We start from the raw sequence: 114,522 nt of genomic DNA, 5'->3' as shown, positions 1-114,522 counted from the left end.
CTGTCTTGAACAACCAATAAATAAATAAAGCCTGATGTTGACTTTTTAAGCACAGCCATTAGTCCTAGCACTTAGGAGGCAGAGGCAGGTAGAGCTCTGTGAGTTCCAGGCCAGCCTAGGCTACATAATAACACGCTGTTTGTTTGTTTTAATTTAATTTTATTTACTTGTATGTTTTGCTTGCATGTATGTTCACCAAGTTTGGACCTGATGCCCTCAGATATCAGATGAAGAAGTCAAATTAACATCGCTGTTAACATCCAAAACGGAGTTATGGATGGCTGTGAGCCATCATGTAGGTGATGGAAATCGAACCCAGGTCCTCTGTAATAACAAGAAGTGTTCATGATTTGTTTGCTTGTTATGTGACAGGTCTCTCTACAGAGTCCTGGATGTATTGGAAGAACGGCAATATTCCTAACTGCTGAGCCATCTCTCCAAACCCCTCAAAATAAATCTTATAAAAAGGGAAATCATACAAGAGCTAGTTCCAGGACAGGCTCTAAAAAAGCTGCAGAGAAACCCTGTCTCGAAAAACCAAAAAAAAAAAAAAAAAAAAAAAAAAAAAAAAAAAAAAAGGGAAATCAGTCAGCAAAGAGATATATGGCATAATTCTAAGTATATGAAATATCTGAGAATGAAAATCAATAGAGACAGAATATATATTTGTGGTTGCTATGGGCCGATGGGAAGACACAGACTTGAGTAGTGATGGACTGATGGGTACAGAATTTCTTTGGAGGGGGGTGATGAAAATGTTCTAAGATCGATTGTCATGCATATAACCCAATTAAACTGAGCTGGCATGGTGGTGCACACCTGTAATCAAGAGGCTAAAGCAGGAAGATGGCAAATTCAAGGCCAGCCTGCATCTATTGTAAAACCTTGTCTCAGCTGGGCATAGGCGTGCATGTCTTTAATCCCAGCACTCCAGGGGCAGAGGCAGGTAATCTGTGGGAGTTCCAGGACAGGCAGAGCTGTATAATGGAGAGACCCTGTCTCAACAACAACAACCTTAATGAGCTGTGATTGGTGCATGAAGTACAGGATACTTTAATAAATCTGGGAAATGTGCTTTTAATGTTCCAGCTGGCTGCTACCTGGGGAGTGGGGCAGAGCTACCGAGCTCCTACAACTGTCTGCCCTCAGCTCTGCTCACTGCGCAAATGGCCTGGACCCTGGTCCTGCCTCTTCAGTCATCTCAGTCCCTCTCCTGCCTCACCCATTTAGACTCCAGTAAACTGTCTCTTGGGATTTGATTCAGACTGTGGACTCTAGTCTATCACCCTACCAGATAGACTTTGCATGCCTGTCACCTGTCACCACAAATGACGGATCAGTCCTCGACCCTAATTTAGGCTGGAGAGAGCTGAAGGTTTAGAAGAGGGAGTCTCAGTACCTGGAGTCCTGCTTCAGAATAACACAGTTTACCAAAAATGGGTCCCATTCATTGATCTCTGCCGTCAAGCACCTCCCAAAGGATGGCTACCATTTACCAAATGCTCACTGTGTGCCAAGAACTCTTTGGAGCACTTTGTGTTGAGTCACTGAGCCCTGAGGAATACCCATGAGGTATTAATTACCTCCACTGAACAGAAGATGTGGAGGGACAGAGACAGCCTCTCGCCTAAGCATGCAAAAACATTTAGGTGCACTTCCGGGAGGCAATCTGACTTGAGCCTACAGTCTTGCCTATTTTCTGAAATAGGTCCTATGTAGTCTAGACTGACCTGGAACTCTAAATCCTCCTGCCTCTGTCTCCAGAGTGCTGGTATTAGAGGCATGAGCATGAGGCCTGACTGAGCCGACAGTTTCAGGAGCTTTTGTGCCTCCAGACTCAGCCTTTAAAATGTTCCCAGGCCGGGTGGTGGTGGCGCACGCCTTTAATCCCAGCACTCGGGAGGCAGAGGCAGGCGGATCTCTGAGTTCGAGGCCAGCCTGGTCTACAAGAGCTAGTTCCAGGACAGGCTCTAGAAACTACAGGGAAACCCTGTCTCGAAAAACCAAAAAAAAAAAAAAATTAAAAAAAAAATAAAATAAAAAAAAATAAAATGTTCCCAGGAAACCTCATTTTTATCTCATGGATAAGGAAACTGAGACCTGGGGACTTAATTTACTCCCCTAAATATACACAGTGATCGGAAGACTTTTAAATTGGAAGAAACTAAGAATCTAAACTCTTAGGCCAGAGAGTTCACTCAACAGATAGGATCATATACCACTCTTGCGGTGGACCAGGTTCCCAGCACCTGCGTGGGATAGCTCACAGCAGCCTATAACTCCAGCTCCAGGGGATCTGTCACTTTGTCTGGGATTTGTGGGCACCAATTCGCATTCCCAAATATATATTTATGAAATTAACAATAGAAATAATAACCTAAACATCTATTTCTTGTGGAGGCCTAAAAAATGTGAGCCTGTTTCCACCTTGACCAAAGGTCGGAGAGTTGGAACTTACTTCTACCAGACAATAACTCCTTCAAGGTTATTGTCTGTTTCTACCTCAAAGGTCCCACCTACATTGAGATCAGAGAGCTGCTCTCTCAAGGTTATTGTCAACAGGTATGACTAATATCTAGACCTTGTATTTCAGAAATAAAAAAGTAGATCTCTTTCTACACCCCCCCCAAAATTCTAAGGATCCAACTAAGTTCTAGTTCCCTTAGGGAGATAACAGTGAATTCCACTCTGGGAGTGGTTTGCCTACAGAATGTTTTGGTCTAGGGTGTGAGCGTGACTTGTTTCGGTCTAGCAACAGAGTGTTTGACTATGAATGCAGCCCGCGACCTTCAACTGCTGTGTTCATTTCCTCACGCCGTGTTAATGCAGCTTTTTATCTTACTCATGTCTTTCGGGGTCAGAGGTATTTTTAGCAATTGGAATTAAACGCGGGCGATTTCAGTATTCACTGGAACTCCCTCCCAATACTAGCCTATGTTTTCTGTTTTATTATCCTTCATATTCTTTACTATTTTGTGATTCCCCAGGCACCTCTGCCCACACCTGTCACATTGCTGTCCTCTCAGCCCCCTTGGTGATGCCATAGTCACTGTCAATGAGGTTCCCATCTCTGCCTCAGTTCTTGCCCAGTTCTTTACTTGAAGCAGCCAACCAGTTAAAGGCATCTACTCAGTGGCTTTTTGTGGCTGTAGTTGCTTTAATATTTATTTATTTAGCTGGGCGGCGGTGGCGCACGCCTTTAATCCCAGCACTCGGGAGGCAGAGGCAGGCGGATCTCTGTGAGTTCGAGACCAGCTAGTTCTACAAGAGCTAGTTCCAGGACAGGCTCCAAAGCTACAGAGAAACCCTGTCTCGAAAAACCAAAATATATATATATATATATATATATATATATATATATATATATATATATATTATGTATACAATATTCTGTCTGTGTGTATGCCTGCTGGCCAGAGGAGGGCACCAGACCACCAGACCTCATTACAGATGGTTGTGAGCCACCATGTGGTTGCTGGGAATTGAACTCAGGACCTCTGGAAGAGCAGTCAGTGCTCTTAACCTCTGAGCCATCTCTCCAGGCCCCTCTTTTTTTGGTTTTTTGAGACAGGGTTTCACTGTAGTTTCTAGAGCCTGTCCTGGAACTAGCTCTTGTAGACCAGGCTGGCCTCAAACTCAGAGATCCGCCTGCCTCTGCCTCCCGAGTGCTGGGATTAAAGGCGTGCACCACCACTGCCCAGCTTCACTTCCTATTTCTTTGGCCAGGATCCCGTGCACTTGGGTAAGGCACCTGCAGCTCCCCTGGCAGACTTCTAGTCCCACCCCATTTAGAGCAGCCTCCACCCCAGGGCACCTGTACTCTGGATAGTGAACACATATCCGGTAAGTATGAACTTTGCTCCCCTCCAATAGCTGGTGCCATCATTTGCCCAATTCCCATGTTTGGGGCTAGAGATTGGTATTTTAAATGCAAGAATCAGCCTTGGGCAAAGCAACAAAGTAGGTCAAAGTTGGTCTGTGGAAAACTCAACCTCTTGGCTCCTTCCACTACTCCTGGACTCTCCTCATTTGCCCCTCCTTGTTTTCCAATAATCTTAAGGTCTTTTTTTTTCTAATCAAAATCTGCTCTTGCTGGGCAGTGGTAGCACACACCTTTAATCCTAGCACTTGGGAGTGTTTGGTCAAAAGTGAGACCCCAGCCCTCTAACACCCCTATATCCAAAGAGTCTGGGATATAATATTGAGTTGGAAGTGTCACTCCAGCCCCTGGTCAGGGAATTGCCCTGGTTTGGACTACAACTCCCAGCCTGCCAAGTGCTGACCCCGCCCCTGGGAGGGTCAGGACCACTCCCACAGGGTATTTAGGAACACTGTGGTCTCCAGGGATTTGCATGGGCTCCTCTTCTGGCCTTGCTGTGTCCCAGTCCACCCTGGAGTGTGGCATTTATTAAACGTGGGCATTTTTGATTCGGTCTAATCTGGTATGATTGGAGTTTTTTTTGTGTGTCAGATAGAGGTTCTTTTTCAGGATTATTTTTAACAGGGAGGAAGAAGCAGAGTGATCTTGATGAGTTTGAAGCCAGCCTGGTCTACATAGAGAGTTCCAGGACAATTAGGGCCACACAGACACCCTGCCTCAAAACCAAACAAAAACAGTCAACTTTCTCTTTGGAACAGATCTGAACTAACCCTAATATCTTTATGGCTGCTGGAAATTTTTTTTTTTTCAGGTTGTTTGAGTTTGGATAGGGAATAAAAGTTTTCATTTGTGGGCTGAAGATCTCTGGATAGGCGCTGAGGAAACTTCTGGGCTGAAAGGAATTGCTGTTGCCATCTGAGCAGGAATTTGTTGACCTTTCCTTGACACGCCTACTTCAAGATCCCCACCTTGTTATAAAACCATAAACTTCTATTTTTCTTTCTCTTCAAGAAACACTTCCTACAAGGTGTGGTTTGGCACATGCTGGTAATCCCAGCATTGAAGGGACAAAGGGAGGCAGGAGATTCATAAATTTGAAACCAACATGGTTTCAAGTTACAACGTTGCAGGAGCTACAGTTAAACAGTATCTCAGAGAACAAAGACAAGAAGGGGTGGCAGCATCTTTGAAGGAATCTCAAAGCTAAGAACACAAAGAAGCCGGATGGAATTGCTCAAACATGTCATTCCAGCACTCGGGAGGCAGAGGCAGGCTGATGGTGCATGAGTTCGAGGCTAGTCTGGGTTCCAAAATGAGTTCCAAGCCATCCTGGACTACCAAGTGAGACCTTTGTCTATAAAGCCAAACTGTGTAAAACAAAGAGTCTAAAGACACAACTTTAAAGATACAAAGTGGTTACAAAGGGGGCTGGAGAGATGGCTCAGAAGTTAAGAGCATTGCCTGCCCTTCCAAAGGTCTTGAGTTCAATTCCCAGCAACCACATGGTGGCTCACAACCATCTGTAATGGGGTGCCCTCTTCTGGCCTTCAGGCATACACACAGACACAATATTGTATACATAATAAATAAATAAATAAATAAATAAATATTTTTAAAAAACAAAAAAAAAAAAAACAAAGTGGTTACAAAGTCTCCTGAGTGGGTACTACCAATATTTTGGGTACAATCCAAGGTTTGTGTCACTTTGGTGAACTTAATAAAATAGAACTGTTTTGTTGTTACTGTGAGGTTGTTTTGTCTGTTTTTTCTTTGTTTGGTTTTTTTGCTTGTTTTTTTCAGCAGGCTTCAAATTCAGCACCAAGCTCAGGAGAGCCTTGAATTTGTCATTCTCCTCCACTTCCCACACGCTGGGATTATAGGTGTGATTTACCACCTCTGCATAATTTGTTCTAGGAATTGAGGCTTTTGCATGCTAAACAAGCACACCACCAACTGAGCTGCATCCCAGACTGTAAATTTTTGAAGCAGGGTCTTGCCTTGTAGTCTTGACTGGCCTGCTGCATAACCAGCCTGGGTTGGCCCTGAAATCAAGGCACACTTCCTGCCTCAACCTCCTGAGTTCTGGGATTACAGGTACCGCCCCACTTCCGCTCTTGCCTAGAATCTGTTAAAAATAGAACATTTATTCATTTTTTCAACAAGGATTAATTTATTGTCTGCCTGCATGAGTCCATGTCTCCACTTGCTGGAGGGAAGTGTATCAGGAAGGATGTTACTGGCCTAGTGTTGTGGAACAAGAATATAATCCCAGAACTGGAAAACTGAAGGCAGAAAGTTTAGGAGTTCTGGGCTAAATGATCCTGACAGTGCGTGAGTTTTTAAAAGATTGCCCCATCCAGTCGGGGTTGGGGAGGGGATGGCGCAAGCCTTTAATCCCAGCACTCGGGAGGCAGAGGCAGGCGGATCTCTGTGAGTTCGAGATCAGCCTAGTCTACAAAAGCTAGTTCCAGGAAAAGCTCCAAAGCTACAGAGAAACCCTGTCTCGTAAAACAAAACAAAAAAGATTGCCCACCCCAACCATCTCAAATCCCTTTAATATTAGTCACTATGCATGTTGGTTTGCAAACTATGGGACAGCCAGATAGGATAGTCATAATCCAGTCATTCTTAAACTATCCCAAGGATGCGGTGTGATGACACGTGGCAGCACTGGCCGAAGCAGGAGGGTCCGGGGTCTGAAGGCAGTCTGGGTTACATCCAAAGGCCCTGTCTCAAATAAATAATAAAAACATGATCCAGAAGTAAACTTCTGAACTGCAGCAAATGTCCCAGCAGGTTCTAGGCCGGATACAGGCGTTTTTTCCAGGCAGAAGCGATCTGCATCCTTAAAGTTCACCCTTTGCCACGAAATTCCTTTGGCAGCAAACCGGATGCTGAGAAGTTTCTTTTGGGGGGAGGGGAGACAGATTTTTTAAAACCTGCCATGTTTTCTTCTAAAGAAATGCTTCCAGCAGGGCGGTGGCAGCGAACGCCTTTAATTCCAGCACTCGGGAGGCAGAGGCAGGAGGATCTCTTTGAATTCGAGGCCCCCTGGTCTACAAGAGCTAGTTCCAGGGCTAGTTCCAGGGCTGGCTCCAAAGCAACACAGAGAAAACATGTCTCCAAAAATAAACAACAACAAAAAAAAAAGCAAAAAGAAACGCTCCCACACGCAGACTCACAAAAAGTCTTTCAACCGTACGTGGGCCTCCCCGTTGTCTCATCTGCCCGCAGCAGTCTCCGCCCACACTGCTACTGCGCCTGCGCGGTAGCACCAGCCTGCAGCGCAGGCGCGTAATGGGTGGGTCGGTGTACTCACGTGATTCTCCGACCAATGCCTAGTGTCTGGGAGTATGTGGCTGCGGTTGCTAGGTGACCGCGGCCAGGGCGGATGCTGAGGAGGTAACGGCCCAGCCTCAGCTCTGCGGGGCGCCGTTTTGCCAAGCTGCTGCACGTCTCAGGCGCGGATCCCACGCGTCCCGCCCTCCGCTGTCTGGAAAGCTCTGTATCTTGAGGGACGCAGCCGGGGTGTGGCTGGGCTGGTTCCACTTAGGGACTTTTCTCTCCTGCTTCCAGAGAAAGCGTCAGACCGCACTTGGTGCAGGGATGAGGTGGAGTCCTGGGTGTAGCTTCCTGAAGCTTCCTTGCGGCTTTGGTCAGGGCTGGTTGCTGAAGCCCAAAGGAAATGTGCAGTAGGAACTCTGTGAGGCCGCTTGTCCAACTCCGATTTTGTCATGAATGGTTGTTATGAAGGATAACTAATGCAAGAATGATATTTCGATTTAAAAAGACAGAGCCAAGGTGCAGAGGGGTGTAGCTCAATGATAGAACGCTTGTCTAGAGTTCTCTGTGCCCCTAGGTTGGATCTTCAGCAACAGCAAAAGACTTCCAGAAGGAAAAAAACCCCAATACTTAAATATTTTTTGCACCTTTTGGGGCAAGTGCTGGATTACATTGCTGACTGCTGCAAATGAATCCAGGGCTATACCTCTTGGACTCAAGTACTCTTCCTTGAAGGGTAAGGAGGTAGTTAGAGTGCTTACCTAGCATGCAGAAGGCCCCAGGTTCGATCCCTAGCACACCAAAAACTGGGCATTGTGGCATATGCCTGTAAGTTTACTATTCTGAGGGCAGCTGTAGACATTTAAGGTCACCCTCAGCTACATAGCCAGTTTGAGGCTGCACTGTGTTACATGAGGTCCTGTCTCATAAAACCAAGCAGCAGGTTGTGATGGCGCAAACCCTTAATCTGAGCACCTCAGAGACAGAGGCAGGCAGATCTCTTGTGAGTTTGAAGTCAGCTATAAGGAGTTCTAGGACAGCCAGAACTATATAGAGAGACCCTATTTCAAGAAATAAGCACGATAACAAATAAAGCCTCAAACTAATGGGGACTGGAGAGATGGCTTAGCGATTTCTTAATTGCTCAGAGGACCTAGGTTCAGTTCCCAGCACCTACATCAGGTGATCCTTCAAGGGCACCTTTGTGTATGTGGCACACATAAACTCACACAGGTACACACACACACACACACACACACACACACACAATACAAAATTTTAAAAAATCTGCCTCCCAAGTAACTGGAACTGCTGGTTTTCTCCCAGATAGGTGCTTAACACTAAAAGAGAATCCCTTATAGGTCTCTGGTGTCTTCTGTCTGTGTGTCTGGGTACAGCTCTCTGTTCCCTGCCATTTTGTCCTTTGAACTTGAGCTGCCTTTGTCTCTCAGGCTTCTCAGCTCTCTATTTATCTATGGCAGTGGTCCTCAACCTCCCTAGTGCTATGATCTTTAATATGGTTCCTCATGTTGTGGTGTCCTTGTTGCTACTTCATAACTGTAAATGTGCTACTGTTATGAATTGTTTTGTTGTTACTGTTATTTTTGTTTTATTTTCTTTTGCTTGGCTTTTGAGACAAGGTTTCTCTGTGTAACAACCCTGGCTGTCCTAGAATTAGCTCCATAGACCAGACTGGCCTCGAATTCACAGAGCTCTGCCTGTCTCTGCCTCTCCAAGTGCAGAGTACGCTAAGGGAGTATGCTACCACTACCCAGCTACTGTTATGAATTGTAATATAAATATCTGATATGCAGATGATCATAGGTGACTCTTGTGAAAATGTCGTTCAGCACCCCCAAAAGTTGAGAACCACTGATCCAAGAGATTCTATTGGGTGTCACCTCAGTTTTCCTTCTCTGTGGTCTAGCTTGGAAACAGTAAACTGGGGTAATAAGAAGGCTCCTCCTCTTTGCCCATTTCCCGAATGTTACTGTCCTTTGTGGCCTGATGGCCAGTGTCTTGACCATATTTGGTTGTTCTAAGCAAAAGGGAACCAAAAGCAAATCAACACACACTGTCTCTCCCCACAGGATCTCACAGGGACTAGAGTAAGACTCACCAATGTCTGCCTCCCCAGTGCTGAGATTAAAAGCATCCACCACTGTGCCCAATCCAAATCTCTCTCCCCATCTAGATTTCTGGAAGCAGAAGTCCAAATATTACACCAATTTAAGACAATTTTTACCACCCTGTATGACTATTAAAACTCTTCTGGGCTGGAGACACGGCTCAGGGGTCACGAGCACTGGCTGCTCTTACAGAAGACCCAAGTTCGGTTCCCAGCCCCTACATGGTAACTCACAACTATCTGTAACTCCAGTTCCGGGAGATCCAGTGCCCTCTTTTGACCTTCTCAAGTATCAGGCATAAAGGTGTTTATAGACAAACAGGCAAAATGTTCATACACATAAATAACTAAATAAATGTTAAAAACCACTCTCAAGTTAGACTACGTCTTGATGAGCCTACAGTCAGGCACTCTGTGGGAGACAGCTATTACCCTGCTTCCTGTCCCCAGCAGACTTAACCAGCACCTGGCCCTGGGCTGACATGCAGCCATGAAAGCTGGCCTCAATGGGTAGGCTATTTTGAGCAAACAGCTGCTGAGCAGCTTGTGGCGTTTTCCTCCAGCGTTTGTTGACAGGCCGCTTCTTGCAGCAAATGTAAGCCAAGCCTTGTAACTCATGCCTAAATTAGCTATGAAGATGCACCTTTACAGTTTAGAGCTAGAGAGCTTGCCCAACACAAACAAAAGCCCCAGGTTGATCCCCAGCATCACAAAACATACAGAACAACTTTATTTCAGCCAGAGGAGGGCCACCAGCTGCACAGGAGAATTGCTTGAGCCCAGGAATTCCAGATAAATGTGTTCCTTGTAGAGAGATTCCGTGTCAAAGATGGTGTAACGCCAGAAGTTCGGTATTTGGGTGACCGGATGAAATCGGGTGACTCAGCTCTTTTTGGGTGGTTTGGAAGGCTTCCAGCTCCCAACCGTAGGGGCTTTCCAGAAGTCGGCTCAGGAACAGGATCTGTTACCTCTGATAAGAAGTTTTTTGTTTTGTTTGTTTTTCACAATACCGGAGATAGAAGCGAGGGTGTGAGCGTGGTTGGCAAATGCTCTCCCACTGAGCTGCGTCTCTGGCTTTCTCCAGCATCTGATTGAAAGGTGCATACATAAACTGTCCTGTCAGTAACACGAACCATGTCATGTGATATAATGGTTGAAGGAGAGCTCTTCTCTCTCCACTGCCCTGAGTCCACCCTTCTCTTCTCTGTCAGATCACCAGGGCAGAAAAGTTTGTAGCCCCTCCTATTCTGAGTGCAACAATGTTTAACCGTGGTGAGCTTTCCCCATCACTGGTTGGGTCTTTCCTGTATGTAAATTCATGCTCCCCCATTCTCTCATGCCCTGGAAAGCTCATTTTAGATTAGACAGCGAAGGGGAAGCCCATACCTGGTGTCCGGATAAAGTGGCTGGTTGGATTGGTCAGGCGTGGTGGTGTACGCCTTTACTGCCAGCAGTTAGGAAATGGAGGCTGGTGGATCTCTGTTAGTTTGAGGTAATCCTGGTCCCTGGTCTGTATAGAAAATTCCAGGCCAGCTGGAACCATGTGTCAAAAAACAAACAAACAAAACTCCAACCAAACGAAACCACTACCACCTACAAAACCAAGTCAACCCCCCTTTCTTGTTTGTAGGAATTTCCTGAAAGTCCTGATCCTCCTGCAGTAGCCTGGGACTACAGATGTAAAGGTCAAGTTGTAGTAGGAACTTGCCACCTTGGGTGTTTGATCACCCTCAGTGCCTGCTTAGTTCCTCCTCCACCATCACCCACCCTTCAGCAAGAATATTGTTAGGTCAATTTTAGCCTTATGTCCTATTTAGCCTTTACTTCCAACTTGAGACAGCCTAGACTCACCTGAGAAAGGAGTCTCAGCTGGGAAATTCCTCAGGTTTTATTGGCCTGTGGGCAAGTCTGTGGGGATTTACCTTCATTGATAACTGATGTGGGAGGGCCCAGCCCACTTTGGGCGGCACCATCCCTAGGTAGATGTGCCTGTGCTCTACAGGAAAGCACGGGCCTGAGTGAGCCAGCTCCTTGGCTGTGAATGAGTTTGTCGATTGGAGGTGATAGGTGGAATAACAAGCAGGCTTGCTTTCAGCTTCCTGCTGGAAGTCCCTCCTTGGAAGGCTGGAGAGATGGCTCAGCGGTTAAGGGCGCCAACTTATCCTTCCAAAGGATCTGAGTTCAATTCCCAGCACAGTTTCCAACTGTCTGTAACTCTAGTGCCAGGGGATCTGACACCTTCACACAGACATTTATGTAGTCAAAACCCTAGTGTTACTAGTAAGCGGACATAAAACCTTTCTTCCCCTAAGTTGCTTTTGTTCAGAGTTCAGAGTGTTTCATCCACGCAACAGCATGAAACTAGAACAGCCTATGACAGTTCCCCCTGGTAATTCCCCAACTGCTAGCCACCCCTGTACTGATCTGAGCCAATCGCTCTCCCCTGCTGCTACACCAGCTGTCACCCAGCCCCATCACATTTGCCTTTCTTTTCATGCTTTCTCAAATACGATTGAATGTTTGTCTTTATCTGACAATAAAACATATGCATGATGCTTTGGTTGGATGTGCTTTGTCCCCGAAAGGCTCATGTGACTCTGTGGCTTTCTGAGAGGGATTTGATTAAGTCATTTTGGGGGTTATTATTCATGAAGAGATCAGACTCCTTCTCAGGGCATGCCAGTTTGCTTCCAGGAGAATAAGATGTTAGAAAAGGAGCCCGTCTGCCCTTCCTCACTCTCCCTTCTGGCTTCCCATTTGATCCCTCCCATATGCTGCCTGCCATTGGATGCTTCCATCATGAAGCCTTCTTCAAGAGACTGACCTAATAGTGTGTTCCAATTTTGGACCTTCAGACTCCAAAAATGTATCAAATAACTCCCTCCTGTTCTTCCTCTTTGTGTCTTCCTCCTTTTCCTCCCTCTTGAGGTCTCATGTATCCCAGGCTACCCCTAAACTCCATAGCCCAGGCTGACCTTGAACTTTGGATCTTCCCCTTGTTACCTCTCAAATGCTGCCGTTGTAGGAACAAGCCACCAGACCTGGATCTGTGCTGTGCTGCTTTGTTATAGCGGCAGAAAGAGGACTAACACGCTAAACATGGTTTTAAAAATGTTATTGAGAACTAGTTATGGTGGCATAGACCTTTAATCCCAGAACTTGGGAGGCAGAGGCAGGCAGATCTCTGAGTTCAAGTCCAGCCCGGTCTACAGAACTAGTTCATGAACAGCCAGGACGACACAGGGAAATCTTGTCTCAATCCTCCTTCCTCCCCCCCAAAAAGCATTAGCCTGGCATTGGAACACGGATGAAACTGATGCAGGAGGATTGGGAGTTGGAAACCAGCCTGGTCTAAGTAGAAAAAAAAAAACAAAACAGAATAGAAGGGTTGAAGTCCAGGAGGTTTTGGTGATAACAGCCCCGTGAAAAGAGCATCGTGTCCCGAGCTGCCCATCTTGCTGGCATCGCCACGCCATCGTGTTTTAAGCTTCCACGAGCAGAGACAAGTTGGAAGTGTTGACTCCTAGAGAACCCCCATCCCAGGACAGGTGAGGGTCTCCACAGACCCTCACAGTACGGCTGAACCATACTGCTGTTTGCTCACAGTCAGACTCTCCGGGATGTTTGTTTCCCTAAGGGAATCACCGCCCCGAGAGCTCCACATCTTTCCAATCATTCACTCACTCACAGAACATTTCTTACATGGTCCGGACAAGGTTCAAAGCAGTGCTTGGAGGCCGGCCGAGAACATGAAGCCTGTACTGGAGCCTGGCGTTTGCTGGGACAGTGCCTTTCCCACCTTTATATATCCTGGTCCATAAAGAAAACTATGCAAGGCTCCGTGTATGGGTCACTGGAAGAGTGTCACGTTCCGTCCCAGCAGAGGGAGGGTGGGGAGAGGTTCAGGTTCTTTGATTTAACAGTCCACCAAAGAAACTTGTGGACAATGGTGGGAGAAAGTCATAGATTCGAAGAAAATGTTATTTTCTTTATTTTGGAACTCTGATTTAAACACATTTTCCTTCCAGGCTGATGTCCACTTGGTATGTGCTGATGGCCACCCGCCCTGGCCAATGTCTGTACGTCTCAGACATTAACTTTACCCTGCCCTTGTGCTACTGAGGCATCCATCCACAATTAGCTTGAACTCTGCCCAAAATGGCTCTGCAGCTGGATATGGACAGACGGGGAACACAGACTAGGGTCTGCTGCCAGAACTGCTCTGACCAGAACCTCTGGCCAGTATGGGTGCCTGTTACCCCCACCAGCTGCTTTCTGGAAACATAGTCTCATTTTTTTTTTGTAAGTTATTTTTGTTTATTTTAAATGTTGACAAGGAGCACCTACACTTATTTTTTTTCAATTTTTTGGTTTATTTTCGATTCTCTGTGTAGCTTTGGAGGCCGTCCTGAAATTTGCACTGTAGATCAGGCTGACCTTGAATTCACAAAGATCCGCCTGCCTCTGCCTCCCGAGTGCTGGGATTAAAGGCACGTGCCACCACCGCCTGGTTTAAGTTTGTTTGTAATTTATTTTTATGCATATGAAGATTTTGCCTGCTAGCATGCGTGTGCACTTCGTACATTCTTAGTGCTGGTGGAGGCCCAAAGAGGGTGTCAGATGCCTGGAGATAAAGTTACAGATGGTTGTGCACCAACCACCGTGTGGGTGAGGACGGAGCCTGGGTGCTAGAAGAGCACCAAGTGCTTTTAACTGAGTCATCTCTAGCCCCTTTATTTTTATTATGTGTTTGGGGGGGGGGCGGTATCTGAAGAGGCAGAAGAGGCATCTGATTGCCTGGAGCTGGAGTCACAGCTGGGAGCCACTGACCTGGGGCTGGGAGCCAAACGCAGGTCCTCTACAAGAGCAGTAAGCACTCCTAACAGTTGTCCCAGGGTCCTAGCCGGGCCCAGGATTCTCATCCCACTTGGGCCTCAGTCCATTTTCCACTTTCACTTGGCCTCTGAGGTTTCACTTGGCCTGCTAAGCTGGTGCCTCCTTGTGGAGGTGACAGGGCAAGACATCAGACTGGAGCGACTTCCTCATGAGGAACTGTCGTCCATCTGCAGAAGAAAAGCATCACTCCTGAGAAGGGATCGTCTTGACGGAAGCAACGAGGCAGAGAAACTCAGAACATTCATTCGGAAGGCCACCCTTTCAAGCACAAGGAGGGAGTGTTCCCCAGGCATGCGCACCCAGTGCCTGATGCATAGTGGGCACCCACTAAACATTTACAAGCTGGTAAAGAAAACCAGCCGTGAGAACATGACGTGTTCAAGGACAAGCAGTGAGAGAAAGCATGTTAGAAATTGGGTGTTGAGAGGAACAGACTGTTGGATTTGTTCTGGAAAATAGCCAGACGGGCCTTGAAGGCTCTTCTAATATTGAACACTCATTACTGACCTCAGAGAACTTTGCCCTGTGCCCCGGGGTGCATCCTGGAGTGTTGTGTAGTGTCATGTGTGGCCTTTGCAGGGAAGCTGTGTGCCAACTCACACTTCTTTCTCATTCATTCTCAATCACAGGAGAAAGCACCAAAAACCACCACGTGGCTCACATGTCGCATCTCTGCTTGTGGCTTTTTGATTTTTAACATTTATTTTTGTATGTACATGCATGTGCGCCACAATGTTCCTGCGGAGGTCAGAGGACAGCTTTCAGGAGTCAGTTCTGTTCTGGGTGGCAGGGATCAAACTCAGTTTATTAGGCTTGTCAGCTGATGCCTTTACCAACTGGGTCATCTTGCTGGTCTTTCTTTCCTTAGAACTAAGGAGAGGACAGCACGTTAGCAGGATTGCTGGTGCTGTGCCTTTATAATTCAATACTAAATTCTTTGTAATACTTTTAAAAGTTGTGTGGGATTTTTTTGTTCGATTGCTTTAACAGGATGTCACTATGTGACTCTTGCTAGCCCAGTAGTCCCCATGTAAATCAGACTGACTCCAAACTCAGAGACCCTCCTGCCTCTGCCTCCTGAGTTCTTGGATTAAATACCAATATCATCATCCTAATATCATCATGTATACTGTAATGCATTTTTATTTTATATTATTTTCTTTACTCAGAGTGCAACTGAAAGTGTTTGCAGATATAATGCAAATGTTTTGCCCCAGCTATCCTTTTAAAAGTTATGGGGGCAGCGCAGATGGGGGGGGCGCACCGCCTCATCAGCAGCTGCCACCTCCTTCTTCAGCAGCTCCTGCTGCTGCCTGTGTGCTCCTTCAGTGTGGACCCAGTGCCTCTTTGGTGAAGCGGCAGCTGAGGAGACTCTGGCGCTTGCCATGGCCAACGGGAAACCCAAGGAAGGAGTCAAGACCGAGAACAACGATCATATTAATTTGAAGGTGGCGGGGCAGGGTGGCTCTGTGGTGCTGTTTAAGATGAAGAGGCATACACCACTTAGTACACTAATGAAAGCCTATTATGAATGACAGGGTTTGTCAGTGAGGCAGATCAGATTCCGGTTTGATGAGCAACCAATCTATGAAATAGACACACCTGCACAGTTGGAGATGGAGGATGGAGATACGATCGATGTGTTCCAGCAGCGGACAGGAGGTGTCTACTAAAAAGGGAACCTGCTACTTTACTCCAGACCAAGAATACATTTGCAATTAGAAAAGCTGCAATTTGGTTCCACCACATCCTGACTACTAAAGAATAGTTTTCTCTAGTCTTTCATTTCCCTGTCCCTATTTCTTTATTGTACATAAAGTAACTGGTGTATGTGCACAAGCATATTGCGCTTTTTTCTTTTTTAAATTAAATGACCAATGTTCTGTTTTGATTGACAGCAGATGGAGGTGGTCCAGGGGAAAGTATGGTTCTAGGAAAATATCCCCCTGCTCCATTAGAGGCATGCTCATTCAGCTCTTATCTTTATATTCCAGAAAGTTATTTTGCTCTCAGTGGTTTGTTTTTTTTTTTTTTTTGGTTTTTCGAGACAGGGTTTCTCTGCAGCTTTAGAGCCTGTCCTGGAGCTAGCTCTTGTAGACCAGGCTGGTCTCTAACTCACAGAGATCCGCCTGCCTCTGCCTCCCGAGTGCTGGGATTAAAGGCGTGCGCCACCACCGCCCGGCTTGCTCTCAGTGTTTTAACAAAAGAACAAAACCACAAAATCCTTGCATACCTTGTTCGACTGGAGAATTTTAATGTTTTTCATATATCATTCATTATAAAACCAAGGACAATTTTATAACTTTTTTGTACATAGCTGTTACATGCAGGGCAATCTGTCTTTAAGTAGGGATAAATTACTCTTGAACAAAATGATCCTAGGTAGTTTTCCCTTCAAGTCGAGCATCATGTTGTTTAAATAAGCTTTCTTGTTAAAAGAAAAAAGTTATGGGGCAGAGTGGTGGTGGTGCACGCCTTTATTCCTAGCACTCAGAAGGCAGAGGCAAGTGGATCTCTGTGAGTTCAAGGTGTAGATGAAGATTGCATGTTACTTTCCTGGCCACTCAGACCCACATAAACACACAGAAACTATATTGATTACAACGCTGTCTGGCCGATGGCTCAAGCACATTTCTAGCTAACTCTTATATCTTAAATTAACCCATTTCTATTAATCTATGTATAGACACCAGGCTGTGGCTTCCCAGGTAAAGTTCTGGGCATCTTTCTCTTTCAGCAGCTACATGGCATCCCTGTGACTCTGCCTACTCTCTCTGTCTCTGTTTGGTTTTCCCACCTGGCTTTACTCTGCTAAGTCATTGACCAAAACAGCTTTATTCATTAGCCAATAAAAGCAACACATGAACAGAAGGACATCCCACATCATCTTACCATAGAGAATGGGCTCCACAAAGTCAGTTCATGCACTGGAGTTAGATCCCAGTCCCACTGCCACACACTGCCCAAGCCCGGACAGTCACCTCCCTTCTCAGGGCCTAATTCAGTCCTATGCAGGTTCCCCGGTTGTCAGTTTGGAGTCAGTGAGCTCCTATTAGTCCCAGTGATTATTCGGGTCTGGTCAGCTGGGTACTGCCTGGCCCCTCATTGTTACACTGAATGAGCAGTCTCAGTCTACAGAGAGATACCTTGCAGCATAGGGGTGTGTGTGTGTGTGTGTGTGTGTGTGTGTGTGTGTGCTTGGTTCTGCCTCAGGGAGATGATAGGACCGACTTAGTTGACTTCCCCGGGAGGCCTTACCCTCTCTGAGGAGCGCATGGGGAGCTAGAGTGGGGGAAAGATAGGGGGTGTGGGAGGAGAGGAGGAAGGGGGTACTGGGCTTGGTTTGTAAAATAAATAAATAAATCATAATAAAAACCAACAAACAATAACAACACAACGTTACTTTGGTTAAGCATTTTATCTTAGCACTCTTTAGTGCTAAGATACAACCTAGATACACATGTTCCAGACTAGCCTGGGCTGCAGAGTGAGGCCATTTGTTAACAAACAACACAGTAACAACAAACAAAGCAAAACAAAATTACTCTGAATAAGAGAGACAGTCAAAGGCCAGGTGTGTGTGGGTGTTGGGGGGGGGGCTCCCTGCACGACAAACCTGGGGTGGGGCAGGTGGGCATGAATGGGGAGACCATTCATAGACCAATCTGTACAGGGGCTGAAGTCCGGAGTGGGGCAGGTGGAGAATCGCTTGGGCTCTGGGGCCCTCCCCGTCCCATTGATCCCAGAGCGTCCCTGACCTTTGAGCCCTGCAACTGCGGGCTGGCACGTTGGCCGGGTTGAGCTCCTAGATAGGCGGCATGCTGCGACTGCTCACCTCCAATTGTGCCCAGGTCCTGGGGTCTGGGGTGGTCACGTGGCGTCCCTCTGTGGGGCTCCACTTTCCTGGGCGTGCTAGGACCCGCCAGGCTTCAGATGTCTCAGGTGCTCCACATCACCAGTCCTCCAGCGAGTCACTGGTGCAGCTGGTGGGCATCTGCTCTATGATGCACCTGCCCTTGCAGTCGTCCCCCGAAGGGCTGGATGCCGCCTTCATCGGTGTGCCTCTGGACACGGGGACTTCCAACCGGCCCGGGGCAAGGTAAGGCAGGTGCGCACAGGGGCTGGGGACACGTGGTTGGGCCCAGTAGGCAGGAGTGTAGAAGGCACATGGGCTTGCATCTTTTCACCCAGGTCATTTTGGAGTCAGGGAGGGCAGCTCCCTTCTTCCGTAAGCAATGCCAAGTGCTTAACACAGTATTGAAAGACCAGTTCTGATATTGCAGGGTCATCAGTGGTCAAGAGAGGCTTCTGTATACTCCTGTAATCCCAAGAAGCAATGCAGCTCAGAAAGGCCAGTGGGGGCTGTTTAGCAAGCCAGGAGTTTCTAAAACCCCAGCCTTGCTGGGATGGTAGGTGTGCACACCCTAATTCCATCCCAGGGGCCACTGATTTGAGAATGGAATTGGTTGTCTCTTCCCCAAACTCCTAGCTATCAAAGTCAAAGAGACATAAAGACCGTTTTCTTAATTAGCAAGCATCAACAGTTTCTGCTCAGCTCAGTACATCTGACTGTATCCATCTGAATTTTAAAAGCTATCATTTATTAAATGTCAACGAACCCAGGATACTTTGCAAAGTTGACCGTGTCTAATTCTTACAACCACGCCGTGCAATAAATAACAGCATCATTATTTTAAAGATCAGGAAACAGAAACTCAGGTTAATGGTCTACTGCTGTATAATTAATTGGTGGTGGGTGGGCTCTTGAGTCTAGGGATGAGGGGGTGTGGCAGAGTAACAAAGCTCTCACTCAGCTTTTGAGGTCCCTGGATTGATCCCCAGCAATGAAAAGACAAAACAGGCAAAGAACAAGTGGGGCGTGCGTCACATGCTGGCCCTTAACTTTAATAAATACTTATTTTTATTTGATGTATACACATGTTCATGTCTGCAGGAATGTGTATATACCGCATCTCTGCCTGGTGCTAAATAGCCAGAAGGGGACAGTGTTGGGCCCCCTAAGAACTGGAGTTAAGGACAGTTGTGAGCTGCTATGTGGATGCCAGAAACCAAACCCAAGTCTTCTGCAAGAGCAGCCAGTGCTCCTGACTCATGAGCCATCTCTGCAGCTCTTTAAATAAAGTTCATGCATGTGCTCATGTGCATGCATGTGGGTAGGGACTGGAGGAAAACCCACTGAGTCATCTTTGGTGTCACGGTCCACCTTGTTCAAGACAGGGTCTCTCACTGACCCTGAGCTCACTGAGTGGGATTAAACTGGTGGCCAACCTAGACTGGTAGCCAGGGAGCTCCTTCTGACCCTCCTGTCCTGATCCCCAGTGCTGGGTTTTCAAGTGGGTGCCACCACACCTTGCAGGTATATATGGGTTCTGGGAATCAAACCTGGGTCCTGGGAACCAAACCTGGGTCCTTCCACTTATATGGCAGGTGCTTTCCTGACTGAGCCATCTTTGTACTAAAACCAACAAACAGCTAAATCAGCCTCAGATACTGTGTTACAGCAGGGCAAAAGTGATAAACTGAATATGATCAGAAATTCTGTTCATCTGCCATGGTAGACATACATACATACTGGTGATCCCAGCACTCAGGAGGCTGAGGCAGGAGGATTGAGAGTTTGAGGCAATCTTGGGCTACAGTGAGTTTTGTGCCAGCTTGGGTAACATAGCAAGACCCTGTCAAACAAACAATGGAGAAAAAAAAACATGCCAAAAACCCCCCTCCAAACATACATAGATTAATGGCTCTCAGTGGGGTCTGTTTTATAGCACTGATGTCTGCTAACATCCAGACATACTTTTACTTGGTGCAGGTTCAGGGAAGAGGTGCCCCTGGTTGCCAGTGGTGACAGACTCTATCCCACAGCACAGCGTCGCCTTTCCCAAAAGTCAGGAGACAGAGAAGCACCTTTTAGGCATAGTGAGCAGGGGTCAGAGCTCTGGGCAGCTGACGTGTCGATGATTCTTCTCTAGATTTGGACCCCGTCGCATCCGAGAGGAATCGGCGATGCTGGGGGCTGTCAACCCCAGCACGGGAGCCCTCCCTTTCCAGTCCCTCAGGGTTGCAGATCTAGGCAACGTGAATGTCAATCTTTACAACCTCCAGGACAGCTGCCGGCTAACTCGAGAGGTCTATCAGAACGTCGTAGCAGCTGGCTGCATTCCTCTGACCTTGGGTAATGGCTGCTAGCAAGGGACCTGTAGCTTTTCATGGTAGTCTGGGGAGGGAGGTTATTCAATATAGGCCCGCGAGCAGCTGTTCTTCAAGGGGAAGCTACTATGAAGACAGACGAAGAAGGAAAGTGAGCATTCAAATTCACTCATTTTAATCCTAGGGGAGAGGATATTTAATATTTTGGGAGAACTGGCATGAAAGCTAACAGAGTAAGACCTGTCTCTGGGGGAAAAAAAAAGACTGGTTAGCTAGGTAAAGCCAGTGGGGCATTTGCCCTGGGGAATTAGAAAAAAATACAACAGTCAGATCAATAAAGAAGGATAGGTGACCTATCCCCTGCTTTCGCTTCGAGCCCCAGTTTGACTAGGAGAATTGGTGATAGCGTTACAGTTTTTTTTTCCCTTACATTTATTTAGTGTGTGTCTGTGTACCTACATGGTCACAGCATGCACATACAGGTAAGAATCCAGCTTTGGGGAGTCTGTTGTCTCCTTTCACCGTGTGGGTCCTGGGGATCGAACACAGGTCATCAGGCTTGGCAGCAGGCACCTTTACCCACTGAGCCATCTTGCCTGCCCTCCAGAGGATATATCTGAGCTGGTCAGGGTTTGCTTCAATTGGGCAGTGGTCCACTGCTTGACTCTACTTCTTTGGTTCACGAATTGAAACAATGTTGAGTGTTTTTTTCATTTTTTCGGCCCCATTTATTTTTGCCTTCTCCTTTTGGTAGAGGGGAACCAGTTTCACAAGTTCTTGAGGAAGGCTGGCTTTTGTCTAACCCCATTTCCCCAGAATTTGGGGAAATGAAGTTTCCTTTGGACCTGACACTAAACATGGTGAGATTTAAAAAAAAAAAAAAAAAAAAAAGACACAAAGAGAGGAGAAGAATGTGCTGGAAAGGCAGGTTACAGGGAGAGTGGGAGATGAAGACGACCAGACAGTTTCTGTCTGAGTCTGCAGAGATGGCTTTGTGGTTAAAAGCTAATGCTCTTCCAGAGGACCTGAGTTCAGTTCCCGGCACCCATGTCAGCCAGCCCTCAAAATTATTTCTTAAAAAAAAGATGAGATTAGTGTGGCGGAGCACTTGCCTAGCACGTGTGGGGCCCTGAGTTCAAAAATTAATGAGTAATTTTTGAGAAAGGGCTCAAGAGCACTGACTGTTCTTGCGGAGGACTCGGATTCCAGTCCCAGCACCCACAAGGCAGCTCACAACTGTCTGTGACTCCTGTCCCAGAGGATCTGAGACCCTCTTCTGACTTCTGAGGGCACAAAGCATGAACACGATGCAGAGACATACATGTGCAAGCAAAACAGACACATAAAAATAAAAATGAATAAATCTTCATTAAAAATTAAAGTATTTCAGCCATAGAGATGGCTCAGGGGGTGAAAGTCCTTGCCATGTAAGCCTAGTGACCTCAGTTTGACCCCTGGACCATTACTGTAGGAGGGAACTGGCTCCTCCGAGTTGTTCTCTGATCTCCACACACAGGTCATCCATCATACATAGCACACACACACACACACACACACACACACACACTAAAGCCAATAGAAACAGGATTTTTTGACTCCTCCTTTACCATCTCAGACAGTACAGGTGTAGGCCATTCACACTGTCACAGGGAGGTCTGCTGAACAACTCATAAGCTTTGATTTATGCAATCAGTTATACCCTGGGGCTGCAGTTCTAGGTCTGTAAGCTGCCTGAGTGATGAGCGTCACGTGCTCTCAACCACGGAGTCATCCCTCCAGCTCCAGTTTCTGCCTTTAATGACACCCTTCTAATGACACCCATGGCCATTTAGCTGTGGATACAGTTCTACAGTGTACCTGAAAGTCTGGCAGTGACTTCGGGACTGTGGCATTTGTAGATGTGGGCTGTTTTCTCTCTGCAGGTGGAGACCACACAATCACCTATCCTATACTGCAAGCGGTGGCAAAAAAGTAAGTCCTGAGGTTTCAACATTCGGGAGCTAAGATTTAGCGGCTATTAGGTGGCACCATGTGATGCTCGGGGCTCAGATGCAGGGGTGACTGGAAATTCCCCACTGGGTTGTTTCTATGGACTAAGGCTAGACTCCAGGTGTGTCTGTCAATCTTATCAGTTTGGAGCCCTTTCTCTTGACCTAGATCTGCTGTGTACATACACTCTGCATCCTCAGTTGGTCCCTGATTTGGAAAATAAATCCCTAGTGAGATACACAACCCCAGCCACCTTCTGTTTGTTTTGCCTTGCTATTCAAATACAGATATTGACAGGGGGTCCTATTCCCCCCCATAGGCTCCCTCCTTGCTTGGACAACAAAATCTAGATTTTTCAGTAGATGCAAGTCTATGCATATCGGTTATCTTTGACTGATTCAGTTGGAAGAAGCGAGAAGGGTGGAAGTGGTGGGTGGGAGCTTCAGAATTTGTCTGGGGGAAGGCAAGTAGGTAGCATCCTGAATGGGGTGGGAAGGTGTAACTGTATCATCAGCTCCTGGAAATTTCTTATTAAGTATGAAATCTTGACCTTAGCTTAGGCTTGTATCAAACTAGCTCTTAAAACGTAAATTAACCTGTTTATATTCATCTCCATTCTTCCACGTGGCTCATTACCTCTCCTCAGTACCGTATGTACTTCCTCCAAATCTGACTGGTGAATCTCCAGCTTCAGATTCCTTACTAGAGTTCCTATCCCTTCCTGGAAGTCCCGCCTATCCTCTCCTGCCTAAATATTGGCCATTCAGCTCTTTATTAAACCAATCAGAAGGTACCTTAGGCAGGTAAGGAAGAACAGAAAGAGACACATCTTCACACAGTGTGCAAAAGATTTATCTCAACAGGAAGGCACGTGGGTAGCATCCTGACTGGGGTGGGAAGACACGTGGTAGCATCCTGAGTGGGGTGGGAAGACACGTGGTAGCATCCTGAGTGGGGTGGGAAGGCACGTGGTAGCATCCTGAGTGGGGTGGGAAGGCATGTGGTAGCATCCTGAGTGGGGTGGGAAGACACGTGGGTAGTAGCATCCTGACTGGAGTGGGAAGGCTTGTGGGTAGTAGCATCCTGACTGGGGTGGGAAGGCTTGTGGGTAGCATCCTGACTGGGGTGAGTGGGGTCTGTCTCATCTCAAGCTGCCCTAGCATCCCACTTGTGTGAACTGTGTTCATTTGGGGTGTCTGGCAGAGCTGATGAAGAGGAGCAGGGTCCCAATATCCTGTTGGGGCCTTAGCCAGAGAGAAGGTGGCTCTGGTTCAGCCTTTGCTGAGTTCCATCCTGTGCCATTGTCCTTCTCTCTGAAATTCTGGGTGGCAGGCCAGACATATCTGCTTCCACCTGGTTTCCTCAAGGTGCTAAGTGAGCTGAACCCAGAAAAGAGATGCAAGGCAGGTAACTGATGCCAGGGCCCTTGACCTCTGAGCTGCTGTTTTGCCATTAGGCATGGCCCAGTGGGTCTAGTGCACGTGGGTGCCCACACCAACACAGCTGACAAAACTCTGGGGGAGAAGGTCCATCATCGGACAGTTTTCCGCCGGAGCGTGGACGAGGGACTGCTGGACTGTAAGCGGGTGGTGCAGATCGGCATCCGGGGCTCTTCCTTGACTTTGGACCCCTATCGATACAGTCGGAGCCAGGTGATGGACTGGGTGTTCTTTCTTCCCCCAAAGTGTCTTCTCCATTGTCAAAGAGGGATTCTACAGCAGCTTGACTGGAGTTCAGGAAGTGGGGCTGGGGCTAGATGTGGCAGCACAGGCCCGTGATCCCAATCTTCAAGGATCAAGAATCCCAACATTGTCTGTAGTGAGGAGCTGCGGGCAGGTCTGCTTTTCATCCCGCCCGGTTCCCAGCTACCTGGCTCAGGCCATTCTGTAGTGATGGGAGCAGCAGGCTGCATCCCGCCACCCGGCTCCCGCACAGCTAGCTTTACACGCGAAATAACAACACACAAACTATATTTATTTAAACACTGCCTGGCCCATTAGTTCTAGCCTCTTATTAGCTAATTCTCACATCTCTTGCTTTAACCCATATCTAATAATCTATGTAACACCATGAGTGGTGTCTTACCCGGAAAGATTCAGCATGTCTGACCTGGTGGCTGGCTTCATGGTGACTGGCTCAGAGAGGAGAGGCAGGGCAATTGTCTGAGCCATCTACCTCACTTCCTTCTTCCAGTTCTGTCTACTCCACCCACTTAAGGGCTGGCCAAGGCAGTTTCTTTATTAACGAATGAGATCAACACAAACAGACGACTCTCTCACATCAATCGTCCTCAGCTTCCCATTGTGTTCCCGGCAAGCCCGGGCTACGTGAGACCTCCTCTGAGGACAGAAATAAATACGGGCTGGCATGACGGCTCATCAGGTAAAGGTGCTTGTGCCTAAATCTGATGGCCTGAGTTTGAATCCCTGGGACTCAGATGGTGGAAGGAGAGAAGCAACTCCAGAAGCGTGTGCTCTGTCCTCCAACCTCCACACACGCACCAGGACACGGGCAAGCTTGTGTTGTTCCCCCACCCCCAACAAAGATGAGAAAAAGCAAGGAAAGACAAAAGGCTGAGTTGGCATCAAGTCACGTGGCAAGAGTCGTGAGACTTGATTTCTGCTTTTGTTTTGATACAGGGTCTTATTCTGTAGCTTAGGCTGGCCTGCAACTCACGGTGATCCTCCTGCCTCAGCCTGCTGAGCTATTGGAATTACAGATGTGAACCACTGTGCCCGGCTCAGAGAGACATTGATGAGGCAGAAGTGGCCTACTGCTGCCCAGCAGAATGAAGTAGAAAGTTAAAACCTCTGGAGGCTGCTGGTTTAGAAGACATGGGGTTGTGAACCTGAGTCTAGGCAAGACACCCCTTCTTAGTGTTTATTGTAACACCCAGCAGATGGAAGGCTCTGGTCTGAACTCTGAACATAGTCAAGGCTCCCACACAAACACTCCAGTCCCTCCCCTTTTTTTTTGAGACAGGATCTCATGCTATAGCCCTGGTTGTCTTGAAACTCGCTCTGTAGACCAGGCTACCTTTGAATTTACAGAGATCCGCCTGCCCCTGACTTTGAGCACTAGGATTAAAGGTGTGTATTACCACATCTGGTCCTTCTTTTTTTTTTTTCAAGACAGGGTTTCCCTGTGTAGCCTTGGCTGTCCTGGAACTCACTTTGTAGACCAGGCTGGCCTTGAACACACAGAGATCTGCCTGCCTCTGCCTCCCAAGTACTGGAATTAAAAGTATATGTCATCATGCCCAGGCATTTTACATTACTCTTAATTACATTTATTTAATTGTATGTGTGCACGATTGCCACACCAGGAGTGCGGAGGTCAGAGGACAAATTGTGGAGTGGGTTCCCTTCTGCTGTGTGGGTCTTGGGGTTTGAGTTCAGGTCATTAGGCTTGGTAGCAAGGGCTTTTACCCGAGCTGAGCTGTTTCAGCTGTCTAAACCCTTGATTTTAGGGTGTGTCAAGACCAAGGTTCTGGATACAAGCATCTAGAACATTGATTCTCAATCTGTGGATCGTGACTCCTTTCAAACAACCTTTTCATAGGGGTCACATATCAGATATTTACATTACAGTTCATAACAGTAGCAAAATAACAGTTATGAAGTAGCAATGAAAAAAATGATGGTTGAGGGCCACCACCACATGAGGAACTGTATTAAATGGTCACAGGAAGGTTGAGAACCACTGCCCTAGAGTCTTTAGTGACCAAGTGTCTTAGGCTTGGTTTAGCTCTTTCTTGATCCTGACACTCCAGTCAGCTCTGACCTTGCTCCCTAACTTCATCAGTAGAGCGGGGACCGTGGAAATTAAGGTCAGATGTGATACATGCATGTGAGAAGCTGAGCGTGGGGTCAGCTGGGATATCCAGGTCTTTGGCTCCCCCCTCCTCAGGGCTTTCGTGTGGTCCTGGCTGAAGATTGCTGGATGAAGTCATTGGTTCCCCTGATGGCAGAGATCAGGCAACAGATGGCGGACAAGCCTCTTTATATCAGCTTTGGCATAGATGGCTTGGATCCTGCCTATGCCCCGGGAACAGGGACACCAGAAATTGCTGGGCTCACCCCTAGTCAGGTAAGTAAGTGGGTTTGTTCAGTGGACTCCCAGGGTGGGTATTCTTTTTATGTATATGCCTGCCCCCTTGTCCATGCCTGTGTGTGTGTGTGTGTGTGTGTGTGTGCAGGTTCCCAGAGGTCAGAAAGAACATTAGGTCCTCCTAGAGCTGGATTTCCAGGTAGTTGTAAGCCACCTAATGTTGGTGCTGGGTCCCAAACTTGGATTCTCCGCAAAGCAACAGCACTCTTAACGACTTGAGCCACCCTCCCAGCCCTAGAGGGTGTGTTTTTTTTTTTTTAACTTTTTAGTGATTCTTTGTCATTTTCACACCATGTACCCCAACTCCACTCCTCCCTGTCATCACATCTGCCCTCTGCCCTTACAACCCCTCCCTACCACCAAAAATCTCATGGAAGCTGCAATGTGTCCCAGTGAGTCACACAGTACATCCTTTAGCCCACGCATCTTAACTTGCAAATGTTCACCGCGATGAATCACCGGTCTGGGTCGAGCCCTCTGGTTCCTGCTACACTGTCAATACTGGACCCTCACTGGCACTCCTCTCGGATGATCCCATCGCTGCCCTTTATGGCAGAGGTCCTGCAGCTTCGGATCTGCAGGACCAGCCCCTTCACGTGCTCCTGCAGTTTATAGAAGGGGTGGATGTTGAGGTGGGCCAACTCATAGCCCTGGATTGGGACCTGGGTGGTAGCTGAGTTGGTCAGCCTGCCTGCTCTCCTGAATCCTCACCACAGGGGCCAGCTCTCCAGCACTGCCCCAGCTAGCTCACCCAATGCTGAGGGATTCAGTCTTGCCTTGAATTATATAGCCCAGGCAGGCTTCTAACTTGATTTCTGACTAAGGGCTCACACCATTAGGGCAGGATTTTAAAGACACAGCACTTGGATGCGTACAACCTATGTCCTAGGGGCTGCATGCCCAATTTGCCTGAGGATAGCTGTGGATAGTGCCCAACATAAAATTGTAAATTTACTTAAAACATTAAGAGATTAAAAAAACCAAACCAGACTGTGTGGTTCTTGAGCACGAAATCTGTAGACCACAACCTCATTTCACAGATCATGAGGTTGGCAGGCCCGAGCATGTCCTCAGGGCTGGCTGTAGTTTTGGGTACTCAGTGGACAGGCACTGCTTGTCTGTGACTTTCTAATTTCTTGTTTTGTAGCTAGGGACTAAACCCAGGCCTCACCTATGCTAAGCAAGTGCTCTACCCCTGAGCTACGGGACCACCCTGAGAACTCTGAGAAGCCTTTATTATTCTTTCTGCCTCTAGTTTGTCTATAGTCAATTCATGGGGATCCATTTTGTAGTGTCCCCTCTTAAGAACACTGAACTTTGGGGCTGGCAGCGTAGCTCGGTAGCGGCACACAGGCTTAGTGCGAACAAAGCTCTCTATATGCTATTCCAAGCGCCAAGACAAAACACAACGCGCCAAGCTGCTTATGGCCTAATTAATCAAGTATGCACGTGGAGACCGGCTCCGGGTGGCTGGGGAATGTTGGAGTCAAGCCTGATGAGCTATGTTGAGATGGACAAGGGAGGGAACAGGACCTTTCCACTGTCTGTTACCCTGTCCTTGGAGCCCAGGGTATGAGCGGCAGGTCGCACAAGGTGTGAGTTGCACGCATCTGCATCTTCTAAGGAAGGAGGATGCTTTCAACAGTGTCGCCCACAGCCATTCCCTGTCTGGTCAGAAGCATTTCTGGAGCTTCCTGCGCTCAGGATGGAAACTTTAGACAAGGCAACTGCCTTTGTACCTGTTCCCAATGCCACCTTGGGCCATATCCATCTACTTGTGCCTTTCTTGTGCCTGTGTCTTAGCCTGTGTCTCTGCCCAGAATGCTTAGTCATCTCTTCTGCCAGTCCCTTGAACCAGAATGCTTAATCATCTCTTCTGCCAGTCCCTTGAACAAGAATGCTTAATCATCTCTTCTGCCAGTCCCTTGAAGCGTCTGTACCATGGGAAGCCTTCCCCCACTCAGACTGTCTCCTGTAGGCTGCTTGTCTCAAGGGTTTGAAAACGTAACATTGCCTGGCTTGACTCCACCACCATCACACCAGGAGGCCCTTGAGAGAGACTGTGTGTTGTGAGCTGTGCCCCGGGAGGCCCACCAGCGTGGCTGTAGCGAGCATGTGTCTCGGGCAAGGGAGGGTTATCTATCTATGCCACCGTCGGTTGCTTTGCATTGGCAATGACTGTCACTTCCAATGTGGACAGGCCCTGGAGATCATCCGGGGCTGTCAAGGCCTGAACGTGGTGGGCTGCGATCTTGTGGAAGTCTCCCCACCGTATGACCTCTCAGGTGAGTGTGGAGACAAGCATGACCTACAGGCAGCTGTTGGTCTAAATCAGATTCATCTGGTGAGTTAGGTCTCCAGGTTTACCTCAGGGACCCTACTGAGAATCAGTGTCCAGAGGCAAGAGGGAAGCCGGTTACCACAAATGTGAGGAGCATGAGCTAATGAACCAAACAAAACCCCTGGGAGGTGCCAGGTGCTATTAGTGGAGAGGAAGCCAACAGCCTGCTATTTAGTGACAGGGTGGCTCAGTCACATCTCCCTTTGATATTTCCCTGAGAAGTGAATTTGCAAAGCATGCTTGACAGGAAGTAGAGTTGCTACACCTGACACCTGGGCAAAGCAGATGTCATCCCTCTAATTCTAACTGAAACAAAAAGAAACAAAGCAACCGTCCACTCAGACCTACTGGCCTGAGGGAGGGCTACGAGCAGCACCTGCACCAGTATAGACATCCCTCAGAATTCTCATACTGTCTCCCAATGATGCTTGGCAGGGGCGAAGGCCTGTTCACAGACACATAGCACCCAGCGCTCAGAAGCCATGGCTCAGAAGCAGGCTAGGGGCCGGGAGACTGGGCTTCAGGGCGGCAAGCAGTCTTCAGAGCATTTCTTTCTCCCTCCTAGGCAACACGGCCCTCCTAGCAGCTAATCTACTGTTTGAGATGCTGTGTGCTCTCCCCAAAGTGACTACTGTCTGAGTCTGTGTTCTTCAAGACAAAACAGACTGTGTCATGACAAAGCCTCAGGGACTTGCGAGCAAGCAGTGCACAGACTAAAGGACGTTTTCTGTGAAGTGTCACCACTGGTCACAAGGACAATTCAGAAGGTCAACCCAAGCAGCCTGTGTTTCTTTCCGTTTTAACATTAAAACATTTATTTAACTTTGAGTGTGCCTGAGTGTGTGTATGTGTACCACATGTGTGCAGGAGCCTGAGAAGTTCAGAAGAGGGTGTAGGATCCTTTGGAACTGGAGTTACAGGCAGCTGTGAGCCACTAGTGGGTGCTAGGAACTGAACCCAAGTCCTCTGTAATGTAAGCACGCTCAACTGATGAGCCTTCCACCCTTAATTTTTTTCCCAAGCCATCCCCCAAGCTGTGCCTGAAAGGCAGCAGCGTGTCCATGATGAAATCACCTTGCAATTCCAGAGGTGCCCCAGAGCCATCACACATCAAAATAGTTTATTTGTTTCCAATCTGTAATATTCTTAAAACAAAATATTAACTTTAGTGCCTGTTCACAATACAAAAACAAAAACCAAAAACAAACAAAACTTAAAAAAAAACGTAAACATAAAAAGACACAATTTGCCAAATAAGTTATTTGTTCTTAATAGTATCAAAAGTGCAAAACATTCCCCTTCCTCTCAGGCCGTCTCACAGGTGCAGCCATCTTTCCTAGCAGACACAAAAGCAGAGTCGGCACTGCCACGCTGCCTGTTTCCAAGCGTGATGCCAGACGCACGGACACAAACTGCATCTCATCTCCACCCTCTCCTTATTCCGCTATTTGCTCCTCTATTTACTTTGTGGTGCTCAGGGCCTCGGGTGCACTACAGAAGCATTCGAGCCTCTGTGTCACACCCCAACCTACCACCACTTGTTTGCTGGGACAAGGTCTCAGCTCAAGCTGGTTTTACCTGTTCATGCTAAGGATGACCCTGAGCTCCCGATCCTCCTGCCTCTGCTTCCTGAGTGCTGGGGTTATACGCGTGTGCCACCACACCTGGCTCCTTGCAACAATATTTAAGGGATTCTGCCTTACTTTCCTCATTCATCACTGGGAATCAGAACCAAGGGGCTCACATGCGCTAGGCAAACGCTTTCCCACTAAACTCCAGCCCCAATATGGAATTACACTTTGAAAACAAAACAGAGCTGAGTGCTTGCTTCCAATCCCTAGCCCAAGCGAAGCAAGTGGGTCAGACCCATTTTATTTTATTGCCAGGGAAACATGGTGGTGGCTGCAAATGACTTAGCACTATGTAAAAGGCTGTGAAGGAGGAGACTCACCCATCCGAAAACAAGCAAATTCTTTAGGGTGGGCAGGGAGAGCAGCAGGACAAATGGCAGCAGTCCCTGAGTGGCAGGAAGTCTTCCACAGAGCCTGACTGAGGAGGCCGCTACGCCCCATCTACTGAACATGATTGGCAGGCGGTCTCGGGCAGACGCCCACCTCCTCAGACAGCAATTTCTCAACTGAAATTGGGTCCTGTGATGTGACATTCATTAGGACAAGAAACCTTGGCATTCGGCTGAGCATAAAAGTAGCTCATATTTGACACAAAAATAAACAATTAATGGAAACAACATTCAGGAAGAAAGGCTTGGATCTGTCACAGGGAGACTTGTGGTGCATGGCTGGAACCCCAGGACTTGGGAGGCTGAGGCAGGAAGGCCTTGAGTTGGAGGCCAGCCTGGGCTACATAGTGAGACCCTGTCTCAAAACAAGCAAGCAATCAAACCGAAGCTCTGTGATACCCTTGGTAACACCACCCCCTATCAGATTTGTAGGCATTCTGGACTCAAATTTGCCAGGAACAGCATTGATTCCATTACCACTCCTCTCTGTCACCCCCAATGGCAGGGACCTTTATCTTCTTGGTACAGTTTTGAAAAAGAACAAATATCTGGGGAGTTTTTTGGCTTTCAGAAATTACACATCAAGGAATTTTATCAGTTCCAGAAATATAAAGACAAAAATCTATGAATGAGTTACAACATACTCACGAGAGGAGCCCCACCATAAAAATAAAGGAAAAACAAAACAAAACAAAGCAGAACAAAACCAAAAAACAAATCTAAACCAAACACGTTTGTGTATGTGATACTAGGGATGGAACTCAGGCCTTGCACATGCTAGGCACGTGTTCTACCCCAGCTCACCCCCAGTCTCCAGAAACACATTCTGAGAACTGGGCACTGAGGAGCCAAATGATTCCTTCACGCTTTCTAGCTGGGCCAGGTGCACGAGCAGCAGCATTGAGTCAGCGTGTACTTCTAGAGGGCCAGATGGAAGAATGAAGCCTGGCAGTGATTTCTTTATTTTTTAATAAAGCTAAAGATTCTTTGAAAACTACAGAGGGTCCTGGGCTCAGAGAGTTCATCACTTACCACTGGAGCTCAGTGTTTAAAGTAGTCAGGATCCGAGGTGCTTGGTTCAAAGCAAATATGATTAGAGAATACTAATACATAATGATGAGTGAATGTCCTGTCCCTGATCTGTGCCCTTCACTTTGCAAAAGGGCACTTGCTTGACAGTAGAACACACCACGTGCAGCCGTGGTCTGGCCCTAAAAACAAAGGGTATGTTGAATGGGTGAACATGATCCGGCCCTGAGCCTGAGGTGCGTGGAGCCAGGCAAGCTGGATTTGATGGGTCTCATCTGGCAGCAGGAAGCAGCAATAAGGGAAGGAGGAAACAATTAAGCCGAGATGCCAAAATGCAGGCCAGAAGTAGGAAGCTAGCTGCCTGCCAGACAGGAATCTGGAACAAGTCTCAGCTCACAGTCACAAGAGACAACTTGAAAATTCAGCACTTTGGGGACAACAATGTTCAAAATGCAATTGTCAGAGAGGTCAGGTTCCTTGGTATGAAGACACGCCCGGCATTTCATTCGAGAGCGAGTCAGGCAGGAAGGCTCCTGGCATCATCTTAAATCTATTGGCTCTATAGCAGCTTATCTACGCTCAGAGAGTAAGACCACAGGTTATGGCTCCTAGTATCCAAACTCTAAAATCCACAGAGGCAGAAAGGCATCTGGAGACAGGTCAGTGGCTCAGTCATTACAGTGCTTCTGGCTAGGCAGACTCTGTCCTGGCTATGATGGGGCTCATGGGAGTGTAGAGAGGGGACAGAGATGAGGAATAAGGGATGCTCACGAAGGACCACAGGGCTATGTGACTCCAGTCAGTGTTCAACCCCCATCCACTGCTCAGCCCTTTCCTTTCAAAGTTTGACTGGCCAACTGTTGTGGGGGATACCCCCAAAATATACTTCTCAATGCTTGCTCCCAGAAGACGGTCACATGTAAAATTGCTTAGAACTAGGCCTCTTTTGAAGATGCAGGACCTAGAAACTGTGGTGGCCTGTCGCCTTGGCAGAAGCACGGCAGGGGCCAGGTCAGGAGCCTACAGGGGAGGGGGTTGGGGGTATAGTGACCCACCCTGCATGACAGGTTCTTGAGGATCCTGAGGTTTGTTCAGGCACGACTCAAGGTCAAGCCCTGGGTTTCTCCAACCTAAAGACAGGGTGGTGTGAGCATGTTACAGGGACAGCAAAGAAGAGGGGATGAGCGGTCTATTAAATAGTGCGGCATTCATACAGGATGAGAAAACCCAAAGGAAAGAGTGTCATCTAGGGATCAAACCTGCGACGTGTTTTACTCCTAGGTGACAAAGGAAAGGTCTTCTAGCCATTGCTCAAGAAGAGAAATCTAAAACCTAGACTCCCCTGAAAATCCCTGTTCCTGGGGCACGTTAAAAACCTGAAGAGTCCATGTCTCAGTCTAGCTCAGGCCACGATGGGATGTAAAATCTTTGCAAGGAACCTTCCAGCAGGCGCTCCATCCACAAGGACAACTTGCTTAGCTTGCCCTTGAGGGGCTTGGGCCCAAGGCCACAGGGGGGTTTCCCTCTGAAGGAGTCAGGGTCGCAAGAGCCCACAGTCTCCTCGTCCACTGTCTTTAGGGGCTTGAAAAGGCAGAAATACTTCTTGTGGCCGTTCAGGGCCAGCACGTAGCCAGTGTAGTCCCGCTCCATGAAGTGCTTGTCATACTGGTTTGGGATCGGGGCTGCGTCCTGAGCAAACTCAAGCAAGTACTCCAGCCATTCGCGGTGTTTGTCCAGACTGAGGAAAGAGAAGTGGAGGCTGCTGCTCCTGTGGAGAGAGACCAGGGTTCAGGAAGGGAGCTTAGCTGCAGGCTACTGGGGGGAGCAGCAGCACTTTGGACAGGGTTCAACAGCCAGGAAAGGCTTGTGCTGGCATGTCTGTGGAGCTGGGGTGGTGGGGTAGGTGTGTGGGATGCTCATACTCCTCTGTTCAGAACCATGAAGACATGGAGAGAGGGAAGAGGGGAGAGGTGTGTGGAGTGGTGTGCCCGGAATCCTAGCACTTGGAAGGTAGAGGCAGAAGAATTGTTCTGCAAACTCAGAAACATCCAGGGCTATACAGAAAGTACCAGATCAAATCAGGTATGGTGGTGCTCACCTTTAATCCCAGCACTTGGGAGGCAGAGGCAGGCGGATCTCTGTGAGTTTGAGGCCAGCCTGGTCTACAGTTCCCAGACAGCCAAGGCTAGCAGAGAGACCCTGTCTCAAAAAACCAAAATAAATAAATTAAACCAAACAAACAAAAGTCAAGAGAAGGTCCCCAATGATGGCAGATGTCTGGCTTGGGAAGGACATAAAATCTTGCCCCTCAAGTGGGAAATGAGAGACTGTCTTCAAATGTCTTTTATCCCAAGTGGAATATCTTCTCTCTTTAGGCACACACACACATGCTAAAAGATGTACCCACACAACACACAATTGAGTGCACACACACACGCACCCTGCTTACCCGGTGAATGTGTAGACCTCTAAAGCAAATTTCTGCAGCAGGCTTGTCTTGGTGGAATTGGACAGGATGAGGACCACATTCATGTGGCCTGGTCTCAGGCGTACCAAGTTGCTGGTGTATGTCACATCTGTGAGTTCAGTTACTTCTACAAAGCCTTTTTTAGGAATCTTGCTGTGGAGAAATACAGAGGAGTTAGAGATTCTCAGGATGGGGGAGTGGAAACCAGTGGAAGCCAGGCATGGTAGCGCATGCTGCAATCCTAGCAGCTAGGCAGAAGAGGCAGGATGAGAGGCAAGCCTCAACTATGTGCTGAGTCCGAGGACAGCCTGGGCTGAGAACGAACATTCAAACTCCATAAGCCTGAACAAAACAAGACCAGTGGAGCACAAGCCTCCCGGCTAGTTGGCACTGACCACCCTGCTGGCTGCACAGGGTGGTCCTGCTCCATGGTGGCCTGGCTTGCAGCAGCCCTTTGCATGCAGCTTTTCCAATGGCGCAGAGGCAGCTGTGTCAGAGTGAAGGAGGCACAAAGCTCAGTCTGTTGTTAACTTAGACTGGCTCTTTCCTGGGGACATCAGCAGTTATGACTCATGGGGACAGGGTACCCCCAGCTTCTGGCTCATTTACCACCTCCTGTGGGCCAGATAGGTCTCCTATCTCTTCCTGTTTCCATTACGGACACTGGGATGGTGAGTCTGAAATCACACGGCACTCAGTCTGTCAATGCTGTATCTATGTGTGAACCATGGGCAGCAGTGACTTTTTCCCTTATTTGGGATGTCTGGGAAAGGGCCAAAGAAACTGCTCAGGGGTTATGAGTGTGCACTACTGTTCTTCCAGAGGCTTCGTAACAGTCTTGAACTCCAGCTCTAGGGGATCTGATATTTCTGGTCCCTAAGGGTACAAAACCTAAACACACCCTACACACACAGCCACGGAATGCCTGAGAATAAGAATGTTTTGGATTTTTAGAGTCCCCTTCCCATGCAATGAGGTACGAGAGATGGTCAAAGCATGACATCTACGTCTGTGCAGACACCTCAGCCTGAAGCTGGCCTGACTCCCTGACGAGGCACAGAACTGTTTTCTTCTTTTCTGAGAGGAGATCGCAATATGTAGTCCTACTGGCCTGGAACCCACTATATAAAACTCACAGTGATCTGCCTGCCTCTGCCTCCCAGGTGCTGGAATTAAAGGTGTGTGCCACCATGACTGGCTGCCACAGAACACTCTACGTGTGGCCTTATGCTGCTGGTCACTGAATTTCACACTTTGGGTTATTTCAGAGTTGGGGGCTAGGACGTTTGTTGCTCAATGAGCGCACTTGTCTAGCTCATGTTTGATCCCCAGCACTGTGACCCCTCTCCTGACCCTCTACACTACCCATCCTACACACTCTTTGAAACCAAAGGCAAGCGTGTGGTATATGGGAAGAACCTGCTGTTCTCTTTGGTGAAAGTTGGCTCAGTCTTCCCGGCCTTCTCAGGGACCTCTTCTTTATCTGGAGGCTGTGACTCTCGTTCTTCATTTGAGTCGCTAAAGAATGAAAACAGAAGTTAATTTTCTTTCTTTCTTTTTTTTTTTAGGGGTATAAATGACCATGGCAGATTGGGACTCCCACTGATAGTCCCTAGACTTACCTGAAAGCCTGGACAATGACAGTGCCAAAGAGTATGAAGAGGGCTGAGAAGATGAGGGACAGCAGCGGCATCATCTCTCGCCTGAAAGCAAAGGCACAGCTGCTGTCTCAGGAGGAAAGGCCCAGAAAAAGCCTTTCATCAGGAAACACAACCCCAGGACAGGCTGTTTCTGGGGTAGGGAAGGGGAGACTGCCTTCTGGAAGGTGGCTTTAGACTATGTCTAAAACATTCTACAGGAGATGAAGAACTTAAATTGACTTTCTGCCGAGGTATCTATTGGTGGCTACAGAGTCTGTTCAGTGATGTCGGTCTACCTGACTCTTCTGGGGCCAGAATGAGCAATGTGGCTCAGATAGAACAGAGGGTGTCGGGGGGAGATGGCTCAGAGGTTAAGAGCATTGACTGCTCTTCCAGAGGTTATGAGTTCAATTCCCAGCAACCACATGGTGGCTCACAACCATCTACAGAGAGATCCAATGCCCTCTTGTGGTGTGTAGGCAAACATACAGACAGAACACTGTATATATGATAAATCATAATAAATAAATGATAAATAAATTAAAAAAAAAGAACAGGGGGTGTCACAGTCAGCTTCAGTTGTCAACCTGACATAAACTAGAGTCACCTGGAAAGAGGGAACCTCAGCAGGAGAGCTGCCTCTATCAGACTGGACTGTGGGCATGTCTTGAATACTAATTGACAGGGGAGGGCCCAGTTCACAGTGGGTGGTGCCACCCACAGGCAAGCAGACCTGGGCAGTGTAAGAATAGCTGAGCAAGCCAGTAAGCAGTGTTCCTCTGTGGTCTCGGCTTTAGCTCCTGCCTTCGCTCGTAAGCCAAAATAAGTTGTTTTCTCCCCAAGTTTGTTTTGGTCATGGATCTGTGAACGTACACACTGGACTCTATGTGTCAGGCCCTGCGGTGAGTGGCAGACATGCCACGAAGAAAAGACCACTATCAGTTCTGCTGACAGGGAGGACAGGTGGGGTGGTCCTTCCTTCCCAGCAAGAGTACCAGTCAGTAAATACTAAAAAGTAAAGCAAGAAAAAGGAAACTGGGGCTGGAGAGATGGCTCAGTGGTTAAGAGCATTGGCTGCTCTTCCAGAGGTCCTGAGAGGCTGGCTCTGACAGCTGACAGCAGGCACAGACTGGCAACTCTGAAACCCCAGAGGTTCCTACCAGTTACTGTGGAGCAGGCTCTCCCACCAGTCCGAGAGTGCATCAGAAGCCGAGTAGAGCCAGCGGAGAAGAAACACCTGCCAGAGAGGAAACGGGCAATGGTTAAGACCGGGCCCAGAGGGAGGCCCCACACCTCCCTCTTCTTTGGATCCCTGCTCTGTTCACCCTGCCCCTCCTGATGGCCCGTCTTTCCCAACCGTGATGCTCACAGGAGCAAGTTCATCAGCCAGGTCAGGAAGGACAGCTTCAGAGGAGAGAAAGGCCGGATCTTTCCGAAGCTGGTCAAGATAACCCAAAAGGATGAACTTGTCGCTCTCACTGCCCGTCCAGGGGTCTTCCAGGGTTTTAAACATCACCCTTCCCGCTGTGTTTCGCCTCTCCAAGATGGACACCTGGGAGAAAAGAAGAACCCTTTGGAGTCTCAAGAGCATCAGGACAGAATGATACCAGGAATCCCAACCCCCGGGAGGCTGAGGCAGGAGGATCGAGAGTTTAGCCCAGTCTGGACTTAAATGTAAGCTGCACTTGCCAGTGTTTTTTTTTTTTTTTTTTTTTTTTTTCCCCAAGGCAGGGTTTCTCTGTGTAGCCCTGTCTGTTCTGGAACTCACTCTGTAGACCAGGCTGGCCTCGAACTCAGAGATCTGCCAGCCTCTGCCTCCTGAGTGCTGGGATTAAAGGCACGTGCCTGTACTTTTTTCCAGATACGGACAAAAGGGTCTCACAAGGTCAGCACTTAAGCAAAAATGCAAATACTGATGTTTATGGTATTTGTTTTTTTATAATTTATTTAAATTTATTTTATGTGCACTGTTATGAAGGTGTCAGATTCCCTGGAACTGGATTAATAGACAGTTGTGAGTTGCTATGTGGGTACTGGGAATTGAACCCGGGTCCTCTGGAAGAGCAGTCAGTGTTCTTAACTGCTGAGCCATCTGTCCAGCTCTGTGTTTACAGTAATTTGTAAGAGACCCTGCGCTCAGACAAGAGGCATTATTACTCTCTGAATTCGCTGTGCTCTAGTGAGGATGCCCCTTGACTTGCTTGCCTCTAATCTCACCAGCATTCCTGACTAAACTGCGGAAGGCAGGGAGCCCAGGGCCTTGTGCACGCCAGATGGCACTTTACCAACTGAACCACATCCTTAGTGCAGTAATTAATATTGTTTGAGATGAGGTCTCATTATGTTGCCCAGGTTGCCCTTAATTTCCTAGGCTCAAGATATCTCAAACTTTGGTCCTCTTACAATAGTTTAATTAATTTTTGCTTGTTTAGAAAATTTATTCATGGGACTGAAGAGATGGCTCAGCAGCTAAGAGCACTGGCTGTTCTTCCACAGTTCTTGAGTTCAATTCCCAGAAACCACACGTGGCTCAATACCATCTGTAATGAGATCTGGTGCCCTCTTCTGGCCTATAGCATACATGCAGAAAGAACACTGTATTCATAATAAATAATCTTTAAAAAAAAATCTATTCATAGAATGGGAGAGGTGGCCTTCCCCAGGGAAGAACACACCAATTGGTTGTGCAATGCCCAACAGTCAGCCCTGAAAACATATATAAAGGTATTATGCGAACTGGTCATATTTAGGCAATAGCAACCAATTTTTTAAAAGGCCATGGATTTGAAGCAGAATGGCAAGGGGTATATGAGGGGGTTTGGAGGGAGGAAACAGAAGGGAGAAATATAATTAAATAAGTTCAAAAATAGTATAACAATATATGCATTATTTTTATGTGTATGTGCCTGTATGAGTTTATGTGTACCATGTGCGTTCAGGAACCCTCAGAGGCCAGAAGAACACGCCAGATCCCCTGAACTGGAGTTACAGGTAATTGTGAGCCTTCATGTGGGTGCTGGAAATAGAACCCAGGTCTTCTCCAAGAACAGCCAGTATTTTTTTTTTTTTAAAAAAAGACCTATTTATTAATTATGTATGCCGAGTTCTTCCTGCATGCATGCCTTCAGGTCAGAAGAGGGCACCAGATCTCATTACTGATGGTTGTGAGCCACCATGTGGTTGCTGGGAATTGAACTCAGGATCTCTGGAAGAACAGTCAGAGCCATCTGACTTCTGAGCCATTTCTCCAGCCCCAGCCAGTATTCTTATCCATGGACCCACCTCCCAGTCTAATTTTTGCTTGTTTTATTTTTTTTATGTTTTTTATTTTAAAATTTTTTTTTTGAGACAGGATCTCCTGTAGCCCAGGCTGGCCTGTAATTTTGTTATCCTGCCTCTACCTCCTGAGTGCTAGGATTACAGGCATATCCCTCTGCACCTGGCAAAAATAACGGTTCTTAAGGTGACTTTCCAAAGCCTCTGTCAAAATTCTAAACCTTTTTTCTTTCAACAGATTTTGTAGGGTAGCATCTGACACAATGTTACAGTTAAGAAGCCTTGGCTTTGCAGAAAGCATTTCTATGACAACTGAATGACAACAGAGAAGGTGGTCATTACTTTCCTTTCCATGTGCTGGGATGAAACCCAGGCTCTCTCGTATTTCAGGCCAATACTCTATCACCAAACTCCAATCTTCACTCCAGAAAGAACCGTAGGCTTCTGGGGTGTGTGTGTGTGTGTGTGTGTGTGTGTGTGTGTGCCGGCTTCTGGTGTGTGTGTGTGTGATGACACCGGCAGAGCATGTGAGGATGGAGAGGTTTCCAAGCTAGCAGTGGCCTGAGAGTTGGAGAACGGGGCCTCTAGAGTTCTACACTTCCACACCTGACCCTAGGAAAAGTTGTTGGAAAAGGCTGACACACCTCAACCTTCCCTCATGGCAAGTGGCTGAGACAGCTCAGCTGGGATGGCGCCAGACCAGAGGAAGACCGCCTTCCAGGGAGGACTGGAGCCACATGGGGATGTGGCTAAATGAAAGATGAAGGTCTGATTAAGACCCCAGTCTGGTCTCAGAGGCTTCCAGATGTTTGCACTCTGTATTCAGCACTCCCAAGACAGGAGGGATATGGGTGAGGGTTGAGGGCCCTGGCTTACCCCTGACTGTCCCTGGAATGCCTCGCTGTCCGGTAGCAAAGTGCTGGCAAACTCCTGCTGCCGGTTGCTGTAGACATGCACGAACCGCACCGTGTCTTGAGTGTTTGCCAATGCGAATGACAGGAAGGCTTCAAAGGGTTTGCTTGGCTTGCTAGCCTCAGCGGTCAGTAAAACCACACAGTACCTGCACAGGAACAAGAGAGGAGGTCCTAGAACCAATCCCCGGGCAGGGTCAGGTCTGGCAAGGGCTGCTAAGGAAAAGAGGAGACCTGTCTATGTGAGGAAGTTTTCAGAAGCCATATGTCCTGTTCTCTTCTTCCATGGAGGGGTGGCTGAATCTATCTTAGGGCAGAGGTGACCAAACCTCCTTCTAAAGGGGCTGCCTCTGCAAGGTTCTGATGGGAGCCTAGCGCGTTCATTTATTTATTCTCCGAACATTTACTGAGCTTGCAGGCAATATCCCTACCTTGTTCTAGTGGGGAAAACAGACACCAGACACATGGACACATACACAATGGGCACTGATACATGCAGTGAGAACAAGAGGACAGAGAGGCTGGTACGGGGCGGAAGTCGCGCTCATGCAGACCAGGAATGCCACCTGATGTTTGAGCAGACTTGAATGAAGTGCTGTAGGAGAGGAAGAGAGGGTGGAGCAACCTGATGTGGCCTGGGTTTGGAGAGATTAATGGTAGATGTGTGGAGAACAGACAGAAGAATAAGGGAACGGATGGGAACAGAGACCCTATGGGACATGGTGGGGGCCTGCTCAAGAGTGGCCATGATAAAATAATGAGATGCCAGGCAGATGAAAATGTATGTGTCTGGGGGCGTGTGGATCAATTCTCTCCTTCTATCACATGGATCTCAGAGAGCAAACCCAGGGTCAGGCTTGACAGCAAGTGCCTGTACCTGCTGAGTCATCCTGCTGGTCCTCCAGATAATCTGCTAGATAGGATGGCCCATGCTGCTACTATTTCAGTATGGGTACCCTGGACTACGGCACCTCACCCATCATAGTTTAACTGCCCTGCAAGAAGATACCACTGCTCCCTCCCAGTGAGAGGAAGAGCCCCGAGTTCATACTTCCTCTGTCGGTGAGACCGCTTCACAGGGCAGAGTTCATGGAACAGCCTCTGACTGGTGAGCCGGGCGGCCAGCAGGTACTTGTTCTGGGCGATGAAGTCCTCAATGACCTGCTTCTTCAGCCCTCGAGCCTAGAGAAACACAACAAGCACTCAGTTTTCACACTGCCAATGGGCTTCACTCACAGGCTATGAAGACCCTGACTACGGCACCATCACCAGGCAAGAAAAGTGCGGAGATGTTGGATAACTCAGGTGGAGGGCACGCTCAGGGGGAAATCAAGAGGTTTCTACTACGTGCCTGCACACCATTTACACCAACAGCTCGGAGAAGGCAATCATCTGAATTTTACACTAGTGTGTTTCTATTCAGGATCTGTAGCAAACTCAACAATTCAAAATAAACCCCAGGACTAGGGAGGTGGCTCAGTGGTAGAATACTGGTCAAATATGCACAAGTATGTACCTCAAGACAGACAAAATGAAACTAATACACAAACAGTGGCAGCTCTTATTCTTTTTTGAGACAGGGTCTTACTATCCACTTTGGCTGGCCTGGAATTTGCTATGTAGACCAGAATGGCCTCCAAGTCACAAAGATCCATCTGTCTGCCTCTGGGCTAGGATTAGCTACTCTGCCCATCCCCCACTCCCCACTGAGACAGGGTCTCCAGTAGCCCAGGCTGGACCCCAGCTTGCTATATAGCTGAGGACAACCGTGGACTGCTGATCCTCCCATCTACCTTGCTAGTGCTGGGATTTCAGGCACACACTTTGTGTGGTGTCAGGATGGGTGACGTGGGGCTTCGTGTGCTCTAGGAAAGCGCTCCCACTCAGTGACATCCCAGCCCTCTGCACAATTACTAAGAATGAAGAGGCAGACCACAAAACTGCACACTGATCACTCTGTCGTGTGGTTTAGAAGACAGACATGACACAGGAGCAGCGAAACAGCCACCAGCCTCAGGTGACTACAGTGTTCCTAGCAAACACTAAAGACAGATGGATGACTGACTACCGACACATTTGCAAAGCTGCTGGATAATACAAAGTCAGTACTGAGAACCAACTGTGTTTCTTCTATCAGCAGAGAGAAAGTCTAACAGATGCTGTCTCACAAGGATGAAGAAGGGTGAACTGACAGGTAGATTCTGGGCCAATGAGAGGGCTCAGTGGATAAGGGGGCTTGTTGCCAAGCCTGACGAACTGAGTTTGATTTCGCAAACCCACAGGGTGGAAGGAAAGAACTGACTTCCACAAGCTGTCCTATTACCTCCACACATACATGAGTATGAACATAAACACAAAAATAAATGTAAATTTAAAAAAGATTTTAATCTTCAAAAACCAACCACTCACTCACACACTCACAACCTTCCATGCTGTATCTGCTGCCCTCCTACCACTTTAAAGAATTTTGAGATCAGGTGTTAAGTAACTCAGGCTGGCCTGGAATTCCCTAGGTGAGGATGTCCTTGAACTTCCTTCCTCTTGCTTCTATCTCCTGAGCACTGGGATCACAGGCCGGCACTACCCTGCCTGGCCTCTACAGTGCTGGGGTCCGACCTGGGGCTCTGTGTCTGTCAGGCAAGCACCTAACAAGCTACCTAAGCTACTGTGACAGAACCCTTCTACTGCTGCCTACGTTAGCTCTGAATTCTCATTTTCTCCGCCTCCAAACTGCTGAGATTTTACACACTGCCATCCAGCCCAGCTTTCTCCTGTCTTTCCTAAGCTGTCCCTGTCCACCTGTGCAAGGGTCAGCTCTGCCAGTCTTTGCTATAGGCAGCTCTAATTCAGCATACCTAAGATGAACTCGTTCTCTTCGGTCCCTATCAGCCATTTCCCATCTGGGTTTGCCCCACAGAGCGACCTTCCAGATTTCCAGTGCCGCACACTGCTAGTCTACAAGACTGGAGATCGCCTTTAGGTTTATCCATCCTGACTGAAGCACGTTAGGTACAGTCTAACAGCTCTGGATGCCCCAGCCAGCACCGCATTTACCACACAGCAGGCAGGCAAGACAATGCATGGTGAGCAAATAAAACATATTCTTTTAAGGTGGGCGGTGATGGCGCACGCCTTTAATCCCAGCACTTGGGAACAGAGGCAGGAGGATCTCTGTAAGTTCGAGGCCAACCTGGTCTACAAGAGCTAGTTCCAGGACAGGCTCCAAAACTACAGAGAAACCCTCTCTCGAAAAGCCAATAAATAAATAAATAAAAAATAAAAACCCCCCCCAAACCAACAAACACCTTTTCTCTCAAACCAGCAATTTAGTGCATCAGTACAATGAAATGGCAAACAAGTTCCTCCTTTTCTCTGCCATTTTGTTCAATTTTGTCTTTCTCTGATTTATTCCTGAGTGCAGTGCCTGGGTGTGCCTGAGCACATGCAGAGGTCAAAGGATGACCTCTAGGAGTTGGTTTTCCCCTTCCACCATACGGGACCCAGGGGAGAACTTAGGCTGCCAGGCTAGGCAGGGAACACTTCTACCCACCCCTCCCTTTCCCTCCTCTTTCTTTGAGACAAAGTCTCATTGTAGCTCAGGCTAGCCTCAGACTTACTATGTAGTTGAGAATGATCCTTCCCTGCTGTGACTATAAAGCTTGTTCACACTAGGCTGAGGTACAATGAGGGCGGTCTTGATAGGAGGGGGTTCTCACCTACCTGGATGACATCAGCAGGCTTGTTGATGTGCTCTTTAAAGATCAGCACGGCAGGGGCATAGACATTGATGTTGAACTGCCTGGTCATGTCTTCCACACCTCTCAAGCCCATGTACACGTAACCGAATGACACATAATCTTTGTACGCGAAAGCCGTTAACTGTGAGGGCACAGGAGAGGAAGGGAATGAGTGGACAGTGAGGCATCCAGCTTATAGAGCAAGTGTATGTCAATGGCAGGGATGAGCTGTCAGCACATGGATCCCCGCGAGGTCTTTCTCAGCCTCAAATAGTCACTTCAGGTATTTATTCTATGCACAAAAACCGAGTAAAGATAAACACAACTAATTTCCTCAAGAGATAAAACAAAATAATCATTACACTGAAATCTTGCCTGTGTGTGTGTCTATAAACTACCACAGGCTGAGCAGCCTTATCTGAAACACTTGTGACCAGAAATGGTCCAGATTTATTCAGTTTGAAATATTAGCATATCCACAATGAAGTATTCTTGGGGACAGCACCAAACTTAAACATAAAACAGTCTGTATGCTCCACACATATCTTATCCACCCAGCATGAAGGTAATTGTGGGCTTTTGTTTTGACTATGACCTGCCACATGAGGTCAGGGGTGGAATTTCCTGCGTGTGGGTGGCATCGAGTTGATGTTCAAGAGTTTCTGATTTGGGATTCTTAAATTAGAGATGCTCCATATGTAATTATACAAAAGACAAGCAGGCAACGGGCTACGATTCCCAGACAGGAACACGAGGTAGGGGAGTACCTTGTACATTAGTGGCACCGCCGGCATCGGGCCGAACAGGAGGGCATGAGGCTTATTCTCCTGCTGCCAGCCAGAGAGGAATCGCACGTAATTTTTATTTGTAACCTTAAATTGGAAATAGAAGGTTAGTTGCAATATTTAATTTTTAAAAAAAGATTTATTTTTCTTTTGCACATAAATGTTTTGGCTATGTGTATATATGTGTACCACACACAGATCTGGTGCTCACAAAGGTCAGAAGTGGAAATCAAATCCCCTGGAACCAGAGTTCCAACGGGTGTTAGCTGCCATGTGGGTGCTAGGAACCAAATCCAGGTCCTCTGGAAGAGTAGCTAGTGCTCTTAACTGCTGAGGCAATTATATGGCCCCAATACTTAATTCTTAACAACTGTATTATAATGCTGTCAGGAGACCAATTAAATATGTATAAAGAGGTTGTTTATTTTAAAAATGCAGATAACTAATCATCTTATCTTTTTGAGACAGGGTCTATGTAGCCCCAGCTGTCCTAGAACTTGCTATGTAGACCACACTGGCCTCGAACTTACAGACATCTGCCTGTCTTTGTCACTACTGTTTTGTCTTAATTAGACAAAACCACTGGAAGAATGGAGATATAGCTACCGTTTGTTTATAAACTCTTACAGATTACAATAACCATACTGAGTGACAGAATACTGACCATATCATAATCACTTCTGGAGTTGGTTCCTTTTCTGTTTGTTTTGGGAGGAGTACTGAGGACTGAACCTACAGCCTCAGCAGGCTAGGTGAGTGCTCTACCATTCAGCTATACCCGGGTCTTGTCTTTGTTTCATTACAGGGTGACTTGGCTCTTCTACCATTGGGGATTGAACCCAGGGCATTACCATCAGAGTTGTACTCCTACAGAAAGCATGCAGCATGGGCACTGTAAAAATGGCTAGAGAGAGATGCCTGCAGCTCTAGAAGAGGACCCAAGTCTCAAACAACAACAACAAAATTACACTTAATTACCTTGTGTACATGTAGGTACATGAGCTATGCATGCATGTGTTGGTCAGAGGACAACCTGCAGGAGCGGGTTCTCTCCTTCACCATGTGGGTCCTCAGGCATCAACTCAGGTTGTCAGACTTGCAGCGAGCACCTTTGCCTTCTGAGCTGGCTCTGAGATTTTACTTTTTGTTTTATTTTTAAGACAAGTTTTCTCTATGCAGAAAACTTGTCCTGGAACTCGCTATGTAGACCAAGCTAGTCTCAAACTCAGAGTTGCTATATAGACCAGGATGGCTTCATACTCAGAGTCACCTGCCTCTGCCTCCCAAGTGCTGGGATTAAAGGTGCAAGACATCACCACTGGTTCCTCACCAGCTTCTAAAGTTCCAGAAGTAATATTTGGTTTCATGAGTCTGGTAGTTTTGGAAGCTGTGATCCTTAAATATATAAAAACCAAATGTAATTCATCTTTTCTCAATGAAATCTGATTTGAGTATTTTTACAGAACAAATACACACACTTGAACAAATGCATGAGCCATAAATCTTATCACGCGACCTGTGTTGTTGTTTAGGAAACACGACCCTGGCATGAGATCAGGCTCCCGGGATAACACTTGTGAGCTGGTTATTAATAGAGTGACCTTTCTCCGGCTCTGTAGCCCTGCTTTAGCCTTCGGTCTCCTGGGTTTTATCAATATGATTAGGTGTAATGAAACGGTAAATGCCTGGCTGTCCAGAGTGAAGACCGGGAGGTTCCGGCTGGCAGCCCGTTCTCAGCAGACACTCACCTTCTCCACCAAGTTCCCTGGAAGAAGACTCTCTACGAACTGCCGTAGGTTCTCATGAACCACTGCATTGTGGAAGAAGGAGATTTTCCCATTGATGATTCCTAGGATGGAGGGGGTGCTGTGTGCTCCCAGGTGATGGGCCAGGCGTCTTTCATAGCCAGCATGGACGACACCAATCCCCACACCTGAAAAGCATGGAACAGCTCCATGAAGTCTTTCTGAGAAGAGTCCTCTACAGTGGGAAGTGAAACCCAACTGGGTTGGAGTAGATAATTTTCTAATAGCTTGTTTAGCATTCTTTCACTGTTAGAATTCTAGATTGGTCAGTTTTTCTATAGAACAATCTGGTAATATTTACAAACAGTTGCAAACCGGAACATCTTTTAAGCCTGTTTTTTCTAATTTTGGGAACAGGTCATGAGAAAATGCTTTAAAAGAAAAACAGAGGGCCAGAGAGATGGATTAGGGAATAAAGGAGCTTGCTGACAAGCCTGAAGTCCATCCCTGGAACCCACAAGATAAAAGGAGAATTGACTCTGGCTGGTTGCTCTCTGACCTTTGAACACTTTTGGCACATACACACGCATGCACACATGCATGCACACTTATTAAATAAGTAAATGTAAGAGAGAGAGAAGAATTGGTACACCATGTTCCTACCCAAAAACAAACATGTATGCACAAGCTAAGGGGCTAATGACTCAGCTACAGTGTCCCACCCAGCACCATGGCCTATGAATTATCAACAGGAGAAGGGCACATCTTACTGCTGGGAATACATTTCTCTTTTATACACATTACTTAACCACCTCCACAGAGCTGTCTCTGACCTCCACATCCTTGTTGTTGCATGTGTATCCCCTCCAACACAATTAGGAACGATTTAAGAAATACAGATTCTTGGGCTGGAGAGATGGCTCAGAGGTTAAGAGCACTGACTGCTCTTCCAGAGAGGTCCTGAGTTCAATTCCCAGCAACAACATCGTGACTCACAGCCATCTGTAATGAGATCTGGTGCCCTCTTCTGGCCAGCAAGCACACATACAGACAAAACATTGTATACATAATAAATAAATAAATCTGAAAAAAAGAAAGAAAGAAAGAAAGAAAGAAAGAAAGAAAGAAAGAAAGAAAGAAAGAAATCCATATCCTTGGGCTAGAGAGATGGTTGAGAAGTTGAGAGCACTGGCTGCGCTGGGAACTAGGTTCAATTCCCAGCATCCACAGGGTGACTCACAGCTGTCTATCACTCCAGTTCCATAGGACCAGACACCCTCTCTGGCCTCCTCAGACACCAGGTACACATGTGGTACATAGATGTACACACTGGGCTGGGTGTGATGGCACACACCTTTAATCCCAGCACTGAGTCTGAGGCCAGCCTGGTCTACATGTCAAGTTCTATAGAGAGATCCTGCATCTTAGTCACTGTTCGGTTGCTGTGAAAGAGACACCACGACACAGCAACTCCTATACAAGGAAAGTATTTAACTGGGGCTAGCTTACAGTGCAGAGGTTTAGTTCACTGTAGTCATGGCAGGGAGCATGGCAGCATGCAAGCAGACATGGTGCTGGAGAAGCGGTTGAGAGTTTTACATTTGGATCCCCGGGCAGCAGGAAGAGAGCCCCTGGGCTGGAGTTGGCCTTTTGAAATCTCCACCCACAAGTGACACACTTGTTCCAACAAGGTCACACCTACTCCAGCAAGGCCACTCCTAATAATCCTTCTCAAGTATTGCCGATCCTTGATTACTAAGTATTCAAATATATAAGCCTATGGGTGGCACTTTTTTTTGAAACAGGGTTTCTTTGTGTAGCCTTAGCTGTGCTGGTACTAGCTCTGTAGACCATGCTGGCCTCAAACTTGCAGAGTTCCGCTTCCCGAGTGCTAGGATTAATGGCATGCACCACTATTGTCTGGCAATGTGTGACATTTTTATTCAAACCTTGACAACCTTTTTCAAATAAATAAAAAATAAAACCCAGATATACATGCAGAAAAAATACCTATTAATATAATAATTTGAAAGAATTCTAAGAATACAATTTTTTCTATCTTTTCTTTTTTTTTGAGACATGGCCTTACTATGCAGCCTTAGCTGGCCTAAAATTTTTTATGTAGATCAGACTGGCCTCAAATTGACCTTCCTGTCTCTGTCTCCTGAATGCTAGAACTAAAGGTGTGTGCCCCCAGCATGGCTACAAATTCTTTATCAAGTGAAAGAAGGCGCCAAGAGATGGCTTGGTGGGTAACATAGGCCTAGTGACGCGAGTTCAGACCCGCAGCACCTAGGGAAAGTACTGGATGTGGTAATCAGCAAAACCCCCGTGGGCCAGCTATCTTGGAGCACAGCATGGTAGAACCAAGAGAGACCTTGCCTTAAAACAAGGTGTGAAGCAAGAACTGATTTCCAGAATTTGTTCTCTGCCCATTCCACACATGCTCTGGCATTTCACATATACAAGTTAGACACAAATACACCTACAAAATAAGAAAAAAAGACAACCAACTTTTAAAAAAGCTAACACAATTAAGTTAACACCATTCAAGAGTCCATATGCCAAATGAGCCCTGTAATAGTTGGTGTTCTGCCGCTCATTCTTTTTCCGTGTTTGCAGGATGAAACGGGCAATAATAAGGTTGGGGGGGGGTATCTTTTTCACTTAACACTGTCTTCTCTTGTTCTTTCATTTAACCGTATATCTGGAGGGCTAGCCACTCTAACTGCAAGATTAACAGGCAGTAAGGAGACATTTTGGGGGTGTCTGGGAGACTTCAGTGTCAAACACCAGAAACTGAACTCCTGGTCTCCTCCCACAGAGCTCCACCACTGCCTCCACCATTGCAAACATGGCAGCTCTATTCCTCCCACCACACAGCCACCCTTCTCATCCCTCACACCCACATCGAATCTTCCAGTCAGCTTCCTGGGTCTCTCTTCAGAAGATGCCAAGGCAGCATTCCTCTACCCCCTCTTCCCACCTCAGTTTGTAGCCAAGGCTGACCCAAACACCCTAGCCTCTTGCCTCTGGCTCCCCAGGTGCATGGATCACAGGTGTGCACCACAACACACAGCTTCCTCATCCCTCTTGGTTGGCAGCTACAATGGCCTCCAAAGTGGTCTTTCCTGTTCTTAACATAATCACCAGATTGTTCCTTTTACGTGAATCACACCACGCCTCTGTCCAAACCCTGCAAAGACCTACTCCCTCTACTTGGAATCAAACCATGGTCTACAAAAGGACAATGGACTCATGATGTGGTCCCTGGTCCCATCTCCTTTTTCTCCTCTTCCTTGTTCTTAGCTTGCTTCAGCCCAGACTAATCAAGGATGCTACAGTTCTGGGGTCTTGGCCCTGGTCCTGGCCCACTGGTGTCTCTGTAGCTAACACCTTCATTGACTTCAAGTCCTTCTCAGAAGATTTACATCAGCCCATATTAAAGCTGTGTTGTGTCCGTGTGTCATCCCCCACCCCTCCCAGCATTCCTTGAACTCCACTCACTTTCTCTTTCTCCATAGCTTACTGTTTCCAGACGACTGCATCCAGGGTCCTGAGCATACTAAATGTTATGATCTGCTGGCCTGGCCTGTCACCTGGGTACCCTGTCCCTTTAAGAGACAAGCCCTGTCACCTGGGTACCCTGTCCCTTTAAGAGACAAGCCCTGCCCACTCCTACCCCACCCCCTGCAAGCAGGACCTGCCCAGACCTTGGGCCCCTTGTGGGACAGGCTGTGAGACCCCCCACCATATCTTAAAACAGAATAGCATTGGTGAGTGACTCGCCCAGGCTCTCTCGGTGTTCCCTCCAGCTCATGGGTGGGCCGGCTGAGGACACATCCTGTGCCTGCTCCATCACTGCAAATGGTAAGGCTCCCTTCTCCAAGTCAGCTTTCGCTCACACTCTGGCTGCTTCCCACAGCTAAAAACATGAACAGACCACTCGGAGTGATCCTCACGCTGTTCGGATTTTTTGTTTTGTTTTGTTTTCTCTTTTCGGGTCACTTAGAGTGGTCCTTTCACACTGTTTGGATTTTTTTTTTCTTTTCGGACCTCTCATAAGTGATCCTCGCCACTGTAAGGACTGCTCAGAGCAGTCCTAGCCCCTGGTTCCTGAGGTTATGGGCCGGAAATTAGCTTGGCTTTATTACCAACCCCTGCGCTAGCATGGAGACATTCAGCTAGTTGCCCTTTCTAATGAGGGACTTGGATACTCCACAGATAAAGCTTCAAATCAATCAGGCAAAGGACAGTGGTGGGCCAGCAAGATGGCTGAGTAATAAAGGCGCTTGCTATGTAACACTGCCAACTTGAGTTCAATCCTCAGGGGCCACATAAAGGTAAAGAGAGAGAACTGACTGTTCAAAGTTGTCCTTTGACCTCCCTATGAGCACCACGGCATCAGCCTTCTCCCCTGATGCCCAAATAAACAACAACAACAACAACAACAACAACAATTACTATTATTCATGGGATATTCTGGCGTAGTGGTGTGTGCCTTTAGGAAATCAGAAATTGGAGACATGGCTTGCTGGGTAAGAGTGTTGATGCTTTTGCAGGGCACCTGGGCTTGATTCCCAGCACCCACATGAAGGCTCACAACCTTCTGTAAATGAAGTTCCAGGGGCTCTGACACCCTCTTCTGGTCTCCTTAGGGACCAGGCATTCAAGCGGGGAACAGAAATATGTATAGGCAAAACATTCATACACATTTAAAAAATAAAAAGAGTGGCAGGGCGGCGGTGGTGCACGCCTTTAATCCCAGCACTCGGGAGGCAGAGGCAGGCGGATCTCTGAGTTCGAGGCCAGCCTGGTCTACAAGAGCTAGTTCCAGGACAGGCTCTAGAAACTACAGGGAAACCCCATCTTGAAAAAACCAAATAAATAAATAAATAAATAAATAAATAAATAAATAAATAAATAAATAGAAAAGTAGCTTCTACATCTCCCTCTCTCCATAAACATCCCTCAAAAATCAATCATTCTGGACTTGGGAAAAGAAAGTACACCGATTGTTCCCTTTCTCCAACAGCCCACCAAATTTAAGAATGGTGGGTGGGGAGATGGCTCTGTGGTTAAGGGCACTGGCTACTCTTGCAGACGGACCTGGGTTCAGTTCCCAGTGCACACAGGGCAGTTCACAACAACCTCTAACTCCAATTCCAGGAGATTTAATACCCTCTTCTGGTCTCCATGTGCACTGCATGCATGTAATGCACATACATACATGTGGGTGAACACTCATATATACAAAACACCCAAGTCTTAAAAAGAAAAAAAGCACGACAAGTGTCACCTCCAGTATAAATGTATCCTAATGAGGAAACGCCTTACCTAGTCCTTCCAATTCCTGGACCACTTCTTTCCAGACAGGCTCGATATGGATACAGCTAAAGCACCAATCCGAGGTAACCTTAATGAGGTAGGGTTTCTTGAAGCTATTGGGAACCACTTCATTCACGTAGTGTGAAAAGTGCAACAAGTACTTCTCATCGATGGAGTCCCTCCGCTCCGAATTGAAAGGGAAGTGGAAAAACGACTCATCGAAATAAAAGTTCTCATGGAAGTGGCGGAAGCGAAACTCGCGCTGCTGCTTTTGGTAGCCCTGGTTCTCACCAGCGTCACCATAGTGGTCGTAGTTTGTCCTCTTCTCCTCATTGGAGAGAATCTATAAGCAAGAAGACGACAAGGAGTCTAAAGGAGGAAGTGGTTTATCAAAGTACTTTCCTTCTCTTCTCTTCTTTCAGGACTGAGGCCTGACTGAAGTCAGGCCTTGGGCACACTTGGAAAACCCTTTACCGCTGAGCCACACCCCAGCCCCACGTGACTTCTCTATAAGCAGCCTGAAAGACAGAAGTACATTTCTATTTTTTTTCCAAGACAGGGTTTCTCTGTGTAGCAGCCCTGGCTGTCCTGGAACTCACTCTGAATACCAGGCTGGCCTTGAACTCACAAGTGCTGGAAATAAAGGTGTGTGCCATCACCGCCTGGCCAGAAATACATTTCTAATAAATGTATGACAGGGATGCTGGGTTCAACCTCCAGCAAGGAGGCACGGGAGGGAAGGAGAGAGGAGATTATGGCCTTACCATCCCTAGAATCCACATGGCTGGAGAGCCAATTCATGCAAGCTTTCCTCTGGACACTACATGAATGCTGTGGCACATGTGAGCTCACAAAATACAAACCACACACACATAAAACCCCGAACAGAAACATTAGAGCCTCAAATTTCATTTGCTGAGCTCTCCACACTCATGCTGATATTAAGGCCACCAACCTTCTCAGTAAGTACTAGTAAAGAAATAACAAATAAGACCTGACAATGACGTCACCAGGATCCATCACAGAATATTACCCTGGCTGTATCCTTGCAGTTAAAGTCATCTGGACCAAGGTATGGTATGCTTGACTACTAAAAGGTAACCAAAGAGCAGAGTCCAGGGCCTCATGCATGAACCGACTTCAGCTTTTTGCCTTTACGCTTATCTAATGCCTGCCAGGACACAGGTGTGGAGGTCAGAGGGTAACTTGCAGAAGTCAGTTCTTTCTTTCCAGCACTGGGGTCCCGGGGATTGAACACAGGTCTTTGGGTTTGGTAGCAGGTGTCCTTACCCACCGAGCCATTTTACCACTGACTTTGTTTTACTGAAACCTAACTTTGAAGACTCCAATTTGCTAATGTTTTAGGGTGATGAGTCACTATACAGCCTAAGCACTATTTGCTGGAGCACATTACCCAACAAATCAGGTGGCCTGAGACTCACTGTTTACATGTATTCTAGGTGATGTTATTTAAGGTGACATGTTGGAGACTTACCAAAAATCATGTATTTTAAAATTATTTGTAACCTTGTATAACCAGGCAAACTGGTGTGAGTCTCTGGAATCATAGCAGACATCTATCCTGAGTAATTGCACAATTCTAATTAAAGCTTTCAAAGTGGGTCAGGTTTTCCAGGGGCTGAAATGTTCAGGCACCTGCTTCAACATGGTGGTGGTGGGCGGGGGACAAAGCCACTTTCTCTATCATGAAGATACCGGATCAGGTGTGGGGAACGTGCCCAACCTGTGTTCCTTTTGTTTCGCTCTGTGTATGTGTTTGCATCTCTGTTTGCATGTGTGTGCACACATGGGCTGAGGAAGGCCAAAGCTGATGCCCCTTTCTGCCTTACTCACTCAGTCTCTCAACTGAACCCAGAGCTCTCAGCACAGGCGAGCCTAGCTGGCCAGCTGCCCTGAGGAACCTTTCTCAGCCTCTGAGCACTGAAACTGCAGATGGCCTGCTAAGTCATCAGGCCTTTGTATGGGTTCTGCAGATGCAAACTTTGGACCTCCTGCTTACATGGTTAAGATGCTGAGCCATCCCCCCAGTCCCTCCACCCCATTTTTAGGCACTAATGGAGGCAATGGAGTGTCTGACACGGTACCTCATAGGCCTTGCTGATCTGAATGAACTTGTCCTCGGCACCAGGGTCTTTATTTTTGTCAGGATGCCTGAAACGCAGATGACAGACAGTGAGAATTGTTCACACACGATCATTTTATCACCTTACATACACAGCTCACATCACAAGCGAGTGGAAGGTGGTTTGCTTAGCACTGCTTCCTAATGGTAGAAACAATCAGTTGCTTCACATGAGCCTAAAAAATGCAACTTTAACTCAGGCAATTTCCTCTCAAGATGCTCCAGCTGGGCACACTTTCAAAGCGCCAGAGAGCACCGCAGCATGTTCCTGAGGAGAGGTGACACATCTGCACCCTTATCCTCATCCCTCAGCATTGTGAGAGCAGGGATCACAGGCCTGTTTGACCATACCCAGCCCCATTTATTCTTTGCTGTTGTTTTGAGACAGGGTCCCTCTATGTAGCCCTAGTAGTCCTGGAACTCTCTTGGTGGACCAAGCTGACCCCAAACTCACTGAGATCACCTGCTTCTGTCCCCCACCCCCGCCAAGTACTGGAATTAAGGGCAAGAGCTCTTTATATAATCACATCCACTAGTCTTAAGAAATTTTTTCTAGCAAACATTTTGAGAAGAAAACAACTCACAGGGAAGTGGAAAAGACTGAGAACACATCAAATGTACTGAATAAATCATCTACAATTCAATCAGCTTATTCGAGCAGGAATGTTTGAGTGCTTTATACCCCATATTCTTCTTTTTCCTTTTCTTCCCTTTCCTTTCCTTTTTCCTCTCCTTTTTCTTTCCTCTCCTTTTTCCTTTCCTTTCCTTCCTTTCTTTCTTTTTCTTATTTCGAAACAAGGGTTTCTCTGTGTAACAGTCCTGGCTGTCCTGGAACTCACTCTGTAGATCATGCTAGCCTCAAACTCACAGAGATCCACCTGTGTCTGCCTCCTGAGAGCTGGGATTCAAAGGCATGAACCACCACTGCCAGGTTTATATCCCGTATTCTACTCTAAAAACAAGTAACTTCAAGTGACTTGAATTTGCTTTTTTTTTTTTAAGACAGGGTTTTTCTGTATAACAGCCCTGGTTGTCCTGGAACTAGCTCTCGTAGACCAGGCTGGCCTCAAACTCACAGAGATCTGCCTGCCTCTGCCTCCCAAGTGCTGGGATTATAGGTGTGTGCTACCAATGCCAGCTCAAGTGACTAGAATTTGGATATCACTCTGTCCTTACCCACTGAGTCCTTGCATAAATATCACTGAGGTTAAAAAGTCAATGCCAGGTAGGCACACCGGAAACAGCAGGATTTAAGGGGATGGGATGAAGGCTCCAAAGCATGTTTCTGGTTGACCAGAATAAAAGGCTTTTAATGCTCAGACTCTGGTTCGAGGATGAGTGGACAGAGCTGTGCGAGCCTGCAGGTGATGACTTGACACGAGGAGCTGTCCAGGGCAGGAAGGGGAGGGCTTTGCATGAGGCCGAGGCAGTGTTGGAGGCAGCTGGACAGGAGGTTAACTGAGACCCTCAGAAGGCAGTCTGCACTGATAGAGTGCTTTCCTGAAGGTGGGGGACCTCTCAAAGTTGCAAGTACTTGGAACAGGAAAGTTCAGTCTGAGGGGAGCACTGTCCACTGTTGAGTTCAGGGAGTGAGACAGACTCATGCTGCCTCACGCCAGGCAAACTTTCCGTTTCATAGTGAAGACAGTACTGCACATGGGCTCAAGCAACTGTCAGCGTGACCTCTAAAGGAATAAAATGACAATGGGAAGAAGTAATTTCGGCTAAGAAAGAGGCAGATTGATGCACCTTGGCTGAGCGAACCGTGTTCCACCAATCTGCTTCTCCTAGGGGGCCTTGGTACTCTGCTAACACGGATGGCAAATAAAAGTACTCATGATAATACAATTCTTGGGTGAGAATATGGTTTCCCTGACAGAAAAAAGTTACTTTACATGATTTCACCAAGCAAGTAACAATTTTTGTGAGGTCTAAGAAATACTTAGTAAAGCACCTGGGAAAATATGGTCGACTGCTAATCACTTCCCCTGCCTAGGATCCTTCTGGAAGTCAAATGGGGCAGTAAGGCCACTTTCCGTGTTGCTATGAAACCATTTCCCCCTGCCTCGGGTCATTCTGGAGTGAAGTGGGGCCATGACGCCACTTTCAGTGTTTCTGTGAAACCATCTAGAGTGAGAGAACACTGCCAGGGCCCAAGCGGCGGAGAGCAGGAGGATGGAACAAACACACAGGTGAAATACGATTTCAATGCATACAGCCAGCACTGTTCATTTGTATGGCCATGGATTGTTCCAGGAGACTCCAGCAGGAAGGAAGGGACACAGTTCATTAGCCAATAGCACAACACCTTTTACAGCACAAGGCCTTCTTGCAGGAGGTCCCACATCCTTAGGCCAGCACTCTGTCCAGCCAAGGCTAGACATCCCATCCAGAGGCTGCTATTTCTGAAATAACCGCGGGTTGTCAATTTTGCTTTAAATACAACAAGACATGGCCCGGAAATATTACTAAAAGCCAATTTGGCAGAGAATTGCTGGAAAGAGGCCATGCATTATTTGACAATGTGCTGTGCTTCCAGCACCCAATTCTAGAGTCCTCATGATATGAGTATAGCCCCAAACACATGTTCAGAACATTATAAACGACCTTTGACCTTTACCACAACTAGTTTAAAATCAAGCTAAATCTGTTTAGTGAGGGAAAATGGTGCCAGCCAGAGCCAGGCCTGATTACAGACTCATCTGCTTTGGGCAGCTTTGTGGCTGCCCAACTGGACACTCCTTCCTGCCAAAGCTCTAACCTGCTCAACCTAACTCATGCACAGATGGGCAAGTGATCGCAAAGCCAAAGGCAATACAGGCTTACCAACTCTGAGCTTTGACCTCTCCATTTGTCTATCGGGTTCAAACACCTCTTTCACGGGCTAACCAAGTGGGGGCCATGAGACAGAACCCGGAGGTGACCATGCAGTAGGTGCTCAGTAAGAGCGGGCCTGTCATTCTCTCTGCAGCTGCTAAGCATTTGTGCCTCTTGGGCTGGGCTGAAGCTGTCCTCAGAGAGGTTTGCCCCCGAAAGTTTAACACTTACTGCTCCTCTGCTAATGATAATCCTGAAAACAACAGATAAAACTGATAGTTCTCATGAGTACACATAACACTCGAGAGGCAGGGGATCCCTGTGAGTTCAGGGCCAGCCTGGTCTACTTAGCAAGTTCGAGGCCAGATAGGCTATATAGAAAGATCCGTCTCCCCCCCTTCGCAAAAAAAAAAAAAAAAATCTGATAGCTCTCTTTAAGATTTTATTTTTTTTTTTAAAGTAATACACTTGGTTCTCGAATCTCCTCTTAAAATTGGAGGCCAAAGTACTTATTCTAAACTTTTTTATAGCTTAGAGACTTAGAGAACAGAACTGTATAATGTTCCCTGTAGCATTTATACCCATTAAGAACTGCTTTATAGGGGCTGGAGGGATGGTTCAGTGGTTAAGAGCACTCGCTGCTCTCACAGAGGCAGAGGACCTGGGTTCAGTTCCCACACCCACATCAGCAACTCACAACTGCCTGTAACTCCAGCTCCAGGTACTTGGCAGCCTCTTCTGATATATACACAGAATTCAAAATAATATTTTTAAAAAACAGAGAAACAATGTCTCAGAAAAACCAAACCAAACCAACAGAATTACTATAAATATCACACAACAAGAAGTGACCACATTGCTGCTGGTTCCTTTCCTGTCCTGATTTATTTACTCTAGTGGACCTGAACTTGCCAGCAAGCCCAGGCTGTCCTCAGCTCAGAGTGGGTGAGCCTCCTGCCTCTGCCTCCCAAGTGCTGGGATCTTAAGTGTAAGGTACCATGTCCAGTTGATTTTTTTTTTTTAATCAAAGTTACTTCTTTTTTCTTGTTTCTTTTCGAGACAGGGTTGTGTAGCCCTGGCTGTCCTGGAACTCACTCTGTAGACCAGGCTGGCCTTGAACTCACAAAGATCTGCCTGTCTCTGCCTCTAAGTGCTGGGATTAACGAAGTGCACCACCATCCCTGGTTTCAAAGTTACATATTATTTTAACATTACATAATATCCTAACAGTACCTAAGACAATGCTCTAAGCCATAGTATTCTTGAAGGGTGTGTGTCAAAGTAAGCACAAGCTTTGAGATTACTAGCACTGACGGAACATGGGGTGCTAGCTGAACGCCAATACTATGTCTACTGAACACAGACACAGACAAAACACCTGCTGACTGCTTAGCATATGTTAAACTTCTGTTCTTGGTTTCACATACCATTCCCGGGCGAGCTTCTTATACGCCTTTTTAATGTCAGCCTGACTGGCGGTGCGGCTGACCCCCAGGACTCGGTATGGGTCAAAATCCAATGCGGACAGACCCTGCAGGGTCAGAAAGAGAACTATCCAGAACCGCCAGGAAACCTCCATCTCTCTTTCTTCCCAGAGCTGAAATGATTAAGAGGCAGCTGTAAGTTCCAGAGACAGAAACCTGGACGGGCTTGCTTTTTTTAGGTGAGGAGACAAAGATAATAAGAATTTAAAAAGACTTTTAAAGAATGAGACTGTGTCAATCTAGCTGACCAGATCTTAAAAACAAAAAACCCACAAGCAAGCTGAGCAGTGGTGGCACACACCTTTAATCCTAGCACCCAGGAGGCAGAGGCAGGGAGATATCTGAGCTGAAGGCGTCTGGTCTACAGAGAGAGTTCCAGGATAGCCAGGGATGTATTGAGAAACCCTCTCTTGAAAAAAAAAAAAAAATGAATGAGCTAAAACGCACAATTTCATCTATCCTGACAATAAAGTTAAAATTAATGGCTTCAGAGTAGCTCACTGAGTAAGTATTAAATAAACTCATAAATTAAATTCATCATGCAATTTATCATGTACTAAATTACAGTCTGGGATCATTGTGGCATTTCTGGGCACTAAATAAAATGAATGTAAAACATCTTAAAAATAACTGAGTCCAGTAATGTTCAGTAAGACTGCTATTATTTTTTCACCATGTTCATTTAAACAGGAAAATGAGAAGTTGTTCTTTTATCTGGTTAGCAATTGACCATGGAAACTTCAGATATGAAAAAATGGTTAAGAAAAAAATTAGTTTTCTGCTTAAAGACAACGAACAGGAAAGACCTGAATAGGTATGACTTTGAAATGTTTAAACTCCAACCCAGCTGAGGGGTTGAGTTCTACGTGGGTTTTTGAATAACTTTGGTTAATGAGATGGTGTGGTACTGGGAACACATACAGGCTATAATCTTTTATACCATACACTGTTTTCATGGATCACATTGATCTTGACCTCACAGTGTTAAGGTTCAGTCTGGCATGTTACTCAGAAGGGTGGATTTTGACAAGTTGGGGGTCTTCACAGACAGCGGGCCGCTAATTAATTAGATTTTACATGCTAAGTAAAATCGACAAGCAGGCCAGTTTTTCCCTTAAAGCAACCTGTTCTGAGCTCACCTGGCTTTGGGATTAGACTTGGGGGGAGGGTCTGTCCATCACCACTCTAGGACCTAAACCTGTGTTCTTGCTGATAGGGTAGGATTGAACACTAGCACCTAGAAGGATCTTCACTGGTGGGGGTCGGGAAGAGTAAAGTGGGTAAGGCGTGGGTGCGGTGGGGAAGTTCTTTGGCTGACATTCTCTCCAGCTCCAGGGGGGCCGGCCTCAGTGCAGCGGACGCACTGGCCAACAGGTAGCCGTCGGTGTCCCCTAAAGACAGGAGGCGGCGGCTCCCTGGAGGTCCTCGCAGGACCAAACTCGCCTCGGGTGCCCGCTCGGGTCTCGACCTTCCGGGAGGCGGCCCCCTCCCCCGCCGCCCCGGTTCCTGTCGGCTCCCCGGTCCCCCAGGGCCCAGCGCGGGCTGAGGACGCGGAGGAGCTGAGGGGAGATCACTGAGCCCTGTCGGGCCCCGCCGCGTCCGCGCGTCACGCCGGGAAGGAGTTACCGGGAAAGGGCACCGGCCCAACCGGCCGCAGCGTCCGTGCTCCAGTGAATCCGCCGGGGCCGGCGCTTCCAGTCCACACCGGAGCACCTGGGGAGGAGAAAGAGGCGGGGCCCAGGCTCGGGCGGTCACGTGACAGTTAAAGACATCGCACTCCGAATGCGCTCATAAGACCAGGTTTAGGCCGCGCACTAGGCAAGCTTTTTGGCCCCTGCCCTTCACCGTAGGCACGTGGATGTGGTGTGGTTGCTATAGGAACGGAGCGCGCTCTTCGGCTGGGTCCGAAGGCTCGATCTTGACCAGCGAGGCCAGAACGTGCCTTCTAGCGAGGCGGAGTCGCTTTGCATCACGGGATGCCAGGAAGACCTCCGGGAACCGGGAAGGGTTTCCACTGGTGGCCAGAAGGTGGCCTACGTCTAGCAACCGTTGCTAGGACGGGGACGCAGTCGCTGGTCCCAGTTCACTTTAACCCTATTCATAGAATCCTAGAGCGTCAGAGTTTGAACCGACCTTAGGGATGCTTTCTAGTCCATCTCTCCATGCACTGAGACTCAGTGCGGGCCAAAGACTTGCCCAAAGTCTACAATTGAAGACTTCAAATTCTGTTTATTAACCCAATAATGTTCTAGAATGGGACTTAAGCAAGCCCTGGGAAGGGGGTCTGGTGAATAAGGTTGACAATTTTTTGGGCCAGCCACCGAGGTCTCTTGGGGATGTATTTTCTATTCCATGCCTCGTGTTGAGATCTTATGTAATCGTTTGCTTTTATCAGTTAATCTCGCGTACTAGTTTTGTTGTTTGTTTTTGAGACAGGGTCTTACTGTGTTTCTTTGATTGATCTGGAACTCGCCAAGTGGACCAGGTAGGCCTCCAGCTTACAGAGAAGCTTGTGCTTCCTGAGTGCTGGGATTAAAGGTGTGCACTACCATGCCAGCTATATCCTGTTTATTTATTCCATATCATCTGTCACTTGGCTCTTCCAGGAATGTCAGCTTCCATAGGAAGGATCTCTTACCTGTCTTGTTCAGCGCTATAAAACTGTTTGAACAGACGTTGGCATGCACAAGCTACCAATGAATATTTGAATATTTGCAAAATAAGTGAAAAAAAGTAAAGCTAAAACCTACTACTCCACCCCCACACCCCCGTCCATAAGTGAAAGTTCTACTTGCATCCCGTGCCCAAGGTTTTGCTGCTCAAGTGACCTATAAGTAGTTGGTTATTTCGGGTTGAGCTCCTACACTAGCCCACAACAGACCAATATGGAGTCATTCATGCTAGGCTTTTTATTGCTGTTGTTTTTCTGTCGGGAATGTGGCAGGGATAAACAACACAAATAACATAAGGAGTATAATGTGGCAAGCACAATGCTCAAATTACTTTTGATACGTGAAATGAGCGGAACGAAACTGGAAGAACAGAGGACTAGATTCCTGACTGTTTCTCTGAAGGAGGCTGTAGGGAGGGAAGGAGAGGAGAGGGAGACGGAAGTCTGTGTGGGCTTCGATGGGTGAGTCACGATAGTCTTAAGCGACACCCGGAGTAGTGGGCAAGGAGGTTTTATTAGCCGCAAGGATGGGGTTTTACAGAAAAGCCACCAGCAGCAAGGGTCTTGAATAAGGCCAGACCTCTACACTTGGCTTTCTTTTCCTCTTGCCAGTAAGTAGGTGACCTTTTTTGAGTGTCTGTAGACGTAGGGTCGTTGTGAATTTTGGTAGAGCAATCGCTACGTGCGGGGGGGGAGGGGAGGAGATCCCACAACTGCTTTGACGAAAGGAACAAGGAATCAAAACCGCAGAACCTAGAACCCTAGGGGAGTCCTGGGGGCGTGACAGGAACACGGAGGGAGGTGGTGGGAGGGAGGCGGGACGGAAAGTCACGTAGGGGTGGCCAAAGGGGGCGGAGCAATGTTACGTTGATGGCTGATAGAGGCGGGGCCGAGGAGCAGGACTCGGAGCTGAGGGCAAAACTAGGTACACGACCCTAGCGCCACAGGGAGAAAAAGATGGAGGGGTGGGGCTTGAGTGCGGAACCAGGGGAGGAACTGAGCGCGAAATGGGGGCGGGCCCAAGGGGCGGGGGCGAAGGGCACGAAGGGCTCGGGTGTTCGTCTGGGAGGCAAGAAGGAAAGTCGACGTTGGGCGAGTCTTAGGGGAGGAGCAATATCGTGCGGGGCGGGTCTTAGGGTGTGAGGCAAAGTGTCGGGGCGGGGCTCCAGGGGCGGGGCGGGGCCGAGAGCTCGTAGGAGGGAGGGGGTGAATGGTGCAGCCTGGAGAGGTGGGCTTGAGAGGGTGGCCGGGGTGCTGTGAGGTGGCTGGGGAGGCGGAGCCGAGTGTGCGCGAGGGACCGGCTTTGGGGCAGGGCGGAGTGTCGAGGCCTAGTTGACTGCAGGCCCGCAGGGCCTCCTCAGGGCGGGATCCCTTGCTACGGCGGCATGGGGGCGGGGCGTGGGTGCCGGGGCGGAACCCGAGGGCCGGAAGCGGACGGAACCCGGGGTCCCGCAAGCAGCCCGCCATGGAAGAAGCCGACCGCCAGCTCCTGCGGCGATGTCGGGTGCGCCTGGTTGGCGAGCTTCAGGTCGCCGAGCTCTGGGACGCTCTGCTGAGTCGAGAGCTCTTCACGCGGGACATGATCGAGGATATCCAGGTGCGCCCTGCCTCCTTGCGTTCCCAGTTTTTCCCGCGGCGCAGGTGGGGGCTCGAAGGCTGTTCAGAGATTCGCTGACGCCGTCCCCGAACTCCCGCCCTCCTTTCTCCGCCTTGCACCCTGCGCAACCGTGGGAAACCATGGCGTGGTAACTCCATTTTAAAAACCTTCCAAAATTCAACACCCCTATCCTCCAGATTCTTATGGAGTCCAGAAGAATAAATAGAAAAACCCTAAGCACCTCTTGCGGAGTGTTTGCTAAAGCGACTGTGACCTACACTATGTTAATATTCGTGTTTCTCTCGAGAAAGGCGTGTATTTTTCGACTCTACTATTAGCGTCCTAGGCACCCACTTTAGCCTTGCACTGGCTCCTTGTACCAGTCATTTACCCTCTTTGAGCCTCAGTTTCCTGGACTGTGAAATGTAATAGTGGTCATCCTAGAGCAAGTGAGATAACAGAGGTGAAGGGCACAGCACCAGGGCGCAGCATGCCTTGTCTGTTTTGGTAAGTCCTTTATGTATCAAGTGCATGCTGTGTAAAGGATTTTTGGGGAAAAAGGGATTTGATGCAGGTAGCATAGAGGAATAAAATAAAACATTTGATCTTTAAAAAAAAATACACTTGCAAAGGCATTTGGATCTCTGAGTTCGTGGCTAGCCTAGTCTACAGAGTGAGTTCCAGAACTGCCAGGGCTTCATAGAGAAACCCTGTCTCAAAAAACTAAGAAAAAAAAAATATACTTTAGCACTTTTGTCTCAGATGACCCCTTCATCACAGGTCTGAAAAGGGAATATTTCTTTCTGAGAGGCTATGAGTGGCAGGCTCTTTCTTGGGGACTGCTTGGGGAAGGCTGTCTCCAGCATCTGTATTATCATCCAGGAACATGGTCTGGTCCAGTGAAGGAGAAATAGAAGGAAGTGGTCCAGAGTCATGTGATTAACTACCAACTAATAGTAAAACCAGCCTGGCAGTGATGGTGTAGGCCTTTAGTCCCAGTACTCAGGAGGCAGAGGCAGGCAGATAGAGACCAGTCAGGTTTACAGAGCGAGTACCAGGACAGCCAGGGTAGTTACACAGAGAAACCCTGTCTCAATAAATAAATAAGTACAATAAAAACTAAAATAAAAGAAATAAAACCTGCCAGGTGGTGGTGGCTCATGCCTTTTATTCCAGCACTCGGGAGGCAGAGGCAGGCGGATCTCTGTGAGTTCGAGGCCAGCCTGGTTCACAAGAGCTCGTTCCAGGACAGGCTCCAAAGCTACAGAGAAACCCTGTCTTGAAAATAAATAAATAAAATTAGTATTAGGAGCAACTTCTGTTAAGAACACTGCTGATCAAGGGAAGTGGTTTGAAGGGATAGACCCAGCCTTCAAGGCACATTAAGAGGGACTGTACGCTGAACTGCCAGGGAGGCCCCAGCAGCTATTTGTCTTGTTCCTTTCTCCAGCTAAGTGTGATCAGAGCAGTATCCTAGCCTAGTGTCAGCTGTGACAGACTGAAAGGAAAGGCTGGTTCCAGAGGTGGTAGCATACACCTGAAATCCCAGCACTCAGGAGATAGAGACTGGAGGATCAGGTGTTCAAGGCCAACCTTGGCTATAGATGGGGTTTGAGGCCAGCCTGGGTACATGAGGTCCAGTCTTCAGAAACCAAGAGCAAGGGCTGGATAACTGCCTCAGTGGTTAAGAACATTTGTGCAGAGCACGTGGGTTCAGTTTTCAACACCTACATGTCAGCTCAACTGTCTGTAACAGTTCCAGGGGATCCAACACCTTCCAGCCTCCTCAGGCACCTGGCACAAAATTGGCACACGCATGCACATACGTGTACACACACACACACACACACACACACTCACAAATATTTAAAGCAAAACCAAAGCAAGAGCAGGAGAGTCCGAAGTTCAAGGAAGTCGAAAGCCAGTCTTGGCTACTTGAGAACTTTTCCCTCTCCCAAACCAAAATGAAAGCTTCCCACCCCCATTCTGAACAAAACCTCTTTCCTCCAAAAAGGAGAGGCTAGGAGTCTTGATTTCTGTATTCAATATTCAATTCCCTCACTTAAATATTAGCAACAAATTCAGAAGATTTTGAGGCTGGAGAGATGGCTTAGCAGTTAAGAGCACTGACTGCTCTTCAAGAGGACCTGGGTTTAATTCCCAGCACCCACATAGCAGCTCACAGCTGTCTATAACTCCAGTTCCAGGAGACCTGACACCCTCACACAGACATGCTTGCAGGCAAAACATCAATGCAATGAAATAAATAATTAAAAACAAATTTAGAAAAATTCATGTACCTTGTGCAAGCCGCTGGCCACTGTTTTCCTCCTTTTAGTGGGACTAATTAGAACTCAGTACAGTGCTGGACACACAGTAGGTGTCTTTGAAGCACTGCAATGGCTAGACTAGCAAAGGCTGCAGAGGGACATGTGACATGCTTTCATGCACTGCTGAGTGAGTTTCTGCCCATCTGCCCCAGCCTTAACGCTAGACTAGAAGTGGGAGACAGGGTGAGAGCCAATGAATGTCCCTGGATAATGAGTGTCTGTCTGGTTTTTCTATCCAAACAGCGGGCAGGCTCTGGGTCTCGGCGGGATCAGGCCAGGCAGCTGGTTACTGATCTTGAGACCCGAGGGAGGCAGGCCCTTCCTCTCTTCATCTCCTGCTTAGAGGACACAGGCCAAGACACCCTGGCTTCATTCTTGCGAACTAGCCGGCTAGCAGCCAAGCAGGATCCAGAGGCTGTTAAACCCCTAGACCACCTGGTGCCTGTGGTCCTGGGACCAATCGGACTCACACCAAAGGAGCAGAGAGTGATGAAGCTGGACCCATCTCAGCCTGCCCAGGGAAACCTCACACCCGTGGTGCTGGGGCCAGAAGAGCTCTGTCCTGCTCGGCTCAGACCAGAGGTTCTCAGACCAGAAACTCCCAGGCCAGTGGACATTGGTTCTGACAGAAGCCATGATGTCTGTGAGTACTGAGAGAATGGTTGGTGGGTAGGTGCGATGCAGTTGTTGGGGTGTGACTCTGAGTACAAATTGGTGGATTGAGATTCAGAATTCTAGTATTTATCTTTTTATGTAAATTAACCCATTTATTAGAGGCTAGGGAGGTCCCAAACAGTAGCACTTCTGCTGGCCTTTCAGTTCCTTTGGTCTTCTGATGGCAGAAGTGAAGTCGGTCCAGGCCCACCAGCCAGTTTTCATGCAGGAACCACAGTGCCAGATGCCAGTGGCGCGTCTCTTCATCTTGTTCTTGCCACAGAACGAGGAAGTGTACTTGGTGTACATGCCGTCTAATTTCAATTTTCTTCACCATTTTCCAGAGGGAGGCACTATAGCAGGTCCCATATTTTCCAATGATCCTGACTTTCTTGGTGCATGTAGCCATGTCTCTGGAACCTAAGCCCAGGCCCAGAGAGCTCTAGTATTGTCCTAATGAATGCTCATAAGAGATGAGTGGAATATTACCAATCAGTCTATAGGAGATGCAGTTTTGACAGCCCATCTTTAGAGCAAGAGTTTGTTGTGGATACTCTTTGTTTCTCCGAGTGTTTCCAGAAGGAGCTGTTGTTCAGGGTTTGTCTTTGGTTCTGGTGGATGACTGAAAGTACCCACGCCTGGCAGGAGGTGTAGGGAGGCTGTGAGGATATATACGTATACATACACATATACATATTGCATGATGTATACTCCTACCTCCCTGCAACCCTGCAAGGCAGATACCTTTAGATTCAGCCCTGTAAATAAGGAAACAGTGGTGCAGGAAAGTGAAATAATTTACCAGAGATGACAAAAATCACAGTTCGCAGGGAAATGCATACATCCAGGATGGAAGGTTTCTTCCTGCATGCATGTGCACACAGCTTGCCACCACCCACACCATCATATTACAGGATGTTTTGGTATCCTAGGAGACCTTGTTTCCAGTCAGTACCCACTTCTGAAACTGAGGAAATTGCTGTTCTGGTTTCATCGACATCTGTCCCTTTTGCTTGTCCTTGTATATAAGTGAAAATGAAATTGTATCTTAGGAGCTCTGTTGAGTCCACATCTCTCGCCCATCTTATCTGCATTTCATTTGTGGTGGTGTGCAGACCTACAGTTTGTTCTTCATTGCTAGGTGGCAGTAGTTCCTGTTCTAAATTACCTGAAGTTATTTATTCTGTGTGTGTGTGTGTGTGTGTGTGTGTGTGTGTGCGTGTGCCTGAGAGTTTTATGTGTACTACATGAGTGTAGAATCTCACAGAAGTATATCCCCTGGAACTAGAGTTTCAGGTGGTTGTGAACCACTATATGGATACTGAGAACTGTATCCAGGACCCATAAGAGCCGATATTTTGGTTTTTTGATACAGGGTTTCTCTGTGTGGCTCTAGCTTTCCTAGAACTCGCTCTGTAGACCAGGCTAACTTTGTACTCACAGAGATCCGCCTGCTTCTGCCTCCCGAGTGCTAGGATTAAAGGTGTGCTCCACCACTGCCCAGCAGGTTATTCTTTCTTTAAGATCATATTTTTATTCTATAGTTAAAAGTTATGTGTACTTATATATGGGTATGTGCACATGAATGCAGTGCCATTAGAGTCCAGAAGAGGGCATCAGATTCTCTGGTCCTGGAGTTCCAGACTAATCAGGGCAGGAATACAAGGCATGAACTTGGAGCAAGGAACTCATACAGATTTATTTGTTATTTTTACTCCTTTTATGTAGTAGTGAAATTATGTGGTCTGTATTTCAGTGGCTGGCTTGCTTGTTTTTAACATAGTCTCCTGCTCTCTGGGTTACCCAGGGCATTTTGTGTCTCACTAGTTGGCTTCTCTTTAGGATGCCCCCTCCCCCACCAGTGGCTGAATCACAGTTTGAGGCTTTTGAGTAAGATCTTGGTGAACGTTCTTGGCCGGCTCTTTTCAAGGGTGAAAGTGTGTGTGTTTAATGTCATTGGGACATGTCTCCATGGTGGCGGTGTCCTTGACTTCTATTCCAAAGTCCTGCTCTGAGAGCTGTCTTCACAGTTCCTTGGCTTTTCCCAGCTGAACCCCAACACCCACATTTCTTCTTCCCTGTTTTTCAGGTGCTCCAGAGAAGATCAAGGGTCGTGCAGATATGGTAAGTCCTCATGTGGTTAGAATTTCTTTTCCCCATGCCTTCCCTGTAGCTGAGCTAGGAGCTGAGGAACCCTGCCTGGCTGGGGAAGTCTGGTTACAGTCACCACACTCCGTGGCTCCTGGCCCCAGCTGGAACACTCGTCCCACTCATCCCGCCCATCTGCCCTGCTGTAAAATCAAAGTTCAAACCTAAAGAAGGGCTGCATCCTCTGGGGCGTCCACTCCAGGCCGAGTTACTGAGACTGTCCTTCCCATCTGCACACTCCCGTGTGCTGCTGTAGTTCTTCATGTTGGGAACAAGGCAACTTACCATGCAGAGCCTGTGCTGGGGAGAGAAAAGGCAGGCAGAGGAATATTCAGATAGAGAGGTCAGACCCATGGACGGTCATGGAAGAGGAAGTTCATGAATAAATGGTGGTGGTGCTTCTTGTCCTGATTGCACAGGACCAAATAAACTTATATTAATTGAAAACTGTTTGGCCTGCAGTTCAAGTTTCTTACTAACTAGCTCTTACATCTAAATTTGCCCATTTCAGCATGCAGGCATACATGCAGGCAGAACACTGTATGCATAGTAAATAAATAAATGTTAAAAAATTGTATAAAATAAATATTTAAAAAATATACATAACTGATCATTCAATTATATATACATTATAATTCCAACTAATAGCTTACCATAGCATGTTAAGAAGGATTATCTGATATCACTTGAATTAGTTAAAGAAATTGGGGAAGATTTTAAAGAAATATTTCTGTTGCAAAAAAAAATGATATAAATGTATTTGGAATATTTTTACAAATTGTTTTCTAGTTATTACATGAAAGATAATTAAGCATATACTAATAAAGATGTAAATAAAGTCTTAGTAGTACTAGCTACCACTGCCCAGCCCACATTAACCCATTTGTATTAATCTATGTATTGCCACATGGCCGTAGCTTTTACCAGTCTACTGGCATGTTGATTCCTGGGTGGCTGCTTGGGTTACTTCCTGCTCCGCCCCTCCTCATCTGAGTCCTCAGTTTGATTGTTCCACCTAACCATATCCTGCCTGGCTATTGGTCAAACAGCTTTTATTATTAACCAATGAGAACAACATATATTCATAACATACAGAAGGGTTATCCCACAGCATTCAAGGATCTGAACCTGGGTTAAAAGCTGTTTTAGGAGATTAGAGGGCGGGCCGTGGCCTGAGACTGCTGTGACAGAACCAACCATATACCCCTCATGGAGCCCTGGGCAAGTGCCACCAAGTTGCATGGTGTTTAAAGTCCCTTTGGGGTGAATGTGTCTGGGTTTTGTTTTGTTTTGCTATTTTTAAGGAATTATTATTGTGTGTGTGTGTGTGTGTGTGTGTGTGTGTTCCACCTACATGTATGTCTATCACCTACGTGCAGTGCCCACAGAAGCCAGAAGAGGGTGTCACATCCCCTGGAACCAGAGTTACAGTCTTGAGCTACCGTGTAGCACCAGGAATTGAACTCAGTCCTCTACAAGAGCAGCCAGTGCTCTTCACTGCTGAGCCGTCTCTCCAGCCCCCTGTTTTTGTATTTTTGAGACAAGGGTTTATTATTTAGCCCAAGAGGTTCTAGAACTCAATATAAAGCCCCCAATTCACTTGGAACTTGTGGCAGTCTTCCTCCTCAACCTCTCTGGTGTTGGGATTGCATGTTTTATTGGTTTTATTTTTGTTTTTGAGTTTGTTTTGTTCCTTTAAGACAAAGTCTCTTTGCAGACCAGGCTGACCTTGAACACAGAGATCTCCCTGCCTCTGCCTCTCAAATGCTAGCATTAAAGGTGTGTGCCACCAAACCTGGCTGAGATTATCTATAGGAGCCACCTACCTGGGTTATGATTTTTCCATCCCTGAATTGTAAAATGGCATTCAGTTCTCTCTGGTATGCAGGGACTCACCTAGTACTTGTCCAGCTGGCCCTGGGGGTTACAGAGCCCACTGATGCCCTTTGCCGGCTCTCCAGACTCAACCATATACGTGAGATCCAGGGGTTGTGACCTCTCCTTTGGAGTGCACTGAGACAGCCCTGTCCATGATATTGAAAACTCACTGTGCAGGCATACATCCTGGATGCAGACCCCTGTGGCTACTGCCTCATCATCAACAATGTGAACTTCCGCCCTTCCTCGGGGCTCAGCACGCGCACTGGCTCCAACGTGGACTGCGAGAAGCTTCAGCACCGCTTCCGCTGGCTGCATTTCATGGTGGAGGTGAAGAATGACCTGACTGCCAAGGTACAGTCACTGTCCCCTGAGGGACATTCCTCAGACAAGCGTCTCCGTCCGTAGGGCTGTGGGAAGAGTGGCATGGACAGCGTAGCATCAGAGAGAGTGTGCGGCCCGGCTTTCTCAGTGCCTACTCCTTAACCTCTTACGCCTCAGTTTCCCTGTTTAGAAGCAAGAGTAATTGTTCTCATAGACTTGTCGTGGGGATTAAATGGTTGGTGACCAAGCATAGCATCTTTTCCTACAAATGGTACCCGTCTGCTGACTGTGTCCATCACAACTTCTATATTGGGAGCAGAGTGCTGTGTCATGGTCTCAGGCTGGGCCCTGCAGGTCCCATCTTACCTGCTGTCTTCCCTTATAGAAAATGGTCGCTGCTTTGGTGGAGATGGCACAACGGGACCACCGCGCCCTGGACTGCTTTGTGGTGGTCATCCTCTCTCATGGGTGCCAGGTAGGAAGCTCCTCCTTATGATCCTTGACAGGCCCTGCAGTAGCCCTGCTCCGTCTCTGTCAGTGGGTGTCCCCACCTAGGACCTTCTGAATATTGACCTAGCCACACAAAACCTTGGGAGAGGTCCCTGGATTTCTACCCAGAATCTTGTTTTTGTAACCAGGGTGCCTTGTCCTTTAGGCCAGCCACCTGCAGTTCCCGGGTGCTGTCTATGGCACAGATGGGTGTGCTGTGTCCATCGAGAAAATTGTGAACATCTTCAATGGGACTGGGTGCCCTAGCCTGGGAGGGAAGCCGAAGTTGTTCTTCATCCAGGCCTGTGGTGGTGGTAAGTGACACTCAGCTTCCCGGGAGCACAGATAAGGAGCCATTGCCTGCTGCTTTCCTCACTAGCTGCTCACTGTGCAGGGGATTCTCCACACACAGTAGTGTATAGTAGGACTTCCACCTAGATGCTGCAAGCCTAGCATCATCTGAAGAGTTTGGCACAGTGATGTCACAGGTTCATGTGACCTGGATGACTTCAGCCCCAGAGTTTCTGTAAAAACAGATAAAGTGGGGCGGGGAGATAGCTCCATCTGTAAAATGCTTGCTGTAGGAAGAGACTGCTCATTCGTTCCCGGCCACCCAGACCCAAATAATCACACAGAAACTACATTAATTACAACACTGCTTGGCCAATAGCTTAGGCATATTTCTAGCTAGCTTTTACATCTTGAAATCAACCCATTTCTGTTAATCTATATGTGTCCATGAGGGTGTGGCCTACCGGTAAGGTTTTTCAGCATCTTTCTCCTTCAGCAGCTACATGGCATCTCTTTGACTCCACCTACTTTCTCTCTTTATTTCTGTTCAGATTTCCCACCTAGCTTTACTCTGTTAAGCCATTGGCCAAAACAGCTTTATTCATTAGCAACATAAAAAATAAAATAATGGGGGCTGGAAAGTTAGCTCAGTGGTTAAGAGCATTGCCTGCTCTTCCAAAGGTCCTGAGTTCAATTCCCAGCAACAACATGGTGGCTCACAACCATCTGTACTGAAATCTGGCGCCCTCTTCTGGGCTGAAGGCATACATGCAGACAGAATATTGTATACATAATAAATAAATAAGTATAAAAAAAGACTATCTTATCCTCAGCATTTAAAAAATAAAATAAAATAAATGAAAGCAACATATATACAGAAGAACATCCCACATCAGCCTGCCAAGAAAATGGGGCGCTCTTGAGTCTGAGCCCCAGAACCCACGGAAAAGCCAGACACAGCAGTGCCCACCTGTAATTCCAGTGCAGGAGGTGGGAACAGGAGGACTCTTGGGCTTGCTGGGCAGCCGGTCCAGCAAGAGACCTTGTGTCTAAAAACAAGGTGGGAAGTGATTGAGGAGGACATTGATGTTGTCCTCTGGTCCCCACATGCATGTGCTCACATGTGCACTCAAACACGCACGCACGCACGCACGCACGCACACTCACACTTGCAAACAAAACAAATGAATACCGGTCTTTTAGTGTGTTAGGCTAGATAATGACAACTAGGGACTCTGGCTATTCTGTCCCAGGGCCTCCCTTCCCACACTCCCCCCACCCTACCTCAGGGCCGAGGGGTCATACCTCATACCCCCCTCTTGCTGCCAGGGCTCTTTCGTCAGAATATGGAACATGGAGGGAGAAGCTGCGCTGGGCTCTTGGGTCATGGCGATGCTCTCTTGTTTACACTTTTCCAGATCCAGTGTGTTCTGCGATGGTGCTCCAACTTGTACCCCTGAAAGACACAGAGGGATCTAGGAACAGAGCTGAGTGGGATGCCAGCTTCCGGGACAACCACAGTTTTTACTTCTCCCAATCTCACCCTTTTCAGTAGCAAGTAGGATTTTGGTCCCACATATGTGAATGGTCTTACTCTTCAGACTTTTATTTATTTTCTTTCCTTTTGAGACAGGGTTTCTTTGTATAGCCCTGGCTTTTCTGGAACTCATGCTGTAGACCAGGTTAGCCTCGAACTCACAGTGCTCCTCCTGCCTCTGCGTCCCAAGTGCTGAGATTAAAGGTGTGCACCACTGGCATCTAGTGACTTTTTTATTTTTATTTTTTAAGTCTTATGTATGTGGGTATTTTGCATGTATGTATGTCTGTGCACCACAAGTGTGCAGAAGTCGGTGGAGGCCAGAAGAGGGCATAGATCCCCTGGAGCTGCATTTAGAGATGGTTGTGAGCTGCCATATGGACCACACCAGGGCCCTCTCTACAAAAGCAGCCAGTGCTACCACCAACCGAGCCATGCCTTCAGCCCTCAACTCTTTTCTCTCTGCTACAATGTATTGTCATTGCCTCCAGGAAGTCTTCCCTAACTGCCCCCCCACCCCCACCCCGCTCCTTGACAAGGTAAATCCCAGCACTTGGGAGGCAGAGGCAGGCAGATCTCTGAGTTCCAGACTAGGCAGTCTACATAGTGAGTTCCAGGGCAGCCAGAGCTACATAGAGAGACCAAAAATGGTTTCAGGCTAGCCTGGGCTACATAAGCTCCTAGCTACCCTCCCTTTGTCTAGCTGTGTCCCCACCAGGAAGTATGACCTGCTGTTTAATGCTCTTGCCACCTGGTGGTGCCATGTCACCTAAGAACTGAAACATAGGCTTGGCTGGGCGTCCTGTCCACACACCTGCAAATGAGGCCCGGGATTTTGGTGACTCTACTGTTGCTGTTTTCAAATTTAGCATTCTAATTTAAGAGGCATCATGTCAGCTCCCGTTTGTTAGGAGGTAGCACAGAACCAGGCTTGAGAAAGTTCCCCAGTATGACATCATTGACCACAGCAGCTGAAGGCTTCTGTTCTGAGGGAACCTTCTGCCTCCTGCCGTATGATATATGGGGGATCAGTCCCTTCATGGGTACAGTGTGTAACAGAGATGTGACTGGTGTCCCTCTCTGACTTGATCTTTCCTCTTTCCCATGTCAATTTCCCAACAGTGGCCCTTTGGGTGATGGCCACCCTTCAGCTCACACTACACAGGGGTTTCCATAGTGGGCTATGGGCTGCACCTGAATTATTTCCTTAGGAAATTGTGGGTTTGGGAGGTGTACCTGTGACTGGTTTTCTTTATTTGGGGTATAAGTTTGCCGCAAAGTTGCAGTTAAAGGTTTTAATATGGTGTAAATCTAAATCTATTTGGCACACATACATGCATACACACATAAAACTTTGTATGTTCACACTTGTGCGTGTTCGTGGAGATCCAAGGAAACTTGGAGTTGGTTCTCGTCAGGGCTTCCTGTATCCATGAAGGAACTGGACTCGTGTGGTCCAGGCTTGGCAGCAAATGCTTGTCCCTACTGAGACATCTTGTCGTCCCCGTTTGGTACAGTTTGGATTTCCTCTTTGGGAAATCATAAAATGATTAGGGTAGTTAAAAAAAGACAAACGGTTGGGCCTGCTAACACAGACCTGTAATCTCAGCTATTTGGGAAGCCTGAACAGGGCGAGCAGAAGTCAAGGCCAGGGCCTGGAGAAATGTATCCATAGTTAAGAGCTTATACTGTTGCAGAGGACCCAGTTCAGTTCCCAGCCACCGCATTGGGCAGCTTCCTGTAACTGCAGCTCCAGGTGATCTGACACCCTCTGCTGGCCGCTGTGGGCACTGCACTCATGTGCACATACTCACCTCCACACAAAATTAACCATAAATACTCTGCCAGGCGTGGTGGCTTATGCCTCTTATCCCAGCACTGGGGAGGCAGAGGCAGATGGATCTTTGAGTCCAAGGCCAGCCTGGTCTACATAGTGAGTTCCTGGATAGCCAGGGCTGCATAGCGAGACCCTGTCTGGAAACAAGGCAGGTATGCTCCACCACGTCCAGCTTCTGTTTCCTTCCAGTGTTGGCAGAGTTCAGGACCAGGCCTTTCCCTTCTCAGGAGAAACACCTCATGCTAGAGTGCTTCTGTGGTGTAGTGACGTTGGGTATCTGTTTTTGCTTACTGCAGAGCAGAAAGACCATGGCTTTGAGGTGGCCTGTACTTCCTCTCAAGGCAAGGCCTCTGACAGTGACTCTGAGCCAGACGCTGTCCCATACCAGGAAGGCCCAAGGACCTGTGACCAGCTGGATGCCGTGTCAAGTTTGCCCACTCCCAGTGACATCCTTGTATCCTATTCCACCTTCCCAGGTGAGCTAGTTCATTTATCCTATCCCATCTTCCCAGGGGTGCCCCCACCCCTAGCCCCAGAGGCAGCTATGTCCTGAGGTCTTGTTTCTGCTGGGCACAGCCTGCGGGGTCCTTGGCAAGTCACTTCCCTTCTCCTGAGCCCCTTCTCAGGGTGAAGCAGGCAAGGCTTCAGAACAGTGATCCTTTTGGGGTTGCTGCAGAGTAAACAAGGGATGGGGCTGGCACTTCCCTCAGCACAGTGTTGGCCATGTGGTGGTAAGGGGGTGATCGGGTGCATCCTTTGACCTTCTTGAGACCCCCAACTTCCCAGAACCTTGATTTCCATGGGAGAAGATGGGGGCCACAGCTGCTCAGGGAGCCATGGGGATGGGGCCGCCCTTGCCACCTGTCCGTGAGCCACAGTGTGGATCTGGCTGTGACCTGCATACCCTGCCATCGAATGTGCCTCTCTGCTGGGTGACAGAGTTCGGCCTTTTCCTGCAGGTTTTGTCTCCTGGAGAGACAAGAAGAGTGGCTCCTGGTACATTGAGACCTTGGATGGCGTTCTGGAGCAGTGGGCTCGCTCTGAAGACCTGCAGTCCCTCCTCCTCAGGGTGAGTCCTTCTTCCTGAGGGGCGCAGAGACCTGGAGAGCAGGGCAGCAGGCCCTGGCTTTGCCTCTCAAGTGAGGAACGTGAGCATGGCGATGACGTCCGTCCTGTTGGCGAAGTGCTGTCTTCCCCTGCTTCCTTGGAGACAGGTGCCCAGGCTGACACCTGGTTCCCAGGTGACAGAGTGTCCTAAGTGCCGGGTGGGGGTGGCTCAGTGGCAAGAGCATGGTACCCTGAAGCCCAACCACGTGCCTCTCCCTTAACCCTGTGGCAGTCCCCAACATGCTCTCTTTAGATAGAGTCACATGTAGCCCAGGCTGGCCTAGAACTTGCTGTGAACTTGTGATCCTCCTGCCTCTGCTTCCCGAGCGCTGGGATCAGAGCTGTGCACCACCACACCCAGTTGTTATGGGTGAAACCCAGGATGTCATGCATGCTAGACAAGTAACCTTCCAACTGAGCTCCATCTAGAGCCCAATGTCATTGACTCTTGACCATCAAGCACTGTGATTCTGTCCTAGTGTCCCCTTCCTGGAGGCCTAATTGTTGGGACCAACAAACTTGTCGAACAATACCTGAAACAGGGCATGAGAATTAAGAAAGAAAAAAAGCAGAAGATAGACTCGGGAGGGCTCTCAGTGAATGTTGGAGTAGCCTCGAATTTATTACTCATGCCCTTTTATACCCAAAGCAAAAAGGAGAGGGCAAAAGACTTCCTTCCCTTGGTTCAAGGAACAAAAAAGTGTAATCATCTCTTTAATTCTCCAAACATCTAGTAACCATGCCTTTGCTCAAACATCCTGTTATTTGGTCCTGAGGAGCAAAACAGGTAGTGACCACTCCTTTGACCAGACACCCTATTATTTGGCCTTGACAAGCTTGAACTCTCTGACCTTGAGTCAAGATGGAAACAGAGTCACTGCGGGCTCCCACACTCAAGGAGAATGCACAGGGAAGGGGTTTGGCAGTGCCTTGCTCCACAGCAGCCAGCCAACTCAGGGCACTCGTTCCCCACGAATGTACCAGACTTTTTCTTTTGGGTCACCAACCAGCTCCCAGATCATGTCATGGAGACTTCTTATTAGTTCTGAATACTCGACCCGGCCTAGGCTCATTTCTGGCTAGCTCTTTTAACCTGTTTCTCTTTATCTACCTTTTGCCTCGGAGCTTTTTACTTTTCTTTCCATCCGTGTATCTTACTTTCACTGTTTCTAGTGTCTGGCTGGCTGACTGTTCCTCCTCTTCCTCCCTCATTCTCTTCTCTTCCCCCTATTTATTTTCTCTGCCCGCCAGGCCCACCTATCCCTCCCCTGCCTAGCTTTGCCGGTCATCTTTTTATTAGATCAGTCAAATGCCTTAGGCAGGCAAGGTGAAACAAATAGAACACATCTTTACATAGTTAAACAAATGCAGCACAAAGATGTAACACATCTCTGCCCAGTTAAAATAATGCTCCAAACAATGAGGACTCTGGGTTTTCACTGCTCTGCTCAGGTACACACTCTGGGAGTATGGGAGTCACTTCTGGTCCTGAGTGGGGCCCTACAGGGCAGGGGCAGCTGAGCAGCACATGTGGTCTCTGGGTCCCCCCATCCTGTCCTGTCCCCTTCTCCCATTTTTCTTACCCCTAGCCTTTCAGTCTGATTGGAATTGTGAATTTTTGTATTGGAAAACTTGAGTTTTCCATTCTTTTACAGTAGCCCTGTTGTTTGTTCTATAACCCACCCCAAGAGGCCTTCTGATGGCCCCTTCAGAGGCCCTCCCCCTTAATTATGGTCTCAGACAAGGACACTGAACTCATAGATTCCCCCTGTGGTTGTTTTGCAGGTTGCCAATGCTGTTTCTGAGAAAGGAATTTATAAGCAGATTCCTGGCTGTTTTAACTTCCTCCGGAAAAAACTGTTTTTCAGGACTTAATGAGGCTGGGGCTGCTCATTGCCTCATTGTTCTTCCCTAAACCTTCCTAGCCTGGAGGTGGCTGAGGCCAAGACTGTCCTGCAAAGCCAGGGTTTTGGAACTGGGACAGGCCGCTCTTTCCCCTTATGTGGCAGACATGCTCCTAGCAGCTTCCAGGTTGGTGAGAGACGCAGCATGGTGGAAGGAGAGGGAGAGTGTGCTGTGGATGCCACCTGGCCTCTTCATCTGTGCTTAGGGACTGGCCTGTGACCCCAGGCCCTCTCTAGAGCAGGACTTCTCTGCTGCTGAACGGCTGACATGTGTGTGTGGGGTTGTAATCCTGTCATGGGATTATCCTGTGTATTACAGGGTGTTTTGCACCATCTCTGGTCTCTACCTGCCAGCTGTCAGGAGCACCCTTCCTGAGTTCTGCTAACCAGAAATGTCTTCAAACATTGTCACATGTGCCCTAGGGGACATAACAGCCCCCACTGGAGGACCACTGTCCACAGGGGTCTGGGGCTCAGACCCACAGTCCAGCTGACCCAGTGTGAACACCTGGATCTCTGTCTTGTTGAAGTTTCTAGAAGGGTTCGTTCTTCCTTTAGTGCATTATTTATTCTTAAAAAATAAATCTTAGGCCAAAGGTTTTCCTTTTGCCTGTGTCGTCCCCACTCCTATTGTCTGTTCTTCCCTACAAAGAAGACTTTGGTTTTTTTCTGAGCATTTCTCCATGTCTTCTAAGTTCCCTGCCTGAGTCCAGGAGGTGACTTCAGGGGGAGCCCGGAGTCTCTACGGAGCAAGTCTCCTGTCTGAAGGACCATGATTACCCTTCTGGAGACACCTGGACAGAGCTCGGCTATCCTGAGTCCCCACCGCTGTCTCCCAGTGTCTCCCTTGCCAAGTGAACCTGTCCCCTAATGGCAGTGATGTGTAATGGTGAAATGCTGGCCTTCCCTGGAGAAGGTGCTGTCCCTGGGGTCTTTTTTTTTTTTTTTTTTTGGTTTTTCGAGACAGGGTTTCTCTGCGGCTTTGGAGCCTGTCCTGGAACTAGCTCTTGTAGACCAGGCTGGTCTCGAACTCACAGAGATCCGCCTGCCTCTGCCTCCCGAGTGCTGGGATTAAAGGCGTGCACAACCACCGCCCGGCTCCCTGGGGTCTTTATAGCTATCCTGACTTTGACTTAGTTTCCTTCTTTTCTGGTTTCGAGTCTTTGCTCTCTGAACATCCACTTGAGCTCAGATGGTTCTGACTGTGTAGCCCATCCTGATGCCTCCTGAGCACTGGATTATAGCGTGCCCCATCGTACCACGCTCCTCCATGGCTTTGTTTTCCAGGCCCTGAGGCTGGGACATCTGGTTAATAAGACAGAGCATACCAGGATGTGATTCATAGAGTCACTTTATTACTGCTTTCCGTGTGTGCATTTCCAAGACACAGCATCAGAGCCATCTTCCCTTAGTTCTTTTCAATCACCTGCAGGACACACAGGAGAAGATGAGGTTAACCTGATGGCTGAGCATCGAGTTCAGTGACTCTCAGGGATGGCTTTCCCAACCTGTAAAGAGGGATCTTCGCCTGGAGTCCTGCTGGGGCCTCAGGACCAGAGGCCACGAGTCTCTAATGAGTGTGTGACAAATGTACAGATTGGTGTGGCTTTGGGTACAATTTGTTTCTTTGTTTTTCTGAGATGGTCTCACTATGTAGTTCTGGCTGTTGTGGAAGTCATTCTGTAGACCAGAGTGGCCTTGAACTCACAGAGCTGCCTGCCTCTCTCTGCCTCCCCAATGCTGGGATTAAAGGTGTGCACCACTACACCGTGCTAATTTGTTTCCAAGACCAATTAGCGGATCAAATACTTTTTTGGGTGTGTCTGGTTTTGGTGCTGGGATGGAATTTGGGGTCTCACACCTGCGCTACCATGGAGCTGCACAATTAGCCCTTGGGGCTTTTTTTTTTTGAGATGGGGTTTCTCATAGCCCACGATGGCTTCACAGTTGCTTTGTAGCCAGGGATGCCCGTGAATTTCTGACCCTCTCGCCTCCCCCTGTGCTGGGATTTCCTGTACATTCTAACATACAGGCTCTGTAACTCAGTGGAGCTGCTGGTTACTATAGCCCAGGCCCTCAGCGCAGAGTACAAGGCTTGTCCAAGGCTGCTCACTGCAGCAGTGCAGGCATTAAAACGGAACACAGATGAAACATCCCTTGTTTGTTTGTTTGGTTTTGCTTTTTCTTCAAGACAGGGTTTCTTTATGTTGTCCTGGAACTCACTTTGTAGATGTAGGCATTAAAGGTGTTTGCCACCATTCCAGGCTAAATATTTTGATTATGTCTGGCAATACAGGGTTTTTTGTTTTGTTTTATATTTTTGTCTTATATGCACACAAAACCCACAAGAGCACATGGCATGTAATTCACAGTGATTCCCTCTGTAGAATGGGAACACAGGTTAAAGTGAGATCTTCACTGCTTACTAATAACTCCTATATTCTTTTTATAAACAATATTTTAAATAAAGAAATGTGTTCCTTTCAGGACAGAACAATAAAGCTGTGATTGCTGAAGCATCCTAGGCTGACATTTCCCAATGGACAGCTGCTGAGAGGGTGAATGCCTTGGGCTGCCTGATCTCATTTGTGCCTTTTGTTGGCCGCTTGCTGGCCTTGGCTCATCACCTAAGGCTGTCTAGACAGGTGCTCCCAGGCATCCTCAGGGTTGCAGCTGTTTGAAACTCAAGGCTGCATGCACACACACAGTGCGGCCCTGGGCTGGGACCCTGTGAGGCTCCCATTGCTCCTCCAGGGACAGCTGACTCCTCAGCTCCCTACTCCTGCTGATCCCCAATCCCCATCTCCCAACAGTGATTGCTCTCCTGAGAATGCAAGGGCTCTGCCCAGGTGCCCAGCAAGGTTTGTTTCCCCTTTTGGATCTTCCTGATTGCCCCCACCCCCACCCGCAGCCATCTGCCCTGCTCTGCCTGTCTGTGGCTGTGGCTGGGAACAGCAGGTGCTCGGACAACAAGTCACGCTTTAGCTCCCAAAGGTGCTGCCAGGCTCAGCTGCATAGTGACTGATGCAGCAGCTGGGATCACAAAAGATCCCAGGATCTGCCCAAGACACAGCCCATAAGCATCTTTCTGCCCAGTCATTGAGGCTCCTTTGAAATGCTCTAAACTGAGTTTAGATTTCCCTCTGCCAAAACTTAGACATGGCTCTCTTCCCAGTTCACAATCAAAACAAACCGAAATGGAAAAAAACCCTCCTGATTTTCTGGTTTTTTTTCTCTAACTTAACTTAAAAAAGAAGCATGTATTTGTGTGTGTCTTTGTGTGTGTGTGTGTACCACAGCACAAGTATGGAAGTTGAAATACAACTCGGTGGGAGTCTGTTCTCTCCTACCATGTGGGTCCTGGGCTTTGAATTCAGGCCATCAGTCCTGAGCTCTAACAATCTTTTTCGGATGCTCTGGGGCTAGGTCTAGTGTGGGCCGACCAGAACCAGTGCACAGAAGCTGGCAAGGACAAGTGGGCAAACCTGGAAGCAGCCTCAGCCTGGCTTGGATCAGCACCCTTTCCCCATGTGCATGGCTGCCAGTTCATATCTGGTTTTCTAACAATCCAGTTCAATTTGAGGTTCCCTGCAGATTGAACTGGAGGTAATGAGACAATGACAACTTCCCTACTTTATGGGCTCTGTCACAAGTGCCACCATCCTTGCTGTTCCTGCTGAGAAGTCCGTTTAGTTCAAATCCCATTTTACAGAAAAACAAACCAAGGGGGAGGCTACAGAGGAGTGAATTAAAATACACCCTGTGGGCAGAACCTCTCCCTCACTAGCATCCCTTCCCAGACTCCCTCTCCCTCCATCCTTTGAGCATGCCAGTTTCCCACTGTTCTGGCTGCTCCCCCCCAACTGCTGCCTGTATCCTCAGCTGCTCTGGCTGGCCAGCTTGTCTCAGGGATCCTCCCATCTCTGCCTCCCCAGCACTGGGATTACAAGCATGGACTACCATACCATGCTTGGCTTTTTACAGGGATTCTGGGTATTGAACTCAGGTCTTGGTACTCGAAAGGCATGCACTGTACTGCCTACATCCTCCCTACTATTCTTTTAATAATTTGTGCTTGTTATAGTAAAAAGGAAATTTGGCTTCCAGGAAAGGACTCGGTCCCATTTGCCTGGGAGTGACCCAACATAGGACTGAATAGTCCTTTGTCTGGGGGCAGACAAAGTTGGTCATCTTGTGGGGATGGGGGAGCACTCTTCAGGGGAACTAAGTGCTGACAACTAAGGCTGTAGGGGTCTCAAACCTTTGGGTGTGGACTTTGTAAATATATATGACCACTGACTGCATTGGAGGGTGAAGGCTGGACCTGTATACCCATAAGAAGAAATGAGATAACACATGCTGATCCTGGGAAGCCCCACAGGCCTCATGGCAGACTGCGGGCTTGGGGCTGGTGGTGCTTACCGTGTTGATCCAGTCGTTGAAGTTGGAGACCCTGGTGAAGACGGATGGCTTGCGGGGGTAGTTGCAGCCCAGAGAGGAGCCGAAGCTCACGATGCCGTGCACCTGCCACTTGCCGTTAGATGCCTGGCAGTTCAGCGGTCCGCCGGAGTCCCCCTAGGAAGCCAGAGTCCGGTGTGAATGGAGGAAGAGGATGCCCAAGGGGACCTGGTTCTTAGTATATTCGTGTTGATCACCATCCTCTGAGGCCAGCCATAAGGTCCCAGGTTGTGGTACCTTATCTACGGGAGCTGGCATAGCTTTATTTGGGGATCAGCCTCACAACTGGCTCTCCTGCTTTGGCCCCAAAATGCTGGCATTACAGGTGTGGATTATCATTCCAGCTTGCCTCGCATTTTTCCTCCCAGACAGGTTCTTTCCATGTAGTCCAGGCTGAGCTCAAAGGTGCAGCAATCCCCCTGCCTCACCCTCCCTTGCACTGGGATGATAGGTACGTGCCCCAAGCTGTACTTAGGCATTTTCTGTGCCTCTTGTCTTTTCAAGCCTGTGAGGCCAGACTGAGTTTCTCAGCTTCACTGGAGAAGGCGACTGAGTGTTAGAGGCTCAGACTTGCCCGAAGGAGACCATGGAGTGAGGGGTCTGTGCAGGCCAGGCACTGACTGTGGGTGTGAGGACCCCTTCCCCCTCAGAAGAATCTGCCTGTAACAAGACCTTTGGTTCGTGCCACAGTCTTTAAGAAGACTTGGGCCATTACAATGGGATGATAGTAACGAGACCTGGATGAGATCCAAGGAAACACTAAAGACTTCCTAGCCGTTAGGCAAAGAGGACGCTACAGGGTGATGGAGCTTAAACCATCTTTTCTGGGGACTGAGAACAAAGGTCAGGTTCTGAAATGGTCCAGAACCGTTTCCAAGGCTCCTGCCTAGGAAGGAGGGAGAAGATGGATCCTAGGATACCCCCAACCTTTCACCCACCCTCACCCCCCACCCACCACCACTGCCACATCCCGGCCATGTTTGGTTGTAGACTGGGACACCTGGTGGTGGATACTCACATTGCAGCTGGAGGTCACACCATCACCGCCAGCGCACACCATGCTTTGCTTTACGGTGCTTCCCCACCAGGTAGACTTGGAGCAGGTGGCGTAGTCCACAACCAGCAGGCGGCCCTGCTGCAGGACGTCAGGAGTGGCCCCGTTGGCTGAATGAGACCAGAGAGAAGGTGAGAGTGGGCAGAGACTCCGAGTAAAAAGAAGGCAGTGGGGTTGTCAGTTAAGTGCTCGCCATGAAAGCCTGAGGGCCTGAGTTCGGATCTCCAGTGCTCACGGACAGAGTCAAGTGTGAACGTGGGGGTGGGGACGGAGGCAGGAGTGTCCCTGGAGCTTGCCAGCTGTACATACGGTACAGGGGTGGGGTGGGTGGGTAAGCATCACCGCCTAGATTTCTGTTCGCCCCATTCTTTCTGGTCCATGCCACTTTCTCCCACTCACAAGGTTGCAATGGAGGCAGCCATGTTAGTTTGCACTGTGCCCTCAATTGGCTTGTATGCTGGCTATTGGTGATTGGTTCAGGGGTCAGCACCTGACTCGAGCTAAAGCCAATGGGCTTCTTCCTCTGAGGTTGTGGCTTAAGGAGACGAAAGCCAGAGAGCTGTGGGCTGTGGAGAAGGACGAGGCAGAAAAGACAGAAAGACTCTCTGAAGGAGAGCTTATGTTTTGTTTTGTTTTTGTTTTTCAAGACAGGGTTTCTCTGTAGTTTTGGAGCCTGTCCTGGAACTAGCTCTTGTAGACCAGACTGGCCTCAAACTCACAGAGATCCGCCTGTCTCTACCTCACGAGCACTGGGATTAAAGGCGTGCGCCACCACCACCTGGCGAGCTTATGGTTCTTACAGGCTTCAGACTCCTTGTTCTGGGATGTTTCTGACACCTAGTCGTGTGTCTGCACTTGGGTTCCGTTTCTCTTAACTAAGACAGGGAGCCATCTGGAGCCTTTTAGCTGGGAAAAGAAAATTCTGTAGTGAAGGTAATTTTCCTCATGGCCCCATATCACTGCCACAGTTGGCCAGGATAAAGTTCATTTTCATTCTCTCCCTCTCTTTCACTCTTCCTCTAGTGCTGTGGTTCTCATCCTTCCTAAAGCTGTGACCCTTTAATACAGTTCCTCATGTAGTGACCCCCAACCATAGCATTATTTTCATTGCTAACTCATAACTGTAATTTTGCTACTGTTATGAATCGTAATGTAAATATGATATGCATGATATCTGCTATGTGACCCTCCCTGAAAAGGGCTGTGACCCACAGGTTGAGAACTGCCACTTTAGGGCCATCCCTCTTTTGAGTTGGGGTCTATCATTAGCTTAGGGCTCACCCAATGGGGAACCCCAGAGATCTGCCTGTTTCTACATTCCCAGAGCTGGCATTATAAGTACACACAACCACACCTGGCTTCTTAACTGGCTTCTGAGGCTGGAACTCAGGTCCCATGTTTGCAAGGCAAGCGCTTTACTAGCTGAGCTGTTCCCCAGCCCTCCTTCAACTGCAGTTTACCAGGCTCTCCAAACAGGCTGTCCTCACGGCAGCATTTACTCCTGTTTGACAGACAGGATATGGAAGCCACGGGACTTAAGGTTCTAGCCCAAGCCTGCTCTAATCAGCACGCAATTGACCCTTGGTTATCACTTTCCGGGATCCAGAGCATTTCACACACATCTTTGATCTTCACCACACTTTCCACTTTACAGCCAAGAAGCCTGAGCTACTTCCCTGCCTCTCCTTAGTTCCCTTGCTTGGTAGACGGGCCTCAGTCCTCTCTGCGGAGGAGAAAATGGCCGCCGCTAATGTCTGGGAAAGTCTTCCTAGTCCCGTTCCTATTGGCTTAGCTTGAGTCAGGTGCTCATTCCTGAACCAATCGCCAGTGAGCAGAACACTAACCAATCAAACCTGGCTCAGAAGCCGGGCGGTGGTGGCGCACGCCTTTAATCCCAGCACTCGGGAGGTAGAGGCAGGCGGATCTCTCTGAGTTCAAGGCCAGCCTGGTCTACAAGAGCTAGTTCCAGGACAGGCTCCAAAGCCACAGAGAAACCCTGTCTCGAAAAACCAAAAAAAAAAAACAAAAACAAAAACAAAACAAAACAAAAAAAAAAAACAAAAACAAAAAACCTGGCTCAGCTTTAGCCAGTGAGAAGAGGCTCTGCTGAGACCTGTGGGGACTTCATGGATCTCTAGAAGCCCGAGGTTGCAGAGACAGTGTTATTCTGAGCTATGGGGCCACACAAAATACACAGTGTGACCTGTACACCTCTCGCCTCGCCATAGTGACAGGGACAGCTCACGCACAGGGGCTACCGTGTCTTGACTGTTTCTCTGGACTTTATTCTGTCACCTGCTCTGCACCTCATTAATCATGTACAGCTGTTACTCTACCTTCCCTCCCTCCTCCTGCTGTTCTCTGCCCATTTTACAGATGAGGAAGCCACCAGAAAGGCTTAGTAACATGCCTGAATCACATAGCTAATAGTGGGAGAGCTGGGATTTGAACCAGGTGTTTTTTCCAGTCTCTGCTAGCCTGCCCCTCCAAGGCAGTCAAACACCCCAGTGACAGAGGTGACACCACCCCCTTTCCCTGCCAGGCCTTGGAGGTACCTGCTTGCTTTCACTTACTCTGCAGCCTGCCCCAGCCTGTGACGTAGCAGGGGTAGTTATTGGCAAGAATGGTGCCAGCAGCTGGGAGGCAAGCCGTCTGGATCTTGCTAGTCAGGGTCACTGGGCTGGCCAGTTTGATCAGGGCAATGTCGTACCTGGGTCAGAAAAAAGGTAGAACAAGGGTGTTGGCTATTCCTGCTTGCCTGTTTGCAACCATTGTCATTTTCCCTTGTACCATCCCAGGCTGCCTGCGCCTCCCCTCCCCCAGCAGGCAGGGTAGCAGACTCTCCCACAAGTCTTTGCTTCTCCTTCCTTTGGTAACTCCTCCATTCCTACATGGGCCCCAGCAGCTACGGGGGTGGCTCCGTCTCTAGGAGGAGAGAGCTCCTTCCCTTCCATACAAAAGGGGCAGAGGACGGGTGGGTTGACCCCTCTCGGTGCGACTACCAACTCCACCCCTGAGGACGCCAGGCGAGATAGAACATACCCGTTGGCAACGTTGTTGGCGTTCCACTTCTCATGGACCACAAGCTTGGAGACCTGAACAGTCACTGAGCCGGATTCCACGGTGGAGAGGCTGTGTCGGCCCAGCACCACACGGTAGGTCTTGGAAGAGCTGTGAGGGGCAGAGGGACAAGACAGGTCAGTGACCACTTTTTCCTAGCCTCTGTGAACAAGGACACCCCACGAGTGTCCCCAGCGCAGAGCGCCGTGAAGAAAACAGTCCCCTGTTCAGAACCATCACTGGTATTCCCGAGAAGGGAGTTGCTGGTCTTTTTCCTCTTCTACATCCTCCCAGCCTAACACACTCAGTGTGTGTCACGTATGGACAGAGGAACTCAACAACACTGAGTCATAGATTTGTGCCTGTGCCTCAGCCAGGCTAGCGGTGGTTCTCCAGGCTCCTTGGGGATCCTTGCTCTGGGGCTGAGTATCACCTGATGGTAGGGTGAGCAGGGCAAAGTGGTCAGTTACCTGATGCAGTGGGCAGCTGTTAGAACCCAGTTGTTGGCCACCAGGGTGCCTCCACAGGTGTGGTACCACTTCCCCAAGGACTGGTACTGCAGGGAGACCTGGGGGGAAGCACAGGCGCATGGGTGGGAGGGCACTGGAGGAAGGCAAGGTGGGCAGGGCACTTCCCTCAGACCCGTGCTTAAGGGTCAATCCCCAGACCCAAACCATCGAGATAAAACATTTTCCTCCCCAACAGACAGGGTCTATTGGGACATAGCCAAGAATGACCCAGAGCCCCTATTCCTCCTGCCTCCACCTCCTGAACACTGGGGCTAGTTACTATAAAACCTAGTTACTATAAAAGCATTTTAATGCTTTATAGAAAAAAAATAGCACAAAACTATGGTTATTCATCCCTATAATCTCAGCTCTGGGGATGTGTGGGGAGAAGGATCAAGGACAATCTTGGCTCTGTACTAAGTTCCAGGACAACCTGGATTACTTGAAACCTTGTCTCAAAACAGCAACAAAAATGAACTCAAATCCATGATAAACAAAATAAATTTTAAAAAATCGCTAAATAGGACATGGAGGTGGATATGTAATCTCGGGGCTTTTGTATTTGCAATCTGTTAGCATAACTTTCTCCACTTCCTACTGGTCTCTGCTTGATGCCACCTTCTCCATGAAGTTTCTATGACAACACCATCCAGAACAGTGCACACATGCACACGCGTGCTGTCCTGGCAAGTATTATATCAAGTTGACACAAGCTAGCGCCATCTGGGAAGAGGAGGGAACCTTGACTGAGAAAGTGCCTCCATCAGATTTCCTATAGAGAAATTGATACGGGCATTTTCCTGATGGATACTTAGGGCCCCACCCACCATGGCAGGTGCCACCTCAGGCCAGCTGGTCCTGGGTTGTGCAATAAAGCAGCATGAGCAAGCCATGAGGAGAAATCAGTAAGCAGAACCTTGAGTTAAATTCCCGCTACTGCCCCAAACCCGACAATGGTTGAGCTAGACACACGAGGGATGGGAGAGAGCTCAGGGAGTAGCCCTGACAGCTGGAGCTCAGTCCCATGCAGACCCGCACCAAAGGAGAGGACCGACTTCTGCAGGTTGTCCTCTGACATCCATGAGTGTCGTGACATACATGAGTCCCTACCCGGCAAATAAATGCAATAAAAGAAACAAAATGAGGGGCCGGAGAGATGGAGCCGTTAAGAGCACTGACTGAGAGAAACCCTGTCTCGAAACAAAAAAAAAAAACAAAACAAAACAAAAAAAAAAAACCAAAAAAAAAAGAGCACTGACTGCTCTTCCAGAGGTTCTGGTTCAATTCCCAGCATCCACGTGGCAGCTCACAGCTCTCTGTAACTTCAGTTCCAGGGACCCTCACTCAGACATACATTGGGGCAAAACACAAATGCACATAAAAACAAAGTATAACTAAAAAAATAAATAAAATGAAGAAAGATACTCAAAAGGATTCCGCTCCAATTTAAAATACACAAAACCTCCCTGTGGATAGAAACTTTTTTCCCATGGTCAGAAAAGCCAGGAGTGAGCCATTGCTTTTGTTTATCGTGAAGTAAAGAAATAGCTTCCTGCTGGTCAGTGGTGGCGCACGCCTTTAATCCCAGCACTAGGGAGGCAGGGGCAGACGGATCTCTATGAGTTTGAAGTCAACCTGGTCTACAGAGTGAGTTCTAGGACAGGCTCCAAAGCTACAGAGAAACGCTGTCTCAAAAATCAAACAAGCAAAACCAAAAAACTGAAAGAAAAGAAAGGAAGGAAGGAAAAAAGAAATAGCTTCCTATAGCATGGAGGGGACCAAAAAAATCAGTTGATTAAAAAAAAAATGCTTGAGATCTTATATATCCCAAGGTGGTCTCAAATTCTTTATATAACCGGAGGTGACCCTGAGCGCCTTCTCTTCCTGCCTTCACCTTCCAAATACTAGGATTACGTTCATGCACCGCCACACCCGAAGTTTTATGTGGCGATGCAGATCTAACCAGAACTTCCTGCAAACGCCAACTGAACTACATACTCAACCTCTGAATCAGATTTGAATCTTGACTCTTCCCAAATTAACAGGGTGGCTTTGGACTGTTATGTGACCACTCAGAGTCCCAGTTCCTTTATCAGGAAAATAGGGACCACTTGGACAGGGCACTCAACATCACTAATAATTCCAATAGAACAGTATTTAAATACTGTGGCCGTTGCCGTGTGTCATGCATCTTTCTGAGCGAGCACAAGAGTCACTTCTCATCACTCCTGTGACCCCCCAGGGCACCATTTACTGCTTATCATGCCCATTTTACATGTGAGCAAAGGCAGCTGTGTGCAGCAATGCCAGCAGGACCGTTAACTGTTTCTAATATGACCTACGGAAAGAGCTTACCTATTCCACACATACAAACAGCGCTTAGGATGGGAATGGTGGTGCATGCCTTTAATCCCAGCGCTCAGGTTGATCTCTGAGTTTGAGGTCGATTTGGTCTACATTGTGAGTTCCAAGATAGCCAGAGCTACAGGGTAAGACCCTATCTAAATAGATAATAAATAAATAAACAGTTGAATATAAAAAGATAATGCTTGGGGCTGGAGAGATGGCTCAGAGATTAAGAGCACTGGTTGCTCTGCCAGAGGTCCTGAGTTCAATTCCCAGCAACCACATGGTGGCTCACAGCCATCTGTAATGAGATCTGGTGTCCTCTTCTGGCCTGCAGGTATGCATGCAGGCAGAACACTGTGTACTTAATAAATAAATATTTTTTTAAAAGATAATGCTCACTGGTTTTTATTTTATGTGTATGAGTGTTTGCTTTCATGTATGTATATGCACCATGGGCTTTGTCTAGTGCCCTTTGAGGCCAGAAGAGGGCACTGGATGCCCTGGAACTGGAGTTCTAGATTGTTGTGAGCTGCTACGTGGGTGCTGGGAACTGAAGTGGGGTCCTCTGAAAGAGTTGCAAGTACTCTTCACTGCTGAGCCTCCTCTCTAGCTCCCCAGGAAAGCTATTTTAAAACAAACGTGCTTCTGACATTTAAAAAAACGTAGAACAGGGCTGGAGAGATGGTACAATGGTTAAGAGCACAGACTGCTCTTCCGAGGACCTGAGTTCAATTCCCAGCAACCACATGGTGGCTCCCAACCATCTCTAGTGGGATCTGATGCCTGCTTCTGGCATAAAGGTGTACATGCAGTTCGAGCACTCATACATAAAATAAATAAATAAATCTTTTTAAAAATGTAAAATAGCTTGGACAATGGTGTCACGTGCCTTTAATCCCAGCATTTGGGAGGCAGAGGCAGGTGGATCTCTGTTGAAGGACAGCCTGGTCTACAGAGTGAGTTCCAGGACAGGCAGAGCTACACAGAGAAACCCAGACTCACAAAAACAATACATATAAAAACATGTGTTTGGTGTTGGGTATGGTTTTCTAAGTCAGGTCTTACAGGCCTATGATCCTGTCTTGGAACAATCAGCAGCAACAAAAGTTCTCTTCTACAGCCAACTTTTCAACTAAGTCCAAATTATGCCAGGTAAGAGATTTAAAAAAAAACCATTATAAAGGTCACACATGTCCTATGAAAGATCTAGTCATTTGTGCCTGTGCCAAATTTCAGCTTTGACAGCACTATGATTCTATCAGTGTAAGAAAAACAGTTATTTTCATTGCTAACAGTGTAATTAAGAGTTAATTTGCATAAACAGCCCTGACTGGTCCCTTCAAACAAAGAATATTTGCATAGAAGAGGTGTCTACTGCCTCACAGGGTAACCCCATGAGCCAGCGAGCATCTAACTTTAGATCAGCAGGCATTGCAAATGTGTGTCTCAGAGCAGTGGGCCTCTGGCCGCTCCTCTTTGAAGTCTTCTGGAGAAGTTACCTTTCTCTCAACCTCTAAACTGGCCGACGCTGCAGGAACATATTGTATTGGTGAAATTGCCCAGGTTGCCCTCGATGTTTCTGCCAATCCTCATGTTTGCCTGAATATCAGACCCACTGGTGTGTTTGACTCACCTGCCAGGGCCAGCTGTTGGGTGTGGCCTCTTCACCTCCAACTACTCTGCTCACATGTTGCTGAACCTCATAAGCGGGATACCCGCAGCTGAGAGCTGTGAAGAGAGAGGATTGTACCAGTTGGGGATTGTATGTGTGGACATACCCAAATCCCAGCGGGAAACCCTTGCTTTGGGATGATCTAATAGGTCCGCGAGTCAGTGCTTCGTGCCAGTTCCCAGCTTGTCTTTGAATTTGTCAGGTAACTGAAGCGGGCCTTAAATTTGTGATCCTCTTGTCTCAGCCTCCCGATGGCTGGGGTTATAGGAGTGTGTCATCACACCCTGATCCAAGCTTCCTATAACTGAGGGACCGACCGGAGAGGGGACAGCTGCTCAAGGCAAGGTGAGAGTGTCTAGTCCCAGTTTCACCAGACAGAAGTTACCTCCAGCCACCAATGCAGAGAGCAGCAAGGTCCTGATCATGGTGCTTCCGTGGATGTCTGTAGGTCTGGCCCCGGCTAAGCTTCGTTTTTATGAGTGGGCTTATCAGTCGGAGAAACGGAAGGAGTGTGTGCAAGGTGGAGATTTTCCCAAAGTTCAGTGGAATAAAGGGCTGGAATCCAAATATTTCTTTTTCCATTTCCTTCCACCTATCATCATGGAAGTACACTGAGAAACACACCAAAGATAGGTATGGAAGTCTGGTTTGGGCTGAGTATGCCAGCACACACCTGGAATCCCAGCACTGGGAAGGTGGAGGCAGGTTGATCAGGAGTTGAGATCATCCATGACTATGTAGCATACTTGAGGCCAGTCTGGGCTACACAAGACTGTTTCACCAATGCCCCCCAATCTCCAAACCCCAACACCAACAGAGATGTAGATTCTATTTGCTTTCAAGAGACTGTGCTGTATCTTAGGGGAGGAAGAATACTACTGCTTGATCTTGGAGTTGCATTTTCTTTTTTTTTTTTTTTTTTTTTTTTTTTTGGTTTTTTCGAGACAGGGTTTCTCTGCGGCTTTGGAGCCTGTCCTAGAACTAGCTCTTGTAGACCAGGCTGGTCTCGAACTCACAGAGATCCGCCTGCCTCTGCCTCCCGAGTGCTGGGATTAAAGGCGTGCGCCACCACCGCCCGGCTTGGAGTTGCATTTTCAAAAGGAAATATTAAACCTCCCTAGGGAGCACACAGCATTGCAGGCCAGTGGTTCTCCAGTGGGCTGGATTAACCACCGGGGACACTTGATGATGCCTGCAGATGATTTTGGTTGTCATGGCTTGGGTTCAGGTACTACTGGCAGCTGGGGATAGAGAACAGAGAGGCTGCTGGGCATCCCGAAGGCACAGGACAATGAAGGACTTGTCATGCTCCAATCACCAAGTGTGCTGAGATTGCGAATGCCTTCGACCAGGCTGTGGCTGGCTATATGGCCTGGGGTGAGCTGTGTGGGTCTCTAGGCCCACAGCTGCCTCTTAGAGGGACAAGATGAGACATGTCTACTCAGTGTGTGACACAGCGTCTTGGGGGAAGATTTTCACAACACAGAGAACATACTTGCTTAGGAGAAGGGCCAGATGTGAACTGGATGGATCCAGTGCCGAGCAAAGGATAATGTGCCAGAGGAAGGCTTTGTTGGGATGGGTGGGAAGTATATTTACTCATTAATTATCTAGTGTGTGCGGTAGATGTGCCCCTGTGTGTGTGTGTGCGCGCGTGTGTGCATGTGTGCATGTGTGTGTGTGTGTGTGTGTGTGTGCTCTGTTCACGCATGCGTGTTGCAGAGGCCCGAGCGGGACTTTGGGTGTCCTCTTCTATCGGTCCTCCCTTAATACTTGTTTTGTTTTGTTTGAGATAGGGTCTTACTATATAGCCCTGGGTGGCCTGAAACTCACTGTTACAGACCAGGTTAGTCTTGAACTCACACAGACCCATCTGCTTCTGCTTCCTGAGTGCCAGGATTTTTTTTTAAAACAGATCCTCTCACTGAACTTGAAATTCTCCATTTAGGCTAGGCTGGCTGCTCAGCAAACTCCTAGTATCCGCCTGCCTCCACCCTCCAGTACTGGGGTTGCTGGCTTGTGTGGCTGTGACTGGTTTTCCACAACATGTTATGCTGGGGATTTGAACTCAGGTCCTCTTGCATGTGCAGCAAGTGCTCTTGCCCACTGAGCCATCTATCTATCTAGCTCCTACTTTATTTTCATTGTTTTGTTGGGGTAGAGACAGAATCTCATGAGGCTGACATTCTCATCATAGCTCTAACTCATAGCAGTCCTTCTGCCTCAGCCTCCTGTGTGCTGGGATAAAAGGTGTATTGTACAACCATGGCTGACACTGAGATGTATTTTATTAGCTGCTCCCAAGATAACGTGGTTTGGACTTTCTCTTCTTCTGGATGGGTTTGAGATAAGACTGTCTTAGGAAGGGTGCAAACAGAGACAGGCAAGGCACCTTTAGGTGCCTTCATTTTCTTATTCAATCCAAAGCCTAGAAAACCTGCCTCATTATTTCAAATGAGGAGTCTGAGGTTCAGAGAGTTAAGGTGGCTTGCCTCAAGACACACAGCATCGGAGTGTCAAAATGAAGCTTTGAACCCCCCATGATCTGATTTCAAAGCTATCTCTAGAACTTCATTACTCCCCTGCTGGTAAGAGATGAAATAGCAAGACGGCTTTTCTCCCACTTCTTAGGAAATGACTTTCCTTGCTGTTGCAGACTAGGTGCTAGTGGGCATCGTTTTGTAAAAAAAAGATGTATTTATTTTAAATTTTGTGTATCTGTGGATGAGTATATTCATGTGAGTATGTTCATGTTCTGTAGGTACTCACAGAAAAAGAAGAGGGCATCAGATCCCCTGGACCTGGAACTATGATGTGGGTGCTGGGAACCAAACTCTGGTCCTCTGCAAAAGTAGTATGTGCTTTTAACCACTGGACCATCTCCAGCCTCCGGACTTCAACTCCTAAGACCCGGACTCAAGTCCATGCCAGTGACTTCAGAGAGCCATAGTTCAGACAAGTTGTCAGTCTTCTGGGCCGAAGTTTCTTAGTTAAGAAAGGATTCAGGCCCCCCTGGGTGTGGGGCACAGGTAAATCCCAATGCTCAGGAGGCAGGAGGCAGAAGGAAGCAGATGCCTGAGTTCAAGGCCAACCTGTTCTACAGGGTGAGCTCCAGGACAGCCAAGACAACATAAAGAAGCCCTTTCTCAAAAAATAAAGCAAAGCAAAGCAAAACAAAACAAAACAGAAACAAACAAACTAAAAACAAAAAACAAATGAAAGATAGATAGAAAGAAAGTGATTTTCTAAATCTAACACCAAGGTTGAGAGCATCCATTTATGGATACTGGTTGATAAACAATGATGTTTATTGTCTGGATTTAGTTGGAATCCATTGGAGCCAAATACTCAGCCTCTTGTAAAAACTCTGCTAAAGATTTCAGTAATGTGCCAGGCAGTGGTGGCACATGCCTTTAATCCCAGCCCTTGGGAGATTTGAGGTCAGCCTTGAACAGAGAGTGTTCCAGGACAGGCTTCAAAGCTACAGAGAAACCCTGTCTTGAAAATCAAAACAAACAAACAAGTAAAAAACATTTCAGTAATGTATCCAGTTTCTTCCCCCATATGATGCTTTCTATACTGTGCAATAACTCAAAAAAGGGTGAAACCCTTTGTGAGGGACAGACAGACACAGTCATCCAACAACAGACACACCGGCACAGAACACACAGACACAGAAGAGACAGTCTCACACACAGGGACAAACAGACACAGGGACAGACAGAGTCACAGAGCCTTTAGGCAGGCCCATATTCACACGCATATAGTCGACAGACAAAGGATGTAGTTCAGGAGTGTTTGTTTACGTAGCGAAGCCCTGGGTTGGAATCTCAGCACTGTAGAGCATTAGGTCCCGGTGGCTCAGGCCTGTGATCCCAGGGCTCCCGTGGATGGAGGCAGGGTCATCAGGTGTTCATCTTTAGTTATGCAGCAACTTCAGCCTGGGCTCCATGAGAGCCTATCTCAAAAAAAGAAAGGAAGGAGGGAGAGAGGGAGGAAGGGAAGAAATATAGGAAGCGAGCAAGCCAGGCAGGCACAGTTCTGGGACTACTGTGTGTATGGCAAACTCAGGGCAAAAGAGTCTGGCAAAGATGAGGAGTGTTGGGTGCAGAATCCTGTGTTCTGGTTCTAGTTGTACCCCTAATGCCCTGTAATCGGTAGGACCTTTTATTATGGTCATTAGGGTGGTGAAAGCAGCCATTTTAGAAGTGTCAATTTTGCCTTAAAGTTCAAAGTGCAGGTGGCATTCTCCTCTGGTGGTTGGCTCTGATATCAAAATAGTTTTTCTCTGGTTAAAGTCATTGAACAAACAGCAGTTTGGCACAAGCCATGAGTTTGCCGTTGTGACCTTGGGGAATGAAGGCAGGCTTTTTCCTGAGGGGTGTTGTTTATCCACAAAATGGAAGAAAACACGTTCAGTTTCCGTCTCTCTCAATGTGAACCTGGGACTTGAACATGCTAGGCAGGCACGCGCTTCCTGAACTCTGTCTCCAGCCCCCTATTCGTAACTGCTGAGCCATCTCTCCAGCCCCAAATCATTTCATGCCTGGCAGACAAGTACTCCGCTAACTGAGCTGCGTGCCCCTCCACCAGTGTTTTTTTTCTCTAGTGATGCTTGGCATCTCACTGTAGGAGTCTCTTCAAAGTGTCGTTGGTCCCACCCCTTAGACACCATCCCCAGTTTTGACAACCAAAGATGTCTCAACCCACTGCCAGTTGTACCCCAGGAACAAGTCAAGTCGCCCCTCGATCGTTTCCTTTCCATTTTGTGATTGTAGCCTCAGATTGTTTCATGAGAATTTAAGGTAGTTCTTCCCAACAAGCAGATTGGGCTTGTCTCTGGTCACATGACCTCCCTAGGATCCAGGGCCTGCTAGGGAAAGGGATGTAGTTCGGGGACTGGTCTCAGCAGGGAGGGTGTCCCCCAGGCCACTTTCCCAGGACTAAGACTGGGCTGCACATGAATCCAATCATGGCTTCTGTGCTGAGAGGGAACAGCAAGGCGCCACTGCAGCCCCCCATATGTCCCCTTAAACCCCACACCCCACTGCTGCACTGTGGGGTAGCCTGGCTGTCCAGTGAGCTCTAAACTGGACTGTGTGACCTTGAGCTTCTCCAGGTGGAACAGTCCTGCAGATGGGACCTTCTCACCAGCGCTTGACTCCGTCAGAACAGCTACTCTGAGAAACCAGGTGGCTGGCTCCCTGGCTCTGGGCCTGGGCTCAGCGTGGGCGTTTCTGTGTGGGCATGCTGGTTGGAGGTTCTGGCCTGGCCTTGTCGCGCAATGCTGGAGCAGATGGGAAGCTCGGAACTCCCACCGGATCTCTGGTCTCCGGATTCAGCAACTGAAGCCAAACATCATCTGGGGTGAGATACTGGCTTGGCACTAGAGCACGTGGCATCTCACCGTTCCTTAGCAAACAATCTCAAAGTTAATGTTAATCCCTGACTCTGGCAGTCTATTTTCTTAGATTCTCAGAAGGGGAACTGTGTAAGCAGTGTGTGTGTTTTATGTGTATGCATGTCTTTCTGTATGTATATGAGTTTATGTTTAAGTATGTGCATATGTGTGTTTATGTATATGAATCTCTATATATGTATGTCTCTGTGTATGTGTGTGTTTAAGTGGTCTTTGTATATATGCATGTGTATATATATCAGCATATGTGTGTGTTTATGTATGAATGTATATATGTATATGGATGTTTCTCTGTATATGTATGTGTGCATTGTATATGTGTGTGTGGTTAAGTACATGTGTTTTTGTGTGTATGCATGTATATGTGTGTTTCTATGCCTATCAATATATATATATATATATGTGTGTGTCTCTTTGTGTGAGTGGGTATATGTGTATTTGCTTATGTATGTATTCATATGTACATGTATATGTTAGATATGTATACGTGTGTGTTTATGTATATATGCGTATTAGTGTGTATAAGCAAGTGTGAGTGCACGTAAGTATATATGTTCTTGAATGTATATGTGTGTGTGTACATTTGCATATGTCTGTGTACATATATGTTTATGTGTCTGTATGTATCTGTGTTAGGTGTGTGTATTTGTATGTGTCTCTGTGTATATGCATGTTTGTGTTTAGTTGGGTGTGTGCTTGTGTTTAGTTGGGTGTGTGTATATATGTATGTGCATATGTGTAAGGCAAGGTCTCATATAGCCCAGGCTGGCCTTAAACTCACGATGTAGGCTGGGTAAGATGGCTTAGTGGGCTTTACTTCTGTGTAAAGGTGGAAGGAGAGAATCAATCCTGAAAGTTGTCCTCTTCCACATGTGGTATGTGTGCACCTCCCATATGGTATACGCACAAGAGCAATTTTAAAAAATCACTATATAACCAAGGATCCAGTGGATACATAGAGCACACACCTGCAATCCCAGATCCTGGGAGGTGTTTGTCCTTTTTCTTTTTCTCTTTCTTTCTTTCTTTCTTTCTTTCTTTCTTTCTTTCTTTCTTTCTTTCTTTCCTTCCTTCTTTCCTTCCTTCCTTCCTTCCTTCCTTCCTTCTTTCTTTCTTTCTTTCTTTCTTTCTTTCTTTCTTTCTTTCTTTTTTTTGAGACTGGCTTTCTCTGTGAAACTGACTGTCCTGGAACTAGCTCTGTAGTCCAGGCTGGCCTCGAACTTCAGAGATCCTCCTGCCTCCACCTCTTGAGTGTTGAGATTAAAGGTGTGTGCCACCACTGCCGGGCCTTTTTCTTTTTTAGACTAGGATCCTAGAACCTGCCTAAGCCTCCCCAATGCTGTTATTATAGATGTTCACTACCATTCCTATCCAATGATCTTTCTTCTTCTGTGTGACTTTATCTATGTCTGTTTGTCTGCCTGTCTATATGTGTGTGTATCTGTCTGTCTGTCTATCTATCTATCCATCCATCCATCCACCCACCCACCTACTTACTCACCTATCTACCTACCTATCTTTGGAGATGGAGATGTCAGGTAGTCCAGGCTAGTCTATAACTTGCTATATAGTTGAGGGTGACCTTGAACTCCTCCATTGCTCCACCAGGAGCGGTGATTCTTTTCCTCTGTCTCTCTAGGTTCCTTGCTGCTCCCTGCCACCCGCACTCCCTCCCTGGTAAGTAGAGCGCTTCTGTACTGAAGGGTCTGTGTGGCTTTAGGTTCCTGGTGGAATAGTGTGCTATCCAGGGCACAGCTGTGTATTTGGACTTTAAATCTTGGTGCCCTGTTCTTAGTTGTGTGACCCGAGGGTGGGGATTTTAAGCCTCTCTGAGCCTGAGGTTCTCTTCTAGAAAGAAGTGGTTAGGGTTCTCTGTGGCTGACATAAGCTGGTAGTAATGGTTCTCAGCGTGTGTGAGTCAGAGCAATTGCCACTCCTACCCACGGCAGCACCATGGGTAATGGCACCGGGCTCTCCAGCCAGAGCCAGCCACCCCTCAACCCGGTGTGAGTTCCTAGAAAGAAGCTGTGTCTGGCTGACTCATCAGACTGGCAGTGATACGGAGACTTTGGAAGGTTATAGGTCCAGAACATAGCTAAGTGTATCTTGTGTGGTCTTTAGCTTACTAAATATCCATTCCTCGCCCCAGCTCTGTGTCTAAACAAATACCCTGCTGCCGCCCAGCCTTGGCATCCTGACAAACAGATAAAAACTGTTCGGAGTGTATTAAGTTACCAAAACTCTACTTTCCCACCAGAAACGAAGGGCTGTTGAATAGCAGTGGAGGTCCTATGGCAGAGCCCCCCATCTTTCTATAACCCACCTGTCTGACGTCACCACCAAAATGCTTGAACAGTGTCTTAATTTGTGGCTTTCTTTGTTCTGTTACTATAAAAAGATCATGGAATTGCAGTCTTGTTGGAACATGGTATTTGAGGAGACCCAAACCTACATTCCTGGGTCATGGCCACTCCTCTTTGGCTCCAGAATAAACCATGCATTTTATTCCTTTGAGGTGAATGCCGTTTCTTCATCAACACCACGAGGAAAATGGGGGATAAAGCTGGGAGTCGTAGCACACACTTTTAATCCCAACACTGGGAGGCAGAGGCAGGTGAATCTTTGTGAGTTCAAGTCCAGCCTGGTTCATAGTGAGTTCCAGGACATCTGGGGCTATATAATAGAGACCCTGTCTCAAAGCGGGGGTGGGGTGGGGGCAGTTAAAACCCGAGTTGCAGTCCTCCTCACTTCCACCCACCAGTCTATGGCCCCTCAACCAAATCGTCCAATATTGCTATCACCCAAGTGGCCCCAGGGACTCTTCATGACCTTCCTTTATCCCTGACTCTGGCAGGTTCCTTCTGTCAGGCACAATGGTGCGTGGTGTTACTTTGGCTATGGTAACAGCCACCACACACCATGTCAATTTCTCATCTTTAAGTTCTAGAGACAGGGAGTCCAGTTTATCCCTCAGAACTGAGTCATGGTGTCAACAGGGCTGACTTTCTCTTGCAAACTGCAGAGAGAGTCTGTCTGGATCAGCAGTCCTCAACCTTCCTAAGGCTGTGACCCTTTCATACAGTTCCTCATGTTGTTGTTATCCCAACCATAAAATTATTGTCGTTGCTACTTTATAATGGTGATTTTGCTACTGTTATGTATCATTATGTAAATATCTGATATGCAGGATATCTGATATTTAATCCTCAAAGGGGTCATGACCCACAGGTTGAGAACCACTGATCGGGACCTTTTCCAGCTCCTGATAACTACCTGCATCTCTTGTCTTGTGGCGTCTCCCCGTGTTCATGACTCCCTGATACTGACCTCCTGGGGGAGGGTCATCCTTCATCCATAAGTCTCTGATGTGACTCTCATCTCCTCCTTATGGGGACCCCACTGATTACACTGGGCCCAGGCTATGATGGTCAGTTCTGTCGTCTTGACCGGCTTGAGAGTCACCTAAGAGATTATGTAATCACACCCTCGGTCAGGACATCTTGTTTGTAGCCACTCCTTAAGTCAGACCTTTTGTCAGTAACTTTGAAAGGTTGAGAGCAGACTTAAGCCCTCTGACCTTCTGTGGCCCCCCACAAGATTTATTTTCATTTCCTTTTTCACACAGCAAAGAAATTCGAAGGGGAGTGGCTGTTGGCCTCAGCTCTGCAGCATCAGCTCAACAAGGTCTGAGCTGGTATTGCTGCAGTTCACACCGCCACAGGATGGCTGCCTCAGCTCCAGCCATCGAGCCTGTATTCAAGGTTTAACTTCAGCGTGTGTTGGTTCCCTTTACAGGGAAGATTTTCCTTCTCCTTACATTTGTGCTCTGATCCATGTGCTCTGGAGCCAGATTAGCAATGTCTGAGTCCGAGCTCTCCCACTTTCTAGTTAAGCCATCCTGGAAGGCCACTAGATCATTCCAACCTTAGTTTTCTCATCCGTCAAAGGGGGTGTGTATGATGACAGCCAGCCTCACCAGCCTGTGTTAGGGAGATGAGATGAACGTAAAACCTTCAGGGACAGAGCTCATCGAACATCAGATTATCTCATTATTATGTTCTGTTGGCCAAAACTGAGTCCCCTAGTTCCCTACCTGCAACGAACCTGGGGTCAGCAAGAGTTGAGCATATATCACCGCCCACATAGAGACAGGCATGAAAGAAGGTTTCTGGGGATGCTCAGGTCAAGCAACCAGCAATACTCTTAGGGAACTTCCAATTTTAATAACTAGCTTGGTGGGCTGAAGAGATGGCTCAGTGGTTAAGAGCATTGCCTGCTCTTCCAAAGGTCCTGAGTTTAATTCCCGGCAACCACATGGTGGCTCACAACCATCTGTAATGAGTCTGCTGCCCTCTTCTGGCCTGCAGGCATATACACAAACAGAATATTGTATACATAATAAATAAGTAAATACTTAAAAAAAAAAGAAGAACTAGCCTGGGCATTGCCACCTCTAGGAATCCCTCCTGGACTTCCACTGTCAACAGACCCTGGTTAAGGTAGCTCATTTCTGTTCCCCTGGTGTGTGTTTCTGAACACGCACGCATGCACGTACTCATGCGCACACACAGTGTTCTGTCTACTGCAGAGCAAGGATCTTCTCTGAACCTGGGAACCCTTACACCCTAACACTTTCTGAGTAACAAAGGCCACTCCTGAGAGTGGCACCCTGGGGCAGGGGAGTCCACCACAGTCCTTGCCTCCAGCAGCTGATACCTGATGGAAGGAGCAGGGCAGCTAATGGACTAATCAGTAGTTGTAACTAGGGGCTCTCGGGAGGAGGTCAGAGGCTGTGGTGCAGCCCCAGTAGACGGTGTGCTGGCTAGTTTTATATCAACCTGACGCAAGGTACAGTTATAAGGAACAAGCCTCCGTTGAGAAAATGCCTCCATAAGATTGGGCCGTAGGGGCTAGTTGTGGTGCACATACCTTTAATCCCAGCACTTGGTGGGCAGAGGCAGGTGGATCTCTGTGAGTTCGAGGTCAGCCTGGTCTACAGAGGGAGTTCCAGGACAGCCAGAGCTACACAGAGAAATCCTATCTCAAAAACAAAAACAAAAACAAAAACCCCAGGCTGTAGACCAGCTTGTTGGGCAGCGGTTCTCAACTTTCTTAATGCTGTGACCCTTTAATACTCAGGTTGTGCGACCCCCAACCATAAAATCATTTGTTGTTACTTCAGAACGGTAATTTTACTACTGTTATGAATCATAATGTAAATATCTGATAGGCAGGATATCTGATATGTGAGCCTCTCCCCCCCCCACCCAAAGGGGTCATGGCTTTTGCAGAGGTTTCTGGAAGGAGTAGAAGTCGGGCTAGAGAAGTTATTGAGTGTTGAGACCTCAGGGGCTGTTCTATGGGAGCTCGGAAGACGAGAACACTGAGAGCAGCGGAAACGATGGAGGTCTGGCTCGTGAAGTTGCAGAGAGAAATTTAAAGACTCGATCAGGGCCATTTGTTATTTTTGAATTAAGATTCTCTGGGTCCAGAGACAGTCAGATCTCTGAGTTCATGGCCAGCCTGGTCTAATGAGTGAATTTCAAGATAGCCAGGGCTACACAGAGAAACCCTGTCTCGAAAAACCAAAATAGGGTGGGGGTTCATGGTTCTGGTTTGCTGAGGCTGAAGAACCAGCCGTGATTAACAAGATACAGAGCTACTGAAGTGGAATCTTTGCTTTGCTGGGACGCTCGATGCTGGTTGGCTGGAGCTGAGAAATTAATGGTGATTAAGAAGAGGCCAGCATTGTTGAGGTAAAATCTCAGGAATGTGTTTCCTGAGAGTCAGTACATAGAAGCTGTATTCCAGACATGGCCGAGGTTGAAACTCTCATTGGCAGCCAGACTTGTAGGGTAAGAGTCACTCCATGGTGCTGGTTTTGAAGGTATGACGGGGCCATGGAGAGCAGCTAAGGCTTGGCACTGCGCCGCAGGGTTAGAGTCCCTGAAGAGAGCCCAGGAGAGGCCACTGGAGAAGATGCAGTCTCAGTGGCAGGTGAAGGCCCAGGATTGAAGGGGTCAGGCAGAGAGGCTGAGACTTGGCACCATGAAGGGAGCCCAGGAGAGACCATTGGTGAAAGTGCAGCCCAGTTGCAGCAGAGACCCTAGCGTTTTGAAGATGCCTGTACCATGGGGTGACCACCCAGGACAGAAGCAGCAGTGGAGTAGAGCCAGCTGGAGCTTAGAAGACAAGCTGTGTGTGCTGCAGAGGGTGGAGCCAGAGACGTGACCCCAAACCCTTTGGAGGAGTCCAGAAGATGGTGAGTGGATCCCAGACACTGGATACTGAGTCATTTATAGTTGGAGTTTGGTTTTGCTTTGATTTGATTGTATTTGATTGTGACTGTGCCCTGGTTCTTCGCTCTTGGAGTAAGAATGTATTTAGTTGGCATCAAATTTATTTTTGATTTAATAGAAGCCCATATTTGATTTTTAAAGAGATTCTAAGTTTGTTTGTTTGGTTTGGTTTGGTGGTTTTTTTTTGTGGGGGGGGTTTCGAGACAGGGTTTCTCTGTAGCTTTGGAGCCTGTCCTGGAACTAGCTCTTGTAGACCAGGCTGCTGGCCTCGAACTCACAGAGATCTGCCTGCCTCTGCCTCCCGAGTGCTGGGATTATAGGCGTGCGCCATCGCCGCCCGGCTTGGTTTGGTTTTTTGAGACAGGGTGTCTCTGTGTAGCTTTGGAGCCTGTCCTGGAACTTGCTCTGTAGACCAGTCTGTCCTCGAAAACAGAGATCCACCTGCCTCTGCCTCCTGAGTTCTGGGATTAAAGGCATGCACCACCACTGCCCAGCAAGATTCTAGGTTTTAAAAGAGACTTTGGAAATTAGGTAGACTGAATTTTAAAGTGTTTGAATTTATAAAGATTGGGGTTTTTAATATTTGGAATATTTTGCATTGTGTTGTTCTTATTAATGTGTCCTCTCGGGGATGAACAAGAAAGGAAATGTTGTGGCTTAACAGTGATGTCTTTGTGTGTCAGGTGGCAAGGGGTCAGTTGTGCTGGCTAGTTTTGTGTCAGTTTGACACAAGTTAGAGTCATCAGAGAGGAGGGGGCCTCAACGTAGAAAATGTCTCCCTAAGATTGGTCTGTGGGGCATTTTCTTAATTAGTGATTGATGGGGAGGGTCCAGCCCATTATGGGTGGTGCCACCCCTAGGCTGTTCATCCTGGGCTCTATAAGAAAGCAGGCTGAGAGCAAGCCATGGGAAGCAAGCCAATAAGCAGGACCCCTCCATGGCCTCTGCATCAGCTCCTGCCCTCAGGTCCCTGCCCTGCCCTGCCCGAGTTCCTGTCCTGCCTTCCTTTGAGGATGAAGAGTGTTGTGGAAGTGTAAGCCACTTCCTTCCCCAACTTGCTTCTTGTCATGGTGTTTCATCACAGAAATAGGAACCCTAGGACAAATGGCACACTTTCCGGCGCATCCCAGGCCAGTGGACCCTCTGGTCAGGGGATGAAGGGGCAGGGATATTTCTCACCAGACCCTGGCTACTCAGGTCTGGAGTATCACCTACCTCCTGAGAGCATTCCTGTCCCTAGTCCACTGTGGCTCTTGCTTGGCTCACTATGCCTGAGACCTAGTCCAGCACTTTCTCTCTCTGGGCCTCAATTTCCCTCCCCCTCTTATTCAGTGAAGGCTTTTCCTAGACTGGGTGGTTCTGGATTCATTAAACCCTACTTCAATCAGACACCTCTGGCCAACAGCTGCTGTTGAGATTGTGCTGGGTGGGAGGAATCTGCTGGGTGCTCATCCCTAGGAATTAGTGGTTGTCTCTGAGATCCATGCATCTTCCTGTGACCTGGCCTTAAGGAGCCCTCTGCCTCCACCAGCTGGAGGCCCTAGACTTTAATTCTGACCCCTCAAGCTACCTGCTTGCCTCCTGCTGACAAGTGACACCTGCCTTTAACGTCTCTATGGCTTGGTCTAGGGTGTATGTTTCCAGTGTTCAGAGACCCGAGAACCCCCGGAAGGCATTAACGAATGTACCAAGATGTTCATGGAAGGAGCTTTATTGCTGCTGGGAGATGGGGCGCAAGGCTTCTGAAACCAGCTCTTCACAGTTGTATTTTCTGGTGGAACAGAAGCTGTTATGAGTGACTCTGGGACTCGCTACCTTCTGGGGCAGAACAAGGCGCTTCAGGGTAGTAGGTTCCCAGCAGGGACATGGCCAGGCCTGGTCTCTCCTCAAAGGCTCTGGGTCTCCCAGCTTTTCAGAGCATAGTCCGTGTAGGCTTAGAACATATCCTATACCTATTGGGAGCCCTGCCCAGGATGCCTCTGTCCCTACACCCTCAAGCCTTTATGTGGCCACCCACATGCTCTCTCTGTGACACCCCCACCCCCCATTCCCATTCCTGACTCGAGGCCTACTCCAAGAAGGATTCAGCTAGGGTTTCTCAGTGAGTGGAAGAACGGAACTTGAATGTGGGCCAGTGAAGGAGAGTCTACATGAGGAAGTGGGCTCAGGGGCAGAGGGAGGGGCGTAGGGGACACCTACCTCATTGATCCAGTCAATGTAGGCAGACACGCGGGTGAAGACCACTGGCTTCTTGGGTACGTTGCAGCCTTGAGAGGAGCCAAAGCTCACGATGCCATGCAGCTGCCAGGAGCCATCTTCTGCTGGGCAGTTCAGTGGGCCGCCTGAGTCTCCCTGCAACAGAGCAGCAGGCCTCAGCTCCAGTTACCCCCAGGGCTGCCTTTGGCTGCTGGGGGGAATGTGAGCTGAGTCCTTGACCTCTCTATCTATTATTTAGGCCTCAGACTAACTGGAGGGATAGTGACAGAGAAAGTATAGGGACTGCCTGGACCTCATTCTGCGAGGCTCTGAGGTGTCAGCTAGCTCTTGGTTTGCTGTGGTCTGGGATGATGCCAACCGACTCTGCCTCAGTTTCCCTGATTGTTCAGGTCACTGTGTGTAATCTTCTGTGAACTTGCCAGAGAGTCAAGGAGGCTGGAGACCCTGAAGAGGCCCGGGAAAGTAGGGAGGCTGGTGTGGAGAGAGGGTTATCTGTTTCAGAATGGACAGTTCCCCATTGTCCTGGATGTTTTGTGGTTCTGGTCATACTCTGAGACCCTCGTCTCCCTGGACTGGCACCTCGGAGCCTTCAGGAGCATGTATGAAACCTGAAGGGAAGCTACTTCATGCTGCTATAGACCCATTTAGTCTCTTGGCGGCTCTGTGAAGTGGTTTCTAAGGTCTCTTTTTTTTTTTTTGATGTGTGCACGTGCATGCATGTGTGCATGTATGTATATGTGTGTGTGTGAGGATGCGGGTATACGTGCCAGCGTGCATGCAGATATAGGTGTATGTGTGTGGAGCCAGAAGATGCCCTTGCATGCCATCCTCAGCTGTACTTCTTCTCTTCGGCCAGGAGCTGGCCAGCTGGGCTAGAGTCATTGTCCAGTTAGACCCAAGAGTTCTCGTATCTCCACCTCCTTGGCCCTGGGATTCAGCTGTACCACCACGCTTGGCATTTTTACAACATGAGTTCTAGGGCTCGAACTCAGGTCTTTGTGCTTGCAAGGCAACTGCTACCAACTGAATCACCTCTCCAGCCCTGGCCCCGTTTTCTTTCTTGTTTTCATTTATGTTGTGTGCATGCATACATGTCACAGGGCAGTGTGGAGATCAGAAGACAGCTGTGGCAGTCGGTCGGTCCTCTCCTTCTACCACGTGGGTTCTGAGGATCAAACTCAGGTCCCCTCTACCCTTTGAGCCACCTCTCCCCTGCCCCCCCCCCACTTTATAGAACACTTCGGCAGACCACCAGATTGCTGGCTCTGTTGGGGCTTGAAGTTGAGCCGCTCACGTCCAGGCCCCTGCCTGTTCCCATGCACTGGGGGTGAGCAGCGAGGAGTGGGCTGGAGTGGCAGCTTTCCCCTAGGCCTGCAGGGTCCTTTGGGGCTTGGCTTTCTGGAGGGAGAGGTTTGATTGGCTCCCTCTCACTCTGCTCTGCCCACCTCCCAGCCGCCCCCTGGTATGGTGCCAAGACACTCACGTTACAGGCTGAGATGACGCCGTCACCCCCAGCGCACACCATTGACTTGCTGACCATGAGGAACCACCAGTCCCACCTGGAACATGTGGCATGATTCACGATGGGCTGCAGGCCCTGCTGGAGCACATCAGCGATGGGACCATCGGCTGGGGAGAGAGCAGTCGTGCCAGGGAGTCAGCCTGTGCCCTCAGCCCAGCCATAGCTCTGGCCTCCAGCCAGCAGGAGACTGGGACTGGGCAAAGGCAGGTTTTGGTGTTAGTATTCAGGCATCCATACTGGCCTGCCCTTGGAGTTCTGACGGGCTACATTCTCAGCTGCAGCCACTAAGGGCACCTCCTGGGCACATTCACTGCGTTCCCTTTTTTAAAAGGCCCTTCCCAGCCGGGCGGTGGTGGTACACGCCTTTAATCCCAGCACTCGGGAGGCAGAGGCAGGTGGATCTCTGTGAGTTCGAGGCCAGCCTGGTCTACAAGAGCTAGTTCCAGGACAGGCTCTAAAGCCGCAGAGAAACCCTGTCTCGAAAAACCAAAAAAAAAAAAAAAAAAAAGGCCCTTCCCACCTCCCATTTCTCTGTTTCTCTCTCTGTTCCTTTCTCTCTCTCTCTCTCTGCTTCTCTGCCTGTCTCTTTGTCTCTTCCCCCTTGCCCATCTCTCTCTTCTCTCTGCTGCTCCTGTCCCGTCACCAGAGACCAGTCCCCCCCTTCCATCCCCCTTTTCATGTTCCCTTTCCACTAAAAAACAAAACCCAACAAACAAACAAAACAAAAAACAACCTTCCACGTGAGCTCTGTTGTATGGTGTCTTTCTCTCTCTTGCTGCTTTTTCTTTTTAATTATGACATTTGATGCGTGGAAGGCTGTGGGAACCGTGAGTGTGCCCTTCATCAGGGTGGCACAAATCTTTGGGTCGCAGTCCCTTAGAGACCACGTGTCTTTAGTTTAGAGTCTGACTTTTGCTCCCTTTCTGTTTTGCTGTGCTAGGGATCAAGCCCAGGGCTTTGAGTATGCTGGGCAAGCAGTCTACCACTGAGCCGTATACCCAGCCTTCTTTAAACTTGTAGTTTTGAGACAGGGTCTCCCTGAGTTGCCGGGACTGGTCTCAAACTCACTCTGTACTGAGACAGGGTCTGCCTGAGTTGCCCAGGTTGATCTTGAACTCACTCTATACTGAGGCAGGTTTACCTATGATCCCTCTGCCTCAGTTAGGATCTTGAGGGTTCAACTGTCATTTTCTTCCAGAGCTCCTTCTTAGCTGCATATATCTGAAGGTTCTCTTTGTCCATGATGTCCTTAAGAGCTAGCCTATGCTTTCTCTAAGCTGTGCATAGCTTTAATTTCTATTTAACCATCTAGTTCAGCTGACATCTGCTTGGACATTGGCTTGCTGTGAGAACTAGCCTCCTACTCCTAAAAGGATGGTTTTAATTAGTTGGTTAGTTTATTTCTTATTTTGATATAGGTAGCGTAGGCTAGCCTCAAACTCCCTATGTAGAGACCCTGATCCTCCAGCCTCTACCTTTTAAGTTCTGGATCACAGGCAGGCCTGCATGACCAGGCATGCCTTTTGTTTTTAGCTTACTTATGTGGCTGAGGCAATGAGCCAATTTCTCTTCTAAATGCTTGATGAGTTCTAGCCTATTTAATCCTGGTATCTCCCAACACATTCACTTGTGACGTGCTTGTCACATGATCTGGGCTGAGTAATTAATATTAACTGTCATTATAGCAAAGGTTTAAAATCTATGAAACTATCAGGCAGGAGGGAGAACGTGAGAGACAGGCTGATCTTGAGCGGCACCTCCTCCAGGAAGCCTCGGGGATGTCCCGGGCCAGGCTGTACTCACTCCAGAGGCGACCCCAGCCAGTGACATAGCAGGGGTAGTCCTGAGGCAGCACGACACCCTCCTCCGGGAGGCAGGCCACCTTGATGGTGTCACTCAGCTCCACGGGGTTAGCCAGCTTGATGATGGCAATGTCATTCCTGGAATGCAAAGCAGAAGTTTGGCAAGTGTGTAGAAGGTGGTGCTGGGTGTTGAGCCTTGGTGGCCAGAGATTCCCCGATAAAGAACTCCTAGTGGCTTATTAGCTGGTGGACACTCTGGAGGACAAATGACTGTGTGTGTGTGTGTGTGTGTGTGTGTATGTGTGCGTGCGTGTGTGTGCATGTACACGTGTGTGTGTGCATATGCACGCGTGCATGGATGTCAGGTGTCAGGTGTCCTGCTCTCTCACTCTCCACCTTATTCCCTGGGGACAGCCAGCTGCCCCTGGAGATCCCCATGTCTGCACCTCCCACAGCACTGGGGTTAGAGGTTCTCCCAGCCACAGGTAGCTTCTCATGTGGGCGCCAGGGATCTGAACTCGGGTTCTCAAGCTCGTACAGCGTGCTGTCTGATTTTATGTCATTTTGACACAAGTTAGGGTCACCTGGGAAGAAGGGATCTTGATTGAGAAAAGCAATTTTTTTGTTTTTTTGTTTTTGGTTTTTCAAGACAGGGTTTGTTTGTAGCTTTGGAGCCTGTCCTGGAACTAGCTCTTGTAGACTAGGCTGGCCTTGAACTCACAGAGATCCACCTGCCTCTGCCTCCCCCAAGTGCTGGGATTAAAGGCGTGAGCCACTACTGCCCTGCAAGAAAAGCACTTTTCATAGGATTGGCCTGTAGGCAGGCAAGTCTGTAGGGCATTTTGATGACTGATGAGTGAGGGCCCAGCTCACTGTGGGTGTCGCTGAAAGGTGGGCGTATGGTGGCGCACACATTTAATCCCAGCACTTGGGAGGCAAAGGTAGGCAGATCTTGGAGTTCGAGGTCAACCTGGTCTACAGAGCGAGTTCCAGGACAGCCAGGGCTACACAGGAAAAGGGAAACCTTGTCTTGACTCCTGCTCTGCTTGAGTTCTTGCTCCATGTTCCTTCAGTGATGCACGGTTACCTGGAACTATGAAGCAAGCCCTTTCTTTCTCTTCATGGTATTTATTGCAGCAACAGAAATCTGGACTGAGACACACAGCAGGTGCTCCTAGCCATGCAGCCACCTGCCCAGCTGACCCTTCTAATGGGCACACCTGTCCCCTGGGGTGTGGCATCTTCCTCATGTGCCAGTTCATGACAGCGTAACAGAGTGGAAATGTTCAGAACTGCAGGTTATGACCCCCCCTGGAAAGTGAGCTGTAGCAAGCAATTGCAGAGGCATGTGCAGGTTCATTTAAATAGTCTCTCTTGCTGCAGAAAAATTGGTGACCCAGGCAGACATGCACTGGACTCTGTGATTTGGGACATATTTCTTTTTTTTTTTTTTTTTTGGATTTTTGAGACAGGGCTTCTCTATATAGTCCTGGCTATCATCTTTGAACTCTCTCTGTAGACCAGGCTGACCTCTAACCCAGAGATCCACCTGCCTCTGCCTCCTGAGTGCTGGGATTAATGCCACCACTGGTGGCCTCACTTTTTTTTGTTTGTTTGTTTTTTCGAGACAGGTTCTCTCCACGTAGCCCTGGCTGTCCTGGAACTCATTAAGCAGACCAAACTGCTGGCCTTGAACTCACAGAGACCCACCCGCCTCTACCTCCTCAGAACTGGGGTTAAAGGCTTGTATCACCAAACTCCACGTGGACTATATTTCTTAACCTCGCGGAGCTTTAGTTCCTTGTCTGTCGTGAGGCTTAGATGAAGGGTGGCACCTCACATGTCTGTTGCAGTCTGCGCATGGGCTCGGCACTCACTCTGGGTGACACTTGGCTCAGCCTTCTGGCTGGGTGAATTCTAGACGAGTTTGGTGGGGGTCGTGGAGATAGAGATCCCTTATGTACTTAATCCTAATCTTTGATCACTGTGAATGGGTGCTATCTTGTGACCCTGTGGTTTGGGCATGCCAAGTGCAGGGGTGAGACTCTGTGGCTCCAGCTGCTCAGGGCTGGCACTCACCTCACAAAGATGGGGTTCCATTTCTCATGGACGTAGATGGTGTCCACATCTGCGTACACAGAGCCTTCCTCGTCTTCCACTGTTAGATCGTTCTTCCCCAGGGCCACGCGATAGGTTAAAGTTTCACTAGAAGGGGGAAAAGAGACGTCAAGTGGCTTCTGGCAGGGCCAACCAGAAACTGAGAGCCTTGGTGACCTGGTCCTCTTGCTACAACAGGGCTTTGTGGGAAAGAAAGTAGTTAGTGTCTGTTCCCATCAACCCCATGTAAGAGGAGAGAAAGGACCTGTGGCTTAGAGCCAGGGACTTGGGTCAGGTATGGCCTTGCTGCCCTAAACTGGCAGGCTAGGAGAAGCCAAGTCACCATTTCCTCTGACTTCCACATGGCAGTAGCCCCCTGAGTGACTCCTGCTTGACTCTGTCCTCCCTACAACAGGACTCTCCTACGCTAGGGTGGCAGGCCAGCGCCACCACACCTGGCTTTCCCTGATTGTTTGGCACCTCCTAAAACAGCGGCTAACTGCACCTTGCAAACACACACTGGCACCCCAACCCCAGCCTCACTCTCTGCTCCCAGCAGGAGGCTGCCCCAGTGTTTCTCAAGCTTCAGAGAGGTGCCTCCATCAGGCAGGCTGTTCCTGGACTCCACAGATCAGCCATGGTCTCCCTCCTTCCCTCCTTTTGTGTCCTTGCTCTTTCAGAGAGACCTTCTCCCAAACCCATCTCTCTTTCTTTCCTTCCCCCTTTTCTTTCTTTTTTCCTCTCTCCTTTCCTCCTTCCCTCTTTTCCTCACTCTCCACCCCCTTGCTTCTTTTTAGCCCAGGCTGGCCTCAAAATGCAAGGATATTCTGGTTAAAGGGCAGCCTTTAACCTTGACTCTTTCTTCCTCTGCCTCTCAACTGATGGGATTACAGGTCCCATCACATCTGGGGAGTCAGCTCACTGTTTTGTATATGCTAAGAAAGAACTCCACCAACTAACTACACTCCTAGCTCCCTTATTTTGCTATTTTAACTCCCTCCCTCCCTTCCTCTTATTTTCCCTCCCAGTTCTGGGGTATCTTCTTTTAAATTGAGCCCAAACCGCCTGTACCCTTCCCCTCTTCCAGCCTCCTTTTTGTTTGATATTTTCTTGTTCATCTATTGCTCTACTTTCTGCTAGAACAGTGGACTAGAGCATGCCGACAAAATAGCCCCCGAGGCTGGCTTTTGTTGCCTTTGCTGTTTCTTGGCACATAGTAGTAGGTGCACAGGAAATGTTTTCAAGCAGCGAACAGAGCCCAGTGCCTGGAGCCTTAGTTACTCAGGTCTCGGGATGGTACCCGCTCACCTGATGCAGTGGGCAGCCGTGAGGACATGTCTCTCGGTGATCAGAGAGCCCCCGCAGGTGTGCCTCCATACGCCATCCCTGAGGTACTGCAGAGAGATCTGCAAAAGGGCCACATGTCAGCCCTCCAGGGATCCCCAGCCTTGTCCCTCCAACCTCTGTGGCTGCCTCAGGAAGTGCTTACCTGCCACGGCCAGCTGTGGGGGACAGCATCCTCTCCTCCTACCACCCTGGTTGACAGGTTGGGTGAGACTGTGGGATTCCCACAGCTGGAAGCTGGGGAGAGAAGGGCGTGAAGGTGAGCAGACTGTTGTGTCGTGCCCCCCCCTCCACAAGGGGCAGGTGGGAAGCTCAGGTGTGGTGGTGGCTCATATTCTACTCAGAGTCCCCCTAGCTGTCTGGGCCTCAGTGCCCCCCACCCCTTGTGTGTGTGTGTGTGTGTGTGTGTGTGTGTGTGTGTAGAATAACACCAATCTGTGCATCTCCTGAGAATTAAGCCACATGACACATTTAAAAAGCCACACAAGCCGGGCAGTGGTGGCACACGCCTTTAATCCCAGCACTCGGGAGACAGAGACAGGCGGACCTTTGTGAGTTCGAGGCCAGCCTGGTCTACAAGAGCTAGTTCCAGGACAGGCTCCAAAGCCACAGAGAAACCGTGTCTCGAAAAACAAACAAACAAAGTCACACAGAAGGAGGAGGGATGCTTCCTGTAGTGAAAGGAGCAGACCTTTTGTGTACAGCGTGCATATTGGGGAGCATTCAGTGTGGGCCACACAGAGTCCCACACTGTCATGTCTAGGAAGTCAGTGTGTGCTTGCTCTGATGTGAAGAGATGAGGCTGGCATTCTGGCTGGCAGCCAGCATGTGAGCCCGAGCATCACTGGACCTCTGTGTCCCCACTGTTGAATGGAGATACGGACAAACTTGATAGCTGTATATGGTCCAGTTTGCTCCTGCATCTACAGAGCTCAGCTTGATGCCTGACATAGGGCTCTCACTCGCCAAAACCAAACCAAAGCCTATCGAACCCCTCAGTTTGTAATCTGGGAGAACGCTACCAAAGTGGGAGAGCAAAGGAACCCTAAGAGGGAGACACAGGTGGGAAAGGGAGACCCAGTGGCCCCCTGGAGTGGACGCAGGGTGAAGCACCTCTGGGGGCCTTGCTCAGGCCTCCCGTCTAAGCCTCACACCCTAGAGGGTGTTCTTCCCTTCTCCAGCACCTACTAGTTTGGAAGTGGCTTAACTGGCACATGGCTGCTCAGTAGCTGAACCCACACAAGACCCCAAAGTGCCTTTCTTGGGGAGCAGAGGACACCCCAAGGCCAGCTTGATCTTACAGTCCACTGGATGCAGCTCGTCGCCACTCCCAAGCTTACCGCAGGCTATGATGGCCGCGAGGACTGTAATTCCCAGCATGATCAGGCGCTCAGGACTGACTGGCTGGTGTAGAGGCAGGCTGGCATTTATAGGCCTAAGTGGGGAGGGGGGGGTGAGGGCCCAGGAGTCAAGGCTGACCTCAGCTTGGGGACAAACCTGTTCTGACAAGGCCTTTTCCTGACCTTGGTAATTACTGTTTAATTTGGGCAGGAGATGTGGTTGGCTAGAAGTATGGGGTTTCCAAGGTGGAATGAACCCACAGGGCCTCTATCTGCCATCAGAATACTGGTCCAAATTCCAGGCTGTCTGCCTTTGTAGATGACTGTGACTCAATTTGTATATTTTTCTGCAGATTTATTATTATCGCTATTATTATATTATTATTATTTTAAGTGTAAAGATGATTTTATGTGCGTGAATGTTTGCCTACATGTATAGCTGTGCATCACATGTGTGCCTGGTGCCAGAGGAGGGCAGAAGAGGACATCAGGCCCTCCTGGAACTGGAGTTGCAGACGGTTGTGAGCTGCTGTGTGGGTGCTAGGAACCAAACTTGTGAAACTCTGTGAAAGCAGCAAATGCTCTTAGCCACTGAGCCATCTCTGTTTCCTGCTGATTTTTTTTAAAAAAAATATTTATTGGGCTGGAGAAATGGCTCAGTGGTTAAGAGCACTGACTGTTCTTACAGGGGTCCTGAGTTCAATTCCCAGCCTCCACATGGTGATTCACCACCATCTGTAATGAGATCTGGCGTCCTCTTCTGGGGTGCATGCGTACATGCAGGCAGAACACTATATATATATATATATAAAATCAATCAATCAATCATGTATATGGTGTTCTGCCTGTATGAGTGCAGGCCAGAAGAGGGTACCAGTTCTCATTACAGATAGGTGTGAGCCATTATGTGGTGGCTGGGAATTGAACTCAGGTCCTCTGGAAGAGCAGCCAGTGCTCTTAACCACTGAGTCATCTCTCCAGCCCCTCCTGCTGATTTTAAAGAAATCAAAAGCATTCTCTTGGGCCTCTCAGAGGCTTTGGCATTGCCCTTGGGCATCTTCAGTGTGCCTGTGAGCAGCCCTTTCTCAAGAGCAGTTGGTGGGGTGGGCAGCTGTTACTTTGGCCCTCTGGTCTCTGGCTCTGCTGCAGGGAGTGGCTGGAGGGAGGGCTCCCTTAGCCTTGGCCCACACTGTGATACTGAATGGGCTGACTTACTGCTATCACAGGGAGCTGGTGGATTTCCTGTGACTCTGGAATAGGTCTTGACTTGTCTGTTTACAGATGTGTTTGTGTTTTATTTGGCATGCTATACATATAAAAAACATGAATGGGTTCATTCACGACCCCAAGATTCACTGAGTACTTGCTATGTGTGTGCCCTGTGCACCGGAGGCAGCTCCCTGGCAGCCAGGGTGACGTGTCCCCTGGGGAAGACAGCAGATGAGCTAGCTCCATCCTAAGTGGGAGCTTGGTGGATGGGATGCAGTGAGGTCTCTGCTCTGCTCATCCCATGTTCGGAATGAGCTGGAGAACTGGGGGTGCTGAAGGCATCAGGTCCTTCCACTGTTTCCCACCATATCCCCGATTCCCAGCACCCACAGTTGGCTCTCAGGACCTAGGATCTCAGGGTCAGAGGCTGCAATGGAAAAGTAACCACGAAAGATATGTGAGTGTGCTGGGGGCTGTGGCCTCCAGAGAAGGTTGTGAGGGAGGCGTGAGAGCCCGGGAAAGGGACAGGTGCTAGTGACAGGGGCCTGGATTCTCTGCCTCCTTCGACAAGCCTGGTGGCAGCTGTTGCCTCTTGAATGAGGTTCATTAAGTGGGGGAGGCTGAAGGGCTGGTGAGGTTTTTCCTTCAATACCACAGGGCAGAACTGTGGCCTCAGAGAAAGTTTGGGGTTCGCGGGAAAGTTTCAGATCAGCGAGGTAGAGTGGTAAGTTCACTGTGGGGTTGGGTGTGGCGGTGCACACGTTTAACCCCAGTACTCAGGAGACCGAGGCAGATAGAGCTCAGAGTTTGAGGCCAGCCTGGTCTATGCAGAGATTTCCAGGCCATCCAGGGCTACATGTTGAGACCCCGTGTCTTAAAAACAAAACAAAACCAAACCCAAATTCAGTGGAGGATCTGGGGAAGCAATGGAGATTTGGGTGGCTGGGACCTGGTAAAGAGGTGTAGCGAGAAGATGGGACCTTGGGAAGTTTTTCATTTGTTTGGATTTTAAAAAAAAACTTTAAAATTACATTTATTTCCTTGTGCATACACATACATGCCAAGGATTACATGTGGAGGCCAGAGGACTACTTGGTGGAGGTGGTTCTCTCCTTCTGCCATGTTGGGGCCATGGAGCTCAGGCTGGTTTTTCAACCCTGATCCTCCTGCCTCTACCTCCCCAGTGCTGACATGATAGGCCGGTGCCCTAGGGATGGTTTCTGGA

General features: G+C 48.2%; 5 protein-coding genes and 1 pseudogene across 5 annotated transcripts; 3 read left to right on the top strand and 3 right to left on the bottom strand.

The window, feature by feature from the left end:
* The first annotated feature begins 15,571 nt into the window (after positions 1–15,571).
* On the top strand, positions 15,572–15,859 carry LOC119817461 (annotated as a pseudogene).
* Positions 15,860–17,945: 2,086 nt separating this feature from the next.
* On the top strand, positions 17,946–29,625 carry Agmat (agmatinase). Its single transcript, XM_038334099.2, has 7 exons — positions 17,946–18,285; positions 20,180–20,382; positions 22,280–22,328; positions 23,803–23,998; positions 26,256–26,435; positions 28,657–28,741; positions 29,363–29,625. Exons 1-7 carry the CDS (start codon positions 18,005–18,007, stop codon positions 29,434–29,436), a joined length of 1,068 nt encoding a protein of 355 aa, XP_038190027.1. The 5' UTR covers positions 17,946–18,004; the 3' UTR covers positions 29,437–29,625.
* Positions 29,626–33,018: 3,393 nt separating this feature from the next.
* Dnajc16 (DnaJ heat shock protein family (Hsp40) member C16) lies at positions 33,019–61,078 on the bottom strand. The gene is made up of 15 exons (XM_042055282.1): positions 61,061–61,078; positions 58,123–58,292; positions 53,841–53,907; positions 51,745–52,078; positions 46,411–46,595; positions 44,645–44,749; positions 43,861–44,019; positions 41,192–41,322; positions 40,106–40,289; positions 37,323–37,505; positions 37,114–37,190; positions 35,936–36,016; positions 35,733–35,831; positions 34,296–34,466; positions 33,019–33,614 (listed from the first exon to the last, which is right to left on the bottom strand). Exons 1-15 carry the CDS (start codon positions 61,076–61,078, stop codon positions 33,239–33,241), a joined length of 2,340 nt encoding a protein of 779 aa, XP_041911216.1. The 3' UTR covers positions 33,019–33,238.
* Positions 61,079–62,160: 1,082 nt separating this feature from the next.
* Casp9 (caspase 9) lies at positions 62,161–77,546 on the top strand. The gene is made up of 9 exons (XM_038334945.2): positions 62,161–62,447; positions 65,021–65,420; positions 67,521–67,555; positions 69,635–69,811; positions 70,167–70,256; positions 70,437–70,584; positions 74,232–74,411; positions 74,895–75,004; positions 76,828–77,546. The coding sequence occupies exons 1-9, from the start codon at positions 62,316–62,318 to the stop codon at positions 76,915–76,917; spliced, it is 1,362 nt and encodes a 453-aa protein (XP_038190873.1). The 5' UTR covers positions 62,161–62,315; the 3' UTR covers positions 76,918–77,546.
* Positions 77,547–78,279: 733 nt separating this feature from the next.
* On the bottom strand, positions 78,280–90,473 carry LOC119817620 (chymotrypsin-like elastase family member 2A). Its single transcript, XM_038334946.1, has 8 exons — positions 90,434–90,473; positions 90,010–90,104; positions 85,989–86,086; positions 85,501–85,629; positions 85,032–85,168; positions 82,423–82,568; positions 81,369–81,521; positions 78,280–78,372 (listed from the first exon to the last, which is right to left on the bottom strand). Exons 1-8 carry the CDS (start codon positions 90,471–90,473, stop codon positions 78,355–78,357), a joined length of 816 nt encoding a protein of 271 aa, XP_038190874.1. The 3' UTR covers positions 78,280–78,354.
* Positions 90,474–99,124: 8,651 nt separating this feature from the next.
* Ctrc (chymotrypsin C) lies at positions 99,125–112,128 on the bottom strand. Its single transcript, XM_038334365.1, has 8 exons — positions 112,089–112,128; positions 110,894–110,985; positions 110,713–110,810; positions 109,387–109,512; positions 107,309–107,445; positions 105,467–105,612; positions 103,966–104,118; positions 99,125–99,217 (listed from the first exon to the last, which is right to left on the bottom strand). The coding sequence occupies exons 1-8, from the start codon at positions 112,126–112,128 to the stop codon at positions 99,125–99,127; spliced, it is 885 nt and encodes a 294-aa protein (XP_038190293.1).
* Positions 112,129–114,522: the final 2,394 nt, after the last annotated feature.

This window comes from Arvicola amphibius, chromosome 6 (genome assembly GCF_903992535.2).
Source record: "Arvicola amphibius chromosome 6, mArvAmp1.2, whole genome shotgun sequence".
Lineage (NCBI taxonomy): Eukaryota > Metazoa > Chordata > Mammalia > Rodentia > Cricetidae > Arvicola > Arvicola amphibius.
The sequence above is the reverse complement of the archived record's forward strand: the minus strand, read 5'-3'. Positions and strand labels throughout refer to the sequence as shown.

Bases quoted from the DNA above. Each gene is read 5' to 3' on its own strand.
- Agmat (XM_038334099.2), top strand. From the start codon at position 18,005: ATGCTGCGACTGCTCACCTCCAATTGTGCCCAGGTCCTGGGGTCTGGG. The intron at 20,383-22,279 runs GTAATGGCTGCT...TTCTCTCTGCAG, and splicing joins CTGCATTCCTCTGACCTTGG to GTGGAGACCACACAATCACC. The intron at 26,436-28,656 runs GTAAGTAAGTGG...CAATGTGGACAG, and splicing joins CTGGGCTCACCCCTAGTCAG to GCCCTGGAGATCATCCGGGG.
- Dnajc16 (XM_042055282.1), bottom strand. The intron at 40,290-41,191 runs GTATGAACTCGG...GTTCCTGTGCAG, and splicing joins CGGTCTCACCGACAGAGGAA to GTACTGTGTGGTTTTACTGA. The intron at 37,506-40,105 runs GTAAGCCAGGGC...CTTTTCTCCCAG, and splicing joins CATTCCAGGGACAGTCAGGG to GTGTCCATCTTGGAGAGGCG.
- Casp9 (XM_038334945.2), top strand. From the start codon at position 62,316: ATGGAAGAAGCCGACCGCCAGCTCCTGCGGCGATGTCGGGTGCGCCTG. The intron at 70,585-74,231 runs GTAAGTGACACT...TGCTTACTGCAG, and splicing joins CATCCAGGCCTGTGGTGGTG to AGCAGAAAGACCATGGCTTT. The intron at 74,412-74,894 runs GTGAGCTAGTTC...CTTTTCCTGCAG, and splicing joins ATCCTATTCCACCTTCCCAG to GTTTTGTCTCCTGGAGAGAC.
- LOC119817620 (XM_038334946.1), bottom strand. From the start codon at position 90,473: ATGATCAGGACCTTGCTGCTCTCTGCATTGGTGGCTGGAG. The intron at 86,087-90,009 runs GTGAGTCAAACA...GCTTCCCCCCAG, and splicing joins CCAACAGCTGGCCCTGGCAG to GTCTCCCTGCAGTACCAGTC. The intron at 82,569-85,031 runs GTAAGTGAAAGC...GGTCTCATTCAG, and splicing joins AGGCTGGGGCAGGCTGCAGA to CCAACGGGGCCACTCCTGAC.
- Ctrc (XM_038334365.1), bottom strand. From the start codon at position 112,128: ATGCTGGGAATTACAGTCCTCGCGGCCATCATAGCCTGCG. The intron at 110,986-112,088 runs GTAAGCTTGGGA...TTCTCTCCCCAG, and splicing joins CGCGGCCATCATAGCCTGCG to CTTCCAGCTGTGGGAATCCC. The intron at 110,811-110,893 runs GTAAGCACTTCC...GCCCTTTTGCAG, and splicing joins CCCACAGCTGGCCGTGGCAG to ATCTCTCTGCAGTACCTCAG.